General features: G+C 39.7%; 7 protein-coding genes across 12 annotated transcripts in view; 4 read left to right on the forward strand and 3 right to left on the reverse strand.

Moving 5' to 3' along the window:
• The window catches only part of fbxo9 (F-box protein 9), an 8,107-nt gene extending 5,214 nt beyond the window's left edge, over window positions 1-2,893 (forward strand). For 2 of the 3 annotated variants that reach the window (XM_073481855.1, XM_073481857.1), the window contains exons 8-13: window positions 178-296; window positions 757-847; window positions 930-1,025; window positions 1,126-1,219; window positions 2,222-2,379; window positions 2,463-2,893. In XM_073481855.1, coding sequence (XP_073337956.1) covers window positions 178-296; window positions 757-847; window positions 930-1,025; window positions 1,126-1,219; window positions 2,222-2,379; window positions 2,463-2,571 — 667 coding nt within the window. In that variant the 3' untranslated portion in view covers window positions 2,572-2,893. The remainder of the gene's footprint in view (window positions 1-177; window positions 297-756; window positions 848-929; window positions 1,026-1,125; window positions 1,220-2,221; window positions 2,380-2,462) is intronic. The other variant, XM_073481856.1, reaches the window with a different exon arrangement.
• A 4,181-nt stretch (window positions 2,894-7,074) lies between these two features.
• elovl5 (ELOVL fatty acid elongase 5) lies at window positions 7,075-22,394 on the reverse strand. Of its 2 annotated transcripts, none has more exons than XM_073481858.1 (8): window positions 22,295-22,394; window positions 17,951-18,015; window positions 17,386-17,573; window positions 14,167-14,244; window positions 13,392-13,563; window positions 12,698-12,822; window positions 11,958-12,092; window positions 7,075-10,129 (listed from the first exon to the last, which is right to left on the reverse strand). In XM_073481858.1, the coding sequence occupies exons 2-8, from the start codon at window positions 18,006-18,008 to the stop codon at window positions 10,001-10,003; spliced, it is 885 nt and encodes a 294-aa protein (XP_073337959.1). In that variant the 5' UTR covers window positions 18,009-18,015; window positions 22,295-22,394; the 3' UTR covers window positions 7,075-10,000. The 2 variants fall into 2 exon arrangements, with proteins under 2 accessions (XP_073337959.1, XP_073337961.1); XM_073481860.1 differs by lacking the exon at window positions 22,295-22,394 and adding an exon at window positions 22,208-22,228.
• A 4,104-nt stretch (window positions 22,395-26,498) lies between these two features.
• gclc (glutamate-cysteine ligase, catalytic subunit) lies at window positions 26,499-38,703 on the reverse strand. The gene is made up of 16 exons (XM_073482011.1): window positions 38,033-38,703; window positions 36,921-37,033; window positions 32,850-33,032; window positions 32,446-32,559; window positions 31,995-32,053; window positions 31,155-31,291; window positions 30,915-30,989; window positions 30,527-30,643; window positions 29,907-30,045; window positions 29,669-29,781; window positions 29,494-29,586; window positions 29,271-29,375; window positions 29,075-29,156; window positions 28,861-28,982; window positions 27,382-27,502; window positions 26,499-27,263 (listed from the first exon to the last, which is right to left on the reverse strand). The coding sequence occupies exons 1-16, from the start codon at window positions 38,180-38,182 to the stop codon at window positions 27,082-27,084; spliced, it is 1,905 nt and encodes a 634-aa protein (XP_073338112.1). The 5' UTR covers window positions 38,183-38,703; the 3' UTR covers window positions 26,499-27,081.
• Window positions 38,704-41,567: 2,864 nt separating this feature from the next.
• Window positions 41,568-45,455, reverse strand: klhl31 (kelch-like family member 31). Its single transcript, XM_073481732.1, has 3 exons — window positions 45,411-45,455; window positions 43,380-44,582; window positions 41,568-43,292 (listed from the first exon to the last, which is right to left on the reverse strand). Exons 2-3 carry the CDS (start codon window positions 44,552-44,554, stop codon window positions 42,560-42,562), a joined length of 1,908 nt encoding a protein of 635 aa, XP_073337833.1. The 5' UTR covers window positions 44,555-44,582; window positions 45,411-45,455; the 3' UTR covers window positions 41,568-42,559.
• A 1,343-nt stretch (window positions 45,456-46,798) lies between these two features.
• Window positions 46,799-52,484, forward strand: eloal (elongin A, like). 3 transcript variants are annotated; one of them, XM_073481729.1, is made up of 11 exons: window positions 46,799-46,882; window positions 47,631-47,687; window positions 47,775-47,887; window positions 48,002-48,893; window positions 48,971-49,070; window positions 49,149-49,316; window positions 49,409-49,506; window positions 50,945-51,125; window positions 51,260-51,368; window positions 51,893-51,999; window positions 52,225-52,484. In XM_073481729.1, exons 1-11 carry the CDS (start codon window positions 46,802-46,804, stop codon window positions 52,284-52,286), a joined length of 1,968 nt encoding a protein of 655 aa, XP_073337830.1. In that variant the 5' UTR covers window positions 46,799-46,801; the 3' UTR covers window positions 52,287-52,484. The 3 variants fall into 3 exon arrangements, with proteins under 3 accessions (XP_073337830.1, XP_073337831.1, XP_073337832.1); XM_073481730.1 differs by having other exon boundaries at window positions 48,974-49,070; XM_073481731.1 differs by lacking the exon at window positions 46,799-46,882 and adding an exon at window positions 46,900-46,976.
• Window positions 52,485-55,256: 2,772 nt separating this feature from the next.
• lrrc1 (leucine rich repeat containing 1) lies at window positions 55,257-79,028 on the forward strand. Its single transcript, XM_073482365.1, has 14 exons — window positions 55,257-55,826; window positions 64,772-64,889; window positions 65,534-65,612; window positions 67,406-67,495; window positions 70,604-70,660; window positions 70,837-70,900; window positions 71,521-71,595; window positions 71,748-71,892; window positions 72,000-72,118; window positions 73,007-73,090; window positions 74,325-74,440; window positions 75,413-75,582; window positions 76,627-76,766; window positions 77,587-79,028. Exons 1-14 carry the CDS (start codon window positions 55,668-55,670, stop codon window positions 77,743-77,745), a joined length of 1,575 nt encoding a protein of 524 aa, XP_073338466.1. The 5' UTR covers window positions 55,257-55,667; the 3' UTR covers window positions 77,746-79,028.
• Window positions 79,029-104,467: 25,439 nt separating this feature from the next.
• On the forward strand, window positions 104,468-121,237 carry mlip (muscular LMNA-interacting protein). Its single transcript, XM_073482370.1, has 10 exons — window positions 104,468-104,606; window positions 105,125-106,654; window positions 107,419-107,490; window positions 108,043-108,138; window positions 108,225-108,308; window positions 108,408-108,461; window positions 110,632-110,679; window positions 111,284-111,346; window positions 111,462-111,587; window positions 119,816-121,237. The coding sequence occupies exons 1-10, from the start codon at window positions 104,508-104,510 to the stop codon at window positions 120,008-120,010; spliced, it is 2,367 nt and encodes a 788-aa protein (XP_073338471.1). The 5' UTR covers window positions 104,468-104,507; the 3' UTR covers window positions 120,011-121,237.
• The last annotated feature ends 659 nt before the right edge of the window (window positions 121,238-121,896 follow it).

Genomic DNA, 121,896 nt, shown 5'->3' on the forward strand with positions numbered 1-121,896 from the left:
AAATCACATGTGTCACAGCTTGTTTGTCAATGGCTACTCTTTCCCTGGTTTTGCCTCTCAAAATTGCAGATTTCAGATTGGGCGATTTGGGATCTTACATAGTTGCTGCTGCACAAAAGATAATGCAATTAAAAGCCAGTTCTATCTGCTTGATTTTCACTTTGACTTTCTCTCCAGGGACCCTGAGATTTGGCATTCAGCCTGTGTGCGAGTGTGGGGACGGAACTGCACAAAAGTTGTACCCTTCAAATCCTGGAGAGACATGTTTCTGCAAAGGCCACGTGTCCGTTTTGATGGTGATTAAGTGTTTTAATTTATTTACAAATTCGGGATGCTGTCATACTTCACATTTCCAGCAACGATATTTTCTTTTTCTCCCTCATATCAGCCCATCATTGAAGAGTAACAATCATAAATCCAGGTGCAAAACATTTTGAACACTTTTGAGAGAGATGCTCTTAACATGCTGCACACAGTTGCCCCCTGCAGTGGGAGGATGCATACAGCAACATTTCAGTAGTGTTTCAATCACCCACAGCAGGAATCTGTGAATGTGCCTGCTTGTAAAATGTTTCACCACTGTGCTCATGATTAGTTTTAACACACAAAAAAACAGAATATCAGTTCTAAAGCCAAATTTTCATTTTCACAATTGGCTCAATATTTCCTGTAAAATTAATATTAGACTGATTGTGGTGTTGCTGCAAATATGTGAGCAAATGAAGATGATTTACTCCATTCATGCTATTTTGACAGGTGTCTATATCAGCAAGACATCATACATTCGTCAAGGAGAGGAATCACTGGATGGATTCTACAGGGCTTGGCACCACGTTGAGTACTACAGGTGATTGTTTTACTTTAATCATGGTTGTTTGATTGTGACTTTGTACAGACATCACAGCTAAGTGGTGTCTTTGTTATCACAGGTACCTCCGGTTCTTCCCCGACGGCCACGTCATCATGCTCACCACCCCTGACGACCCTCTGGTCATTGTTCCTCGCTTGCGTACTAAGAACACCAGGTACACCTTCTGTTTTCTCAGATAAAGCTGTTCACCTTAAAAAATAATTTCACATGTTGAAGCAGTTTTCATGATATTTAAATTTTGTTTAATTTTACAGAATGGATTCTGCTCTGCTCGGTCATTTCCGTCTGTCACAGGAAACAGACAATCAAACCAAAGTCTTTGCTGTTGTGAGCAAGAAAAAGGAGGAGGTGAGAAAAAGCTTTGGGCTGAGTTGTTGTGTGAGATGAAGTTATGTAGGAAAGTTAGTGGCCATTGTACATTCTTTAAGGAATTGCAGATGGGGGTTTGTCGTCTTTGTTTATTCAAAAGTAGTGTAAAGTGACATTTTAACAGTACCAGCAGACATTTTTTATACATAAATGCACCTGGTACTTACGTAGTTACACTTTACGTACTCAGTGCTATTCAAAGTAATATTAAATGTATTCTAACACCTGGTAGCAGTTATTTATGGATGCTGAAAATGGCCGTGCTTGCAGTTATTTTTAATTCCGCTATCACAAGATCACAAGTTAATCATCTTGTTATCTCGAGAGAACAAAAGGCTGATTTCTTGAGATAAGATCATTTTGAAAATGAGCGTCTGGTTCTTTGGATCACACCTGATTTCAGCCTTCAAGATCACTGAAGTTGGGCAGGATTCATAACTGAACAGTAAGGTTTCTTGAGTAAGAAAAGTAGCTGATTGTAGTTGTTGATTCAATACTGTTGTCAAGACGACATTGATGCTTGCTGACATGGCACTTTTGCTCTTTCAAGAGGAAATTACTTTTTGATTTCTGAAGATAAAAAAATAATTAACTTGTGATCTGGAGATATCGGCATTAAAAGAAGTAATTGCAAGTACTGCTGTTCTCTGCTTTCATAGTAAATTGCTCGCACTACTATTGTATCTCATATACAGTACATAGTTTTTTTCAGTTCAATGTACAAGCTTAGTGAGACAACTAACTCATGTCATGTGGGATGGGGGTGGATTTATTAATGTACATATTTTTAGTATATATAACCTAACATGCTTTGGAGGTGAAAAAAACCCCCAACTCTTAGTCACAAACTAAAAATCAAATATTAATTGTTGACTCATGAATCCTCACCTTCACTTTATATTCTAACCTTCCAGGAATCATTAAATCCAGAGTTAAATGGGTCAGTTTATAGCTCAGCTTTGAAACTGTGTCATTTGTTAGCAGAAAGCGACCGAGTTTCAAAGGAATCGGTTCTGCAGGCGGAACCCACCTCCAGAGGCTGAACACAGCTTTCACGTGGGACTGCATCTGTCCTCTGGGGGGTGTCAGAGTTCCAATAAGCTGGTGTGGATTCACCACTCCTGCCACATCACTTACAAGTAAGAGATATGAGGACTAATATTAGTGGAAGAGAGAAATTAATTTACATTTTGTTTGACATTAATATTAATTTTGTTTTCAGGCTGACGGGGGAAACAGTTGTCACAGCGTTTGACCTGGACAGGATGTACACACCCTTCTTCTTTGCACGTGTGAAGAGTTACACTGCTTACTCCGAGCAGCCTCTTTAAGCAGCCCGGAGACCCGCACATGATCCCACAGCAACAGTCCCTTCACCGTTTGAATAAAATGCATACTCCTCAGCCTGTTTAATTTGTGCTGCAGCTGGATTATGGTGTCAATATAATGAACTCTTATGTTTCTTACATGCGAGCATGTTAACGTTTCAGGGTTACATAATAGAATACTTATTTTCTGATTTCAGAAATTATAGTAAGGGGCTGAGAGCTAAAATAATTAGCAACCTTTCCCACCTGTTCTAAGCAATGAATGTTAATGCTGTTTTTGTTTCATGGTGCACTTTCTCCCTCAAATAAACAGTGGTGAACACAATATACTCAGTTTCTTTCTATCTGTGCTATATATCTCTATTGAGCAGTATATACTAGTCACTCATGGTCATTATAGGAAAAATGATACATCACAGTAAAATTGGAGATCCTATTACACAACCTCAGTGAAAGATTGATTGCAGATGTGATTTTAGACTTCTATCATTTGTCTTGCTGAGGACGGGTATAATCCACGTATTACATTTTCTGAGAACCAAGCACGGAGAGATAAACAGGATTTGCAGAGGAAAAAAATAATACATTTGAAAGTTGTATTGGATTAGGCTACAATGATTTGTGGGTTACTGACTTTATAGCTGCTTTATTAATTAGTAAGAAAGGCAAACTAGACAATAAAGGTAAAAACGGATTTGTGCAAACACATTCACAAAGAGGACAAAGCAAAATAATTAAGACAGTTTGAGTTGATAATCACATTATTCCACTTTGTTTTGATGCTGTCTTTTTTTGTTTACTTCACAAATGTTTATGAATTTTCATCATGAAGCTAAATCAGTTCAGTGCTGGAGGTTAACTGTCCTACCCTAAACTAGACTTACTAGAATTGCATATTTAAAATGGCAAATTACTCAAATAAATCCATTTAAAGAGATCTAAATAAATCATGATCCAGCCTAACTTCTGTCTCTCCATGCATTTGATGAACTGATTCATCATGAAAGACCTACTCGTGTTAGCATGATGGCTATTTGTATGTCTACAATAACCAACTAGATGATGACACACATTTGGTCAAATCAAAATGTCACGATGAGTTAACACCAACACTGTGATGAAGCCAGTTTTTTTAAACTGACATGTGCAGGCAGAGGGAAGATAATAATGAAAGGAAGCATGAGAGAGCAATTATGTAAGTAAAGCATCCTGATAATGACATCCAAGAGCAGATTTAAAGTGAATTGCTTATTAAAGAGACTCTATGTAACAATTTTTAGCAATTTACATTGATTAATCACTTTTTTTATTGGCCATATGTGAGCGGATTGTAACATCTCTAGACAAATGAGATGTTCCTCGTCTCTCTCAGTTGCCTATATAAATCGCCTGTGGATGATTTAACTTGTTTAATGCTGCTGGACTGTGGATTTTTTTGAGAAGGACTCAGGTTGGATTTGACAGCCCAAAAGATGTGACTTAATGCACGTTCTCGAGTGCCTCGTCTCAGTGCCTCTCTCCACTCCACTGACACAGAACAACAGCTTCAAGCACAACACAGAAGTTCCACAGAGACCATTTAATGCTCCTGAGCAGGCTTGTTTTCCTCGCCACTCATAGGCAGCGTTAGCTACTTAGAAATAGTTGCTAAGATATTCAGACTTGACACATACAGAACAAAATCGTGATGCTGCTCTAAAATAAATGGAAGAATTTTGAAATATGCGCTTATTCATTTTCTTGCCAAGAGTTAGATGAAAGGATTGATCCCACTCTCATGTCTGTTCACTAAATATGAAGCGACAACCAGCAGCTGGTTAGCATGGCATGAGGGCTGGAAAAAATATTTTTAACTTAGGTTACAAAATTTGAGCAAAATAAAAATAAATCCGTAAAATATATCCATAACTCGCTGATTGAGATGTAAAAATATTCCGGCTGCTTTCCTTTGTAGGCGATGACCACTCTTCTGCAGTCAGTTAAAAGGGCCACTAGCTGCACGGCTAATTGAGCTAACAAGCTACAACGATGACTATAGTGAGCAGCAGTTGGCGGTGACTCTGGTGATATCCTGCCCCCTATTTGTTTGGAGCAACCATTGACAGGTGGCCAATCTTTATACATCTTTGCTCCTTTAAAAACCAAAGAGTGACAACAACACAATGTGGTTTTACATGTGATTGTTCGGGTGCAGTCACTTCCTGGAGTCTCAGCTGATCCTGTACTCTTAATGAACTGTTGCATTTCACACACAGGTTACACTTGAAGCCTGATATATATGAAGTACTTGCTAAAGGCCGAACTCCCTGTACTTACTTGTACAGACTAAACAACAGTGGTTGCAAACCTTCAAAAGCTGATCTCAAAGCAATAGCCTGAGCTAAATACCACATTGAACACTGGATCAACACATCACCCATGTCTCGAGAGACAGACGGGCAGAGACCTGCTTGAGAACCACCCTCTCGGAGCTGTCTGACACATCATTTATGTAGAAAAACTGACGCATGCTGACTGTACTGCTGTTTTCAGGGAGAAACCTCGACACCATCACCCCGCCCTCTGTGTCTCCCTCAGGCCATGGCCTCTAAAAATCAGTGAGTAAGGCATTGTTTGCATAGCGGCTGGCCAGCAGACACGCCACCAAAGCTCACAAACAGTTGCTCTGTCCTCCAAATGCGAGCGCTGTGTGACACACGAATTGCAGTGCATCAAGTCTGCGCACAGTGCTGATGAGGAGGAGGACGAGTGATACCACTTAAGAGGAGAGGCCTTGGGGGAGTAAAGGTGGGCTGCTGTCTCAACGTAGATCACAGGCTGAACATTCTGACTGGAGGGAAAGAGATCACAAATCACTTAAGTAATTTAGTTAAAGCAGCTATCAGGAGAGCTTTCTAAGAAAACATCTTGTTTTTTCTTGGAAAGACAGCGTCTTGTTTTCTGTCACCTGGAAAGGTCAGCAACAGTTCACTGACCGTGTGCACTTACAGGTCAAAATTCCCATCAGATTTACATACCTCAGTTTACAGTCAAGAGTGCAATCTTACTACCAAGAATGCAAAAAAATCCTTTGCCTTATCATTACAAAGCAATCAAGGAGTCAAGATGATCATCAGGACTGAGAAACCAGAAAAACTGGGCCCCCCTTTAGAAAATGTTCATGTGTTACTGAGGAAGTTATTTGACCGCATCATCATCTGTTTGCTAACAACACCCAAAGATCTGGCACCTCCCCAAGAGAGGAATGAAGTAATACCCACAGGGGAGGAGGAAAACGTCAGTGTTTTTATTTAGCTGATTTGCTCTTCGTGTGTCGTTTTAGGTGGAACCGCGATGCTGCTGTCACATCTATGAAGTATAATGATTTGAAGCTTTTCAGAAGACCTTCGTTCGAATCACTGCTGTTATAGCCAAACTTCGTAACAGTACTTTACCTGCCTGGGCAAGCTATGAATTTGATCTGCCAACAAAAGCAATTCCAGTATTGGATATTGACACTGAATGGACCAGTAGCTACACGTACCACACATCGTTGAGACCTATGAGCATTACAGCAGCAAGAGATAGGTTTTATGAGGATTATGATCAAGGCTTTAGAATTATTTTTGGGGAGGAATGAATTACTATCGCTGGTACTCAATATGAAAGACTTGATTGAATGTCTGAAAATCCAAAATGATTAACTTGGGGAAGCATTTGTCCTCTTCTAACTTCCCCCTTCACTAAAGGAGGAGTATATGATGTCGGATTTGTTTTTTGCTAACAACATCTGGAGGTAAAAAATAATTTAACAATCTTTTTTATGTAAAAACGTAATATTTAAACTGTCCTTAACTCCTGTGCTAGTGGTGTAAACGTCTACACTGCCCCGGTGCTCTGAGCTCCCAATCCAGTCAGCTAGATGGACGGCTAACTGAGCTAACAGCAGCTACAGTTAGCAGTTATTCTGGTGATATGCTGCCCCCTTTTTGTTTGTAGTATGAATTAGACAGCTGGCCAATTCTTACATATTGCACTTTTAACATCCACACATAGTAGCTTGATCTTACTCTCTGTAAACAAGTTGTAATAGAGTTACAGACAGGTTTTTGACAATGACGTGACAGTGACATTTTATTCACCTAAGAGTCTTTGTGTATTTGATTAAAGAAGCATCCCTTGATGATTCCATATTACTCTGATAAAACATTGTTATAATATTTTGTTAATAACACCACTTTACTGCCATTAAAATTAAAAAACTACAACCTTGAAATGCTTTGAACTAAACGGTAAAGTCAGCATGCTAAAATGCTATAATGATTACCGTGTTCACCATCTTTGTTTTGAGCGATAGTGTGCTAACATTTGAACCTACCAACAAACTACCAGTGCCATCAACAGAGCCGTTAACATGGCTAATAAATGAACTCTCAGCTCTCGTTATAGTCATTTTTTCTGTCTTCGAGCAACATTATTTGCATCATTTACATCATTTTCAAGGAAGAAAAACAATCTGAAAACATATGGCTTTACAATCTGAGTTTGTTTTTAATGTGTTACAGCGAGTAAAGCATGAATCACAACAAGTAAACCCAGATTTACCCCAATTTTCAGAAAATATATATATTTATTTTAACAGTTTAAAACGTAGGCCCTTAGTTTGCAGTATCTAATTAGCTTAAATAGCTGTATGCTTCCTTGGCCTTCATTAATTGGGGAGTACTTTAATGCTAATTCTGCCCTTAAAAATATAAACCCTGTTATCTTCAGCGCTATCATCTTGTACAAAGGAGAAACTGTAACAAGGATGGCATGTAGCTGGGAATTAAGAAGAAAAATATCTACAGTTCAGTTTAAGAGTAGATATGGGTCATGCATGTTAAACGGCAGACATCTGTGGACCAGATTCATCATGCGGAGAAAATGTGACCTCTGTATGTATTATTCAGATTTTTAACAATAATTTCTGATGCAGTGAACGTGAATCTAGGTCACCTATACGTTTGAGCAACATGTCATGCTCATTCAGTGGTTAAGGCCTTACAGTACCTCGTTATATTGAATCGACATGGTAGAGCAGCGCAGCAGTGCACCGTGGCGAGGGTGTCAGATTTACAGAGCTCATAATTCAAACATCCTTGTAGCCTACCTTTGTTTTCTAAACCAGCATTAAATATGCAGACCCCTGGCAATGGTTTCAAGAAAGTAACATTAACATACGGAACACCTCGCATTTCATTCTCATGTATTGACATTGTTGTTGTTTTTACTTAAAAGAAATCATGTTAATATGATAAAATGAGAAAGAGTTCATGTTGTGGAAAATGTCTCAGGAATAGTTCAATGTTTTGGGAAAATACATATAGGCTTGTTTCCTTTCTTGGCTTGAGTTGAATGAGAAGATTGATATCAGTCGTATTTTTATGCTACAAGGCTAAAGACTGGAAACGGGGGAAACAGCTTGCCTGACTCTGTCCAAAGGTAAGAAAATCTAAATTGAGCTTTTGAGGTTACGGTTGGCGGGTTTTGTTACCCTTTGACACAGCCAGGCAAGGCTTTTTCAGTGTTTGTGCTAAGCTAAGCTAGCAGGCTGCTAGCTATAGCTTCAGATCATAGCCTACAGACATGAAAGTGGTATTGATCTTCCAATGAAAGAAAATGAACAAGCATTTTTCCCAACTATTCCTTCAACGTAAGATAAACATGTTTATTGTGTTTACTGTATGTTAAGTTGGGAATGATCGCTCAGGACTTTTGATATTTAAAAAAGAAAAGAAACTAAGAGTCAGGCACAGGATTTGAACAGGACGTCTGACACATGTTAGTCTACAGTGGACCAACATGAATCTTGTGATAGTAGATTGAAAAGATGAAAAATGCTACATTAGAAACCAAATCAACTTGTCCAGAAGGCACCCTTTTTATGTATGTACTATGTAAAAAGCAACTGTAAAGTGTTTGATAGAACCACTCCACCGCAAGGTCCATTTAGCGGCTGTTTTGGAGCTTTTCACATGGTCTTCCTCAGCAGATGTGGTTTACACAATTGTAGATGTTTACATTGCCATTTTCCTGAGCATTTTAAAGACTTCCCGTGAGAGCTGCAACTATTATAACCATGCATGTTAAATTAATTGCAGAGTATTTTGATAATTGATTCAGTTTGAGTAATTTTTTAATCGAAACAAGTTTAAATTCTTTGATTCCAGGTTCTGAAATCAGGAAATACTTAAGAAAACTTGTTGACATTTTTCAAGGTTTTCCGACATTTTATAGACCAAACAACTAATTGATTGGCAATGAAAATAGTTGGTAGCTGCAGCCCTAATTTTCATTACAACTGGACAAGGTACATGTATTGGGGAAGATGTTATAATCAAAAGCTCCAGAGCATCTACTAAATGGAGCTCCTGATGAGATTGTTTTTTTTTTAACTACTGTTTCCATGGTCGATAATGAGCTTTAACTCTCAATTATAAAGTAACTTTTATCTGGATATAAGATATTTGAGTTTTAAGCACTGAATTGTATATTCACTTGATAAATTTGATACCTAAATATTACCAATAAGCAGCTGCACTGCAGACCTAATGTGCATCGCCTTATTTAATTAATGTCAATGAATTCAAGTTCTAATTGTATTTACTGGATAAAGCTACAGTATATATAACACAGTGTGAAAAGAGGAAAAATGTTTTTGTAACATGGGGGATGTCAAGGAGAACTAAGTTTAAAATGTGTACACTAACTACCCTCTAACACTGTGTCTTAAACTGGTTTGAATATGAATCCTAGCATATGCAGTACACTTTGCTTTGGTTATGCTTTGGTTCGATGGCTCAATATTCCACTTTGGAAACCCTGCTCTGCAAATATTCAGCAAAATGCAGCTTCTGCTGTTACAACCTGTCAATAAAATGCATTATTGTATTACACAGGGCAAACTTTAGGATTATGCAACAGCGCAGGCAAGAGTGAGATAAAGCAAGACATAAGATGCATGCTCTAGTTACACATTAAGGACCACAGTAAGCACTGTGTTATTTTCATTGTCCCTTAGGTTGTTGAGACAGAATGTCATTGAGTGTGATGAGACCTTCAGCTGCCAACACCCTCACAGGAGCTGTCATCTTTGGACCGTCTGTGTATAAAGCATCATGGGATGAGTCAAAATGTTTGTTTGCTGGTAGCAAGAAGGAGATTTTGCTTTGGACTGAGAATGGGGGGGGGCATGTTGTGCAGTTTCAACCATACTACAATTGTCTTTAAATATATTAAGTGAATACTTAAATACCATGAGTAGGAATGTGTGTAAAAACATGGTAAGTCTCTGTATGTAATGTGGCTATGGCTTTCATCTCAAGTGCAAGACTATTCTAGATAAGAAGATACCTCCTAGCAGCATTAGCTAACGCACTACAGTGAGAATTGGGTGACGGTTTCTCAAATGTCAATCCACTCTCAGTTTCTTGTGTGCAGTGTGCTCCATCGATGGCGTCCCATTTGCATGTCCATTTGTTGATAGAGGAGAGCCGTTCTGGTGCTCCTTCCTTAGAGACGCACTGTGCTTGTTGTAAGTCTTATGTAAGAGAGAGTAAAGCAGACAGAACACAGTGTTAAAAATGATTCAGGTCAATAGGTTAAATGTAATTACTGTTATACAAATGTCTATTTACAATGTGAGATAGTAGTTTGGAAGTAATTTATAAACTGTCTTCATCACATCGCTTGTCCAACAGAGAACACTAGAACACGCAAAATGTCGCAACCAGTACATAGCTTCACCACAATTTTGTTGATGTTATTTGTAAACTACTGGTCAATATGTTACGATAAAAACAACAACAACAACAACAACAACAACAACAACTCTCATATAGGAGGGTTAATGTTTTTGATAGAAAACTGAATTGGGGACCACAGGACTCTAGGAACATAGACATGGAGAACATAGGGTGGTGGTACCATAGGACCCTGGGAATATAGGACTCTGAGAACATAGGATCTGGGAACATAAACACAGGGAACATAGGACTCTGAGAACATAGGATGTTGGGAACTTCTGATTTGGGAACATAGATGTGGGGAACACAGGACCCTGGGAACATAGGAATCTGAGAACATAGGACGTTGGGAACATAGAATCTGGTAACATAGCCGGGGGAACATTGGACCCTGGGAACATAAATGCAAGGAACATAGGACACTGGGGACATATGATCTGGGAACATAAACACACGGAACATAGGACTCTGAGAAAATAGGATGTCAGGAACATAGGATCTGGTAACAGACTCAGGGAACATGGGACTCTAGGAACATGGATGCGGGGAACGTAAGATGATGGGAACATAGATCCGTGGAACATGGGGCTCTGGGAACATAGACGCAGGAGTAAAGGTCTCTGGGAACATTGGACGCTAGGAATTTAGATACAGGGAAAATAGAACTCTGGGAACATGTGACCCTGGGAACAAAGGACTCTGGGAATAAAGGATTCTGGGAACATAGATACAGAAACATAGGACTCAGGAAACCTAGGATGCAGGGAACATAGGACCCGGGAACAAATGATTCTGGGAAGATAGGACCATAGGAACCTAGGATACTGGGAACATAGAACCCTGGGAACATAGGACATTGGGAACATAGGATCTGGTAACATAGCCAGGGGAACATTAGACCCTGGGAACATAGGACACTGGAAACATAAATATGCTGAACATGGGACTCTGGAAACATGGATGCGAGGAACAAAGGACACTGGGACCATAGGATCTGGGAACATAAACACATGGAACATGGGACTCTGAGAACACAGGATGTAAGGAACATAGGATCTGGTATAGACACGGGGGAACATGGGACTCTAGGAACATTGATGTGGGGAACATAGGGCTCTGGGAACATAGACGCAGGAGCATAGGACCCTGGGAACATAGGACGTTACAAATATAGACACAGGGAAAATAGGACTCTGGGAACATGTGACCCTGGGAACAAAGGACTCTGGGAACAAATGATTCTGGGAACATAGTAGTGGAGAATAAAGGACTCTGGGAAGATAGGACCATGGGAACCTAGGATAATGGTAACATAGAACCCTGAGAACATAGGACTCTGGGAACATAGGACCCTGGGAATGGAACATATGATCTGGGAACATAGGACACAGGGAAGCTAGGACTCTGGAAACATATGACCCTGTGTACATAGAATGCTGGGAATAAATGATCTGGGAACATAGATACGGGGAACATAGGACTCTTGGAACATAGGAAGCTGTGAACATAGGACCACTTGGCATTGATGTCAGTGGGAACTGATTTGTTGACCATTAGAAATTATCACCAGAGTTATCCTTTAAAATCATTAAAAGAATGTTTAAAAATGGAAAAACAACTGACCTGAATGTAGAAGTTTGAGAACAGGAAAATTAGCGTGACCATGTAACTTATTTGGAAGTAAAGCCATCCCTTGGGGAAGTCACATGGCCATATGACTGCAAATATTGTCTGGGACATGGTTAAAAAGAACTGGATCTGTGGGGGAAACACAACACACACACACACACACACACACACACACACACACACACACACACACACACACACACACACGCACACACACACACAAACATACTAGAGTGAGAAGGTGACCCAGAGAGCATACAGAAACGTAATATTGATCCCGAGCCTAAAATATCTAGTGTAAAAGTGTCTGCACTGTATTAAAGCTGAAGAGGATGCTGCAGAAAATAGTCCACAAACACTTTCAACAACTAGCTATATCCGATCAAACAAAAAGACCGAAAGTACTTTTTTTTTTTTTTAGGTAAAACAAGGGAAGACGGTGGAAAATAACTTAATTTATTAAAATAATAATATAATAATAAGTACCTTTAATCAAGTATTGGGTGAACTGGGTGACGCTACAACGATTCTCTGTTTCAGGTAATAATACACTAATAAAAACACAATTATATTCAATTTCTGCCCCCAGACCACCCTAAATCCTACACACTAAACTTTAAGCTTTAGCATGCAGGACATCTATATGTAATGGAGTACTTTTTTACAATGTGGTATTGCTACTTTTACTCAAGTAAAGGATCTGGATATATCTTCCACCACAGGGATGAACCCACCAGCTGGAACTGTGTGATGTACTTCTTCCACCAAAGGTACGGCCGCATGGCTGGGATGGCTGAGAGGCCGTAGTAAGAATACATTACGACGTGGACGAAGCTGTTTAGGGAGGCACCGAAGTACGCTGACGAGACACAGAGGAGAGACACAGGAAGTTATTCATCTACAGCGAGCAATTACTGTCAGTAATCGGCAAATGCCTGGCATTCAGGAGTGCAGTGATCATACAGGGAATAACAAACGCTTCATTAGCCTGCTCTGTTTGGAACAATTACTATAGAGTTCAAGTAAAATCGATAGAAACCATAATGTTAACAGTAATGTAATACAGAAATAAAGCAGTGAACGTCTCACAAATAATTAAACATGTTTATATAGATCAGACATGCCATATTATATTCAACTCAACAGTAAAAGGGGCATTAATGACAAAGTCATAACTTCTGCACAACTTGAATAGAAAAGCCCAAAAAAGTATGTTATACAGCAGTGCAGTGCAGCAGTGCTCAGGTCAATAAGTGTCACTTTGTGTCCTTAGGACTGTTTTTTGTGGGGAAAACAGACTCTTTTCAGGGCTAATGGGTTTAACACTAGAGCACTTGAATTATTTAGCTCCCTTCAAAGCCAAACGGTAAATGCTGTTACTGGAAAGATTTGAGTCACTGGAGGGCAAAGTTGTGTTAAAACACTCACAGTGGCCGCAGGGTACCCAGTTCATAACAAACCACCAGATATTCAGCATGCTGGCGTGGTGGTAGATGTGAAGAAAGGTGATCTGGTGATTATTCTTCCGTAGTATGAAGAAAAAGGTGTCCATGAACTCAATGAGTTTGGAGAAGTAGTACCACCAAAGGACATTTATGATCTGAAAGGAAACAGCAACACAATATAGAGATAAATGTAATAAATAAATAAATAATAAATAATAAATAAAAGTGGTAAAGCTCATTAAAAATCCACACACACACTACTCATCATACAAGGTGATAAGGAGCTATGTGTCCTTGGAAGTTCAAGGTGAATCATAAAGCAATTTAACAATCTGTCGGAGTGACATATTGATAAACTTTTTATTTAATCACTGCAGGACTGCAAAGTTGTGCACTTTTCACTGTGAGCCTTGTTTTCAGCTCCACTGCAGAGCTCAGTAGGGACACTGAAGAGTCATCATGGTGACATGAGTTAGATTAAATTGACTCCGTGTTTCTGCAGCTTATCTGCTGGGAATTACAGGTACCCGCCCATAGAAATGAGAGCAGTAGATTTGAAAGATACAGACACTTTAATATTATAAATGTGTTCAAGCTGTGCTGCTGTCTACAGAAACTGGTATTTATGTCTTTACTATATTGTTTATTATGTCAAGAAACCGTATTGGGTTTCATGAAGTGACGTCAAAGATGTGATCAAATGAAAATAAAATCACCAGCAATAAATGTAAAGGTGGATTTGTGTAAAGCTGACCCACCTTATTATCCACTTCCTGTGCACTGTGAGTGTCCTGGCAGTAGAAATTGTAGCCACCGTACCACACAGCAGTAACAAGCTGAAGGAAAAGCCATTAAGATAAAGCATGAATGGATATTCCAACAAATCCTCGAATACATACATACACACACAGAAAAAGTGACGCACAAATGCCAATGCAAAAGTGACACTCGAAAGATATGAGGTTGTAAAATGTGACTTTCTCTGCCAAGTGATAAACACAAGCACAGACAGACAGCAAGTCGGATCAGTTTGATCTTTGATCTTTAACTGCTGACGTTGGATACAATATATTAATATCTGATCTAATTAGGAAGTAAAAACATCATGAGCTCATTCTGAAATACACTGGATGATATGATAAAGGGTAACTCCACCAATTTTACACATTAAAGTGTGTTTACAGGTCTTCGGGAGTACTAATGCCTGTGTGGAAACAGTACTATGAAGTCTTTTGTGGCTCCTGAGGAAGCTGCATGTAATCTGTAAAATTGCCTCCAGTGATGCCACTCAGAGGCTACAATGCTTGTGAGGTTTGAAAAGCAGACCACTGGTCTAACATTGCACTCCTATAACACTGTTGGACTCATTATGGTCAGTTTAAAAAAATAAGTAATACCAATCAATACAGCAGCAGAACCAGAGATATCACCTTTTTTATTCTATGCCTTTTTCTAACCTGGCTCCTACATTACCCACAATTCAACTCAGCCACAGAGTCACATCAATGGAGGAAATTCACGAGATTGCATGCATCTTTGTAGAGCCAGAAAAGGCTGTAAACTACTTTTTCACTTATGCAGAAGGACTCCCCAAGACATGCAAACACACTTTAATGTGTAAAATTGGTGGAGTTATATACAACGACAGCACAACATTACACAAAGTAAACAAATTAGACACAACAGAACATCACACACACCATGACTGCAAGAGGTTGACATCAGCAGGATTATTTTTCCAGACTTGACAAAAGCCACAAAAGACATTACACCGCTGTGTTCATAAGTTGAGTAGCACTCCCTGTGACAAGTAAACTAATCTATACGTGTAAAAATCAGTGTCGCTTTAAAGAATAAATATTCAAATGCACGTAGATGCCGCGGCTTCGTGCTGATTCACCAAATCAATATAGACCCGCTGTCTTTGTCTGCTGCTGTAAAAGACTTCACTAACGAACCCCAGAGCCAAGAAACTGCCACCAGCAGAGAACCAGCAACAGAATGAATTGCAGCCCGTTTTTTTAAACATGAATTGATATATTGAAAAGATATAACTCTTCGATTCTTTCTTCAGACTCACAGTAGCATTAGCCAGCCTATAAATAATCCAAATTCATCACAATCAGTTGTAATCACAATCGTTATGTGATGGACCTCTGTTCCCTGGAAAGCTGACAAGAACAAAACCGCCCTGTACTTTGATTCACATCAGGTGGCATTGATTTTGGACTGCCAAAAGTTCACCCCACGGCTGGGGCATTGTCAGAGTACAGGGTCTAATGAATCTCACAGCCAACAGTCCACTGGGGCCTTACGCAATGCAGACAGAAAGACAAGAAACCTGCTGGATGGGGAGGAGAGTACAGATACTTTAGACCTCCAGCGCATGAGCACGAAAACACTTTGTTCCTGCCGCTTCCACATGTACACGAAAACAACAGATACGATCACTGTGATAAGCTCAGTCTGGCTACGGCAAATAAGAATCTAATTCCATTTTTTGTTTCCATCAGTGCCTCTATCAATTTCAGTTATATAGTCAGCTGTTTATAAAAAGGCAGTTTTTGAGCAAACAATAGGGGGCTGTGCTGATGTCTGTGAGGGCATATATGAGGGATTTGATGGCTGAAACAATGAGCCTGTCAGCGTCCAGCTGTGTCCCTCTCACTCCCTGATAGCATTGTCTCTCATGGTGGCTTTCAGCAAAAGAGTAGCCACAGGCCCTCGTCTAATCAGAGTCAAGTGTTAAAGAAACAGTTAAATACCTAATGCAATAGGAAATTTGCTTTGTTGCTGAGAGTTAGATGAGAAGATTGATACCATTCTCTTACCTGTCTGCTAAATACGTCACCTAATCCTACTGCTATGTTATCTTAGCTTAGCATCGAGAGCTTAGTATGACAAAACACCAGAAGTTAGTAGTTAACAAAGGAGACATGATATGTAAAGTAGTGGGCTTCAAAGGTACTGATATTGGGATGCTGGTACTTTGGGCAGGGCCCTGCTAGCTGTTTCCCCCTGCCTTCATGCTTGATGCTAAGCTAACTTTCTACTTACTCTAGCTTAATATTAAACGTGTACACATGAGAGTGGTATCAATCATCTCAAATAACTCTGGCAAGAAAACGAAACATGAATTTTTGTATGTGAAAGTATTCCTATGATTAAACATATACAGAGTGCTGCAGGGATGATGTATTTTTGTAGGCTAACCTGGAGGTTAGCATCACCCTGGTTCCCCTCATCAAAAAGTTGACGGGATTTTTCAATTGGATTTTTGATCATCACAGAAAATAAACTCTGTGGCAGACACAAGCTTATGATATATACATCCTTTGTTCAGCAAGATAATCCTCACAAATGAACACCACTGATGATTTCTGAAGCGTAAATGCAATCGGCAGAAGTAGAAAGCTAATATTATAGACTATAAATTCACTACAATGCGGTTGTGTGACTTCAACGTCAACGCCACTAAGCTTTCTACGAACCTATACTATACTTGTACTTTGGAATAATTCGCAAATAAAATCTAGTTAGTTGCCATTAATGTCCCCATAAACTTCTGCAGTCTCATTTAGCCACTTGTTAACATCCGCCTTTATAAATATGTTATAGCTTTAAAATTCACAAGTGGGGTATTTACTGACAACAAAACGTGAAAGTCTCTTGAGCTTGCGGTAACCACAGACCTTATTTCAGGCATCAAACCGAAAACCCATTCAAAAAACCTATTGACTTCAAGATGAAGCAGATCTGCAAAGATGCTAATGTATTTCCAGGTTTTATGGCTAATTCCTGCAGCACTATAGCCCACACATTACATCTTGTCATATTCACACACTTGAGTTGTAAGTGAGTATGCAGCTCTAGTTCAGGTTGATTTCCTCTTTATTGTTCTATTGTTTGTCTGTAATGTGACGCTGCAGTGATTGCTTTACTTTGACACGTCTCTCAGTGCCAAGCAGTCTGTTTACCTCATAGACCATGTAGAAGGACAGGAGCGTGAGGCCCAGATTGTAGAGCACCAGGAGGCCTCTGCAGGAGTACGGCTGCCGGTGTTTCATGTACTTGGGCCCCATCCACACGATCAGAAGGTACATGACTGTGAGTGCAAAGGTTGGTGGGTAGTTGTCTAGCAGCAGCCATCCCCGCACCCGCTGATCTGAAATATGGAGATAACAAGGCCAGTTTTTATTGCTACTGTAGATCAAGAGGAGGCGCCTCATTGGTTACTGCAGAAGAACTTGAAAAGTGAAAAGCTGCAGCAGTGCACAGCGAGGGATGTTTGCTCAACACCTAGAAAGGTCAGCAGCAACAAGGTGAAAAACCCCTGCAGAATTAAATTGCAAGTGCATACAGCAAGTACAGCGTGTAATGACGGACTTCGGTCAAAGTTTTCAGGTAATGTTTACCTTCATGGAAGTAGTGTCTGAACTTTTGCAGTAATCATTATATTGGCAACATTTTGGTGGAAAACACTCAGAGATAAGAGCAACAGATCTTACATAGCCACAGGATGACAAGATAAAGTTGTCTTACCTCGGGGACCCATCCATGTCTCGAAGTAAATGTTCAGTTTATGATTGAAGGTCTCCATTTGTCACCTGACAACACAACGCATAATGTTAGCTCACTCATCCATTACATGCTTTACATCCATCACTTTTTTATTGGCCATATGTGAGCAGATTGTAATGTGACGTGATGGTTGTCTATACAAGCCTGTGGATGATTGGTTTCAGTTGTTTAATGCTACTGGACTGTGGATTTCTTTGTGAAGAACTCCGCTAACAGAGAGCAACAGTAGCTAACGTTGGTTAAGAAATGGAGTCTGCTAAAATAAACTAACAACCGACTTCTAGCACAACAAGATTATTTGTTTCATAAAGGTGTTAATCAACACTTGCCAATTTACACATCCAGCAGACATGGAGCAACATTCATTTTAATTTTTCTGGTTACCTGACGAATGTAAGTCCAACATTCACTCTCTTTTTAGCTCAGTTCTGGTCTCCACCAGCTCCTGAGGGACATCTCTGACTGTTAATCGATCCACTATGTTTACCAGCTAGTCGCTAACTTTGTCTGGTCGTCAATAGGAGCTGAGCAGGTATTGTACAGTGAGTGTATCTGAGCTTTTCAGTTGAAAAGAGCGGCTAGTAACAATGTTGATGATAGCGAAGAGTGACTAATGTTTCGAGCTGGTAAACCAAAACAAGCTAAAAGACGCTAAAATGCTCAGTGGGGTGATAAGTGCCTGTAGGTTTGTCATTATGAGTCACATATTTTACATTCTACCTGCTTTTCTTAGCACTGATGCTAGTCTGTCATTACTCTGGCACATATCTAATGTTTTCTTTAGACTCATCTGTGTTTTTGTCTGTTTGTGCTCTAACCTGTCCACCTGCATTCTCCATGTCTGATGTCCCAATAACTGGTCTTTTATGTTCCTGTTTCAAACAACAACTTAAATGTGGCCTATCTGTCTGGGACATGAAGCAAGAAGCCAGGAGGCAGATGTGTTCGGACTATAACCAAATTTCTATTCAAGAGCGACTGCTTTACCGTGATTCTCTGGCTTTGAGAATGTTGAAGATAATGAGGATGTCTAAATGTGTAGATTTATTACTGCTGATGTCCTCCAGGTTTTTATGAAGGCAAAATCTTGTTCGCTGGCACTGGCAGCGCTGCTACATTTACTTTGACAAAAACTTCTCTGAACCTTTGCGCATCTTGCCAAAGCCGTCACATTGTGGTGGTGCATTATTGTTCACATCTGCTGTTGATCACGCTGTCCTTTGTGAGAGTCTCAAACACATTTGGCATATCCAGCACTGATTTAAACAAATGTCAAAAAGTTTGGTTTTTCTGCCCCGAGGGTACTTTTTTTCCATCAACAGTATCTGTAATTTACAATAAAATATTGGATTCCATTCCCGTGATTGTGACATTCAGATGAACCCTGTGATATAAAGCAGAAGTACTTTTAAATGCCTGTCTGGATGTTAACAGCTGGATCATTCATCACACAGATATATTGTTATTACCTGAGCAACATCTTAGCCCGGACGAACATGTGAAGTTGCACGAGGACTTTTTCCAAAAATTCACTTCCTTTCAATCATATTTTGTAATCGCACTTATGGAGCTTTCTCACACAACTCTGGACCAATCATCCTCTACATCCTCTGGTTTTTAAGGGTCAAATAAAGTTGTGACACTGCAGAGCAAAAGCTTCACAAATCCCTGCAGTTGATTTCCTTAGTGTAAACCTGATAACGCTCAGGCAGACACTCTTTATTCATTATCACCCAAGAGGTGTTTGCACAGCCCTGCAGGCCTTTATATTGTTTGCAAGACCCTGCTGTATCACTGTGTTCACTTCACTTTGCACAAGATACCTCCTCGCAGCCAAAGAAATGTCTTGCGTTCTTTCATTTTCACTGACATGTTTTCGAGCTATACATTCAATTCAGTCCAATCACGTCACAGACTGCTGCACCGCTGGACAGTCTCCACACCTGTGTCTACAGCTGTGGAGATAACACAAGACCAAATATGGACTCTGGTCTGTTCTGTGTTTGCCTCCGACAGATGTGAGCTAATGTCCCATACAATATATGCGCGGAGGACCGTGTGAACGTCCGTACATCGGCCTGCGCACACATTCCTGAACAAAAGTTCAGATCACATGCCTGATTTTGACCGATAACCTTCGACTTGGACTTAATGGACAGAAATGTGAGCAGCTCTATCAAATTTAGCTAAAGCATCTCAATTCAATCTGCACGCTGCTCTTATATACAGTCATATGATATTGAAATATGACTAAAAGACCTGAGGGGGCACACCAGTGACTTTGTTTACATTCATTCAATACATTTCTTTAATCCATATAAAGAGGTATTTACTTAAATCCTGCAAATAATTTTGAAATCTCAGTTGTGCAACAGCATCCAAGGAACACATACTGTACTGTATGTATTATGTAATAAGAGTAATGTCTGAATGACTTCCTTGTAAACATTGCGCAACATGTACCCAAGTTTATTGAACTCTTCATGCTTTTGGTGAACGCCTCACTGGACAATATTACTAATAGTTGCATTTGTCCATAATCACTTGCCTACAGGACAAAATATGGCTTATTCTGATCAACCCCAGTGCAGTAATATCCGTGCTCTGATTATCAGAGACGCATTAGGCTGCACCAAAAAATGATAATCTGCAAGGCCTTAATCAGAGCATGATGAGCCACAACAGGAGAGCATGTTAGCAGCCAGTTAGGGAATCTGTGCGAGCTTAAAGCTGCAGAATACATCTAAACAATCAAATGAGGAGCTACCTTAACTGTTAATGCATCATCTGGACTCACAAGGTGGGTTCATCACTGCAGCTGAGAATGATTTTGAACAAGGGTTGGGTGATATGACAGTATGTCCAGCAATATAAACATTTCTACCATCAACATTTTCTATCATTACAATCTCTGATTGTATCAGGCCTCTGTGGGCAGAGCTTCATCTCAGCTAGCAGAATTTATTAGATTTTATATATCGATGTGATGATGTGCCTGTGTTTGTTATTTATATTCACTGGATTAGCCAAAAACAGGCACTCCGGTTATCAGCTGTTCAATTACGGCTTTCCCATAAACTTGACTATATTATTATATATACCGATATCATAATGTAAGATTACATATACTGTGATAGAAGATTGTATGTGTATCGCCCCTAATATGAGACTAGAAAACAGACAGACAAACAGACAGACAGACAGACAGACCGACAGATAGATAGATAGACAGATAGATAGATAGATAGATAGATAGATAGATAGACAGATAGATAGACAGACAGACAGACAGACAGACAGACAGACAGATAGATAGATCACTCAAAAATGGCAAAGTAATAAAGTAATTAAATGTAAATAACAAATAGCTAAAAAACTGATCTAAAAATTAAAACTAGGACAAATCTATAACTCTCTCTCTATACACACACACACACACACACACACACACACACACACAGGTATGCCATCTCATATACAGGTCAGTACACTGCAGAGATTGATACTGACACAAAAGACAGAGCATGTGTATATACAGTGTACAGTCTAGCAGGCAGATATAGATTTATATTTGAAATGTCTTTCTAGAAGTTTCCTATAACAACACGTTTGTGCATATCATTATTATTCATACATGCAGCAAAAGCAACATTTTAAAGTTGTCACCAGGAAGTAGGTGTGAGTGCTGACCACTGTCACTCGCACCAACAGTTCAATAACTACAGGCTGTACGTGCTGCGGCGTTCATCTCTTTACACTCATATTCTGCTGGTAATGTGATGAGTATGCAGGATAGCGAGCGCATGACAAATAAAAGCGGGGTGTCGCAGCTGATCAGACCCGCGTCCTGCTTCTCATCCGTCGTAATAAAAACTCATTTTTCCATCGGGGTCACACGTGTGATGATCAGCGCACTTCCCGCATTGTGCCGTTACGGTCCCGCTTCAACTACAAGATGTGCGCTCGGCTCAGCTGATGACCGCGGCGGTCTCATTACATCATCCTCTCATCTGATAACTGAAACTTCCAGAGAGGAAACAGCATCATTATTTATTTAAAAACAAAAACAACAAAAAAACAAAACAAAAAAACTTATCGCATCCTGTCGATCGCATCCAGCAGCCTAGAGGTCACCGCTTCAGCATCCCCCAAACTCATCGCTTACAGACGCCATACGCGCCGTTACATGAATCAAGAGAAAACGATAGAAAGCCTTACCATCAAGTCCCCCCGGCCGCCCCCCTGAGAGCGAAGTGTGGTGTGTGGTGGGTGAGGAGACGCGGCTGTGTGCCGTGGACTGCCTACCTTTTCGAGGAGGGGAGAGAAAACGGCTGTGTAACCTTGGCTGGCTGGCCGGTCTGAGCACAATGTGCAGCCTTGTCGCTCAGTGGAAAATAGTGGGAGGAACACGCAGACTGGCCCATTGCCCTGCAGGAGAGTTGCAGCCAGGAGGTGACCCGGTGTGTTGCAACCGCACGCACACGGTGAAAAAGATGACATCAAGGCAATCTGTGCCGGGCTTGTAATTGCATTTTGATAGGATTCCTGTGAATAGTTAACCCGAGTCATACGCAGACAGAGTGTGAGCAGCGTGGGGTTCAGCTTTAACATGTCTCTTTTGGACTTTCTGTACATTTGTCCCCACGTTGTTGTCAGCTTTCTCAAGTGAAAGTGTGACTTAAAGATGCGATATGTAAGTTTAGGTTAAAAACATAAAAAAATTAAAAGGGGCACTGTGTAGTTTTTGGAGAAGAATTTTTCTCAGATTTTTTTATATTTTCCAAAACTGAATAAACAAGCTGTTCTCGGACGAAAATAAGGTCCCAGAACTCTGTTTGAAGCTAGAAAAGGTGGCAGGGTCCGCCACATATCAACAAAGTAAAACAGTATGAAACTGTGTTGTCCTTTAAGGTCAGTTTGTTTATTCAGTTTATTCAGTCATGAAAACGAAGACAGTTTGTTTATTTACTTTATTTATGCATAAAAAATCAGTCAATGTTGATCTTTCTCTTCTGATTGGTTCACCTTTAACTCAAATGATCAACAGAATGTGGAGAAATAACAGTTTTAACGTGAAGTCAAAGATGTCTGCGTACTGTGTTGCAGAGATACCTACTAAAATTAGCACGCTAACCAGCTAGCGCCGGCCCTGCTCGTAATAAGGCATGGGACAAAATATTGATAAGGCAGTATATTGTGTAACTTCCTCTTGCTATACGATTATCGATACACATTTTTATTCAAACATGCAGTCGCTCCAAACAGATGACAATGTGATGTACCAGAGTCACGACTTCGTGACTCCTTGTGGTGTTAACTTCTGTAAAATTCTTCAGAACTGCTCTCCTCTCTGGCAGTTCGGCCTTTTGCCAGTTCATGGCTATAATGAGGGCACACATGGACATGGACACGTCACCTTTTTCTACATTGTTCCATCTTAGTTCCTGTCAAATTCTGTGAAACTGACGAACTAGAATGCAGTGAATAAATTCCTGCACTTGTCTTCTTAGGGGTCTTGCAATGTATCGATTAGTACAGAATAGCAGCATCATGATACCCTCTTTATGCAATGTAATGTATAATTGTATCGGGAGTTACACAGTGGTTCCCACCCCTACTTGTATGACCGCCTCCTACCTGAGAGCTGATAGTCTGATGGTATAACTCTGACCTTCGGAGGTGGGTGCTGACTAATGCCTGACCTCCTCCTCCCACCTCTCCCTCCTGTTCCCGCCTGAACCTGCCGTGTCATCCCTGGAGTCATAGTGCTGTTCAGAGCTGCTGTGAATCACCTTGGTACTGTAATCCTGTCATCAAACTGGCCCCAGCACTCCTCCAGTCCTCCGAGCTCCCAGTTTGGGCAGTCTGCCCAGCTTGTTTGGAGTATGAGTTTGACAGGTGGCCAATTTTTACATATTGCACCTTTAAAAACAGCCAATACAGAAAAATGTTCTCTTTTAATGTCAGATATTATACTATATAATATTAGATCACTATTACTGCTGTCATCTACAGATGTCATTATTTTATTATCATGTAGTATTTGACTGCCTCCAATAGATATGTTTAAAAATATGTATCAGGAAATATAGAACAAAGTGGAACAAAATCTAGTTAGAATCTGAGAAATAGGGCAGAAGATATACTGACACAGTTAGACATCTAAGTTCCCACTACAGAGACAGTCTGGCCTGTTGAGCAGCCTCACTGGATAAGTGGTTGTGGGTTAAGGTCATGTCAGTGGTGGTAGTGAGGGAGTTCTGCTTGACCCCCGCCCAGATTAACCCGGCCTGCCCAAAGTTTTACAGACCAAATCAAATCTCAAGTACTCAAACCCTCATCAAATAATTTTTTTTGCCACTTGGCGGAAACAGAAAGGAGCTGTAAACACAACACTGACATGTCATCACATTTGAGCTCATATAGTGAACATGTTAGCAAGTAGTTGCCTAATTTACACCTGCAGCAACATCAGCATCCATTTGGAGTCATGCTTCTGGCTAAATGAATGAAGAAGTAGAATTATCAGAGCTTTTTCTTGCTGCTGCTGTGGCTGGAAATAATGTTGATCAGAGCAGTGATGTACTGAATTAAATCAGTATCACAGTAGAAAAAGCACAGGTGTTCACAGTAACACCTGCTCTTTCTATTACAAGTCAAAATGTCTGATGTGAAAAAGGTTCGTTTCTCCTCGGATTAGTGACGACAGATGGCTGTACTAAAATCCACTGACCTGCTACATTCAGTATTTACTGTTTATAAAAATGTTTTCAAATTAAGCATCTAATCAATTTTTGACTCACTTTTTTTCAAATTTTTCTTCACTCAAGAGTCCAACTCTATGAAGCTCTTTTGCGATCTTGACAATGAACCCTTTCTTGGTCATTTTGGCGTTCTCGTGTTACAGTATTCTTTCAGTATTCATATTGTGAGTCCAAGGGCATTTCTGTACTTTAATTTCTTCTGCAGCATCAAACTATTTCTTGTCTCTCCACAGGGTGGGTCTGTACCAGCCATGATCATTAACTAGTCCAAGAGGTCAAACTGAGGTAGAGCTCATATTTGTCACTGCGGCTCAGTATTATGTAAAGCTGTGGTTCAATACCACCACCTTGTGGATGAACAGGTTCAGGTACTGGCTGTTGGACAACTTTGTTATTTCAATTATTTTATTATCATTATTATTCTATTATTATTTATTTTTTTAGATATTTGTAAAGACAAAAAGTTGTGTTGAAATATACTGGTAAATTTTTGTAACATTTACCCATAATGGTTAAAAATGGCTTTTCCAAACTTGAGTGTTTGGAATTGGACTTTCTGCGCGACACCCTTCCAATGGATGACGCTATATTTTTTTCTTCTTTGAAATTACATTTCACCTTCCACAGAGCTTTTTTTCACACTGTAAATTCCCTGAGATAATTTAGCCGCTTTTAAATAACCTAAGCCCAGGGCTATATGGGATAAGCCTCGGTTAAATGTCTGCCAGAAAAACATAAGACTAATGTTTTCAGTTGAAAATGACACTTGACTGTTCATTTTACTTTACCCAGGTTTTGCCACAGGCTCCTTTAAGCTTTGTCTTTAGTCGATTCTCACGACGCAGGGTTAAGCCCTAGGCTAAAGCTAGGGTTAGACCACTTTGGAATGTGCCAGGATTGTGCCAATGCCTGGGGTTAACAGCTCCCTTAGTCTAGGTTTAATGCTTTTAGCCCTGTGTTAATTGCAGCGTGGAAAGCCCTCACAACTTCCAGTAAGAGTTCCGTGTAGCATTGTTTTGGTTATTCTAGCAGCATGGCTCTAGGGGATGGCCATGTCAGCCTGTCTGTCAGTTGGTCTGCTCCCTCTCGACTGAAATATCTCAACAACTGTCAGATTAATTGCCATGGCATTATGTACATTCATGTTACCAGAGAATGAATTGCATTAACCTTGATCCCCTGACTTTTCATCTAACACCCTCACTAGATTTAAATGTTTGGCTAATAGTTTGGTTTATGAGCAAATACCTTCAAAACTCATGACATTCCCATTATAGTTTGTTGTTTGGTGCTAATTAGCAAACATTATCATGCTAACACACTAAACAAAGATGGTTAACATTATATTGAACATCAGTATGTTAGCGTTGTCTTGTGGGCATGTTAGCATGGTCAGGTTAGCATTTAGCTCAAAGTAGCATTGTGCCTCAGTACAGTCGTACAGAGATGGTAACATGGCTGCAGAAAGTGAAATGATGCTGTGAGCGGTTGAACCAGATATCGATGTGTTGGGTGACATGTGGAGGAGCCCAGTTTAAACAGCTTCAGCTGTCAGAATCCGACCTTTGACCTCTTTGGAGGGGGGCCTTACATTTTAAGGGGGGCTTATCAAAATTAAGCTTGAGGAGTTTGCTGAGCCTCAAACAACATATTGAAGGAAATTAAATTTATTCCCTTTGGCTCATTTAAAAAAAGAGCCATCCATAAATAAAATAAATGAGGTAATTGTAAGAAACCTGACTAACTTACTTTTGTACAGATTTATTTTGAAGCAGCATCACATTGCAAACAATGGTTCACCATTTCCAACTGAATGCAACACTACCTTGACGTTCCCACTACATTGTCAGCAGAGCAAAGCAAACAGTTCTCTTAAAATGCAAAAAAAGAAAGAAAAGATCCCTAGTAAACGTGAAGAAAGCTCATATCCAGCAAAAAAAAACAAGAACCCAAAAAAACCCATGATGTTAATGTTTTAAAGAGCAGAAGTACAGTATTTACAGAACACAAGATTAAAAGCAGACTACTGTACAACCCTTTGCTACATTTACATTCTCACACAGATAGACTTAATTTCCAGAGAAAAATAAATACACATCTGATTTCTATTACACAACCTTTTGCATGTCTTAACCCTATTAAAATAATTTTGTAATCATAAAAATCTGATACAGTATATGTACATACATCTGATGCAGGTGTGTTTCTCACAACACACACATGCTGTTTTGCATTCTCTTAAAATTGGACCGCTTTCATTCTGAGCCACACATTTGGTCTTTCTTTACATGCGAGTTTGTATGCTGACGATGCAATCCTACAACGTTCTCATTTGAACTTGTTGACTGGGTTGCCAATGAGCTCGGGGCACTGCTCCTCGCCTTTTGCAATCTTGTCGCACTTTTTGAAAAAGTCGTAGTTGATCTTGTCAGTTATGACGCTGTCCTGCTTATACTGCGGGTGCTTGGCAACAAATTCCCTCATCCACTTGGCCATGGTCATCAGTTCGCCTGTTTCATGACAGCAAAATTAAGAGTTATGTTCAGGGTTTAAGCTGCATAAAGAGAAAGTCTGTTTTTGGCTTATGAGCTAAATAAAGTTAAGTTTTGTCCTTTAATGGAAATTTACCTGAGGCACGTTTCTTGATGAGCTTCAGATAATTCAAAATGGTGCACCTGGTGTCCACATCAACTTCCATGTTTTCCAGATAGCAGTTAAGGATCGGGATGAGACCCTGGAATACTCCCTCCTGGTGATTGAAAAAGAAAACAGCAGTGATTAGTGGTTAGAGGGCTTAAAACAAGACTGAAAGTCTACAGCCATACTAGCAGCTCTGTGAGGCTGCACTTTTTGCACTGTAATTTGTGATAAATATTTATAAAAAGGCATTCACGTAACATCGGCAGAATTTAAGGAAAAAAAACAACCTCTCATTATTCCACCTCGGGAGTATTCAAGCTTTTTCCAAGATGATTACAAACACTGCTGACCTTTTAGTCGCAGCACTTAAATTGCCTAAATTAGCTACTTTTGTTATTCAACATATGTGCAATGGTATGTTAACAAAGTCAACCCAGATAAAATATACAATTCATAGAAACCCTTTTAACAGAATCCATTCTATCAGTGTTAATATTGGACACTATTTGCCAACAGTTTATTCACATTTCTTCTGGTCCACTTGGAACTACAGAAATTCCAAGACATCTCCAACTCTGAATTGCAGACTGACCTTAATAGTTTTTCTTTCAAGTTGGGTAGCTGTAAATATGGTCTAATTTCTGAAAAAAATGCGGTGTAAAAGCTTGATGTCGAAAACTGACGCTAAACTGCATTGCTGCCTTTAAAAGTGGAATAATACCCCCCCCAAAAAATACTAAATATAAGGGGCATTTAAAGTTTTGAATGAAGGTTCTGGCTTAAAGTTTGAATGAGTAGATTAGAGCTGAAGAGGCTATGAAATAGTTGGAAAAGTGGGAAAGGGATGAAGAATGGAAAACAGCTGGAAGCTAAACTTGATTGCTTGACTAATGGCTGTGAGCTATCCTGCATAGCTGGCATAACTACTAGTATGAATGAGATTTAAAAGTTGAATGAAACTCACATTTTAAGGTTTGAATCGAGTGCATGAATAGATCAGAACTGAAAAAGTGGGAAAGGGATGAAGGATGCAAATAGTGAAGGCTGGGAGCTAAACTGCATTGCTGGTTTTAATTTGCATGGAGAAGCAGCTGAAAGAGTATCAATATTTGAGAGACTGTAACTGAGTCTAATTGCTATGAATGGGACTGAAAAGTTGAATAAATAACTGGAGGGACAAAGGATGAAATACAGTGTAAGATGGGAGCTAAACTGCATAGCTGCCTTAACATGAGGAAGCAGCTGAAGGAGTATGAAGAGTTGGAAAAGAAAACAATATAATGTGAACATGGCATAACACCAGCATGGCAATCTGCTCACAATGAAAATGCTAACATGCGGATGTTCAACAGGGATAATATTTACCACATTCATCATTCCAGTGTAGTGCGTCAGAGAGCATGGCAAATCATCTACTAGGTTGACATAGTTATCCATTAAAGATCAGTAGTGTAAGACAACACCCACCTTTCCATTGATAATGGTGTCAATGCTCATCAGCATGTACTCCTCATTACCACCATCATTGGCACCGTCGGTCTCCAAGCCGTTCTGAGCAGAGGCAGTGCCATCAAGGACCGGGTTGCAGCCTATTGGTAGACAACACAGATGTATCAGCTACTCCTATCTGAGGCAGTCACCATAAACACCAACCTAAAGAGTCACTTTTTGTTTCACTCACCTTTAAAGATGTCCTTTCGGAAGTAAAACATGCCCTCCTGGACAGCGTTTCTCTTCTGTGCAACCTTCATGTTTTCATCAACCTAACGACAGACAAGTGGATCAGAACACTGTGTATATCAAATGTCACACTTTATTTATGTAATATCTCTTAACATTTTATAAAAAAACTAGAGCTTTGTGACTGTTTTTTTTACCTTTGACAAGGGGATCAGAAAGTCCAATTTATAAGACAAGATCACTCTGGTGAGCAGGACCACAAAGACCACGTATGCAGCGTTTTCAAAATCAGTTAGCTGCACCTGAATAATAACAAGGAAAAAATAAAAACAAATTCCATTTACTGTATTAACAGTCCATGTAATCCTAATCAACACAGATAAAAAGCCTAAGTTAATTGATAGTGAAGTTGGTTTCTACCTCCATGGGGCGGAACTCAACTCTCCAGCCGATATCAGAGTTCGGAGGTGGAGGTTTGAACCTCATCGTCTGCCAGTTGGTTGACTGCAGGTTCTGCAAGAAAACAAGTCTGAGTAAATACAAGCCTGTTTTTACACATGGATGACTTTCTTAAAAGGGATACAGAAAATCAAACCTCGAAGTGATCAGACTCGTTTTCGTCGTCCAGGTGAATATTCTCCTCAAAGATGGAGAGTGGATCTCGAATGAAGAGGTGTGCTATGTGTTGGGCCAGCAGCTTGTCAATTCCTACACACAGAAAGTTCATTATTCTTTACCGCACAAGCATCTATAAGTGGATTTTGACTGTGAAGTTGAATATTTGTCTTTTATTTAAAATATTTCATCTATTTCTCCATTTTCTAAATTCATACCTGCATCAAGCAGCTGCTTGTAGATCCCCTCGTCTATCGTCAAGTCAATATCATTGTACTTCTCACTGCAGCTCGACAGGTAGCTGTCAATTGAGTCGTATCTTGACTTGAAGATCCTGTATTTGTCGTTTTTCAACGGCTTCAAAGGAGACAAAATTCATACATTAAACTCAAACTAAAAACCTAAAGCAAGATGTGTAGGTGGTGCTTTTGCCTTTGGACTGAGAAATGTTTGAAGAAGAACAAAGCAAATTATAATCTGGTCTATAGTGGTATTTATCTTAGTAAACAATAAGAAGCTCAGGTGACTGAGAGACTGTCAAAAATGTGTCTAGAATGAAAAGTTTAACAATCACATTCCCATTATCTAGTTATTTGTTGTTGAAAGGAGATTGGGATCTCACTACAGAACTTTACTTTTGTTGACGAACTAATTTTGGTCCACTGGTGGTGCCACTGACACACAAAACACACTCAATCACTAAGTAACTTTCGGTGGCAGACAGAAATAGTTTGAGATCTCAAACTGAACAAAGCATAAACGCAAAAATGCCTTTAGTTTTTGACTAAAACATTATTTTACACCCTAGATCCCTTTTTGGCTAGCTCAATCTGCTCACCTTGAGGCCACGTTCCTCCTGTGTCCGGTCATCCACCGAGGCAGAAATAACCCCCCAGCGACAATCATTATCCGACACAAAGCCTCTGTAGAAGGGTGAGGCTGCACTCAACGCCATCTTGAAAGAGACAAAATAGTATTCAGAAGTGACTGACAAAATTAAAATAAAGCCACACAGTCTAGTATATGAAAAACATGAGGGTTTGTTGGTCTGTTTTGACCTTTTGAACATAAAAATCTTGCATATTTCTGCACAAAACTGCCAGAAACTGCTTGTTCCTTTCAAAATATTTGATTGAGTTATTAGATAATCAGTTATATAATAGTTCAGCTGAAGAAGAGGTTACATATTAAATCATAATATATGACTGGAAGCTTTATCTACTCACCACTATTGGGCAGAATGTTGCTAGCTGGTCGTAAAGGTATCTTGCCTCATCGATGCTACAAGCTTGGAATGTGACCTGAAGAAGTGTCATAAAAAAGTCTGAAGTGCATTCATAAATCACTTACTGGGATTGTAAAGTTGCAGTCACACAAAAGTCAAAATAGTCTAGGTGACAATACTGTTATCACATCACTGTTCAAGGCAACAAAGACTGACATGATCAGGCGGTTTTTTTCAGTACCTGCAGACAGCAGTTGCCCATGCCAAAGCCCATGGCGTCCATGTAGATATGATCAGGCAGAGCTGCCCTCGCTGCCTCACCATCATCCTCGGGAAACTCCTCCACAAATGGAGACGGGGTGCACTTGTCTTTGAAGACTGAAACACGAGAAGGAATACAGTCATATTTATTTACTTGTTCCAAATGACAAAAGAAATGCTTTAAAAACCAACTGAAATCACATTTTGTCATCCCTTTTTTAATCAAAAATAATGTCAATCTGTTTTTAATGTACTGTTCATTTTTTACATCATTAAAAAAGGAAAGAAAAGATCTGTGAGGAGGCATGTTGGTGTTTATATTTGACTGACAGCAGCTGCCACATTGCTTAAGGGCCCAAGCAACACTGAAGAGGAAAACAAAGTAAACAAAATTGCACTGTAGCCTGCATATCATGGGCAGACAGTGTGCTGTAACTGCTGTAAGAACCAGAGCAGCTTGTAGCCGGACTTTGGTGACATTTCTTTCCCTGCTGAATGTTTGCTGTCTGTCTCGTTCGACCAGTTTAGTTGCAGACAAGATGTGTGTTCTGATTTGTAAAAGCAGGAAAGCTTATATAGGATGTTATTGTTTTTTGAAGCTGCTCTGCTGGTTTATGTAAAGATTTGATTGGCTGTATCAAAATAAGGTCTCCATCTATGTAGACAAAGAACTAGCTGTATTCTGTTGAATTCATGTAAAATTAGGGGACACCACCATGAAACCAAAAAAAGTACCTTTTAGTTTCAGTTTCTTTTCTTAAAAGGAGAACGCAGCTGTTTAACAGGCGGAAAAATGCATTTTAAATTCAGTTGGACTTACTTGGTACGTTAATCACGACTTTTTCTCCTCTTCTGTGACGTATGTTTCTGGTAAGGGTGCTGAAAAAGCAAATCCAGACATACAATCAGTCACATACAACATTCACAAACAGGCTTTATAATAGGAGAATAGTTCAATGACAGTAAGTTTTAAAAAAAACATCACAACTGCACACTGTAGCCTGGTGAAGCTGAAATTTAAAGGCCGATAACGACTTTGAGTCTTTAAAAATACAAAATCAGCTAATATAAACACAAACATATGACAGGATTCATGAATTTCAACACTTAATTATCCCTTTATTTATTAGATGTTTTTGCTCATCGCGACCAAAAGTGTCAATAATCCGGCAATTTAATAGTAAACTGATATGGTTTACGAACCAAAACTCTATCAGTGTGGCAACCACACATGCACACTGTCATATCGTAATTATAACCACTAGGCCTACCTGAATCTTGGGTGGCTGTTGATGGCTTCATCTGGGAAAAACAATGATTTGGACACTCCCTTTTCAACAGGGGTCGGCCGGTACTCTGGTTTGGTGAAACCTGGGCAACCTAACCTAAAAGAAAAGACCACAGCATACACAACTCTTATACACCTCCAACTAAAAACTACTGCAGCCAGTGATCATTCTTTCAATTGTTTTCTGAATTAACAGATACATCTTTTCTTTCATATTTTTGTTGTTGCACTTTATGTTGAATACTGTAAGCTAACCGAATCCATCAGATTGATAAGATTAAACATCCTGTATACAACTCTTAAGACTCTTTTTCACACTAAGGACACAGTTTGTTGTTCTTTTGTTCTCATCTCCACTGACAGATATTAAAAGAGGGTTAAAAGTACATTGGGAATGCGGTGATGGTGGAGAGCGTTTCATTCTGGTTGAGGACAGATGAGGCCTCTCGTCGTCTCTTGCCCATGTTGCCCTCCACAGTGTTGAACTCTGACATGGTCCCGCCGTACGGCTGCCCTGGAGTTCCCTCAATCATGTAGCTGCTATACTCCGGTCTCCAAAGCGTGGGGTGACTGCAAACATATAAAAAGTGTTGAGAAAACATTCTGCCTAATAGGTCATGTGAGCACTTCCTGGTCTCAGTATCACGATGACCTTTCCGATTAAATAAACTCTCCCCTTTATCGTATGTCAGCCATTATCTTGGCGAGGCAAACGAACGCAACGTATTTGTGCTCCAGAGCGTGCTCTTTGGTGTGTGCGACAGAGGGGCAGTAATGAGGAATGCATCGGCTCCACTATTCCCACTGCCACTGGTATTTCCCCTGGGTGAAGTTGGCTCCACAGATTTAGGCCGACGTAATGGACAGCGGGCTAGCATAACACTCACAAGCTTGTCCAAACACATTTACACTGCCTCCAGAGAATTCCTCTTCCCAAAGAAATGTTACTACAGTTTAGGCATGCAAACGGCATTCCCAGGAGAAGCTCGGATTGTTATCACTGACAGATGTCCTGAGGGAAAATATCCTCGTTCCAGCGCTGCATTTTAGACTTTAAAGTGATTTATCTGGAGCACTTTTGTTAAAGTTATTATACAATTTAATATACATTTTTTAACCATCTATTCTAACAACTATGCAAATACAAATGGGTTTTCTGTTTGTTATGCTTATTGTAGAGTTCATTAAAATTACTTTGTCTCTTAAATTCATAAGCAATCCAAGCTCAGAAGTGACATTATCAGAGAAACTTTGCAAAAAAGTGCAGCAATCCTTTATTTTCGTGTTCAAAGCCTTCAAACTGAACTCAGAAGCTTTTACCTGTGACATTATCTTTGATCAGAGAGGATTTCAACTATTATTTTTATGATGAATCGATGAATTGTTTAGTCTATACAATGTAAAAAAGCTGTGAAAGATTTGCTTATCATCACAATTTCTCTGAGCCTAAAGTGGCGTCTTCAAATTGCTTCTTTTTTCCCTTACAGCCCAAAACCCAAAGACTTTCCATCTACTATCATGAGTGACAAAGAAAAGCAGCAAATTCTTACATTTAATAAGCTGAAACCTGCAAATGTTTGATATTTTCAAATAATTTACAAATAGAAGACACAGAATAAATCAAGGGGAGGGTTTCACAAACTTCTCTTGACACAGTGGGCATTAACACTATGAACTGAACAGAAGTTTGGAACCAACACTTCCTTTTGTTGTAGAGCTGAACCTGGTCAGAGAGGAAACCAAAGTGTAACAGAAGATGCAGAGATGGACGAGAAACAAATCTGCAGCCATCGTGACTAAAAGACAAAAGCACCACATTTGTAAAACAACCCTTAATGATTGACTGGGAGAATGAGGAAAAGACTCTCTAGTCTAGTACACAGAAATGTAACCTTTTGGCCTGAGGAAGAGCACTGTTCATCACATAGATAAATAAAATGGCACTGAGTAGAGTCCATACTTCTGTCAAGGCCAAACAGTCCCCTTTAATTCAATCAAGCATAATCCAATATCAAATAAAACATTTAAACCTGCTAGATCCAATTCTGACTAGGATCTGTATCAACCTGATTTTTTCCATCAAGATCAAGACTGCCCAGTTTCACTACAGACATGTTTATTTAACAAAAATGGCTGATTTAACAAAAACTCTGCAGTGACTAATCGGCGTCTCACATCTGCTTTGGGGAGTTGTGTCCCAGTACTTCTTGCAGAACACAGCCAGACAAGTGAGGGTGGATGTGTGCCAGACAAGAGCGGCCCGCTTCAGGTCCCGACACATCATTTGAAATGGGTTCAGATCTGGAATTGGACTGGGCCTCAGCCATTCCTTGGCTGTTTGTTTTCTGAATTGCTTCGGATCATTGTCATGTTGCACGATACATTTTCGGCCAAGCTGGCGACTCTAGGTTGTGTTCCCAGTTTTTACAAAATTCCCTCAGAATTCGTGATTCTTGGGACTATTTGGCACCGTTTAGGTCCCAAGGATGAAAAGCAGACCCTGATCTTAACCGTCACACCACCATGCGTCACTTGTGGGAGAAGGTTCTTCTGGTTGTATTCAGTGTGAACTGTAAGGTGTGTCTTGTTTAACAGTTATATTTTGGACTCATGTGTCCACAGGATGGAGTTGCAGAAAGCTTCAGGTTTCTCCAGGTGTTCTTTCGAAGAGTTGAGACAAGCAGCTTTGTTCTTTTTTCAGATGACAGGCTTCTTCTGAGGAACTTACATTCATTCATTCTGAGGAATTAATTTTCTTGTGATTGTGAAGGCATGCACACAATGCAGCAGAGAGGTGTGCTCTGTGCCTGTGGGTGAAAGCCCAAAGGGGTGATATGTCAATCATGTCATGTAACGTGACAGAAGAATGAACCCTGACTTTGCAAGTCAAAGCACATGGGGCTTGTAGGCAAATTAAGTGGGAAACATGGTGAGACGGGGCTGTTTGACTCCTATTACAGGGTGATGCGTTTTCATGTGGGCGCGTCGTTGGAGTTAGCCACTCAAATAAAGTGTTGAAAGTAACCGAAGCAATGGACCGAGTGTTCCACAGCAGCCAGAGAAATGCAGAAGAATCACATGGTCGACCATCTAGCAGCTGAACGATATCAACTCTGCTTGTACATTTCACTAAAACAACCCCTTACTGAACACCTGCAGCTTTTATAGAGTTTGATCCTACTTTTAACAGTGCATGACTTACTAGGCCAAAATAAATAATAAATAATCTTAATCACAACCATCCACTTAATAGCTCATTATGTTCCAAAACAAACCATTAAACAAACACGGCAACAGTGCTGTTGCTATTTTCTGTGATGCCCTTCCACAGCATATTTGTGAACTTCCAGTAAGAAAATTTTCACTTTAACCACACAGGTCTTAACAAAATAAGCATGTGTTTAGAGGGAAGGAAACAAAGTCGAAAGCCAAATAAAATCAAAATGATCCAAGTAAATTATGGCTTAACTCCTTTAACAGGCAGACTATGCAGCATTTGTTGGTTTCTGTTTGTAAACACATCATTCAAAAGTGCATCAAGCCATTCAGGAGAACAATAGTTGATAGTTAAGTCTCAGTAACCTGCTGTCAAATACTGACGGTCTAGGTTTGCGAGCCACCAACACGAAGCAGATCAACCGTCTTTCTCAGGAGCCGTTGGTGCCCAGAACCATCCCAAACACAGCAAAATAAGAAGAAAAAATAGAGTTACAGGCTCCAACACACTTGGATCATAAATGATTATGATACTGTTGAACTGTGAATATGCTCTTCTGAATTCAGGGAAGAGATATAGGCTTCCCTTGTGCAGGCACAATCGATACAAACATTCCTTTGTTCCTGTATCAACCAAGCTTCTTAACAGCCAAAAATGAATGTGATGGTTCTGTATATGTATATGAACATATGTGTATATGGAAATGAATGTACATTCATGACTCCAGCTAGTGTATGGATGTATGTGAGTGAATGGATCAATGAATGAATGCTGTGATAAAGTGCTGGGATGTGTGACTGAACCTATATTTATGACAGAATTAATGTTTTGGTAGGTTGACATGGTGTTGTGGTGAGGCTGATGTGAGGTGATGTGATGCGAATGCTTATGTGAATGCTTGTGTGGATGTATATTTATGGCAGTATATGTGTAGGATCGTCCAGTGTTAGTCTGTGTCTATTCCACCACCGTCTTTTAACCTGATGTACGTTTGTACGGCATGTTGTCTTTATTGTATGTCATTTTTGTGCTGCAACTTCTTCCCTATCTCCGAGACAAATTTCTCCCTGGTGGAGACCAATAAAGTAACCTTAACCTTACATTATTTTCTAGGAAAAACATGTACAAATACATTTAACCCTACAAAGTAAAGACATGTAGATCATTTAATACATTTTAAATGTAATAGTTAACTTAATGTAACAAGTTGAGCTGAATGTTCGGACATGTTCTGTCCTTACTTGGGATTAATCTTTTCACCCTGGTCCTGGAGAGTGTCCAAAACATCTGTGCCCCTCAGGGAAAGTCGAACCTTTTCATCCTTGTCGTCCAACTCCACCAACATGTACTCGACCTAAAAGTAAATAATCAAATAAAATAACAGGTGAGGACACATGATCAATCCACTGCGCTGCTTTATGCATACATCTCTAAGACCAGGTTGTCAATCCACGCTAGACTACGTTTTCAAGATCAGACCGGGTCGCCATCACATCAATTCCAATTCATCAGTTATGTTTCCTTGACTTTGACTCTGCTACCCTGTAATCCCCTGTCTGAAAGGGGGATTAATCTATAACAACAGCATTCCACATTGTTAGAAATGAAAACACTTTGTCCGAGCTGTAGCACACTGAAGTTTTGTGGACTGGTGGCGGGCTAAAAACTAGAAACTGGTGTGAAAAACTGACTGAAAGCAAAGAGCCAAGCCCATGTGTTAACACATTGTGTAGCAGTCTCTCAGGTAGTGTTTGCTCAACGGGGAGTGTCCTAAAAATATGTATTATTATTATTATCATCAGACAGTTACTAGGAAATGATTTGCATACTTAAAATGAACTTTTATAAAAGGAGCTGTTTCACATATATACCTTTCGCTAGTGGATAACTTTTAATAACTATGTTTGATCATTCTCAAAAAACTGAAAAATCTTATTGTTTTGACTCACATTCTTGTAAAAATGTATAATAATTAATAACATTATGTAAATATATAATGATTACATAATGTTTTCATTATGTCCAGCAGTAACAACCAAGTTTGACTCTTCCCAACTAACATTCAGACATTACAGATGTTGTACACTGGAAAGAGTTTCAGTAACAGCGACATAGGTGCATGCAAATATCCACACAATATTTAAAGTTGCAGATTTACATGAGATACATGTTTTTTGTTTTTTCTTCTGCAGTGGAAGTAAAAACACCAGGACTGGAAAACGAAACTGATTATTAAAAAAGGCCAAAATTGCATCATGCACAGCCACTATGACCGACACATCAGCAGGCAAACACAGACAGCATTTATTTTCAGCATATGGTTTCATTTTAGGCAAAAAGTCTCGTTTTTTACCTCGTCGCCCCATTTCAACACATCTTTCTGACGCTCCTTCACTTTGTTGTAGATGTTGAGGAACTGAATGATGCCGTGCTTTCTCACATGGTCGGCATACTTCTTGGTTTCTTCCCAGTTCAGTGGAGTCCCCTGTGACAGTAAACCCATCGCACAGACGAGCTGCTGGAGGTGGAAAACTGACGGCTTCTGTCTTTATCAACTTGCACGCCGAGCGTTAGCTAGCTAGCTAGTTTGTCCAACCGGTGCGGAGCTAGCATGAAGTCCCGGTCCAGACAGAAGGCAGAACCAGGGGATCCTTCAGGTGCTGTCAGTGGGCTCACAGGCTGAGTGGCAGAGTCTCTTGGTGCTGTTAAGCGGCGTGCCCTGTCGGTAACCTTAGCTGGGCATCCAGAGGAAGCAGGCCCCTGCTCATCACTTGCTAATGTCTGGTTAGCTCGGTAAAGCACACCCGAGGGGCTGACTGGCTGCTCCCGACGAGTTAGCGGGTACCCTGCCCTTAAAGCTTCGGCTCGGTTAACGACCGAGGACTGAGCCCGTTAACGTGCAGTTCTGTGATGGAATGACAGCGAGGTGAACCGGTAGGTAGGTCGGTGCTGCCACACCACTCTGCTGCTCTCAGTCGGACTGTGTTGTACATATGAACGCCCTCCTGGCTCCACACACGTGATACCGTCAGGCGGAGTGTAGAGCGGGGTGACGTCACCATGACTCAGCAGTCTTCGGCGCTCGGCTCCTCCCACTGACCTGTCGATCAGAGCAGGTAGCTATAGAGATGATACCTTCAAGTGCTGTCGGAAATAGCCGCGCACTAATGGCAAGGGAGAAATCACATGAAATGTGGAGACTTTCTGTAATGGCAGTAAAGTAGCAGTATTTTTGGCTATTATTTTCTCTTTTCAATCTGTAACCTGAAAAGCCAAAACAAATGGAAAAGGGCATTTTGTACTTTTTCTACATTCTGTTTAAGAGAGAAAATGTCACATTTTTCATTTTCAAAATGCCATTTCACAAATGTGTTTGTGATGTCAATATAGGCTACAGTTTACTTTTTCAGTTCAGCTTCAAAATGATCCAAGTAAATTATGGCTTAACTCCTTTAACAGGCAGACTATGCAACATTTGTTGGTTTCTGTTTGTAAACACATCATTCAAAAGTGCATCAAGCCATTCAGGAGAACGATAGTTGATAGTTAAGTCTCAGTAACCTGCCGTCAAATACTGACGGTTTAGGTTTGCAAACCACCAACACGAAGCAGATCAACTGTCTTTCTTGGGAGCCGTTGGTGACCAGAACCATCCCAAACACAGCAGAATAATAAGAAAAAATAGAGCTACAGGCTCCAACACACTTGGATCATAAATGATTATGATACATTATTTTCTAGGAAAAACCTGTACAAATACCTTTAACCCTACACATTAAAGACATGTAGATCATTTAATACATTTTAAACGTAATAGTTAACTTAATGTAATAAGTTGAGCTGAATGTTCGGACATGTTCTGCACGTCCTGTCCTTACTTTGGATTAATCTTTTCACCCTGGTCCTGGAGAGTGTCCAAAACATCTGTGCCCCTCAGGGAAAGTCGAACCTTTTCATCCTTGTCGTCCAACTCCACCAACATGTACTCGACCTACTTTTTCTGTAGCTTTCATATAGCTATGGCTCGATTATTCTGTATAGCATAGAATAATAGTTTCTCTTTTTATTTTACATTTTACGTCTAAATATTAATTCTGGGTTAAAGACAATGCCCTTAAATAGCATATTGCTCTGTTATATTTTACATTGATATACAACAGATAAAATCATATTTTCTCAGTTATCAAAACTGTTGTTGAGTACTCATCTGTTAATTGACAAATCAATTTATCAATAAATTGTTTCAGCACTTTTTGTAACTTTGGACTCCTTGGATCAGACATGTAAAATTAGGCTGAATTTACTTAGACACTGTTGAAAAATTGGAGAAAAGGGAGATAAATGTATCACTTTAAGAAAATGGAAATTTGCTAAATCATAATAAAAGACTAACTCTTTGTTTGAGCTAATCTGCCTCCACAAGGAATTTATTGCTTGTGGACCCAGGACATTAAATTCTGTGAAATCAAATCAGTGCATGGGAAAAGAAAACTAAACTAATTTAGGACACATTATGTACGCTTTCTTTTCCCTGGTTTGCCCTTTTCTGAAAATCAAACTAAGCTATTTACTTGCCGGGTATCTTGTCAAATCATTTCCTAAACCACAGCATGAAAATGAACAAGTCATGTTTACAACTGAAGCGGGGCAATAACTAGCTTATCAGAATGCTACCTCACCTAGTCAAAAAAGTGATTGTAATAATGACACAGCACTTGACTTCCGAAAGGGTGTGTCAACTGTACATGCATGAGCAGGTAAAACAAGTTCACGGATCATTGAACTTCACTGTCATCTGTCATTGATTGATAGTGCCCTCCCTCAGACCAGAGAGAAATGCCACAATAAAAACATAAATATGGAAAATCTCTAGTGTGAATTAACCAAAGCTGTTCAAACCTTTGCAGAAGTTTTTGTGTTGGATCCCATCACTTGTATTGAGAAGCTGGTCAAGAAAATAGGTTTTCAGTTCCTTTAACATTAATTTTATAACTGCTTCACAGACTTTATGTCAATTCCTTCAATTTCACTCCCTGTATAATGTTTAGCTAACAGAATAACCTTATGTGTCAACTTTGGGACTCATTGGTAAGAAACATGTATTGTGCATAATAGCCTTTTTATGTGTTTAACTGGCTTGTGGTACATGCCTAAAGCCCTTTTTCCTGGCTCTCACAGTATTAAGTATGTTTACCGTGTAAATTAGCAGGCTGTAACCCTCGTCACAGAGCTAAAAATTTGGTTTTACAGTCATTCATTATGGTTGACAACAAATTAGAGGCAGACTTAAAAGCTACTTGTAGCCACAGGATTACTTACTAGATGCCTGTGAGCTTCTAATGGAATGGAAAACTTAAACATATGTAAAGATATATAAGAAGTATGCAAATGTTTGAGTCTTTTGGCTGGAAATATACACACCCTTTGACAACACTTGTAGGATTAAAGATAGGAAGTCAAAAGTGCATACCTCATGATTCAAATGGAAAATGGAAACGTAGCCCTCCAAATGGCCTCATCACTACGGCCTCCTGGTCCAAAAATACTGCTGTGGACACCATGCAAAACTGCGGAAACTTAATCTGTACATTGCTGTTACCACAGCAGGCTGACACTTTTGAATACCATAAAGCCTTATGCCAATATCAACTGTACCTTTGCCGTTTAAATACTTTCCCAAAAGAGTAAAAGGCACCACTACAAATGTCAAAAAGATGTGATTTGAGAGCAAAAAGAGCAAAATAATCTTGTGTGCATGCAGATTTCTTCAGTGATGGTGGTCAAAAACAAACATGAACTAGATTTTTTAAAATAATAGGGTCACGCAGACACACCTCTCGACTCACAAAATAACATGATTATAAATAAAATGACCATGGCTCAGAGTATAGCTTACACTTCATCTCTTTAATTTAAAAACAAACAATAAATGTAAAGACATGAGCAGTCAGGGAATTCATGAGTACTGACCTCCAGGAAAGCTCAGGCTGACAACATCACTCCCAAGTTATATTTTTCTTTTTCTTTTTTACAAAATAGTTTGTTTTCTGTCACATCTGAACCCATTCAACCCTCATCATTCCAACATTTTCCCAACAGAATCCCGATAGTGTTTGTGACGATCACCCAACATACTGCTGGATACTGTACATCAGATGCATGTAGAGAAGCTGCAGCATGACCGTGTGGCGAGTTTGAACACTAATGACAAGCACCTACTCCTGGTAGGTGGTGCCAACACTTACTTCAGCTCCACCTCATTATTCTGTTCAAGTATCTGAGAATCACAGTAGCTTTAGTCACGACAGACACGACTGTTACAAAATCCTTCACTATTAATAACTGTTACTAATTACTGTGTTGTTAGTATTTTTAATTTTGTGGCACTGGGTTAAAAAGACAGATTTGTTAGCATAGCAGCCTTTATATAGCTTTTTTTTTATAGCTTTCATTTGAGTTTTAAATAACATTACAGAAAAAGGGTTTATGAAATTATCTTAACTGAATTGGCCCCAAAGGTAAATTTCTGTCTAAGAATGATAAAAATGGCTATTGCTTTGTCTCCATCACAAACTTTATCTGACCTTAATCATGCCATTTCTGCTAATTAAAATTCTCAAAATACATTTCAAGGCTTCTGAATTCTGCTTTCAAATTGTTCAATTTGTTTCTAATCAAAGGAGTTTTAACAAGAAATTTTAAAAGAACATTGTCCCAAATTTGTAATCCTTCCATTTTACTCATTTTTGCTCATCATTTAAACTGTGCATCCTAGTCCTGAAAAAGGGACGACTGGTAGAGTTTAGAACCAGGATTTCTGCAACAGAAAAGCTGGAGACATTTAGACATGTAAACTACATCATTATCATCATCTAAACCCTTATATACTGACTGGTGCAGAAGACACTGAACTGGCTCTGGACTCTCGTGTTTTCCGTGTGGGGATGGTGACAACACAGCATGAAATGCCGACTGTAGCTTCTGGCAGCTCGTCATCCTCAGTCCATTCATTGAGGTCGGGGTTGTAAACCTGAATGCATTTCTTGTACTTCTTCTCGCCCTCGTTCCAGCCTCCGAGGAGATACACCTTGTTGTTCAAAGTGGAAATACCGGCTGTGCTCACTCCTGTGTGAAGAGGAGTGCAGTAGCTCCACTGCCCGTTGCTGGGGTTGTAAGATTCGACAGCGAGGACATCCACCCTCTCCCCACGACCTCCCAGCTGACTGCCACCGATGACGTAGGCTCGGTCTCCCACGGTGGCGGCGCAGTGCCATCCTCGAGGTGTGCTCAGACTGTTCTTATCCTGCCAGGTGTCGGTGGAGGGGTCGTACGAGCACACAGACCTGGCGTAGGCATTGTTGATGTAACCTCCTGATACAAGGATCTTGCCGTCGATGACGGAGCTGCCATGGCAGCAGCGGGGCACCTCCATGGGAGCTTTCATCTGCCATTGGTTGGAGGAGGGCACATAGCACTCCAGAGAGGCCTGGACACCATCACCGTTTCGCCCTCCGACAGCAAACAAGAGGCCGTTGAAGGTGTTGAGGCTGAAGTGGGTGCGCCTCTGGATCATGTTGCTCAAGTGAATCCAAGTGTTGAAGCGTGGGTCATATCTAAAGAATGTGTGAGAGAGGAGGCATTTATTTTCTGATTCTACACAAACTAACAAATTCAAAATTAAAAGCACAATTAGCTCCTACCTGCAGAAGTTGCTGACTGCATGTTTCGCCTGATTCCTTGCATCATTCTGGTCCTCACCACCTGCCACATACAGGAAGCCATCTAAGACCGCCACACACTGGTTGAAGCTCTTTGCTGGCATTTCTGTCAACTTATTCCAAACGTTATCTGCATCTCTGTAGAGAACTTCTTTGCTGAGAGATTTCTCTGTCAGGGCAGGGCGTCCACCGACTGTGAGTACCACCTTGAGGCCTCCGCGTACCTTTGTTCTGCGTGACTGGAGGATGTTCTGTTGGTATGGCAGCAGATGGTAATTCATGGCGTCAACAAGGAGACGGTGGCACTCGGAGTCTTGCATCATTCTAGGCACACTCTGGACATGATTCACCAGGTCTTGGGCAGAGATAGTGCCAAAGCGGATGAGAGTAAGCAGATCTGCCGCGTACTTCAACCTCTTCTCATCGAAGTCCAACCATTTCATGGCAATCTGGAAGGCTGTGATCTCGGAGGGAAGCTGCAGGGAATCATCCGAGAGGAAGTCACTGATCTGCTCGTAGGTGAGCTTCAGGAACTGCTCCATCTCAGAGAACTCGATGAAGTTCTCCCGCATGAACTTCTGCGATGCCTCCTTGGTTTCTTTCAGGTCATAGGCATCGGCGATATTGGCCACATACATGCAGTTCTCCACACTGAGCTCCTGCATGAGGAAATCACTGCACATCTTCACTAAGGTGCTGATCTGCAGCAGCATGGCTGCAGCAATAGTGCTGCCAATGCTGTACAGAGACAGGGTCAGCTTTCCAGAGTAGGCATATGTGATTGCTGTGGCAAGGCCGACAGGTGACAGGTCGTTCAGGTCGATCTTCTGGAGGGATGAGTCCTTCTTCAAGATGTTGCGAATGTACTCGCTGCAAGAGGCCATGACAACCTTGTGGACATCGAATGACTTGGACTTGGTGGAAACCGTCAGATCGCAGAGGAAGCTGTCCTGCCTCATGGTGCTCAAACCCTCCAGGAGGTTGGGGGCATACACAGAATCATTGACTTCAGTCGAAATGCAGCTGAAGCCGTTTCCTCCCTCTAACAGAGTGTTTAACCCGTTGATCTTGTTGATGGGGCTGTCCTCAACCATAATGGTCATTTCATTGATGTCCCCTTTGCTCTTCTTAGCTGTCTTGTTCTTCTTGGGTGCCATGGCTGTTGCAGCAGAACGCAGCCCAAACCTTCCAAAAATATAAATTAAACACGTTAGGAAAGTGCCAGAAAAGCTGTATCATTGGTCAGATAAAGTCATGTGCTACAGATCTTCTCTTCTAATGAAAATACAGAGAAGTTCAAGGTATGCCACATTCACTTGTACACTTCTACATACTGTTGTCTTTGCCCCAAATTAAGCAATAATGTCAGATCCCTGCACATTTAACTTGTTGTGTCTAAAGAGGAACATTATCGCTCATTTTAGAGTTAGTAGAATGTATTTAGACCCAACCAGACACCTCTGAAAGCATGTGTGCTACCAGGTGATGCTGGGGCATGTGAGTGCGTCAACATGCCCCTCTTTGCATCTGTCACAATTTATCAGCAGTATGTCCAGGAATAGCAACGCTGGACGGCTCACCCATGACGTTCCTTTTATAGGCTTTGCGACATGAGCAGCAGGCCTCATGTCCTCTGAATGTTTAACTTCATATCAGGACAAATATTCGTTTTTTTGTCACTTTTCTTCATTTGCTCTAATTCTGTAAAGCCTGTCCTGAGGCTGCAAATAAGACGATTTACAAGACAAAAAAAGTTTCATAAAAAGCCACTCCTCACATTATTTACCCACAACCCTTAGCTTAACTTACTGTCACCCTGACTGTGTAAATAATAATTTTACCAAAAGCTCAACAGCTTCAAACGGTTAATTTGCCTTCTGAATTCCATGTTAGCAAGTGAAGAGCACATTTTCCATTCTGAAATGACCGACAATCGCTGGCGCATTAACTGCACCAAACTGCCTTTTCAATGCTAAAATGGCAAACGATAAAGCATGGCAAAGCTCCACATACCTGAGAAATGAAGTTGAGGCTGGGGAAGAAGGAACTTGTGCCTCCAGTTACTGGAGCAGGAGAGAGAGAGAGCAGCAGTTACCCCAGCTGAAAGGGACATGTGGTTAACTCCTCCTCTTGGGGAGTGAGTGCCAATCAAGTATTGTGCAAAGCATGGGACCCTACACCCCACCTCCCAATATAGTGTCCTACAATAGCCTCCAATCAGTTGATGTCAACATACTGCGGGGGCTCGACCTATATCCTCGATGGGACATCACATGAGGAGCTTCATCAGGTCATTGTTGAGAAATATCTCATTTGTTATCTTTTTTAAGTATCCAGAAGGAAAATTATTTTTTGGGATAATTTAGTTGCACAATACATTGGAAATAAATGATATCAAGTAAAAATAAGAATGATCTTGATTTATTGTTGGATGTGATCATGGATGATCCAAACGGATATCAGCAGACTTTATTTTGAGAGAATAGAGACTAAAGTGTGCAGAGGAAACTCTCAAGACATGAGCACCATTTAATTACCATCGCATTTAAAAGTGTGAAACCAGAAAACAAAGGTTAGACTTGCATTTGCTTTGTGATCAATAAGTCATCATCTAAAAATACCCTGCGCCTGGGTAGTTTTAGGTTATTGATCACAAAGCAAATACAAGTCTAACCTCTGTTTTATAGTTTGATGAAATGTCGTTGGATCCAAAGATCACCTGTTCTTTTTAATACCTGCATTCACACTCCTTATCCAACCTGTCATTTGCTCCTTTTATACACTTAAAACTGTTTCCTGCAACTCTCTTTAGAAGTCTCTAGAGACTTACAAAAAGGTGAATTCAACAGTTTGATCAAGACCCTGCCGGCTGATGGGATGGTTGCTTACACCTGACATGTATGCAGATTTTTGAAATACTTTTATTGTTTTTTCCTCTCATTTTCAGCAACAGAGTGCTCAGAGTCATGCATCTCTTTGGGTAAACTCTTGGAAAGGAGAAAATCATTATGTCATCCTAAATTGTTTGTTCATGGTTTGAAGGATCAGAAATCTCTCTTTTGGCAACGCTGTATGTCCATTCAAAAGGCCAATAGTTTTCAAAGAGGGACCTGGAGGACGGCTTGAGACACTGATTTCTTTCTGTAGGTGCATGGTGCTTTTTTATTCTTAAGGCCAAAACCTGACACAGATAATTGGATCCCTAATTAGCTTCATTTATGTTTTGCCCATTACCCAGAAGAAGAAGAAGAAGAAGAATACATGCAGCAACAATGTGTTCTTGATATGAATTGTCACATAATTACCAAAACACACACCCCACATCATTTCCGCCCATTATAATAGTGTCATCAACGGGCGCGCGCGGCCCGGTGTGCGCAGACGGCCGCACGTGAGTCACCGTGATGGCCAGCAGCTCTGATGTGGTGAAGAAGAAAGTCATGAAGTTCAAACTTCAGCTCACAGACACGGCAGAGTCCGCTACGGTAGATAAAGTGTTTACTTCTCCTTCATATGAGTGCGCACAATAGACGGACCCGAGCTGAAGCGCAACAGAAACGTTTCTTTAGATGTTTCACGGTACAGCCAATGATCTCAAGGCAGTGTCCGAAGTTCCTCTGTGTTTATTGGCTGAACTAACTCCACCGTCCTTCATTTGATGTCTTAATTTCAGTATCTTCTCGTATCTCTGATCATTTGAGGACAGAGGACATGTGCGCTGCTGCCACACAGCAGTTGAACCCTCTCACTGTGGGGGTCAGGTTGTTTAAATGGGAGGTGCCTGCCGGCTAAAATTGGCAGCTCCTGCAGTTGTTCAACTTATGGCTGCTGTCCATCATCAGGCCGCCCTGCAGGCCTGCTGGAGTCACTTTTTTACTTTTACATATAGATGGATTTCTAGGAGAAATTGGCCAGTTTAGATCTTCGGATTCACTTTGTCAACACATTCAAATTCATTTAAAATGCACAACCTGAAAACACCCAACTCGGCTATATAGTGAGACTTTACAGCAGCCAACAGTGGCATTATCCATTTATAGTTCGAGGTAAAAGGAGCAGCCTAAGTGGGTGTGTGAGGCTCCCATACATAGCTTCTGCTCTGAATGCACAATCAGCAACTGTGGTGATCCGAAGCCAGGACTGCCATATTTGGCATGTGGGGTTTTCTTCAGTTTACTTCACCTTTTTGCTGCTTTTTGTCCTAAATTGTTGATGTGTCTACTCTCTTTCCAGGTTCTAAAGATTTTGCAGAAACTCAAGGATCTGGATATCACATTAGACATTCTTGCTGTGAGTCTCTGTTGCAAAGAACGTATTTTGAGTTTATGTATTTGGACAAGTTTAATGATCTTTGACTTGTGTCTGGACATAAATTAGGAAACTGGAATTGGGAAAACGGTTAACTCGTTGCGCAGGCATGAACAGGCGGGAGAATTTGCCAAGTCGCTAGTTAGGGGCTGGAAAAGACTGGTCCCTAAGGAATCCACAAGGTGAAGTGTGTTCAACTTTTTAGTTTTATTTAACAATATACATTATAATATGATTGATTGTGCTTAAATGTTTCTGTATTTGACGTGTTAATCTTGAACATTTCCTTGATGCAGCCACACAGAAGATGCAGATGCGTCTTTTACGGACAAACCAGAGGACCAAGACTGTACAAATAATGGTTTGACAAAGGAGGATTTAAACAATAATTGCTTAACATCTTATGACAACAGTCAGAACTCTTCAGATGAGGCCCTCTTTAAAACAGGGGATAGGAAAAATGATTCAGAGAAACAATGTGAAGAACAGATGAGACATGAGGACCAGACTGAAAATCAAGAAAAAGGTCATGATATCTCTCAGAAAATTGAAATCCAAGAGGATGAAATGGAAAAATCAGTTGTTTCCAAGGAAAAGAAAAATGATCAGAGTGACAGAAAATCAGGAGAGGTCGTAATCAATAACTCAGACGACACTCATCAGAAATCCAGGTCTGATTCCAGGGAGGCCTCAAAAAGCAGCTGTGACAGTGGAAGATTTCGGTCTGAAAAAGAGTCAAATAAGAAATCGAAGCCATCAAAAGAGTCTTCAACAGAAGGCAAAGACTCTTTTCCATTTGAGTCCAATGAGAAACACTCAGAAACCTTTAGACTGAGCGATGTCAGAGACGACAGGTCTTCAGGAGTATCGAGGAGTTCAGAGGCTCAAAACAGGAAAAGGAAAAAATCAAGTAAAGAGAAGCACAAACAACACAAGCAGGAGTGTGAAACAAAGGGACATCCAAAACACAAAAAGGCCAAAATAAAGAACAAAGACAAGGAACGTGACTGCGAGGCACCTTCCATGTCTTTTGAATCATACTTGAACTATGACGTGAATGTTTTCAAGAAGAAAGAAAGATCAGGAGTGAAGAAAGCTCTCAAGAAGAACAAGACTGCAGCAGAAGATCCAAGCATGAAACCTTACAAGCCACCTGTGATGTCTCTAAATGTTTCCTCTCCAAAACAGGTATATTTTACAGATATCTCAAGAGTTTAACCTCTGTAGTGCAGGTAATGATCCACTGATAATCCCTTGTATTTCAGCAGTTTAAGGAGTCTGTAATGGAGCTGATGAACATCCCTTTACCCGCTACTCTGTCCGAATGTGAAAAGCAAATCAGTGTTGACTACTTTGAGACGAAAGGTACTGTATCTATAACAAACCTTACTTTATCTTCGCACTAGTTATCTCGTTCATGACGTCCGCTCTTTTGTCTTAAAGCTGAGAAGGAGTCAGATTTCTGTGACGTCTCTGAAGAGTCTTCAGGCTTCACCGGCCAGCGACTTAACAAAAAGATGCAGGTGTACTCCGGTGCCAAGACCGTCTTCCTCCCGGCCATGATGAGCTTGCACCAGCAGTGTATCCGCACGCTCCAGAATAACATCAACCGTGAGTAAGAGCTTAGAGAAGGTTTTTCGCAGGACTCTGTTCAGTCAGTCAGTTTGTTGGATTTGTATTCAGGAGCAGGGATCTCTTCTCAGTGCTTTATGAAACTGGCGGAGTCCCGTTTGAGATCCTCGAGCCGGTGTTGGAGAGGTGTACACCGGAGCAGCTGCTACGCATCGAAGAATGCAACCCAGTAAGAATACATCTAGTGCACACTTAGTGGACACTTTATTAGGCACACCTGCTTAGCTCTGATCGGGACAACATATTTGCTTTAAGAGCAGCTCAAATTCATAGATTCAATAAATAGAACATTGCCCTGGGCAAAGGCCATTGACATTATATATGATAATCCTTTATTAGTCCCACAACGGGGGGAATTTGCATTGTTGCAGCAGAATAGTAAAATACAACTGGGCTGTAAATCCTGCAGAGCTGGGAGCAATTCACATTTCACAACTTTGGGTGAAGCTAACAATTATTCTCATTGTCAATTATCCTTCCAATTATTTTCATAATTAATTGGTCTATGAACATTTGAAAAATGCCAAAATGCTATCTTCTCATCGCTTCTTTTATCCAAGCATCAGTCTTAAACCAAATGATTCCTCTTTAACGATCAGAAATGACAAAGAGAAGCAGCAAATCCTCACATTTAAGAAGCTGGAACCAGCACCTGTTTGACATTTTTTGCTTGAGAAATGATTGAAACAATCAATTATCAAAATAGTTAACAAGCAATTGTCCTTCAATTGAGTAATCGTTGCAGCTCTGGTTACAACTATACGTCATCCAGAGGAAAGGCCATGGGGTCATTACATTTTAAGGGTATAATCTTTAGCAATGTGAAAATAAATATGGAATCAGTAAATCTTCCTATTAGATGTCTTGTGTGCAAAGCTGACATGTTGACGAATGCTTTCAAGTCATCACGTGATAACCTGCCAGTTAAATAGATATTTATTGTGTACATCAGTCTTTGTTTGTATGTTGGTGCTGGTTCATTGAGATGTCATGCGTAATGCCTGTAATGCCATGGTAATTATTTAACATACAGCTGTTATAGCTATATATAAAATGATCATCTTATCTTCTATCTGCTTCTCAGCTGAGAGGAGTGAAAGTCATCCTGGTGCTGCTGTATCTCATCCAAGCACGTTTCAACAAGTTCTAATGATCAGTGATGTCTTTCTGAACACCACTGAGCTGTAAAGTTCCTACCACATCTCTGATCTCCTTCACTGAGCTGTGCTCTTTTTGTTTTGTGAAGTGTGAAAATCCAGAGTGCAGCTTTGTGCAGCAAGTCTTGTATAATAATGTTCATCTGAACAGTAACGTAAAAGACGAGCTCACCCATGTGGAAAGTCGAGTGAAGTTTTGCAGTCCACAAAACATTTCTGGATTTTCATAGCAAAAAAACAGAGTTGCAACATTCTCCGAAACAACTGAAACCAACGAGCTCTAAGGAGCCATTTTATGTTTATGTCTTTGGTTTGTTAAACCCATACTTTGTAAACCTCGGGTAGAGATCTGTATTTGAAGCTATTGTAAAATTTGTGACGAAGGGAGAACTTTGTTTGAGCATACAGGTGTTTATTTGTTGTTCGGCCTGTAACTGTTTGTTTCGACAGATCTACGTAGGAGTGACCGACCACTTGTGGGGGAAACATTGCCAGAGGGACTTCAAAGACTCCAAACTCCAGGAGTATGAATCATGGAAAGAGATGTACGTCAGGCTGTCTGAGGAGAGGGAGAGGAAACTCCAAAGACTGACAAAAAGCATCGTCTCGGCACATTCTAACAAACCCAAAGGTATCCATTGTGAAATAAACTTATAAACTGTTAAACATTAGAAACACAATATTTTATACACACTGTATACGATAGAGAAATATTGTTTGCTCTTTATTTTGTCCTGTACGCTGTAACATTTTTTTTTTTTTTAGGTCGGCAGGTGAAGATGGCATTTATTCACACTGTTGCCAAGCCACCGAGAGATGTGCGAATTCAGCAGGAAATTCATGGAACTGCTGTTCAGCAGCCTCATCAGCTCAGGTGCAGGTGGCCTCCAACGTCCTAAATACAGAGAAATATCTATTTTGTGATTAACTCTGTTATTTACATTTCGGCTTTGTTGTTTTCCTGATAATAAAGTTCATACAAAGGGCAAAGACTTTGAGAGGCAAACAGGGGCATTGTTGCACATTTTTACACCTGGTAAGCCTTGTGCTTGCTCTGCTCCTCTCCCACATAAAAGCCCTCAACTACAAAGTGATCACTCGACAACAGCAGCTTAGCAAGGTCATAATCTGTCAGAGACTCATGTGATAACACTGGGTGAAATGCTTTTTGGGTGAGCTTAGCCAAACACAGGAATTGGAGCAATGTGCTGGATAAACTGGTTTTACACTGGTTAGCGACGGCCTTGGGGCCTTTTGTTAACCGTCGCAACATGGGATGTTGTGCTCACTAGCAGTAGTCTAACGTTGTAGGTAGACGGACACTCATTTTGTCATTTTACCTGCATTGTGTTTGTTTTGTAAATAATAATTTTGTTTTATTATTTCTTGAATTGTCAGTGTCAAGGTTCAGGACAACAGATCGAGGCCCAGTTGCAACGAGCCCAGCAGGTTCAGCAGCAGCTCCTCGGGGGCAGGAAATACACAAGACCCTCGCAAAAAAACAAGTGAGCTGACAGAAAGATGTTGTAAATGCAATGTTGTTAGGTTTGCTACAGCTTTCCAACGCCATCACATTGGCTTGTTCAGATATTTATCATGTTTGTCTCTTTTTTTAATCCAATAATTTCCTTCAAAGGTCAGACTGAAAGCTACTGCATGCATATAGATCCGTATGTAGACCTGATTATGTGCATTTTGTGCGTGTTATCACTTATTTTTTGTTCACACAGGAGTTGCTCCGATGATGGCAAAGTCCTTAAAGGCGTTTAAGAAACAGCTGGGACGCAGATAAATGCTCTTATATGATCTCGCTATTTACAGTGTGCGGGTGCGGTGAAAGTGCACTCTATCATTCATTAACTTTGGACAATAACAGGCTTGTGTTCACCTTAGATTACTCTGTGTTTGTCTGAATATACAGGCAGTCACCATGTTTTTTTCTCTATAACTGAGTTGTCTTCACTATTAAATGGACAATGAAATGAGCATATTTCTGTGCTTTGATATGTCTTCTTTCAGCCAGTTTGACCTAAACAAGGTCAGTTGGTAGGTTATTTAATGGGGTTTGGCTCCCTCTACAGGACATATAGAGAAGAGTATAGCGTTCTCTGTATATTTATAAATTTCTCCAACAAATACCCAACAACACCTATATTTTCAGATTAACCTCAATGAATGTCAACGATCTGATGTCAGAGTATATTTGATAACATTACGTCCCACCTCTTCTAACACTAAACTGAACAAACTGAAAGTGAACCCATGAGAAAGTATAACACCTGATTTAATACACACAAATTTAAGAGATCAGGTCAATTGCTGGTGGTATATTTTTGTTATGCTTTTTTCATATCAAATGGATCATCAACTATACTTTCTGCTCAAGTTCTGTGCAAGTTTAGAATGTCATCTATGAAACATATTGACAGTTATAAAGAATTTATCCATTTCAACCCTGTTTTGTTTGTTCAGCTCCAAATTGTGAATTCATCCACTTGTTTTTGAGCCAAATGATTATGAACACAGGTCAACAAATTGTTCCACACAATGAAAAGAAAGCAGCTCTCTGTCATCTCACTGTAATCCCTGTGGTGTTGCCTTCTTTTATGGACGGGGGAAGGAGACTGCTGTCTGCCTTCTCAAGGACTCTTGCTGTCTATTTTGGGTTTTTTTGGGATATGTTTGAACAACTGTTTGAGATACTAAAAGGGGAGGCTGTGAGACTGCTGCAGCCTTCAGCACCACCTGTGGCAGCCCGCTACGGCTGCACCAGTAATCCAACTTCATGTTTAATTCATTGGTTGGAGGTGAACTGCTATGTCTCGTATAAAACAACCTTTTGGGGGCTTTTTTCATGTGATGTAACCGTAGGTAAAAGGATCTGGAGGTTGAGTGAGCAAGTCTCTTCTCATGAATCTATTTATACAGGGCAACAAGGAGACATCTTTATTGATCTCTAAAAAACAGATTGGGAATTAATTTATTATTTTATTAACTGTTAATCATCTAAATATCTAACAGAGGTAGAGAGCTGTTCGGTGCTAACCTTGGAGGGGCAGGCCATATGACCTGATGGTTAATGAGGCTGTCCTGCCACAAGGGGACTGTGCAGCAGAGGGCTGGAGCTGACCTTGACCTCTGACCTGGAATGGAGCAAAGTGGGGAAAAAATCCCATCAAGGATGGATATTTCATCAAGCAATTGAAATGAAGGAAGGCTCTATCATGTTTTGTGTCTAGAAAACTTAATTATACGACCATAATTTTAGCAGATATTGTGTTCATGTGTGCATATTCCTAAATTGAGTGTCATCATATTACTCATAGGAGTACTGTACAAAATGCACAGAAGGGGGCAGCAATGGTTGGTTGGTTAAGAGCAGCCCAGTAGCTTATTTTTGCCTTGAGGTCAACTAGCAGGTTTATCCAGCCACGCAAGTGACTTTTTTTGAACTAAAGCACAGTTTAAATCTAAATCACTTTAAAAACAGACTATAACAGTGATGGAAGAAAATATTTCAATGTTTTACTTATGTGAAAGTAGCAAATACTGCAATGTAACAATCAAATTACAAGTTCTACATTCGAAATCTTAAGTAAACATACTGAAGTATTAGCAGAAAAATGTATTCTTGAGTATAGAAATTAAAGTCCTCATTATAGAGCAGAATGGCCCAACTCAGTGCTGTGTTACAGGCTATATTGTTTGATCATTAATATTACATTAGTACTGTTAAAGCATCATTTTGATGTTGCAGCTAGATGATGTGTTGCTGATATTAACAACTTTACATTGTTAATAATACTAATCTGATCATAACTAAACTAAGGTTGCATTATTACCTCATTAATATTGAAAATATTAAAATTCTTAGTTTGAATTCCTTCTCCAAAAACTACATAGTGCATCTTTAGAAGATGGTAGCACAAGAGAAGGGTCTTACAAGCTGTCAGCAGTGTTTGCTAATATTGGCTAACCATACTACCCACAATAAACTACTGGTCATACAAGACCAAGTGAGCTTGTAGTGATAAACCCTTGAGCGAGGATGTGCTCAATCACTTATGAATTTAAATAAAAACATATTTCTTCTTTTCAAAGTAAGAGTTGCACTATGTTGTTTTGGGGAAGAAAAATCTTCATTGACTGATTGTTTATGCCTAAACAAACTGAATAAACAAACTCTCTTTGTTTTCATGACTGAATAAACGAATGGGACACCTTTAAGAACAACACAACTTCATACTGTTTTACTTTGTTTATATGTGGCGGACCCTGCCACCTTGGGACTGTTCTTGGGACGTTATTTTCCTCTGAGAACAGCTTGTTTATTCACTTATGGAAAAGGTAAATATTTCCAAATTTCATTATTACCTCATTAATATTGTAAATATTAAAATTCTTAGTTTGAATTCCTTCTCCAAAAACTACATAGCGCCCCTTTAAATAGTAAAAGACAAAAGTTACTAATCCACCTGCTGCTGCATTATGCACACTTTTGTGCCTCATAGCTTCCCTTAGTTTCCAACACGCTAAACTTTAAACAACAGATGTCACTAAAGTCGTATTTAAACTATTAATTAAAGTACACACTTCTCAGCTTGTGTCCCCCCCCCACCCCCCCTGTGTACCCTGTGTGTCCCATCATGGCGGCCCCGTGCGGGACGGGACTATCCAGAGGAGGGACCGGAGGGAGGAGCGGCCTGGGATGATGACGTAGGATTGGAATGAGGGAGTGAATGTTCCGGGTCAGAAACTGGACGGGAGAGGAAATTAACTCCGGGACGAGACGGAAAAACGAGAACGCTGCCCTCTTCCACACGGAGATGTAGCCTGTGTTTTTGACGCTATAAAGAGGGGCTTTTAAAAGCGGCGTGAGACGAGGAGGAACCAAGCGGAGGAAAAACAGGTGCCTGCAAAGTAACCCAAGTGAGACGACGACGGAGAACAAATCCCATGTTCGTCGCGACAGAACGAACGTTAGCTCGGTAACGCTGCAGCGACTTACTTTCGGTTGGAGTTTCGGTGTTTGTTTGCCTGCGAGTTTCGCCTCGCGTGTGTTTGACGGTGAATTTAGTCCAGGACTGTCCCGCCGAGGCAATCTGTTGCATCCCGCTCCTGCCCGCTGTTTGTTTATCGCACGGGTACGAGATTTATTCCCACCTCCCCCGTGATGTTTCACTGTATACCCCTGTGGCGGTGCAACCGTCATGTTGAGATGATCGATAAACGCCACTGCTCCCTGCTGTATGTGCCCGACGAGATTTATCGCTACGGACGGAGTTTGGAGGAGCTGTTGCTGGATGCCAACCAACTCCGAGACTTGCCCAAGGTAAGCAGGAAAAAAAAACCCCGCTTCCTCTCACTGGTTTTTAATGGCAGGTTCAGAGGCAGGGTGCCGTGGCTTATTTTTGGTAACATGAAATGCGTCCCTCCAGTTAAAGTGTTTCTGACACAGAGCTGCTAACTGAGCTGATCAGGCATCCCGTGAGAGTCTGGTGGGACCTGGGGACAATAATTACGCAAGATCAGCAAGGCAAGCACCCTGTGTAGGTGGAAATTTCCCTTGAACTACACCTCCCACCACAGGTCAACACAACACATGTGTTAGAGTGTGGGGTTTGATCATAAAACATTTGGAGTCCCAGGTGTCTCAGGCATTCATGGCCTACTGCGAAGCAAAGCACTGACATGTTGTCTGATATGTCAAACCTGTTTGGGCAGGTGATCCCATGCTGAGGTCAGACATACCCATGACCCTTTGACTCTACACAGAGCCATGACTGCATGTAGGGAGCACTAAAATACCTCATTCTTTCAGGGAGTCGAGTTTAATTTAATAAGATTGATAAAACCTGAAGTCACTACTGTGTGACTCAGTGCCCTGATAAATATTAAAGGCTTATGAGTTATGGTGCTCTAGGGCAATACTTCTTCCAGGTACAGGAGAATGAAATTAATTATGATATGATTTACAAGCAGATAGAGGCATTTCCTCTTCCAAGTAAGACAATTGTTTCACTCAACTGTGACGTAAAGATTAAATGGTCATTATTGACATTGGAAGTAAGTATTACGGCAAAAAAGGCTCACTGAGTGCATAGATGAAGGCCATGAAAGCTTCGGAAGAAAATCCAGTAAGCCGATCTAGCCTTTAGTACTTTTTGTCAAACAGCTGGTAATAAAACCAGCCTCCAACCTCTATTCTCCAGTCTCATTTCACAATATTGTCCTGATGGGCTGCACCTAATAATCTGTCAATCATTTTATAGATGAACCAGTTTATGGTCCAGATACAGAGCCTGATAGCTCAGTTCAACCTCTCCACCGATACGAAACACAGATCCAAAATAAGTTCACTTTTTTCCAAAATAAAAATCTGTATACCTCAGTCTTTGGAATTTAAAGAAAACCAATACTGTATTGTTCATCGTCATCTTTATTCACGAGATCATGTGATCCCACAAATCCATCGTGCCAGGCCTCGAGCTATGCCCTTGTGGGCCAAACACACAGGGGTTGAACCAGTCAACATCCTTGTGGATATTTGCAGGCATGGTGTGTGGTTTAGGTGTGACAACCAGCAGGAGAAGTGGTTGTTTGTTGGAAAACAACAGTCGCCGCTCCTCAAGAGGTTAGTGTAGATGCTGCTTTAGCTCCAATTATATCAGAACTGGAGAGGAAAGAAGAGCAAAGATTTCCCGATGGTGTTTTCGCTCTTCTCTCGACTGGCTTCTGTAAGAGTTTGATTTACAAAGTGGCTCCGCCGATGGCAGCGCTGTCTTACTCTTTATCTGGTTGGCGGAAATTCGCCGTAATAGACCATCAGAGACAGGTGGTCTGTCCAATCACCTGCTAAGTATTCTTTGAAAGTTCCCGCCCTTTTCCAAACTCTTTCTATTGATAACTTCCTAGATGGTTCTGGGTAACAAACCATCTTCTGCGTCAGATTATAATGTCAGAGAAGAGTGAAAAATGATTTCCCAGTGCCCAAGGTGATGGATTCGACTCGTCTATTCACTGTGGAGATGTATTCAAAGGCCCATGAAGTCATCCTTCAGGTCAATCTGGTTTGTCTTGAAAATACAAGACTACAAAACAAAACGTGACTGTAACCTTTTACAGCGCACACCTTCGTTCCCAATCACAGCAGCTCTATTGTGGTTAATAACAACCATGTAGGAGGATTGCAGGCTACTGAATTACTGACAGTCTTGGTGAGGTGGGGACACACAAGCCTAGCCTTCTTTCTTGTGACCCTAGCGCTCTGGATTAAGTGGGATACTAGTTAAAGGATTTGCATGTTATTTCTCATGGATCAGGATGCTTCATTTCCCTACGTCCAGACTTGAAACTCAAGATACCAAAGGTCTGACCTGCGGTTTCTCTCTGACATATAGCCTTGAGCTTCTGTACTGAGTGAAAGGATGATTGACTTTGTGGTTTGTCAACATATTCCCTTTAACTTCTGCAGCCAAACCGGTTTTATTGTAGAAGTTGCTCTCAGTGGCACTCTGGGGAATGTATTTTAAGCCTGAGAAAATTGTGTTCTGTATTCTCAATGTAACCTTTAAAGCACGCAATACGGAGAGTATAGAATAAGGTTTAGTCCAGCGACCTCATATAACTGAAGTCACGGTGGGTTAGATGTAAAGCCGATTGGATTGAAGGACTGTTGTGTGACTCAACAATTAGTTAAACGGCTGGTTAAATGCCATTGAACCCTTGAAGCTGGTTTCTAACTGAATAGAAAGTACAGGGATTGTGTCCATGAAGGGAAGAAAAGAGAGCTGACAGAATATGTTTGGACTTGGCTCGTCCATAGAAATTTGATGGAACAGAGATAATGTGAGCAACCTCCCGTGGCTGTGTCACACTGCTTACTTTGTCCATCGAAGAAAAGCACAGGAACAGGTATTCTGACTGAAAACAAAGACGGCATTATGTGTTTTGTTGTTGCCTCAGTAGTGCGTTTGTATGTGCTAGTGTTTTCTAATGAAGTCGTGATGAATCATTGACCCGAATTGTTAGGCACAGACCAATAAAACCATGAACTGACACACATCTCAGACTTTACACCTGACAAACGAGGTACTGGCAAAGTTAGCCCTCTTTCCATCGTCTGTACCCACATGATGTGATTAGCAGGTGTACCCTCATTGTGACAACACACACATAAGTATGTGACAATTTGGCAATCTCTATACTCATGTCATTGAGTTTAGAGGACTGAGGGGTGGATTATGTACACGCCGACATGAGAAATTGTTTATTGTGCTCTTCGGCATGTAACTAATGTCATCAATGCTTGCTGAGTGAACCCAAGAAACGTCCAACTGGATAAACCTTTGCATCAGTGCAGTTCATTGCTCGCTGTGTGGCCTCCTCACATTTGCCTCCAAGGTGGCTAACTGAGTAAACGCTGACCACTTATTTTAGTGTTGTATTAAAAGTGATGCAACAAAGCCGTGACACAGTAAACATATTTCAAGTCAATCATTTGTACCAGCAGGCATATAAAGACATGCACAAGGCAGTAACGGTAAGATGAAACGGCAGAGGTGTGTTTTTACCGAAACAAGATGAGGCAAGTTGACGTTGAGCAGATAGTTTCAATAGTTTTACAAAGAAAAATCTGCTGACCGAGTCATGGAAACATGACACACAGGTTTGCACTGTGTTTTAATGGCTGTAGGCCCTATTTTGCTTTTTCGATTGTTTTATGTATTATTTGTGCTGAGGCGCTGGACAGAATTAGCAAACAGTAACTCGTGTCTCTTTGTTTATTCAAAGTTTCCATTCAGCAACTGGCCCTCATGATACATACCTTCAGTCTACTTTCGAAATAGCAGTCGTTAGCTTAGTAAACAGCAGTCAAACTAAAAAAACCAATAGGATGAGAAGAAATGTAAGCCTCACAGGCTGTTGAAATGCTCCTGCCAGTTAGTCCAGTTTAAAAATGAATGCGGTTTCCGCGTTCTCCAACTCCAGTGACACTGTAAGACTGAGGTGTTGTTTGAATGACTGTTATACAACAACTCTTTACATCTGCAACGTATATGTATCATGGCATTAATTAGAACAACGACAATTAGCTGATAAATCAGTTAGTCAATCAAGAGAAAGTTAATCGGCATCCAGTTTTAAATTGAGTCATTGTTTCAGTCATTTCTCAAACAAAAAGCTTTTGCTCTTCTTCAATGTAAGGATGTGATTCTTTTCTTTGTTATATATGATGATTATAATAAACTGAGTATATTTAGGGTTTGGACTGTTGGTCAAATAAAACAAATCTGAATAGACTAACTGATTAACCGATCAGATTAATCGATAGCAAATGTAATTGCTAGTTGTAGGGCTGACCTAAATGTTTCAAAGCTTCGAAGCTTCTGACTTCTCAATGCTAATCAACATCCAAATCAGTAATTGAATGCCTCGGTTTCTTCTGTTTGGTTTAGTTTTTTTTAAAGAGGAATTAGATGAGTCAGCTGCACCAAAAAAGAGGCAGAGGACTGATAAAGAATGAGAAATAGAGCTCCTGTATGGTGTAGATATAGCCTCTAAACCCACGCATATAAAAACCAGGTGTGTGCATGTGATACAAGTGCACAGAACAATATCTGCCAGTGGAAAACCGTCCTCATAAGTACCTTCTCTCCAACAGGGCTGTGGTTGGAGGGGTTGACACTGCCATCTTATCCTTGTCTCTTGTTAGGCTCATATTATTTGCAAAATCCAGCCTATAAGCAAAAAAAAACAAAAAAACATAAGTTTTAGGAAAGTATGATATCCTTAGCTGAAGCTTCGAGTATTTGCAGGTAATTATCACAAGCCCCAGAAATGGATGGTATTGACAGCCCTAGCTAGTTGTAGCTGAGCAATACAATGATTAGTCAATAAACACTCAGCAACAACTTTGATAATCAAGTTATTTTTTTAACAAAAATTCCAAAAATGAATTGACAACTCCAGACAATGTATGATAGCATAGTGAATATCTTTTGACTGTTGATTGGAAAAAACTATTTTAATGGAGATTTGTTTTAAATACTAGTAAAGTTTGTTTTAAATACTCTGTAGTAATTATCATCATCTAAGAGTTTCAAACATTACACACACTGTGAAGGTAGAGATGGAGAGAAAAAACAGAGAAGAATTCATCTTTGAGACAGGAAGTTGCAGGGTTTATGACATCTGTGAAGTGGTAAAGATAGAGGTCCAGAGCAGGAAGCTGGTGGTTGAGCTGACTTACTAAATGTCATGTGATCTACAAGAAGTTCTTGCAAAGAAAGAGGCATCATAAAGGTAGTTGTAGAGTGACTGACACGGCAGTTTAAACTCCAGTCTGTGCTGTGATATACAACACTGTATGCATGACCATGTAACCTTAGACCCTACTCAGCATTCAACACTTATGTCTTTTACTTAAGTCTTTGTAGGTGCAGGGTTGTGGCCTTGCAGATGTAATTAAATTATGACCAGACAGAAGCCTAGTCCTGATGAACAAACTTCACATTATATTCATCTACTGTCAAAAATCCTACAGTCTGATGTCTTTAATGTATTTTTTGAGTACATTAATGGCTTTTTCAGTGCAGTAAGCCATGCACTCTCTTCCCACAAACCACTTTCCAGCTTCTGCTTGTTCTCTTACAAACAGTGCCGATGGTGAAACTAAGGATTCAAACATTGACTTGAAAGTTTAGTGAATTTTTAATAGGTTCTTGACTCAGCCTGCTATGGTTTTCGTCACACATGGGTGATTGTTTGGGGCGGGCGTGGTGCTGAGTGACACCAACAGGACGAACAGGTTTGCTGTCACTAACATTAATGCAAGACTCGCAAAGCTCATGCAAATTTGCGACCACACTGATTGTACAGAAGAATCAATTATGTATGGCTCTCTGTTACTTGTTATCCCTGTCTTTATTGTTATCAAGAGATTAGGATGGTGAACATTTGAATAAAACTGCCTTTGTTTTCTCTTGATACTGAAGGTTTCAGAGTACCTGTGTTTGCTTCTGTAGCTGCGTTTGTCAAAGAGGAGTGGCGTAGTTCAAGTAAGAAGTCTAGGAGTGCTAAACATGTTAGTAAAATAAGCCCTCGACTGAATTTGCTTTACCTACTCATCTGCCACAGTTCAGGTTAGTTTCCTGGAAATTAACAAGTCTGTACTAGCCAAGACTTTCTGGGGGATATCATCAAGAGATAAATCTCTGAGCTTACATTTGAGATTGAGAGACTTAGCAGAAAGAAACTAACTGGCTACACAATATAAATGGAAGGTGAAAGTGAAATTAAGGTTGTTATGATGCTAAAGCTCAGTCAGATGTCAGGACTTGTAAGAGTGCAGGATTGTTTGCTTGATGAAATGATGGATTAGAGGTTGTTTGAACTGTCTAAAAACCTTGTGCGTTTTGTAATAGGGTGCAGCTTGACTTTTGGACTCTTGGGCCTTATTTGATGTGCACATAAATAATATAATAAGCAGCTGGATCATGAGTTTAGCTAAAGAGGATCTGGCAGTCCAATAACATTGAATTAACAATGATTGAATTATGTGCTGCCTTCTATGCTTTCTTTGGTCTTACTTACTCTTGTTAAACATCCAGAAGAAGAACAATTATAGGCCTAGACCAAGCTCTGTAGTCTGAGGCCGGTAGCATTGAATATTAGTGGAAATGGCACAATCATTAAGAATTAATCTGAAATCATTAAGGGCTGGTAATGTGCTGAATGTGGGGCTAATTTTACAACAATGAGCTGCATGGATTAGCTCTGCACCAGCCACACTGATATAATGAACCTATTTTCAGATGAGATCCAGCAATCTCCAGACCAAACATTACATTTACCTGAGCATACAGCTCTAGGACAGTAAGTTTATATAAAGGGGAACCAGATAGGACACCAGTCTAGTTTCCTCCTAAAAAGCAAGACACTTTTTTCCTACAGCCTAAAAAGGTTGACATTTTGAATAAGTAAAGTGTTCCACTACAGTTTTGAAATCCATAATATGCCACTCAAACCATATTGAGGGTGTGGAACAGGTGGTTGTAAAAAGCTATTGCAGGTTGGATTCATGTTTCATGTGACACGCTTTTACGACAAAAAAGTCACTTGATCGAAAGAAAAGTAATCGGCAATTATTCTGATCATTGATTAATCGTTTCATTTTTCAAACAAAAATGTCAAACCTTTACTGGTTCCAGTTCATGGCCAGCTGCTTTGTAACTAGCAATAGCAGGGAAAAAGGCCAGATGGGGAAATTCAAGAGGCTGTTTTTTCTGTTCATGCCAAAACATTGAAAGGAACCTGGAGCAGTATTGTTAACTACCTGCTTTACCACCACACAGGCAGGGCTCTGCCTGCTCTTGTTATGGGCGTCAAGTATGTGCTTGTGATAATTGCTTTTGCCTTTTAAATAAGAGTGCCAACTGGATCTTTCTCTCTCAGGAATTGGCAATAAAGACAGATCTCTGTACTTCTAAGTAGTGACCATGATAGTGTCAGAAAAGCACAGTAGAGGACAGGGGTCTGTAGTAACTCTGCAAGTAACGATTCTTTTCATTGTCAATCAATCTATTGACTATTTTCTCAATCGACTTATTCTTTGGGCTATAAAATGTCAGAAAATGGTGAAAAATGTTGATCAGTGTCTCCCAAAGCCCAAGATGAAGTCCTCGAATCTCTTGTTTGTCCACAACCCAAAGATTCAGATTCAGTTTGCTGTCATAGAGGAGTAAAGAAACTGGAAATATTTACATTTCAGGAGCTGGAATCAGAACATTTTGACCTTTTTTCTTAAAGAATTACAAAATGATGTGGAAATAATTTAGTAGCTGATTGAGTAATTGTTGCAGCTCTAATGTTGGACGAATTTAAACACAGGCCGGGACAGACAGAGACTTATTACTGAAATAGAGGAGATATTTTGTCATGGGCTGCTGTTTGCTTTTATTTGAAACCTTTTATTTGCTTTAAAGGTTGTACAACCAGAGCAAAGAACTGAAAGTAGATGGGTAAAAAATTCCCCTTTGCTTATAGCTGATAGTTTAAAAAAATACCCTTGCCCATGGCAGTCCTTGTGTCTTTTTGGGATAAAAGAGTGACAGAAATAAACATGTTGAGGCCACAGACTGGCCTTCATCATCGTGCTTGTGGTCTCATACTAAACCGCCTCTCCAGCCAATCCTCGAGTCATCCATCGTCATCCGTCGTCCTAGACATATGTCTAGTCATTGCTGTAGCTTGCTGCTAGCTTCAGGTTAAGTTAATGCATTTCAACCAATTAGCAGACACTTTGTCTTGTCACTTGTCATAGCAGGAAAAGCACAGGTGTTAATTATAACATTAACGATGACTCTGCACTATTCAAGAGTACCTGTGAGTCATGACAGTGAACCAGCACGAACAATACCAAGATCCTTCTGCTTTGTCTTCGTCTTTTAACGTTTCTTCCTCTTCTTCCTATCCTTAAAAAAACTAAAGCAACTAAATAAATCCAGCCATCATTAAGTATATTATTTAAGCCTGTCCTTTTCAATACTGTGACATGTAAAATTGTCTTCTGTGGTAAAGGTCTATACAGTTATTCAGCTGTTAAGAGCAGCCATGCATGCAGTTATCATAACAGAGCTGATATAATGTGTACAATATTTCAGGACACAGACGAGTACTGAATGTTTCTGCTGAAGATGTATGAGAGTGATACAGGAATAACAACTAGACTATTATGCCCCTTCTCACACATGGTTCACCTCCTCAGGTGTTTTCACTTAATATGCCTGATTAGACATTTTGTCTCGTCCTGTTGGAGCGGGAGACGACTCACACCTTTATCTTTCGTTCTCACATTGTGGAGAACCAATGTGACTCCAATAATTGCCCCACCCAAATTCATTACAAGCAGAGGTCTAATCAGCCAGAATAATTAAAAACACTTTTAACACTCTATAAAAGTAAGAAGCAGTCATTCATTCAATCATCATTATTTCTGAAACGCTGACAAGGCGCATACTCCTGCAATACAAAACCAAGTCTCATTAAATTATGTTTTTCATTTGTGTCACCAAACTTCAAATCACATGCAGTTGCATGAAATTGGAATGAATATATTTAATTGTTGTGTCTAACTTTATAAGGGAGTGATTCTAGGAGGTAAACGAGTGCAAACTCTGTAATCAGTCCAAGATGCACCAGTGTTGTTAAAGAGCATTGCTAAAATGAAACCCTTTAAATTGTTTTACTGAATATGTATTTCTTTTCACCTTTCAGCCATTTTTCCATCTGGTGAAACTAAGAAAACTTGGCCTGAGTGACAATGAGATCCAGAGACTTCCACCAGAAATAGCCAACTTCATGCAGCTGGTAGAACTAGATGTTTCTCGAAATGGTAAGACGGGAAAATACTGTACCATTAGGTACATATTGCAAAAATGTATTTCTCTGTATTTTCTTCCTGACTGCAATTTTTTGTAATCAAGCAACACGAATGAATCACATTGACAGTTTTACTCCCCGCAAGTGAAGCTGATGCAATGCAGAAGCATGAAAAGATGGTTTACATTAGCCTGTCTCTGGTGACGGAGACACACTCCTGTAGGCACACTGGTGAGATTTCTCCTGCAACAGAGCAGACTGCTCACAGTTGTGGCTGAAGGGTGAAACCAGATTCAGAAGGTCAACTAAGTTAAAGAAAGCACAAACAGACATTTAACACACAGTACTGAATGTGTTGAGTCATAATTACTTTTAAGAGTTGACCTTTAGGGTAACATAACTATTGAGTAATCAAACAGGTTCATCCTACACTAGATTTAACACAAAATGCCATCTTACGATTGTAGTTATGTCTTTGTTTTTTGTTTTGTTTTTTTTCAATCACTTTAGCACTTAAAGCAACTGTCTTCATCATTTTGACATGTATGATTTAACTGCTGCTGATTCTATTGTATATTCAGTGAAGTTAGATCATGCTTTATGATCTGAGTGGAGTGATTAAGGAGTGTTTTAACATGTGTCTTTTTTCTTACTCAGATATTATGGAAATCCCAGAGAGCATTTCATTCTGCAAAGCCCTCCAAGTGGCTGATTTCAGTGGAAATCCATTAACAAGGTAGTCCTATTTACGTTTTACCTCTCAAAAGTACAATACTTGTTCCTTGATCCCGCATATTTATCCAGATTTTAAAAAATGAGATAACAAAAAGCAGCGTACATCTTTGAAAAATCAAATCTTTCTTGTTGATCATCTGCAGTTTTTTTTTTAAAATCTCCCCTGCAATTCTACCTGCCATTATAAACATTTATACACTCTCCATGACAGACTGCAGATTTTGCATACTCTGCCTTTCATTGTTGGGTGGGACTGAGTCTAATTTGCACCTCAGCAGGTGCAAAAGCACATTGCTTTGCAGTATATAGTTTAGGGGGCAACAATGAATAGTGTTACAAAGGCATAGGCGTTCAATGCTTTGAGAGTGCGCACACACACACACGCACACACACACACACACACGCACAGGGTTTTTCCAGTAGTAACCTAATTTTCTACTCTTTAATCAGCTCTATTTTAACAGTCAAATAGAAAAAGGTCTAATTGCGACTGTGGGTTAGCAGGAAGGTTGATGTCGTTTGGTTATCAATCTCATGTGGATATTAAAGGCCCAATCTTTATTTTTTCTGCTATATTCAGAAAATACATTTGATTAGCAAAAATAAGTACTTTTTAAATCATCATAATTGAAAAAAAGGACATGATTTTGTCTTGTGTTTAAAAACAACCTCGACAGCATCAGAAAATGGTATTAACTGTAACTTAATTATCTGTATTCACTCTTTTTATGAAAGGACCTCTTATTTGGGTTGATAGCACGTTGTACGTTGAATTTATGTGGTGAGAGTTGTGTTTATATTAACCTAGATTTAGTTTACACATAGCTCCAGTGTGCTTGTTCCAAATAACAGTAGCACATGATGGCTTGACAGACAGTGAGGACTTGTTGATAGCCTGCTCAATGAATATACAAAACCCAAGTTTTTAAAGCTTTGTATTCAATAGGATCTTTGGCTTACAGTAGTTACAGATAATGTTTTGTTGAGCAGAAGAAGTCTCACAAGCCCATATTTATGTAGGATACTCAAAGAGGGTTACAAGTACACTTAGCCTGCCACAAAAATGGAAATAACCGGAGCTAAAGGGACGCAAGAAGCATTATTTTGTTTTTCCTGCTGTGGATCAAGATGTGACCACAACTACCATCACAGTAGTCCAATCTGGTCAGCCTGCAATATTAAAGAGAATAATGGTTTTAAAGTGAAAACCAGACAAAAGAAAGTTTGCAGTCTGTTTGTCTCCATTTAAAAAATGAGAATCTGGGCACATAGTTTACTGTTTTCAGGAGGAAAAAATTCTCAGGAATTTTTGTGATTACTGTGATTTATTGTTATTAGATGTTCACATAAAAGTTAAAACATTTGATCTTAAAGCCTAAGCACCAAGTATACTTTTGAATAGAAAGGACAGGGCAGGAGGAAGAGATGATGGTTGCTTTTTCTTTTTAATTTTACTGTAATCTCATTATTACTTAACGCTTTGGCAACACTGTCTCTGTTACATTCATGCCAATAAAGCATATTGAATTGAATTGAATTGAATTGAATTGAATTAATGGGAACAAGCATCGATAAACAACTCATGGAGAGTTTATGGCTGTGGTGTGTTAGTACTCTTGCTTAACATTACAGCCCAATAGAAAGAAAGCAACATGAACATTCAACCAGAATCTTCTAATGTTAGTCAACTGTTCCCCCTTAAGTTAAAAAATATTTGTAGGAGTATTTAAAGCTGATGTATGAAATTATTATTTATGTACTCATGACATCATGGCCTGTCTTTTATTTCTCCAGGTTACCTGAAAGCTTTCCAGAGCTACGGAATCTAACATGCCTTTCCATCAATGATATTTCATTGCAAGTTCTTCCAGATAACATTGGAAAGTAAGTAAATACACAATGTTTCATCATACGTGTCCTGACATATTAAGTGTGTCTAGCCTTTGCCAATGTCACTTTCCCACAGTTTCATAGCCAAGGCAAAAATGAAACTGTTTATCTTACTGTGAAATGAATGCTGTTGATATCTATTTTACCTTCATCAAATGGTAAACAAATGGTGTTTAAGATGTTTGTAACCTTACATAAATCTAAATCTTTTCAAGACTTTCAAGACTACCTCTTTGTTTTGAGACATCTTGGCACAGACGTCTAGCCTGAGGTGTGAGTGTGGTTGGGGATGATAATTAATTTCACCCAATATTTATTCTGAAAATACGGAACCAAATTTAATTTTCACCCTCAGCGATCTGTAAACAGACAAACAGTCTAGTGTATAAAAGCAGCTCAAGCGTCAGCATTTCCCTTTAAAATGCACTGAGCTAAAAACATTTCTTTAGAGAGGCACTTCTGTGTGTGTTTTCTAGTGGCAAATTAGTCAGGTTGACAATTGCTGCAGTTTTTTTTAGCCAATGAACACAGTGAGAGGTCCACCTACACAGCAATTAACATACAGAAAGACACTGTTTCTTTTGAGCTTAAAGATTAAAAATGTGTGATGTTCCAGACCATTAGTAAACCTCCTCCTGCACAACTCACTGAAGGTTATGCAGTAAATGCTATTAGCGACAGAAATACACTTAGCATGTCAAAGGGCGCGCATTTCTAAGTTCTCTTGCAATCATTTCTTCTAAAGTCTCCACCATCTTGCCGGATTGAAGAAAACATACCAACTGCATTACTCTTCACAGACTTATCAGTCAATGTTTTCTTCTTGGCTTCATTGTCGTTGTTCATAAAAGGCTTGTTGTGAGATGGCACATAATCTGCTGTAGTGAAAGCTCATGTCCGCCAACATTCTTATTCCTATGAGGTCTCCCTTATTGTTGAGTTCAATTACAGTTGGATTTAATAACAGAACTATGTGCTTTTAAGTCAGATTGCCACAAGGGATGTTTTTAGTAGACTTTTGGAATTCAGGGGAAACTTAACTTAAACCCTTTCAGGACTTAAGGGGGTAAATTGATGCAGTCTGCTACTGTAGACATTGCTACATCCTGTTACCTTTTTATCAGACCCTTGCTTTTTTTAACACCAGGGTAATTTAATGTATTTTTAAAATCTGAATTATAAAAACAGATGTCAATATAGATATGTTCTTTAATGGCGGGTTTTCTGACATTGATTTCCTCAGTGAAACTCGTGCTGACGTTGTCCAGTAGTATGTTTTGAATAATTACTGGCAGTGGTTTGGATGGCATATTTTAACCATTAGATACGTGTTGAAACAGTTCTAGCTAAACTAAACAGAGATTTGTCTTGGCTTGCCACGGTGCCATAAATTAAGAATTACTGCCGAGCCTCTCGGGGATAATCGTGGATGGCGGATGAGAGCCTGACTGTGTGATCTGAGAAAAGACTCTTTTTTTGCTGCTTTAGTGATCATAGGTCAGGATTGTAGACTTTGAAATAATACTATGCTAGTTACACATGGGCTTCTTAGACTAAATGTTAATCTGATGTCATACATGTACAGTATTTAATCTAAAAAATGACTAATTAGATTAGCTGATTAATTGATTATCAAACTACTTTGGGATACATTTAACAGTTGCCAAGTAATTGATGAATCGATGAACGAGCTAGGATGGATTTTAAACGTTTGCTTGCTTTGACCTCAATGTCGAATTTGAAATGTCATTTACAGGGTTTTTCCTGTACAGAAATGATTTCAATCCCCTCCAAAAAAGTTTTATTTTAGAGAGAAATTCATGGCTATAACAGCTCATATTGTTCATGTTATTTACCATGGCAACGGCTACAAACTGAACACACAGCTGGAGCTTTTACAGCCGCAGCCACTGATTTACATTATTTTGACTGTGCACACAGTCTAACAGGGTTACCTCTATGACATACACAGTCTTCCTTAAGTTCAAGAGATCTCCTAACAACCTTCCCCTCATGGTACGGCATGTGCCCCACATATGTCCCACATCTATCTTACATAACTCAGTGACTTGAGGCCTGCTCTCTATCAAGGGAAGAAGGTAATGAAAACCATAACACAGTTGGGAAAGTGAATAAGATAAATGTGCATGGGGTTATCTGTGGTGTACTTCCTGAGTTGGGAGTGCTTTCCGATTTAAAAAAAAAAAAAAAAAAGGCTTTTGCAGTAACCTGAGACACTTGCAGTTTGGGGATTGTTTTCATTATTTTTCCTATCTTTTGGCTCCACGATCGGCTCTTGAGAATGAAAAACAGAAGACTGATGAAAAGAAGTTGTTGTATTCCATGTTGTCACAATTGAGGGCCAGTCACTCAAGATAGATTTTATGTAGATTGAATTAATAAACACTTCAAACATATCTACTAGTTTCTATTAGTCCCTGTGGCTCAGTCTACACGGGTCACACATTTGCTCACATTATGAATGTAATCTGTCGCTGTAAAGGCTTCGAGAGACTGAAAAGAAGTCTTCAAACTATTTATTACCATGTCTATTTTGTCTTAGTTTAGCTCAGCCAATTGACTCATAATGTTTGTTGGTGTTTCAGTGAAATGTTGAAAAGAATGTTGACACTTTGGTCCGACTCTAATACCACATAAAGGCTGAGTTATTTATTCTGGGTTCTTCCACAAGATGGACTTTGTACTGCAATAGTTGGCTGTTATAAAATCCTCCATTAATTGGCTCCATGTACAGTACTGAGGCGCACATAGGCAGCGCTGCAAAAAGATAACCCTGTACTTTGGTCTCTGATGCCACTCAGACATTTTGTTCTTCATTTTAAGTATGCAGCACGTGTTTATGCTGTCGAGATTTTACAGACGTGATAAGACCGGCACACCTCCAAAGTACTTCCTGTTCCCAGATATCTGATTGCAAGGATAATAACCATTTTAGCTAGAAACTCTATTTTCTCCCACTGTACACTCAGAGCAATCATATGTATTATATGTCCATCTTGGGGAGATATAGAAACTGCAGCTCATGTTTTCTTGGCATTTTCAGAAACATATAATCATCATTCTTTTTGCCTGTCATTGCAGTCTGGTCAATTTGGCATCACTAGAACTCAGAGAAAATCTGCTGACATTCCTGCCAGAGTAAGTAATCAACCAACCGCACAGCCTGTGTGGATATATTGTTATAGCCTATAACTTTGAAGTATACTTTGATGCTCTTTAATTATACATTTTGATGGAGCACCCTTATTGTGTTAACAGAGGTTAATGACTAATAGAACATGCAGAAAGCCTCTGACTTCTCTTGTCCTCTGCAGGTCACTATCTTTACTTCACAAACTTGAAGAACTCGACCTAGGAAATAATGAGCTATACAGTTTGGTGAGTTTTTATTTGTAATTTTCTGGATGCAGGGGAACTTGTTTACTCACAAACTGAGCAGAACAAAACTTTTCCCATTTCCTTGTTCTTGTCACGTCCAAGTAGATTAGCATCCCTCGAGAACAGCTTTTGCCTCTTATCACCCAGATGGGAGGATGACCATCTGCCTTGAGCTTTGGTTTTAAGTTGTAATCTTGTGTGAGCGGTCAGACTCTGATGGTGAATGATTTACTGGCAGATCAAGCAAAGCAAAGTCAGGCAGCCAAGAAAGGGCTCTTCATGTGCTTTGTTTTATGTCCTATTTATTCTTCAGACCTGTGACCACTGAGCTCGATTTCTTTCCATTTTTGGATGCTGCCTGATGTTTTTTCTGCTCTCAGTTGTGATAATAGAGAATAGATTTTAAATATGTGAGAGTGTTGTGGAACCGTATTTTCATTCATTTCAGTGCTTAGACTTGGTGGTCTTCACCTCGCTGTGTGTGTAAAGAAGTTATTTTTTATCCTATACACTTATATTGTGTTTTTCTGCTCTGTTTCCTTGTGTTTTCTATTCCTCTTCTATTTTCCTGACTCTCACTCTCTTCAATTTTTTCTTCAACATTTCTTCCTCCCACATAGCCAGAGTCAATAGGCTGTCTTGTCAGCTTGAAGGACTTGTGGCTGGATGGAAACCAGTTGGCGGAAATACCTGCAGTAAGCTATTCATCCAATCTATTTTTTGTATTTGAGATTTGACAAACAACACACCTAAATAACAGTTTTGGACAAAAAACAAAAAATCCACTGTAAGATTATTATTGTAACTCACATATTGGCTCACCACAAGTCTCTTCTCTGAACTTTAGGAAATGGGCAGTATGAAGAGCCTGTTGTGTCTGGATGTATCCGAAAACAAAATGGAGCGACTTCCAGAGGAGTTGGGCGGTCTGGTGTCGCTCACTGACCTGCTGGTGTCTCAGAACCTCATCGATGCTCTACCAGAAAGCATTGGTAAGTATGTGGACTCTCCCAGCTCTTCAGTAGCATTATTATACTATCTTGCAAGCCTCTGAACAATGTGGATTTTGATTAAGATATATCTATTTTTTTCTTTACAGGAAAACTACGGAAACTTTCCATATTGAAAGCTGATCAGAACAGGCTAACGTATCTTCCGGAGAGCATTGGCAACTGTGAAAGCCTTACTGAACTTGTGCTCACAGAGAACCAGATACAGGTGTGTTTGCACTACATCACTGTGGGATCAGCACTTCCATGCTTATTTTACACGCTTAACTTAGCCTTAGCTGGCCCATGGTAACCAGGGCAATGTGCAGACTGTTGAAGAAGATATGTTATAATTTAAAATAAAATAATTTGTTAGAAACACAGTTGCAAAAGCACCATTGGATATTATTCAAGTGCTGACTTGTTTTAACGTGCTGACTTGTTTTGTGTCTGTGTACAACTACTCCACGTGCCTTAAATTGCCCCCCGGGGACAAATACATTATTTTGAATTGAATTGAATTGAATAAGCTAAAAAGCATACAATAATCTACATTTTATGCTAGGCTGTGCTTTTAAATGATTGAAAGCGTTTGCACAGTCTCATAATAAATCACTGACATGTAAAACATCGGAAATCTGACAGGAATACATTGAGTTGTGTGGGGATTGGTCAATAAACTAGGCAATAGGAAAAACATCTAAAATGTAATTATGGTTAAGCAAGTACTTATAGTAGAATTACAGTCTAATTTACGAGTTTAAAGATCCAATGATTAAAGGAAACACTATTATTTTAGCACTAGATTGAGGGCATTGTGCTGTAAGTATTTGTCACTTTGTTCCCAAATCAGATTAAATAGCTCAGGATAGGTTGTTATTGATGCACTTATTCACAGTAAAACAATGTTTGAAAGCTACATCCAGGGGATCTGTACATGGCTGCTCTCACCAGTCTGTCTGCTTTTCTGTTTTCTGTGTCACATGAAGGACTGTATGAGCAACATGTCTCCCCTCGTCTCTGAGAGCACTTCACTGTGTAGTGTATTGTATTTAAAAGTGCACAAGCACAAAAGGTTCTCTCTAATTGTTGATTTGATTTATTTATATTGCCACAGAGTTTGCCGAGGAGTATTGGAAAACTGAAGCGACTTTCCAACTTCAACTGTGACAGAAACCAGCTCACATTATTACCTAAGGAGGTAAGCTTTTCATATATCAACCAACTTAATTTCACTGAACAGTAAAAGTGTGTTGAGAGGCAATTTCATCAACTGATGGTCCAAAACTCTGACTGATCGCAGTGAGTGGAGCTGCTTAAAAGAGTACTGGGCAAAAAAAGTATGTATGTATGTCGGCCGATATAACCAATATATCAATATCAGAATTTGTCACTCCTTAATACCGATATGGGTATCAGCCCCAAAAATTCGAAATGTTGTTAAATTAGACTCTAACAATTGTTATGTAATTCTTTATCGCAACTGTTGAGCTCAAACTATCTAAAGTTCATTCACGTTTGGATCAACAATGCTCTCACTTGTCGCGCTCTCTCATTTCACTTTCACTGCTCAGTCTTCTGGCTCGTTCAGCTCCGTCTTGAGTGTCTCCATTGTGTTTGTATGTGGAATTTTTTTCGAACCTCTTGTCTGTTTAAGTGAAGGCACGCCTGCTTTAAAACTTCATCTGAAAGGCTCCTTTAGACGTCGTACAATGCCCCTGTGTCTTAATGATGCAAAGAGCGCAGTGTCTGCAGTGAAATAACAGTCGGCCTAGATCATGAATTAACGGCGATGGTGTCACTGTTTTCTCAAACCCCCCATTGCATGACATCCTGAACAATCGCAGTGTAACCATGGCCCCAGTATTGATTTGTGCCTTGTTGAGCTACTTGACCATTGGTCCAGTTGTATGGATTCTATTGATTGTTGATTAGTTGCTCATAACACATTTTCTTTGGTAGAATTGTGTCCGTGCTTACATGGAAGCAGACATAATAATGTATTTGTTTAAGAATTTGTCTCTTCCTCGTCTGCTTTGTTTACTAACTACTCTTTTCGTTTCTTTTTGTGAATGCAACAAGTGCCTATCATAAATGATTAGCTTAACCTTTTATCACGATGAATCTCTGTAACAGCATCCTACTCAGGTCTGAACAGATGAATAGATTACTACTGCAGTTTAACTGTCCCATCAAGTCTCTGCTTTGTCTGGCTACTAGGCCTAATTGTTCCTAATTTTAGGTCCATCTGCCACATCCCATTGATGTTTAACTGCTCTGCAACTGAGATCACTAATTCTGGGACAAAGTGGCCAAATGCTGACGACAGATTTACTCTGGTTTCTTTTGTCCTGACTCTGTTAAACAACCATGTGTGTCTGTCTATGCTATGTTTTCATGCTGTACTGTGACTTACACTGATCATGTTGTTATAGATCGGAGGCTGCAGCGGTCTAAATGTCTTCTGTGTACGAGAGAACAGACTGATAAGGATACCGGCAGAGCTGTCACAGGCCACAGAGCTGCATGTGTTTGACGTGTCTGGAAACAGGTTTGTATAACAACACACTCACATCCAGTTTCACTCATCTCTTGGTGGCAGAGAGGAGTGAATACCGCCTTATCAGTAAAAACACATTGTGCTGTAAGTGATTTGGAGACTTGGCAATTAAATAGTAATGATAATTATTTATATTACTTGATCAGGCTTTAAAATAATATCACGATTTTTTTAGTTTCCAGGCTTGGGAGGGTTAGGTAAAAAATGTATTCTGATACAGTTACTAATTACATGTTAAGAGTTGTACAATATTACATATTATTAAAGTAATGTAACTTGATTACTTTCTGTTACTTTTGGGTTACCTCAATACCAAACACAGGCAAGCAAAGACTAGAGAAAAGAAATATAAAAAAATTACCTTGATTTAATCTTGTGTGTATCCATTAAGTAATCCATAATAATTCCCTTTTTACTGAATGTATTTGCTATCTAAGTACATATTTTTTCTGTAAAGATAAAGTTACTTTTGTTTGTATCCTAATTTCGTAATCCTGCTACATACATTCCATTACTCCCAGAGTCTGACAATATCTTAAATGTGAGATGATATAGACTTTCATACCAAGCTAACAATATAGTATTGGTATTGATAAATATTTGGTGAAATACACATTTTCTTTTTTTAAATTCCTCAACATTACTTTTTGATGTTTTTTCATATTACTCACTTTCAGTCAGGTTGTTTTGACTGCGGTTCTTTGCCACTACCTGTTTTGGGCCAAGCTTTGTCTTCAGAGGCAGCTGCAGGAATGTCTGCTGCTTTAGTCACACACAAACACGTTCCCCTCGATGTCTGGAGAGCGTCTCCCCCCCTCCACATTGTCAAAACAACAATGAAGTTCCTCATCCTAATGTGACATAACTGCTAATCCAAAAATGTGTACCTGCAGGTGCCGTGTGGTTTCTGTAAATCCTGTGTGAAATGAGCAGGTTAGTGATTTATATCCTGTTGGTTTGCAGGCTCCACCACTTACCGATGTCACTGACCACGCTACGACTGAAGGCCTTGTGGTTGTCAGAAAACCAGTCGCAGCCTCTCCTCACCTTTCAGACAGACGAGGACCCTGACACAGGCGAGAAGGTGCTCACCTGCGTGCTGCTGCCTCAACAGCCATGTGATCCAGACAAAGGTAATGTTTTAATCAAGCGGAAGATAATGCTCAGATGTTTTGAATAACCACCATGAATCATCTGTATTATCAGGAGACCTGACTGTATCTCGACATTTTCCTGCAGATCAGTGTCTCCATGTTGCTCAAGTGTCGGGCTGCTCCCAGAGTAAAGTGACTTGGTGCCAACACTGTGACATTTGAGTAATAGTCCTCATCAGTTGTCGCATCGTCTCAGAGTATTTAGTGCCCCGCGGTTTTTGATGACATTATCACATGATCTGCTCGGGGAAGCATGCTGTGTTCTGCGCCCTCTGATCCTTCCCTGCAGTATCTTGTCGATTATGAGGTCCTGTAAGGGATCACAGAGCCTATAACAGATCAGGGCCTCTCCTGTCCCTTGAGGCCCTCCTTGGTTATGTTTTTCAGAAATGTAGTGGATTGGGCAGCTAAAGAGGCTTAGCAGCGGCTGGCCTGCTGCCATTAAAGGCTCACCCAGTGGGTAGAGATGTGGCTGAGGGCTGGATATATCTCTGCCTGATACAACAGGTTATTGTCATTTTTTCCTTTGCTGCCGTCCACAGCCTTGAGGCCTAAACATGCAGAGTGTTTGTGATTCACTGCAAAATATTTGTTCCTTGCTTGCCACTGTACTTTGCATGTGAAAAGATGTTTGCCTCTCCTTCAAATGAAAAGGGGCTTGTATTCATTCATTTTTGTGACGTGCTGCCTCTCAGAGGGTGAGATGCAGATATAAGACTGGTGGAGGTCAGATGAGCGAGGCTGAAGCTGAGGTTGGGGGCAGGGAAGATTGTGTTGCTGTAAGCCTGTGACTAAGCTGGGATTTGAAACTGTGATCTGGCAGTTTCAGGCTCCCGGTTATGTGACGGCTTTCATTTCTTGAGTTGGCAGATTGCAGAGAAGCAATCATAACAACCATATTGATTTTAATCTACTGAAGTATTCACTTCAACTAGCACTCTGTAATTCCATCTGAGCATGCTGATGTGTGCGTGAATTCCAGTAATGCGAATTGTGTTGTGTCTTTTTAATACACGACCACAGGCTCTGATAATCTTGCCCGCTGTGGAGCCCTGGAGAGCCTGGTGAATGACATGGCAGATGACACGTGGGACAACAAAGCAGTGAACAGGATCAGTGCCATTCACTTCCTGGACGATGATGAGGAGGAGGATGACGACAAGGTGAGCAAGCCCGAGGGCAAATTTCACAGCCATCCATTGGGCGGTTGGTGAAATTAGTGACAATTCACTTCACACCACAAATATTAACCTGCTGATGGTGCCAGAGGAAAACTCAGTGGATCAAAGTCAATAGGGTTCATCCTCCAGTTACTGGCAATACATTATATCAGGGCTCCATCTAACGATACATTTTAAAAAATCTATCTATAGGCGATTGTTTTTACAACTAACATATCTATTATTCCAGTCACCCTCTGAAGTACTGAAGTACTTGACTTGGTTAAAGCTATTTTCTCACTCATACACAGTCATTAAAGTAAACAGAAAATATAAAATGACAGATAAACGTTAGAAATTATATCACCCCAGATGAAGGAACATTTAGAAAATCAATTTAAAAGATTTTCAATGATAATCGTAGTACATCATGCCTGGGTGGGGACAAAAAGTCAGGGTCTGTCTTGTTGTTTCAGCTGCCTTAAACAAAGTGCTGAGGCATTCTCTGCTGAGGGAAGTGTTTGTTTATAGCATTTGTTCCACCTGTGAAAAGTAATTTCCAATTTGCAGCGCTTACATAGCACCACATTGCTGGGTCTAAAAATCTGCCATACTCCCACACTCTAGATAATTGCGAGCAGCAAGGTTCAGCCATACATTATATAGATATTGAGATATTTCATTCTGGACCAAAGTAGTGCACTGACATCCACATTAGCAGCCAGTAGCACGACTAAAAACTGTGGATTCTTTTGTTTTCCACGTGTAAACAGTTGCCCTTTGTGCTGCAGTTAAAACAAATAAACTGTTTCCCCTCAAACAGGGAACACTACTTCGCCGGGCCACGCCTCACCCCGGTGAGCTGAAAACGATGAAGAAGGCGGCCGAGAACCTCCGCAACGACCTGAACGCTGCCAAAGGCCTGGACTCCAACAAAAACGAGGTCAATAACGCTGCAGACAGAGTGACAACGTCTGTGTGACCTTTTTTACCTCAGAAATGTTTTTTACCTCCTGTGTCTCGCCGTGTCGTCCTGCACAAACCTCCCCCGCAGCCCCCCTTTTTTTCTTTTACCTACGAACCCCCGGTGTGGCCTACCCCTCCTCTGATTAAACCCCAGGACGCCTGTAACCTTCCGCCATCTCCAGCCCTGTGTGAAAAAAGTGTTTGACTCAGCCTATCAGGGCCGCCGTGCCTTCCTCTTTTTAATTAATGTCCACAGCAATAATCTGCACAGAGACGCTCCTTTTAAAAAGATATTTTAAAGATTTATTACTTTTTTAAATGCCTCTTTTTAAAATATACTTTAGGTAGTTGCACTATTATAAGTCGTTATAATATGGTCAAACCTTCGTAAATGTATTATATTTGTTCTATATCTATTTTTAAAACACTGGGTGAATATTTCTTTTTACATTTTGGGCAAACATAAAAGCAGGAGTTTTTGGACCTACTGATTAAGGATTATTGTATAGTCTCTTGTGAATATTGATACTTTTATACTTTTTGGCAGCTCTAATGTAAATAAAAATGTATAGGAAACTTCTTAATCAGTTTCAGATTTTTAAACTTTTTTTTTTCTTGGTACTTTTTCTTCTTTCTTTTTCTTTTTTTTTAAATCAAAGCAATGAACAAAACACAGTCACTAATGTCTTATTCAATCCGTATAATAATTGTCATTGGGTGAGTGGACGGCCTTGACTCCTGTAAAACATCTCGACTTATTTTTGGATAATAAATAGATTTGATGAATTAAGTTTGGATTTAAGTACTGCACATCAAACTTTATTTGCTCATCTGCAGTGTAATTATGCAGACCTAACAATGCTGTCTTATTTATATATGCTGCTGTGCTTCACTGCTTTGCAATGTTTTCAAAAAGATGCCAAAAACAGCTGTATTTTTTAAAAGTTTTCTCTCTTTAACTAAGAGTTTTGTATAGATTAATCATCAGAGGTTTGGTGAGAATGAGGTTCGTACCAAGAGGATGGCATCCTTTAAAAAGGCAGTTGTTAGAAGTTCCACTTTAATGCACTTCTCAGCGTTTCTTAAATCCTTTTACATGGTACATGATAAATTGTATTATTTTGTCTTTAAAATTGATTGCAAAAAGTGGACCAGAGAAATCGGTTCAAGTGTTGGTTTTTAATGTTTTTAATTATTTTCTGATCAAACTGCACAAAAGAAAAATCTCACAGGGGCGCTGTGCCTTGAGATTTTGATGACTTTTTAACCACTGATCAATAAAATGAGTGCAACACTAAACATGTTTGTTATTCCTTTTAATTTTATTAGCCAGCCTGTTGAGTTGAGAGAGAATTTCAAAAAATTTCTAATGCTGTGAACTTCTAAATGTCCGAGTTTAAAACAAGTTACATTTGGTGTGGTCTGTCTTAATATCTTTATCCAAAAATAATATATGGACAAAGTCAGCTCAGACTTAAACTGGTTTCCTTTGAGGAAATAAACCAGATATTCCATTTCCTGACCCTCCTTCATCGCTTGTTTTGTCTGTCCGGCAGTGCATGATGTTTCTGTAATACTCTGCCAGCATGTGCCACATTCGACTTGTCTACCCTGCACGTGCTGCATGTTGTACTGACACTGGAATGCTTCAAGTCTATCAGAAAATGAATGTATGTATATTTTTCTGCATTATCCCAGTTTGTGGCTCTATGGCAAGTATTGTTGATTTAGCACTTGAAGATGAGCATACATCTTTTATCAGTTAGCTCACAAAAACATCTTGGAAGCTGATTATTGACTGGGAAATACCAGCTATCAGTCGAGCCTTGGTATTTTCATCAAAGAGCTGTTAGTGGTGTTGGATTAGCAAATGCAGTGGTGACCTTTGACTGTTTTTAAGTGGAATCCACTTCAGTGAAACTTCACTGTACGTCAAGCATGGGGTCATCTTCACTCTCTTTCTTTGCCTCCTTTTCAAGATGCACCGATTTGATGAAAAGGCAGAGAAAGAGACGAACAGATGAAGCTGTAGAGATCGGGCTTTAATCTTGACTGCAGTGGTGGGAGTAGTGCAATGACACTCTGCTGTAATGACTGTTTTTGGCGCCCTCTGGTGCACAGAATAAGCATGCATTTTTAACAGTCGAGCAGGATTTTATTGGTGTCTTACAGTTTTTCTCCATTGTTTACTCCCAAAATATGGAAGTGAGCACGCAGTTCTGAAATTTTGAAGCTTGTGTGTCAAAAACTTTAAGCACCAAGACACTTTTGTAAAACTCTGAGCATAAACCACGTAATTTAGTTGTTCATCTGGACAACACTTCAAAACACAACACCGTAATGACCAACTGGTTTCACTCGCGTGTTTAGATTCAATTAACAAAACTATAAGTATAAAAGAGGCCTCAAGTGACCTCTACTGTTTTGGAAAAAATGCAGCATGGAGAGCAAGGAGGGGGAGGAAGAGGAGGGCGATCTTGAGCCAGTCCCCAAGCCAGGTCCCTACAGGCTGAGCTACTGCCGCCCCAAATTATATATACAAAATATATATTTAAATATGTAACACGAAGCTTAAACATGTATAAACAGTATTTTGATGTTCTAAATTTAATTTGACACTCTGTAAGAGATATTCATGTGATAGCTGTGTGTATCTTTTTGGTGCAAAGGTTATTGCTGGCAGGGATTTGTGGATTTTTGAGACAATGGTTAAAGGATAAGTTCACCCCAAAATAAAAACTTCAGACATTATCTGTCTGAGTCTGGTGAAGTTTCGTAGTCCACGAAACCTTTCTGGAGCTTCACAGCAAAAACAGCATTGCAGGATTCTCCTTAACAACTGAACTAAGTATATAACAACAATTTTTCATTTTTTTGATTGAACTCATCCTCTAACTTTTCAGTTTGGTGTTCAGAGTTTTGAGTAATTGAACTATAGTTGCGGAAAATGTCTTTAAATGATTGGGAAAAACTGTAACCACTGATTATCAGCTGCTCCACCATAAAGCATGACATTCTCCAGGATTGGCTTAAAAAATTGTGCTTTAAATTTGGTTTCATGCGACTTGATCCATCAGTGTCGCTAGTTATTTCTTTCAAGATATCACACTGACACACATTTTCAGCAACGGGTGGTGTCTTCTCTCCAGGAGTGTAGAAAGCCTCATATTAACCCGTCCCTCAGGACCAGTAGCCAAAACTGGGCCGTCCCAGGCGTCAACTGGGTGGCAAAGAAAGCGTGTCCTCAGGCAGAACCTCAACTGTTCCCCGCCAGCGACAGTATGTGTGGTCGCTGCTCCAGCACGGAGAAGGAAGCAGAGGAAATAAAGCAACTTAAAGAGGTCTGTCTTCCAGTTGAGTTATGTTAGCCAGATCATGTTTTTTATACCGATTTACATGCACAGAACATCTATCTGAGATGATGTTTGTCTTAATGTCTTCTGAGTGAACTGAAAGGGAATTATTAGGCTCCACTTGATGTCTGACAGATAGACAGTAAAAGCATTCAATCATCTCTTACCACCAGGACGATTCAGGCCAGCTGTCAGAGAGCGATGCCTCAGCGTGTCGGTTTCGCCATCAGAGAGGTGACACCAGCGAGGGCAGGACATTTCAGCATCACAGAGCCCCTAATGCTGGGCCCGGTCTCCATGGAGACCCTGTCCACAAGATAGAGACCTCCTCCTCCATCACGGGGCATCTGAAGTCTTCTTCAGCGACAGAGGAGACCCCTCCTCAGGAATCATTCATCTCCCAAGTGCCATTAAGAGTAACTGCACGCTGTGTCTTTTTCTTACATGTCACATTATCTCTGCAGGGATGCACTATGTGCTGCAGGAAACCAGATTGATTCTGGTGAATTATTGCTAATCTAATCTTTGTTCATCAGCTTGGCTCCACTCAGGCCTTTTTATTTGTAATAAAAACAATTTCCTGTTAGTTACAGATCAAAGTGTCTGGCCAGAGAGGTAGTTTGGGAATCAGCATTGCTGGGGGGAAAGGCTCTCTGTCTTACAAAGAGCACGATGAGGTAAGTGCTGCTGCAGCATTCATCCATCTGCTGTTTGTGACTGAATGAAGATGGTGACAAGAACTAGAACAAATTGGCCAACAGTAAAAAAAAAAGCTTTCTGCACATGTTTAGTTTAATGTGTTTATTTCCTTTCAGGGTATTTTCATTTCCAGAGTGAATCAAGGTGGGGCGTCAGCGAAGGCAGGGATCCATGTTGGAGATAGATTGCTGGAGGTAGGCAGGGAATCATTTCTCGCCTGTTTGTATTCTTGGCACTTCATTTCAAATCCACTGACACAGCATGGGAGATGTGTCACACAAATGTACTGCACCTTACTGCTGCCTCCCTGCTGGTGTTCCTCTTGTGACCAAAGGAGGGCATCATAAGACCAGCAGACGACCCTTAGCTGGGACTTCCCTCAGTAACAAAAGCACTTTGAGCCGAATAAATAAACAGATAAATACTCCAAATCAATCATTAGAATCACACCTTGGTAGGTAAAATCTTTATCAGTGCCTGTAGTACAGTACTCAGATATTTTACTTGAGTAAAGATGGCAATACCACAGTGTAAAAATACTCTGTTACAAGTAAAAATCCTCCATTCAAAATATAATAAAGATAATTAAAAACAACAAATATAATTGGCAATGATGGAATGTAACTAAGTACATTTACTCAAGTACTAAACTTGAGATACTTGTACTTTGCTTGAGTATCTCTATTTTCTATTTTCTAACATTTTGGAGGCAAATAATGTTGCCTAGTTTTTAATCCACTACATTTATTTGATAACTTTAGTTAATAGTTACTCTGCAGATTGTTTGCTGCATCAGAGCCAAAGTAGCACATTTTTAAATAAATGTATCATTTCGACAATCGGGTTGAAAAAAAAACCTCCCAAAACACTGATAATCTGATAAACGACCTGGCTGATAATCGGTCAATCTAGAGTATACGGTATGTCCATGCATGTAAATATATCTTTAATTTACTTTTACTTGTACTTTTGATACCAAAGTACATTTAATATCTGATACTTAAGACTTTACTCAAGTACTTTTTGTGTGGTTGACTGTCACTTTTACCAAGATTTGTATAAATAATCAAAATATGCAATGTAACTAAAGTTATCAAATATATGTGGTGAAGTAAAAAGTACATTTGCCTCCACAATGTAGTGGAGTATAAAGTGTAAAGTAGCATAAAATGGAAAAACTCAAGTTAGGTACAAGTTCCTCACAACTGTACTGAAGTAGGCCCACAGTATTTTATACTGAAATATAAAGTAGTAGAAAATACTCAATAAAAGTACAAGTACCTTAAAATTGTACTTAAGTACAGTACTTGAGTGAATTTACTTAGTTACATTCCACCACTGCTGCAGTGGCTGCAGCTTTTTTTAGAGAAGTTTAGTGCTCGGTCACCTCTGACTCCTGCTCTTACTTTCACCGGCACTAAAAGTCTAATGTGACCATGTCCAGGTCAACGGCCTCAACATGCAGGGGGCGACCCACCAGGAGGCGGTTAGCGCCCTGAGGAATGCTGGGAGCTGCATCAAGATGAAAGTGCTCAGAGAGCGGCTGCTACCTCTAGAGGTGTGTGAACCCGATAAGCCGCAGGATCCTCAGGACGTGACGGGACGACAGCTGTGCAGCCAGGACGGAGGAGGAGGAGGAGGAGGAGGCCAGAGAGGCAAACAGCCACTGATGGAGAACGCAGAGGACAGTTTGTCCAGGAAGATTGAGGCAGTCGTCTGCAACGGAAACGGCATTGTGGGTGTTTTACTCATATCACAGCACACACAGTATGACTTGAATCCCACGTTTGTTTCACAAAATGCTTCAAAACACTGCTTTTGTCTTTTTGTGTTTCAGTCTGATTTGAACCATGACTTGAAAAGGACCTTGTGTGAACTAGAGGCAGAGGCCTTGATGAAAAATGATTCATTTCAAGGGAAACATACAATGACAGTAAGCAGAGGCTTCATTATACTTATTCTATTGTTTTTTAATAGAATTTAAGGAGACCTATTAAGTTAGTTTTTTTCCCCTTTCCTTCAGTGTTTATATATTCTTGTGCATGTTAAAGATCTCGAAAGTTAAAAAAGTCAAAGTCCACACCAACAGAAGCTCTTCTCTCCCACAGAAAACACTGCTCCTGAAACGCCTCGCCAGTAGGCCTTTAATTCTGTGACTTCACACTACTGCGTCACTGGGTCACACATTTGCACAATTTATGCCTAGCGGCTAGTTCGGCTCGTCAGGATTGATTTAGCTCTGCTGTTGTTAGTGGTGCTGGTTCAGGCATGTGGAGCTGACCAATCAGAACAGACTGGGTATTTGGTAGCAGGGCCTTAAAGAGACAGGAGCTTAAACAATGCATTTCAGAGGGGGAATACAGAGCTGCTGAACTGGACAGTATGAGAAAACTGATGTGTTTATTGAGCACTAAAGCATGTAAACCTGTTCTAGCAGTAACCCAAAAATGATGATGAGGATCATTTAAGTCCACTTCCAAATTCAGTGTTTATTTCTTGTATTTCACATTTTCATTTATGCATTGTAGTCTTCCCTGAATTCCAAAATCCTGCTGAAAGGCATACGTTTGGGATTTATATGACCTGATTTATGTGAGATTCAACCTCGCATCACATGATGACTTGCTTATTTTCCTTCCCAATCCTGTTTCCTTCTCTGCCAATCATGTGACAGATCCCGCGGATCATCCTCACTCATCCCTCTACCTCAGATGAAGATGTGGAGCCCTTGACACAGAGCCCCAACAGAGAGCCGCTACGTGACTTTGACATTCCTCGCAGACGTGTGCGCTCTGCCTGTTTCGACAGCGCTTTCTACCCACCATGACCTCAGCACAGGGATGCATACATGAAGGACACAGACTGGTATTACCCAGCTCCTCGTTTGAAGCATTTTCAGTGACGTTGGTGGATTAGCGTAAAACAAACTGTTGGAATGTATTTTTCTCTGTCAGTCAGATTCAAGTGCTGCTAATAAATATTTCAAGAGTCATTTACAAGAACAACTTTCACACTTATTTTTTATTACTAATGCACAGTTTTGCCTGTGTAACTACACTGAACAGAGACTGTAAAGCAGGACCAAACTGCTCTCTAAAAGTAGTCAATTTACCACTGAATGCTGCTGGCTACCTCTATTTCATACCACTGTGCTGATGGATGTGCTGGTGAAATGCGTCTCTGCCTGTGATAATGAGAAGCCCTCAAACTTTTTATAGTCTGCACTGAGATAAAATGCCACACGGCTGACTGCAGGACTGAGACACACTGAGCTGTGCTTCACATGTTCACACACCTAAGCTAAATTGAGAGTCTGCTTTATGAGAAGACAAAGTGACCAGACATCAGGCTGGGAGAATTTGTAATCTTGCCTCTGAAGCCTAGAATTTGCAAGCTGTAAATGTCGGTACCTGCCTTGTGTTATTTCACAGCTTTTACATTCCCACAGTAACAACAGTTCATTGTTCATTGTTCAATGTTCACTTTCTCAATAAAGTGCAAATATTGCTCAAAGAGGCTTTTCTTTGCTTTGTGCTGTCAGACAGACAAATCCATGCTGATATTTATCATGTCTGTGTGCAGAGGAGGAAAGCAGGAACACGAACGCCTGCAAAGGTACTGCACTTCAGTGAAGGAACCCTGCAAAGACAAACTTTGATCAGTGTCGGAAAAGTGTTGAAAGATGTTTTCCTTGTCTGGATTGCACCATATAGTGGTCCTGCGATTGTCTCAACCACTTTGCTACTAGCCACATACAAACTGACACAACTACTTGCTGTATCAGTGATACTGTGCAGTGATGACTGTCTGCTAGGCGATAATAATCTGGGGACACAGCTTGTTGGAAAGCACATCCAGTGTGTGAAATTCAATTCAGAGTCAATTACTGGCGGTGCGGTCTCATATTGTGAGGCCGGAGTCTTCGTCTGTCTCAAGAGGTGTTCATGTAAAGTCAGTGTGAGGACCAGACGAGGATGAGCACGGATGTAGGTGACTCGGTAATAAAACTGGGACTGTGGCAACATTGACTGTGCAACCAGACTGCATGCTTTGTTATGTGTAAATAATACTTCAGTGTAACATACATGCATGTGCATACATATTGGTAATTCCACATGGATAATATTAATGGATTCGATATATTGTATGTCAATTTGCCTAGACTACATGTAATCTTACAATCTAATGAAGTAATATTTAGACATGCACACGTGTCAGTCACGTGAGACGTCCAGCAATCGGAAGGTCGAATCCCTGGATCCCCCAGCTGCATGTTGAAATGCCCATGAGCAAGATACTGCTCCTGATGAGCAGTTGGCCCCTTGCATGGCAGCCTCTGCCACCAGTGTATGCATGTGAGTGTGAGTGGATGAATGTGACAAGTGCTGTAAAGCGCTTCGAGCAGTCAGTAGACTGGAAAAGCGCTGTAGAAATGCAAGTCCATTTACCATAGCCTGTATGTCTGAGGACAAGAAGAGAGAAGAAAGCATTTTAAAATCACATTTCATAAGCTTGTATTGAATTAGTTTTGTTTCTTTGTCAGGGGATATGTTTTAACATTTAACAAATCCTCACATAATGGTAAACTCAAACCAAACAAATTATGTTCAAGGCTAGATTCACTAATAGAGTCGATTACCTTCACCACAGACTTATCTCTGCGGGTCCTCACACATTGGGTGGCACCAGACTAAATTTAGTGTTTCAGTATCAAAGAATTTCCTCAAGGCTAAAAGCTGATAGTGTGTGTCATAAGTTGCAAGCCAAAAAATCAAAGCAACTGTGTTTGAATCGCTGCCTTCTCCACAGATACTGAATAATGATCAGGGAAAACAGGATTATATGACAGTCATAATGGCTTTAAACTATAATTTTAGACTTTAAACATGCACTCCAGGCACTTGTAAGATGCTTTTTAACCTAAGTCATTTTGAATTAATACAAAATCACAATACTCTTGAGAGTAAACAACACCGGAGGAACAGGTGGCAGGTTTGGTGTATGCTTTATTGTGATATTTTTTCTGCGTGTGGCTGCCACAGAGAAAAAAGGGGGAGGGTGACACGGTGGTGGAAACAGACAAGAACAGCTGTGACAGGAATGAAGAATGTAGTGTACTTAAAGGATTAGCATCCACTCCAGAGGTCTGCTTTCACTCACTGATACGGGAACAGAGAAGTCGCTGTAGCAGCAAACAAGTGAGGTGAAATTGTTTCAAGCCGCTTGAAAGCTCATTAGTGGAGACATGCTGAGGTGTGTCTGCCGCGTCCGTCTGCTGGCCTGCAGGGGTTCACATGATCTGTAGGCTGAATTAACATATCATCTTATATTTACAAGTTTATAAGTGCTGTTCTTTGACATTAAAACTATAATCTATGGTGGATAAAAAATCAAGATCTCTTCAAATCTGAGCACACACAGAGCACTTTGCTTTGTTCAGCCGCAACTTCACACAGAAATCCCTTTAATCAGTTTTCTGTTTATTGTCATTTCAACAGTCTCGCCACCCAAGGAGAGCTCTTATCAAACCTGCACCCAAAAAATGCTTTCATGAATTTTTGATATTATCATAATAATGTGATTGTCTGCGTCCTCGGGGGAAGAAAATGAGACACAAATTCTTGACTCATGAATTGTTTATCCTCCACAGCAGCACTTATTTTATCAACAGGTTTCTTTTTCACCGTCCAATGAATACAATCTGTGCTCAGCCAGCCAAGATATTTGTCATACTATCATCCCATTGCTGGAGAGGAGAACACGTTTAGCCGTCCATGGAGATAAAAGAAGTGAGAATGTATTTCATAAAAAAACAAAAGTGTGAGTGAAGCTGTGTTGCTTGAGGCTCACAGTGTGAACATTGTTACCGGTGTCCAGCAGGCTGACTGCTGTCTGCAAGCTATTTGTGGCTATTATGTGTCTATAAAAGGAAATCTGCAGGGCGATACACACACACACACACACACAGATACACACACACCAACAGTTATACACTTTGAACTTCATGAGACAGGCTGAAAAGCGTGCACTGTAACTGCTTTGATCAACATTTGAAGTCTTGAGAGAGGTTTTTTTTTTTTTTTTTTTTTTTTTCAAAGCCCGGACACAAGAAACACTTCTGGATGGAGAGCCGTTTGAAGCAGGAATGGACACTTTGAATGAGAGTCTGAGGAAGGTAAGAGGTTTTGATAAAATATATTTTTTCTTTTAAAAATGTGTAAGGATAAAAAAATAAACCCTCTTCATGTCTGTTAGGATTAAGAAATATCACTGACCTGCCTTCACTTTCCACTGACCTCTGTAGTTAAAATGGTACTTCATCTGAATTCTGTTTTCAGATTCATTTTCTTTTTTGTATTTTAACCATAAAGCTAAAATCCTGCTTGAGAGAGAAACCAGGCAAAGACACTGTTAACCCTTCTATTGTGCCCTCTAACACCTGCTGCCACCTTCCAGGCTTTCACACATAAACACATAGACACACTATACACTCAGACGCAGATACTTGATACTTATCCTGTTATTTCCTGTCACGCTTGGATGAATAACAGTTACCAAACTGCTTCATGACGCACAGAATTAACTGTAAATGTCAATTTAATGACCTTTTCTATAACTTCTTATCACTGCACTGAAAGGTCATGTAAACACCTTTATGCTGCATTATTCATAAAATGTTCAAGTATGTGAAGAATTCTAAAATGTTAAGAGTCTCATAAAAGAATCAGAAGCTTTATTTCACCACAGCCATTTCTCTCTATGAATATGCTGCTGTTCAAAATCACAGGCATTGATTGAAATATGTTGATTTACTCGCTGCTTTTGTTTTCGTGTACGAGACTTGGAATCATAACATTTGTTTATAGTCTGTAGAGAAAACTCAATGTGCTCAGTAGCAGCTGGCAGTGGGCTATATTTGCACACCCTATCTCCTCTGAAGGGAGGGAGGGGCTGCACTGTGTTTGTCTGTAATTAAACTCTTTACTCTGTGACACACCCAGACTGTTTATGCTTGTGCTATGGCACAACGTGAACTACTCAAATATACATTTTAACATCTGTTTAGCACAGCGGGTTCAGATCTACAGCAGTAATTGTGTTATTATTCAAAACATCATTAGTGAACTTTGGAAGGTAAACAGTGCTGCTTATGTTCTGTATTGCTGCTTCTAAAGACATAAAGCCACAAGATAGCAGTGGTGGAATGTAACTAAGTATTTACTCGTAACACTAAAATGCTTTATAAACCATTTATTAAGCAATTGTTAAAATTTATAAACATCAGTTATGCTTTATAATGGCCATCCAAATAATGTTTATAGATGAACTACACAGTTATTTACAGTTTGCTAACTAGGTTGCTTTATAAAGCATTAATTGTTTGTTAACAATGAAATAACTATGAACTTAAGTTTAATTGACTATAAATTTACCATTCATTCATGATGGTTGTTTAAAGTGTGACCCATTTACTCATTCAGTACATGTTGTAGGCAAATATTACTTCACTATATTTTCTTTTCTTTAATTATTTGATTAATGTTGATTAATGCTAGCTTTATGCAGGGGTGGAAGTAACTAATTACATCTACTCAATTTACTGTAATTAAGCCATTAGTGTGTATATGTGTACTTTTATGAGTGAGTCTGTAATTTTACTTGTACTCAAGTTTGTATTACAGCATGTAAGCTACTTTTTTTACTTTTAAAATCATAATTGAATACAGTTTGAATTTAATATCCAAACCTTTCATCTGCACTTTAGTAGCCAAAAAGGCTTCTGGATCAAAACCCTGACATGCAGACAACAAACACAACTCTGCAGCTGAGTTGAGTAAAAGTTAAAGTATCTGATATCAAATGCACTTAAGTTTCAAAAGTAATGTTCTGGCAATAAATGTACTTAAGTACTAAACTACAAGTAAAATTGTATATATATATTTACATGTATGTATATAGCTCTGATGCAGCATGCAATCTGCAAAGTAACTAGTTATCAAATAAATGTAGTGTAGTGGAATATAAAGTAGCAGAAAAAGGAAATACTCAAGTACAATACCTCAAAACAGTACTAAAGAACAGTACTTGAGTAAATGTACATTACATTACATTTCATCACTGCTAATAAATTACTTTTAATTCTGGTAGTTGAAGTAGTTACTGATGCTATTACACTTTTACCCAAGTAAGAGTGTAAATTCAGGACAAACACAGTTTACTACCTTTCTTAAGAACTACATCTGAATATGTTCTCCACCACTGCAGGATATGGAGCTGTTTGATCATTTAAGAAGTGAATACTAATGGAAATAAAACAAGGAATAATGTCCCTTACATTCATTCAGTAGTCCATAAAGTATATTTGTCACTTTGTGGTCAGTCAGTGTTTATGAGTGTCCCTTTAAAGAGCCCCACGGAGGGTGGTCTTCTTCAGGAAATGATTTAGTACTGCTTGTTTTCAGTCTCTGGGACAGGTCCGACATGCCACAAGAAATAACTGAGTGAGAGCACGCACACGGTGAGGCGACAAGTAGCCCAGTGAACCAGTGGTGGCTGGAAATGTGATCTATGAGGACGGCATGACCTCGGCAACACTCGTTGCAATTAAACATTCAAGAGGGCTCTGGTGGACAAGTAGGAAACGCTCATTTTAACCTTTCACAGTGTAAACTTACTCTGCTATGACTACAGAGGACAGGAAAACAGGGAGGTTGCATAAGAACATAAATACATGAACAAGTTTATAAGATGGCACATGATTATTTTAGTCGAGGCATTTGTTCTGTTTGTTTATTTATATCTGGTTACAGATAAGCTGCTATCTTTAATTTAAATATCTTGGCTCTCAAAAGCAAAAGTGAACCTCCTCAGGCTCAGGGAGCGGGTGTCATGTCATGAAGCACATGGGTGGCATGTGTTTAAAGAAAGTGGTAGAGGGAGTACTCAGGCTCAGTCCAAAAAACATTTCTGGAGCCTCACAGCAAAACAGTGTTACAGCATTTCAAAACAACTGAAGTAGACTGAAAAAAAGTAGCTCAATACTGCTTGTCCAGCATAATCCAAGTCTCCAGAAGCCCCAAGATCCCAAATTGATTTGAAAAGATGTTATTTACACCCTTTTTTAATACAAAATCTTCACTGGAGCAGCTAATCTAAAAGCGTTAACATTAGCAGTTGTTCTTTTAAGTGTTTTTTATGTGCTGTGAAGCTCCAGAAATGGGTGACTGAATTTTCATTTTCATTTTTGGGTGAACTTATCCTTTAAGTAAAACCACAATGTAAAAATACTTCTATACAAGTAAAGATCCTGCATTAAAAATGTTCTTCTATGCCCGCCCCACAGCCTACAACAGCCAATGATTGATTGTGTAGACAAGTGACCCACGCTCTCTTCTTTTCTCTCTCTCCTGAGTCACTTACATTCCAGCCTCTGGATGGTTGATTCATCATGTAGCCAATGAGATTTCAAATCAGCAATATATAGTTTATATCAGTTTTTAAAGACAGCTAAATAAAAGAAAATTATGCAAGTTTATGCAGTTTTATGCATTTTGCTCTTTGGATAGGTTGTTTTTTCCACCTGAGCACTTGTTTTTGACAATTCTTTATGCATCAAGTCAGTATAAATAAGGGAATAAAGAACTATATTGAGTTTTTGCCTCTGTTACTTTCAGGCAGGGACAATTTGAGGTCACACAATAGCATTTTTTTGCCAGGCGTCTGAACATTACCTTAGAAAGAACAAACATTAAGTGTTCATATTTTTGTCTAATTTGAACTTTGACCATGTACAATAAGACTATAAGATGTGGATGCATTGTGTTTTCCAGCCGAGGTGCAGTTACAGGTCATCTGCAGGCTTATTTTTCCATTAAAAAACTGGGACGAAAGAAAGAAATAATTCAGTGTGTTCAAACTCCTATAGATTAATGCCAGATGGATTTACAGAGCTTCTGACAGCTTGCGAAAAAAAGGTTCAACAACAGCATTGGATTTACCAGACTGGGATAGTGTTTTAGGATAATTTTACATTAATTTGCAGGAGTGGTATCAGGTTAAAGCATCAAAAGCAAAAGTAGCCATTACACAGACAGGATGGTCCATGACAGTGTTATTAATGATTATATTAAAATGAATACATAAATAATTGACATCTTAGCAGATGTATAATGTATTAACTATTTTACCTAAGTTACTGTTGAGTACTTGAATCTATATCTACTTTATATTTATCATAAATATGAATCTGTAAAATAACCAGTAGCCTGAATATAGCTGTGAAATAAATGCAGTGGCTTTTAGTGGATTAAATTACAATACTAGATGTAAATGTACTCTTTCGTTCCACCAGTGATAAAGTGACTTTATGTGGTGACATTCATTGACTGCATATCTGCCTGTGTCTAATGAACCAGAAAAGTCACATGAGTAGGTCTAAAACCCCTGATGGGCACCGGAATGAAACCACATATCTGCTCTAAGTAAATGTGATATTTTGAGCGGAGACGACATTATGATTCTGGTGGAAAGGTAACATATGGAGCTCTCACAGATAAGACACTGACATTTAAGGCAAACAGAAAAAGGCTTCTCCCTATTGCCTCATTTAAATTTAGATTCTCTTATTTGTAATTTTCATTCTGTTTCTCTAGTGTATGTTGAGGTGTTTCTTTGCTATTAACTATTTCGGCTTGCCTGACCATTCAGGAGAGATGATGAAGACTCAGAGACACCGATGACTTACGTTGAAGTAGTTTATAAAACATGAGAGATTATATCCACAGCTCAGAAAGCACCCCTCCCATACATGGTTATCTGTTTTACAACAAATAAGTGGAAGGTTACTGCAAAGCTTCTCACCTCTGACCTAGTGAGGAATAGAAAGAAAATGTGTAGAAGACAGTTATTCTGCTACCATAGATAGACCAAAGGCCATCCTATGAGTTTACGCAAACAACAGCCTTGATTTGTCAGAGATCTGTTTTGTAAACATATCTACAGCAGCTTCCAACTGCTAAGTTTACAAAGACCACAAGAGATATAAACTCATAGATCAGATGTCACTATGCCCTCATCCATACCTTATTGGGCCTAACCTTTATACAGGGTCGTACGACATCTTATCCTGTGGGGCCAGAAGAGTTCTGGGCCGTAGATTTTTCTCCCACATGAATGACCTCCCAACGGACTCTGATGTTCATACTGATTACGCTTTGAACAGACTAGCATGACTCATGGCATACTCTATTATTTATTCTGTGGGTCAGCCCTTTATCCTGAAAAGACAGAGATGTGATGAAACATTGATCTCTGTCCAGAATCTAAATATGTGCACATTGCATCACATATACAACAATGTGGCTTTATTTTCTAGTCTTTGATATGGACCTGCAACCCAGCACCTCATAGAATAGAATAGATGTGCTTTTTTTCTTGCTTCGGTAACACTTTACAATAAGGGACACAAATTAATTACTAGCGAACAAATTCCGAATGAAATAGGTACTAACTGCAACTTAACGATTAGTTACTACTTATCTGATTTTATAAAGTGGGACTACCGAATGATCAGTTAATTAAGAAACAAATACGTAAAGAATCAGGAACCAGAGGAAAAATGGATACTTGTTCTCCTGACTTTACTTGAAGGGACACAAAAAGGATAAGTAATCGTAAAATAATAATGAAGTAATAAGGGAATACTTAGTAACTACTCAGTAAGTTATGTTTAAGTAGTTAGTAATGAATGAGTAGTTGGTAGTTTTGTGCCGTCCAGCGGCTGGTTCAGAATAATCATGAAGCACTCATAAAACAAGTGGTCAGTATGATTGTTTCACAGATACTGATGAACTAATCATTACCTAATGATTCATTAATAAAGGATCTCCAGGTCTGTTCTTCAGTAAGTCATTATTATCTACTATATAGTCCTCCAGTTGGAGGTTTTAGGGAAGTACAATGAATCGATTTTATCATCATTCCTGATTTGTTACTCACTCATTTCTTGATTAACCAATCATTAACTAATCAGTAGCTACTCTATAAAATTGGATTAAGAGCTAGTCATGAAGCAATGGTTAAGTAGCAGTTAAGTCCTCATCTGTTCCCTAGTAACTTCACAAAATGTTGTGTCCCTTATTTTTATGTGCAATGTCACCACCACCTTATCATTACCCCTTTATCTTCAAGTGGAGTCAAGTCACTCTTGAAGACCAGCATGAGATTATCTTGCATGATTCACAAAGTTAGAAACGATAACATACAGCTGTGAAAACTTAATATCAAACACTGATTTTAAATAATCCCAGCAGGACTCACAACTTGTTATTCAAATCATGAACACATTTTTACATTTTAAATGAAGTTCTGAGAAATCTTACCAATCATTTTGTTTTTAGAGCTGCTGTTAATCTTCTTCCCTCATGTGACCCGCCACTCTTTATGATCAGATCCACTTTGGCCGGTTGATCTTGTGACTACAGTAAAATTGGGAGATGAAAGGTGAAACAGAACCTAATATGCTAATGCTCTGACTGTGTCGACATCAATGCGCATAGGATGTGTGATCCATTTTTAATGGAGTCTCAAGTATCTGCGACAATAACCTCTGTTGATTAGTGAGGGAAACTTCACTGCCCTTACCCTCCAGTTTGTATCTTGCAGATGACCTTACATCCCTGTGGAGAGATGAAGCGTGGTTAGTAGGCAGTGCAAGTACTTTGGATGAGTGTGTGGGAGTAAATAGGAAATGTTTTCACACATCCAGACTATGAAATGCTGTTGATCCCACACTGCGATTGAAAACTGCAACTGTAACAAATCAAAGCCCCTGCAGTGCATTTACAATATATAGAATTGCCCAACTCACTCTTCAGAGTATTACCGAGATGCAATCTGTTTGCAATTTAATGTGAGCTCATAACTAGAATCATATATCAGTTTGCCAGGAAATGGACTAGATTATAATCACAGAGATATGTTGCTGTATTTCATACATGAGATGAGGATTTTACCCACCGCCTGTTGCATGTCCCCATGTACATTTTCAGGGTGGGTGGCCCCGGTAAAAATCCACCCATTTCCAATGCTGCGAGCTGTGGTGTGCTATACCACAGCTATAAAGACTCGATAAAGATGAGAGCTGGATGACTAGCTCACCTCTGCAGACAGTAAAGAGGTTTCAACGTATGGACCTGCTATGATGTCAACGCCACAGTGGTTTGACACAAGCTGTTTGACAAGTCCTAATCTTCTATAGCACGTTTCATGGGGAGCTGTTTGGACTGTATAAAAGCAAAAGCAAAATCAGGAGCTAAGTCTGATCATCGATCTGGCCGTCAAGAGTTGCTGCACGTAAACCAGAAAGATGTGTTTAAACTTTAAAGTGCCTAGCAATCCCCTCTACGTCACATGCCAGTAGAGCTTTAAATGCAAAGTATTGATCTCTTGAAAAGTTCTGCATTACATTTACAATTACATTTTTCATCTGAGTGATGCAGACACAGTTGTGAAATCTTGGTTGCTGCTGTCCTCTTGTACCTGTTGTAATGTTCCTTTATTATGATACGCCAAAACAAAAAGGCTTTACCGATCATGATTGACAGTAATGTTGCGAGAATGTGGCCCATTGACTTACATTTTAGTCACCACGGGTAAATTTGACAGTTTTAGTTACAGTGCACGACTTCAGCAGGACAAGTAACACTTATGTGAGAAGCCTATATGTGAACATGAGCTGATTTAATTGCAGCTCATTACTCCTCCCTGAGTGTCGAGGCTTTGAACTGCAGGGTGCTAAATTGCCTAATCTGTGTGTGCGTGTGTGACGATGGGTCGTTAGTTGCTGGACAGATACAAAACACTGCGAGGCAGAGAGAAATAAGATGTGAGAAGTTCAGCTGTAAGAAGAAGACATATTGCGAGTGATTGAAACATTGGTTTAATGGAGAGCTCGACATGAGTTTTCTAATGAGGTAGAGGTCCTGTTATATATATACATCTACTGTATGTAAGAAGGGTTTGTCTTCATAGGGAAATAATGGAGGTCAGTCAACAATCTAGAGATCAACAGCATGTACAATTTGTTCCCCTTGTCTTTATTTTACAGGTTTCAATAGGAGTGCCATCAAAGCCTTCTATTTTTACATTCATGCCAGTGGTGCGGAGATTACCAATTGAAGCCATTATTTCTGAGGAGGAGCGATCTGGAGCTCTGACAGGAAGACCACATAAGGTACAGCAGCAGCAGCAGCAGCAGCACACATCCCGGAGATTAAAAAGTGATATTATCGCCAACTGGTGTTTATTATCTGTGATCTTGTGACTGTTTTTATTACAACGCATTAACAAAATGCATGATGACTAAAAACATGCTGTTTATTCAGCTAATTGACTTTTATTTGTAGTGCCACCTGGTGTCTGATCAGCATTTCAAATGAGTGCACTCAGTCTGTCTGACTTTTTTGGCCTGCAGCCTCCTGTTAAAATGTGTTAAAGATTACCAGGTTAAATGAACCCAGGCAGCTTCATTTATTCTCAAAACTACATTAATCGCCTTAATTAAACATATGAGCTTTGATTTATAATACTTTTCCCCACACTTCCTCGAAACTTCACTAGGAAGAGCGTTTTTTGACACTTCCAACAGTCGTGACAAAATAACTTGCAGGAAAACTGGAAGGTGGATAAAGTTTTGTAGACCACAAAACATTTCTGGAGCTTCACATCAAAACAGTGCTGCAGCGTTCTCAGAAACAACTGAGGTAGATGGGGACTTAAAATGTGAAAAACCAACAGAAAAACAAAAACAAGCCATATAATGGCTCCATACCAACGCATCCGCATACTTAAACGACTAATTAGGTTGATTGCCAGCGTCTCCCAAAAATGACATATGTCACCGTTCCCAAAAAGTGTGTGTGTGTGTATATATATATATATGTATATTCTTGAAACATGATGTACTGATGGGTGCTGTGTGTGTCAGATGCCTGGAATATATTAAATAATTGGATGATGTAATTCATACGTTACATTATGTATGTTATGTAATTTCATTATGTTAGTTGTAAGTTGAAAGAACTTAAGGTTGATTTCTGGACTGGAATGAGAGTCCGTTACTTCTTTAACCCGACCAACCATCCCGGACCTCCTCCCTTTACAACCTTATCACTTTTTACACTTCCTCTCCTCATTTCCTCCTTGGCAGCTGTAATAATTGCTTCAGCCACTAGAGCTGGTCCCCTGTAAACAAATGTAAATATGGGGTGTAATAAATTGCTTTAATTTTCAGCCTCTGTGGTCATCCGCCGTAATCCAAGTCTCCGGAAGCCCAGAGATCCCAAATTAATTTGAAAAGATGTAATTTCCACCCTTTTTAATATTAGTATCTTCACTGTAGCTGCAAAGCTAAAAATGTTATCGCACAACCAGTCTAAATGAGGGGCAATAGCGCATCGACGGTGTAAATAACACCCTTTCCTGTTTAAAACAAGTCCTCAGCTATAATTGTTCAGCAGAATGCTGCAATCCTGTTTTGCTGTGAAACTCCAGAAATGTTCTGTGGACTACGAAACTTCACCTGACTTTCCACTAGCATGGGAATGAATCATGACTGAATTTTTATTTTCATTTTCAACATATACTTTAATAAAGGTTATGGACAAAATGATGAGCATGAATGTCCTATTTTTAAATGGAAAGTGAAACTAAAACTAAAAGAGAAACTCTTTTTTCAAACGAGTTTTTTGTCATGAATCATGTCAGTTGATTAAAGATTAAGGGACTCACCTTTGCTTCTGGAGAAGAGTAAATCTCACTCTTATCTCCTGCATTTTAGCTGTCATATTCATGAATTACGTCACAGGCAGTGGAAGAGCGATGAGTATGACTCATCTTCAGGGTGAAAAATATGCAAAAAAGATTCACAAGCCTAATTTATTGTACATCTGAAAACCTGAAGCTGCCAAAACAAAACTAGGACTCTCATTGTTTTATGTTCCGCCTTGTAGGGCTTCCACAAAGGTTTTGATATTGTAGAGGGTATGAACATCATTGATTGATATGAGGTTACATCATCCAATTATTTCATGTATTCCAGGCATCTGACACACACAGCACCCATCAGTACATCATTTTTCAAGAAGTGTCTGGATATCAAATATTCCTCGACAAACTCAGGGTCTGCATCAGGCCATTAGCTCATCACTTAAAAGTGGTAGACAAAAAACTTCATGTATGTACATCTAAATATATATTTACACACACACACACACACACACATACACACATACACACATACATTTATATGTTTATACATGAAGTTTTTTGTCTACCACTTTTAAGTGATGAGCTAATCTTTGAACCACATTTACTTATTTTAACTATGAGGTGTCACTGACTAAACAAAACATACTGTAGAAGAAAAAGTGAATCTTATAACATCTGATACACACCCTATTTATATTATATATATATTCCTATATACATGTATATATATGTACATATATATATATATATATATATATATATATATATATATATATATATATATATATATATATATATATATATATATATATATATACATATATATATATATGAACTACTTTAATGCACAAAACCACAAATATTCCACCTTAGGGCTGACGTGGACCCCCAGTGGTGTTGGCTTAATGTGCTATCGGATGTTGGGGTGCTGACTGCTTCTGCTGCCTGACATCAGCTCTCTGGCTGCCTGTGTTAAACTTCAAAGGTCCTCTCACTGGAGGGATGCACCATTAGTTTTAGCTCAACTTCCCCCACTGCTGTTACCTACAGCAGTGGCAGACTTCATGTTATTAACCATGAACATGAATTCTCAGCAGGAAACCTTTGAACAATCCCGTGTTTTATCATACCTAGAGAGTATTGTCTTTAATTCATGTACAGTATGGGACTGCATGTCATGTGTTTGAATCCACCCTCACTATGCACGGCTTTGTGCTCATTTATTTCGTCCTTCATATGAACTCCATTTCCACTTTGTTAGTTGTTTGTCCTTGTCTAACTCCTTCTCTATCTTTCTCTCATATTGTTGTGTTGACAGCTTTTTCTGTCTTTTCCCCCCCCCACAAAGCAGTGCCATCAATCTCAAAAGCCAAATTTGTTTGTTGTGACACACTTTGCTGCCTGCAGTGGGGAGGGAGGTACATAGATACTTTTAGAACTCAATAATAAAACTCACAAGCACTTATAATGCAGAACCTCTCAGAGGTTCATATCCCTAAACGAGTATATACAGTATACTATATTATATTGTATATAATATATTTTTTAATTGTTGCATTAACAGGTACAAGAATGTTAGAATTGAATCAGCTTTATTTAGCTATTGATATTTTTTAATAAAAAAGCATTTTATTGTTTGTTCATGGTGGAATAGCTATTAAATACATTTTAATTAACTCTAAATTTACCATTTATTATTCATGGTTATGATACAGTGTTACCTTATATTTCCCTCCAAGATGCATTGGGGTCGAAATATAAAAAACATAAAGTGGAAATACTCAAGTTAAGTGAAAGTACCTCAGAAGTAGTTTGTATACAGCATAGTTGAGTAAAATTAATGTAATTACTTTCCATCACTGATGACTTGGACTAAAGTTTGTCAGCACATGTGAAAAAAAATTTAAATTGTACAAATTCAGTGTCTCTAAAATGTTGTTGCTACACTGATGAACCAACATTTCAAGGAAAAGTTTCTTGCTGAGTTAGATGAGAGGATTAATACAACTTTCCTTCTGTTAGATAATTATGACGCTGCCAGTTATCTTAGCTTAGCATAAAGCCTGGAAACCGCTAAGCTGGCCCTGTCCAAAGCTCACAAAATCGTTCTAGAGACACCTTGAATTAATATTAATACCTTCATTAATATATTGTATCTTAATGCGTATCAGCGAGGGCTAGCCTTCCGCCAATATAAAGCACAATTCGCACAGGACTAGTGTTACCAGGGGACCTCATTAATTTAGAAATTAGCATCTGTGTTTTATATGGCACATTCACACTGGATAAGCATGATCTGTATTCCACTCGGATTTACTGGCATTATCCCCCTGATATGATGACAAAGCACTGCATAACATCAATGTTTCAAAAGCTCAGTGTCTGTTCTTCAGCAGCCACATTAATAAAACATATTTAACAGAAAACATGACCTCAAATCAATGACACGTCGATTCACGTGGGATCTATTTTATCACAGGATATGATTGGTAATTTGCAGTGGAATTTCTACTGTATAAACTGTGGACATGGCTGATCCACACAGGATTCAAATCTCAGATGATCTTCACAATTATTACAAATAACTAGAGGTCCCCAGATAGTAGTCCTGTGTGAATAGGGGTTAAGCGAGGCGCCTTCTGGCTCTAGCTTGATATTTGCCATACCTATGAAAGTGAAAGTATTGTTAATCTTATCTAAATTTCAGCTAGAAAGCAAAAACATTGTATTGTAAATGTTAAACCGATTTTTACAGCTCACTATTTGTCTTTAAACCATCTTACACAGCATTCAGAACATCCTTTGCCTTATATGAAAATGCATTCAGTGTCTTCACCTGTGAAAACTTTCTGTTAGTCTGTGTTGGTTTGAACTGAGTATGTTGATAAGTCTGCAAATTATTGTAAATGTAACACATGTAATGGTTGCTCAGGGTTCAGCAAAAAGAGCAGCCCGATGTTCAGTCAGTGTATCCAGAGCCAGGTGAGAACGCATTTATTCGGGAGCCTCACATGGCCTTATCTTGACTCTGGCAGTTGGACCACAGTAACCTGTTTCTCCTCTGATACACTGACATGGAGCGAAGAGGTGGCATGGGGTCAAACCTTTTTGCTCTCTCACTCTGTTCATTATTCTGCGCACACACGCTCACATGTCGCCTGGTATTCTGTTAAATGTTTACCAGGAGAGCAAAAATCTGTTTGACAGTAATCCAGAATAAAGTTAACAGAGGTTGGCCGGAAGGACCGATGTAAAGGATTACCTGTGACATAGTTGGCAGCTCATTAATCCACCACTCTGATTTGAAACGGCCGACAAGGTTCAAAAGAATTGAATCTAACAATGTGTCCCTTTGCTGTATTTCAAATTAGTGAGTGTAACCTCAAGTGGATCGGCTCGCATTCTGAGTGTCTGCCACTGATTTGCATTATGAGGCTCAATACTCACAGCTTCTTCGCGTAATTATCTTCTCCCTTCAAAAGAGCTGGTTTCTTTTATATTACTTGGCCCATTGTGCATCACACATCGTCTTCAAATAGCGTGAATGAGATAAGATAAGCCTTTGTTGATCCAGAGAGGGGAAATTCAGGAGGATCAGTAGAGGCGACGGCAGGGGAGCATATATTGTTCTTCATTTTGTTCTGACATTTTGTTCAGCAGACAGACACTCCTCGTTCAGCTAATATTTAAAAGCAACCAGAATTAATTAAGAAGATTGTATCACTGCAAATTGCTGAAGACTTTGCCTGAAGCAAGAACCAGAATGAATGTGACCAAATGAATTACAATTTTTGGATTCATACCAAAATGTTTATGATTCATCTCTCTTGCATGATTTGGCGATGCACTTTAAATATTGCAGTAGCAAATTTTATGGCAACAGATTCTTTTCAGTAATGTAAAAAGTACCCAAAAGCTATGTTTGAGTAAAAGTAAGTATCAATCTAAATTTTCCGGCAATAAATGTCCTTAAATATCAGCAGTACAAGTTAAAGTAAATATTATGTACACATGTATATTCACATGAGGGTACGGTATATACTGTAAACTATAGGTGGAACTATTGCTGACATGGCATTTTTCTGATTATTGGAATCAGTGTTTTTTTTCTTAATTTGATTGCTGATAAATAAAAATTAAGACATTGAAAATATATATAAATTGATTTAAAACATGTTCTACTTTGGCTCTGATGCAGCATGAAATCTGCAAAGTAAGAAGTAACTGAAGTTATAAAGTCAAATAAATATAGTAGTGGAGTAAAAATATTGTAAGTGGGGTAGGTGTACAGTGTAAAGTAACAGAAAATACTCCATTCTCATTACTCAAGTAAAGTACAAATAACTTAAAATTGCACTTAAGAAAAGTATTTGAGTAAATGTACTTAGTTACATTCGACCACTTGATATAGTGAGGTAAAAAGTACAATATTCGCCTCCAAAATGTAGTGAAGTAGAAGTACAAAGTACTGAGACTGCTTTTAAAGACCTGGTGCCTACATTACCCACAATGCAATTCAGCCACTGAGTGACATCACTGGAGGGAATTTATCAGATTACATGCAGCTTCATTTAGAGCCACAAAAGGTTTTTATACTACTTCTTTCATATGTGCAGTAGCACTCCCCAAGACCTGTAAACACACTTCAATGTGAAAAATTGGTTCGAGTTACCCTTTAATAACAGTACATGAATAAATGTACTTAGTTACATTCCACCAATGTTATCTTGTGGGTTTATATGTGTTCTTTAATGCTGTAATTCTTCCTCCAGAATGTAGTGGAGTAAAAGTAACAGAAATGAAACATGGAAATATTCTAGTTAAGTACAAGTACCCCAAAATTGTATTTAAGTGCAGTACTTGAGTAAATGTACCTAATTACATTCCATCACTGGATTTCAGCCAGTTGTCCGAATCATTACAGTATTATCAGTCCTAACACGTGAAGACTCACTGTGCATTTAGTTCAAGATCTAAATATAAGTTGTATTTGACACACAGTATGTGATGATTTTATCATCATAATCTGTCATTTGTGTTAAATACAGCCCCAGGAATAGCTTCACTCTGGCAGCCTTTCATTTGTATGATGCCGCCTATCTACATTAAAGGAAAGAAAAAACAGCATCGAGACTTAATTGATTTAGAAAACTGAAGGGTGTCAATATCATGTGCTGTCACATATATATTTTTAGTATCATAATTACCACTTATGTGGGTGTTCATGGCAGTAATCATAAGCAGTTACCCTTTTAGTTCAAATGTCACATACATCATCCTGGAATATTCCAGTCAGTCGAGTCCATGTAATGACATGAACGGTGTAGATACATTTCCTCTGTTAATTATCTGGGGGGCATTACCAATAAAGTCTGTTCTCACTGTTGATATTGTACACAAAGTGGAGTTAAAGTAAATTAGTTTGAAATTATGCTAATCTGCCATTAAATCCCATGATGCTGTAGTTGGCTATGTAATGTTATTTACACACTTAATGACTCATAGCTTCAAGCATATGAAGCTAGAGCCAGCAGGCTATTCACTTAATTTAGCAGATACTGGAAGCAAAAAAAAAAGGCTGGCTTCAAGTTTGTTCATGGATTTAACTAATGAGACATAGATGTGTTAGTTAGTAAGCTGTAGATGTGCTGGGAGGCAGATTCTGTTACCTTGGCACACATCCAGGCGAGCTGGCTCCCTGTTTAGGCTAAGTTGAGCTAAGTGGCTGAAGGCGTTAATATTTAGGCTAATGCACAAACATGAGAGTGGTATTAAAGACATTTTACATGCATAGATTACAGTTTAACATGCTTCTTGTTACAAAATATCAATCAGTACAAGATTTCTTTTTCTTTTTCATTGACATGAATGTAACCAAGTTAAACATTTCCTACTAAGTACTGTGCATAATAACAGTTGTGGTATGTTGTAGTTGTTACCTTAAACAGTCCTACTCCACTAAATTTACAGTAGGCAGTACATACTTGTTACCTGGTCATTTGGTTGGTTTTGCGACATAAGAAATGATCAGATTTCACTTGTATTTGATTTGATTTGAAGGATTTAGGAACCAGAAGGAGCGAGGGCTAGATGAGCTGCTGTGATGGTCTCCATAGGGATAAGACAATACAGCCGCAGCTACATCTCATCTTATTTCAAGGAATCTTAAGCAAATATTCACTTGTTGAATTGGCAGATTTTTCACATATTAAAAGTAAAAAACACGTTGTATTCATTCTTTTTTGGCAGTTTTTCCAGTGTAGCGAGCATTTTACTGACATGACTGATCGCTGTTTTTTGCTTAGAAAGAATTAACAGTGTCCAGAGATTAAAACACAGATCTAATGTAACCTTCCTTATATATTTACATTTGACAAATAGAAAAGTCATATTTCCATTGTGTTTTTTGTGTCTTTAATTGCACCCTCTTCTTCTAATGATGCTTATCTTATCTTGATGAACCAGCTTTTAATTTTCTCAAATTCATTCAAAATTTGAGATACATTTGGATTGAAACCTAACTGGTGGCAGACTGAAATGGTCAGTGACATAAACGTATAAACAAAACAAAAAGACAGGCGATAAATGTAGCTAAGATGGCTTACTAACGGGTCTGACTTAATGCTAAACAAACTTGTTGAGACATTAACTTCTTGCCATTTCTAACACTTGACGTTTTGAAGCTGTGCACACAGACCCCTCCTCAGCTGCTCAGTCCTGCACATGAATCATGCCCCACGCCAGCAGGACATGTGCCTGTCACATGTACATGCACTTTATCTGTGTGGGACGTGTGGTGGTGTGGTGAAACCAAGCACACCCCCTGAGCTCAGAGAGGCTGGCTGAAGTTCACCTCGGGTTTTCTCGGGTTTCACTTGCTCAGATCCTCCTAAACATTTGCTTTATATCCTCCTGTCAGAACATCGCCGGGTCCCATGTGGAAACAACTGTTAAGAGCATGTCGGACGAGGAGTTTTTCAAAGCAGAGAAGGTCTTTATCAAGGACTGTGTGGAGGGGGGAGCAGGAAACATGATCCAAACAGGGACAAAGCTTCAAGTAAGTACAAGATGAGTGGTCGAGTGTCAATGTTATGCGGATCTTTGACATATAATATACATATATATATACATATGTGTGTGTATGTCTGTGTCTGTACTGTACAAATACTGTTTATCTGTGTATTTATTCAGGGTAAATATACACGCGTCAAGTTGACATACATAATAAAACACTGTCAGGAAATAAGTTAAAGAAATTACACAGCTGTCCAAGGTGGACGTTTACTGCCTTTCAAATCTGACAGTTTAATTAGATCCTGAAGAAAGGTTCATATGGAGCTAGTCTATTCACAGAGTCTCCTCTATAATGGGTTTTTATTTCAGCCATTTCTGAGAATGTCAGATAGCGGCTTCATCAAATTACCTTCTTCTTCTCTGAACAAATGGGACCCACCTGAAAAAGCTTGTTCCAACTTTAATTTCCTAAACTTTTGGTCACTGTTTGTTTGAAGCAAAGGTCAGATAAAGCACAGTTCCACTTTTTGACCTTTAATGAAAACTCTTTTGTATTTTCAGTTGAAGTCATCACCGGATCACGTGAGCCTCTCTCAAACCAAAGCCTCTCCTTCAGTCATTGCTCAGTCTCAAAATACGTCCAACCACGTCACTGCCGGGACAGCCTCTATGGAAACAGCTGATGATAAACACAGGGACATTTCCCAGCGCCCCTGTCCCGATGCTTCCAGACATGCTGAGGTTAGCTCAGGTTTCTTTGCAAATAGATTGTCAGAGGACAGAACGAGCCCCACAGACTCGGGAGACATGTTCCCCACCCCGGCTTCATCCAGAGAGTCCATCCTCTCGGAAAAGAGCTGGTCCGCTGCTCAGGTTTCCTCTGTCACCTCTCCTGTCTCCTTCAGCGGCACTGTCTCTCCCTGCTCGTCTGTCCTCTCTGGCATCTTCTCCCCCGCTGTTGTCCAGATCAAGCGGCACTTTCTCGCGCCTGGCTCTAGTCTGATTAACATCCCTCAAACCTGTTTCTCATCCTGCGAGAGCTTGTCCTCCTCTGTCTGTCCCCAGTCCCCTCCTCCCCGGCACCGGCCTCCTCTCACCCGACTCTCCCTCCTCACTGCCATCCTGAGAAAAGGCCGTCTTCCTGTCCTGTCTGCTGCTCTGCAGAGGCCTTACACCCCCTGCTGGCCTGTCAACCCTGTGACCCTGTCCTTCTGTAATGCATGCTCAGCAGCCTCCAGTGTGGCCTCCATTCCCCTGGAGTTTTCCTCCCAATTCTCCTCATCAGCGTCTATTGATAGTCAAAACCAGATTCACAGGGAGCCTAACAGATGCGTCACCGCTCCTTTATTTGTGCAGTCAAATGAGCTCAACACAGCATGCTCTGAAAATCAACCAAAAGGATGCTTGGAGCAGACTCGCTCACGCAGCGCACCTCGATGGGAGCAGGTTATTTCACCCCCCACGCTACCTCGAGTTCCACCGCCTCTGTTTTGCACCAACTTCAAATCTGTTTCTCCACTGAAGCATGATGAAATAGACTGCGCAACTTCCAAAAAACTGCACCACACCTCCAATTCCAAGTCCCCTGAGCTGAAGCCCAGCAGCGCTCACATGCACCTCAAGGGCCATGCAGATAATAACCTTAAAAAACTCATCACCCCATGCTCTAAATTTATCAAGGAGCAAGAGACATCTGAGCCCCGGAAATGGAGTCAAAATTCATCTCTCTCAAAGCTTCACTCGCTTTCTCAAAAGCTAAGATCCCCGCCTCCCTGCCCTCCCCAGCTTCAGCCTTCATGCACACCATCTCCTCTGCCTCCTTCACACAACAGCACAGCAAGGTGTGAGTCCAAAGATGCCACACCATCACAGCCTCTTTACAATGCTCACTGTCTGTCTCCTTCACGCTACACGCCCATGGTTTTCCCTGGATGGCTGTCACCCGGCGGTTCCCCCACACCAACACCCTCTCCTGCTCCACAAATCAGAGACCTCACCCCATCCCCTTCACTCTCCCTACGCTCCACGCCCTCCCCAAGGCCGGGGAGTGGAATATCAGACTGCAGTGACAGGGAGGGTAAAAAAAGAAAGGTAGCCGCTCTCTGCTTGCATGCATGACTTCTTTTGACGTATTTAATGTGTTCCCAGTGACGAGCCGTTCTCCCACACTATGTAGTTAAAAACAGATTTCACTTACTTGATAGCTAGATATCAAGTGCTGTCCTCTGTGTGGAGCTGATTTTAGATTTCTGTTTGTTTGTCTCTGCCGTGTCATGTACTGATGTTGGTGCAGATCTTTGCTTGATTTTTAATGATTGAAATATCTGAAACGTCAAAGCAAGAGGGAACCCATCATCATAAAATCACTGCAGTAGCTTTTTATAAAATCTGGTTTCCAGGCCAGACATGCAGCCTGAAGATAAGTACAGTGTAACACACTTCTGAGTATCAACCATCAGGAATCCAATTTATGTAGTGCGAGTACATGTGGAACACAGCTGTCTAGTTTTCTCACCTGTCGGCGTGGAGAAGTCGTCCCTAACTGAACTTTTTGGTGACATTTACAATCAGTCAAATGAATCGTCTGAGCAGTGACAGACAAAGCGATGTGGTTTCCGGCGCTGTGAAAGCAGACAACACATGTCAGTGCTGTTCTTGCTGTCGGGTGTCTCCAGTGAGGCTGGCTGCTTTGCATGATTAACAGCCTGCAGTGGTCTGAGATAAAGCATGCCTAAAAAGATGTAAAACATCTATGATGCTTTTCCACGAAACACTCTGCAAAGTCTATCTTCATGTTTCAATTTCAATTTCATTTAAATTCATTGCCTGCTCTTCTCTCTTAAAAAAACCTCCAGACTCACAAGATTAAGTTGAGCTACAAATCGCTCGCTGCAATTCCCACAAACACCCTTCTGTTGGATCAGCAGGTGAGTTCACTTGTTTGACTCGAAACCCACTTATTCATTTTGTTATCCTGTTCAATATTCAGCCACATGTGGATGTAGCTGTGTGAAGTATTATGTGAAGAATGCAGTGGTGGACTCAGGTTGTGGAAGGGGCGGAAAAAATAACATCAGATATGGGGAGGGGGCACCAGCACGCAGAAAGGGTATCCATGTAAAATTCAAATAAATTAGTTTTAATGAGTTTGCATTAAAAGAAAGGATTTTCTTTTGGAAAATGTATCTTTAAGTCGCCACAGACTTCATAGAGAATTACATTTGTAGCAAATGACAGAATACAGAAACAGATACTGTAGCCGAAAGAGTGTCGGTTCTTAAAGAATCAAATCACATTCAGAGAGATATGAAAAATGGCTTATTGCTGTGTTATCCACACTGCGGGGTGATACATTAAGAGCTACAGAGGAGGGAGGGCTATCTGCAAAGAATACAAAGTGGATCATCTCAGAAGAATATGTTGCAATATCGTCTAAGATGAGATAGCAGCAGTCTGTCCTCTCTGCTTTGTTTTCACAGGCCATAGATGAGCAGGTAGAGAGAGGGGAGAGTCCGTGTGACACGACGGACAGAGGTGTGACAGTGGACAGAGGTGTTGTGGACACCCACGCTGAGGTATTACTGCAGCCATCCGCTGCTGGTTTCCACTGCACACTTCACACAACAGACCAGTAACATGCATAATGCTGTGCTTCCTACAGATGTGCTCCCCCGCTCAGCTGCGGCAACAGTCAGAGGAGCTTTACGCAGTAATCGATGAGATATTGGCAAATTCCATTCCAGAAGTGAGTTCAATCAGTTATGTCTTTTTAACTGAGCATGTACACATATTGATTTGTAAGAACAAAAGTGATTTAATGGGTTTAGTTTTTCCAACCTTTTAGAGCAAAACGTCCCGATCGCTGCAGTCCTCCAGGTCATCAACTCCCGGTCTGCAGGTAAAGTGTGTTCCTTTAACACCAAGCTTGTTAACTCTTGACTTTCCCTCATGAACTCGTGCAGTTTCTTACAGAATTTCTTTTGGAAATAGGCTTATCTCTGGATGAGAAGATGGATTCCACTCTGGTGTCTGTCAAGTGAATATAAAGTTAGAGTAGGAGACAGCTCTCTTAGCTGACAGAACACAAACCAAAGTACAGTTTGTGGCTATCATCTGGTCACCTGCCTAACATTTGATGTACATTTACATCAGATTTACAGCACATTGCAGTGACCTGAGGAAGTTGCTGCACCTGCCCAAGAAACAGTCCAGCACATAACCCCCATTAAAACCACAGCTTGTTAATTTTGCACTTCGGCTTAAATTAAACAAGATGTAATATGTTAATTAGTAAAATGCATTAAACTATCTGATTGATTCTACAATATGTTGCTGGGAGGTAAAGTTAAACCTCTGCAAGGGTCGGCAATGTAATGGTCAGTTAACATTTACAGACGAGTGTCATTATTGAGTCATAAAAATTCAGACACTGAAACAGGCTTTAAGGGTTTGAGTCGAATAAACGAAAAAGTTTCTGTGTTCAGGGCGAATTTCTGCAACTTCACAACAAATTAACTTCACACTTGCACTTACTTTGTTTTCCTGCAATTATGCATTCATATCTTATGTTTTTTAAAAAAAAAATGCGTTTCACCATGAATATGAACAGGCTGATTCCAGACCTCTGAATTGCTGCACATTTTTTTAATGATTCAAACTGGTCTGGTGTCTTATTGAAGGGCGTTGGCTAAAACAAAGGAGCTGGAATATATGGGGACATCAGTGTCTTGTGTCAGAGTCAGTGAAAACAATGACTAAGACTATTGCAATATTTGGATAAGAATGTCACAGCGCGTCGTTGCAAGTCAAACTTCGAACAAAATTGAATTAGGGCAAATAAAAACAAAATGGTGTCAATATTTTGTACAAATAAAAAAATATGTCATCAGAATAAGTTTAAAGTTCCTCTTTGTAAGATAGTTGATTGTTGAGTCTCATTCCCAACTCAGATTGTTTGAGTAGGTCCGATAAAATGTGTTACGGTCAGTTTGTTTATTCAGTCATGAAAACAAAGAGTTTGTTTATTTAGTTGGCTGAGGCATAAGTAATCAGTCAGTGAAGATCTTTCTCTTCTGATTACAATTTCTTCCCCAAAACTACACAGTGCACCTTTAAAGCTGAAAAATACATAATCGTTTGGTAAAAATATCATAAATATTTTGCCATATGGTGTTGAATGGAAGATGGATGTCACAGTAAGACTGACACATTATGGGTTAACTTAATGTCTGACGATAACATAAACTTAAAAATGTCCCTTCACACCACATCTGTTAAATGCAAAGTTGACATTGTATCGTCTCACGCTGCTTTAGTGTGCAGTTTTGTTGCTACAGTAAATAGAAAATGAACCGTCAGTCTTGCCTTCACAGGTCTAGACACTTCGCCATCCTTTTTGTAGTTTTAGCACCTCTCGCCATCAAACATGCATAAAGTTATGTAAGTAAAACTGTAAATGGTTTAAAAAAAGATCAAATAGAAAAAAGGAAATACAGAACTGCGGTAACCTTCAGGCCACAGAACAAGAGCTCTGCACTGTGTTGTACTGAAACACAAACTGGAAGTGAGATTAAAGTGAATTCTGACTGTATAATCATCAGCACAAGAAATGAAAAGACATGTGTTCATTATTCATCAAAGGACCGTGGTATCAGAGAAAACAAGTGTGTGTGTGTGTGTGTGTGTGTGTGTGTGTGTGAGTGTAAAACAGATTTAGTTCAGACTGTCATCCATGAGACTTTGGTGGACATTTAGATGGTTATAGGTAAAGTGACGGAAATGTGTAAATTTCAATCACTACTGCATGAAAAGAAAAAAAAAACGCTTCAAGGATAGAAAAAATAGATAAGATGATACTGTTGCTTCACCGTTCATTATCTTCTAATATATATTCAGTGAGACCATGATTTGTGACCACGAAGGTTTTCTTTTCATCTTCCTTTTAGTACTTTTTGAAAGTCACATATTTGAAAAAGTGGATGAATAATTTTCAGATACTTTGTTTTCCATTTTTCTCAGCAGATGAGGCTTGTGTAACTGTTGCTTCATGTCTTTCTTTTTCCCTTCAGCAGAATAACTCATCATCTCCAAAATCCTTGGGGCGTGAAACCAAATATGTGAGTAAGAGTCGGGTAGTTTTGTCTGTTGGATTAAAGAAATGAACAATCTGAAGATTTTGCCCTCACAGAAACACTTTGGTTCTGCTTGTTTAAGAAAAATATTCAAAATATCTGTTTAGATTCCTGTCTGCTTCCTGTAATTCCATTTTGCAGTCCAAATTTGGATAATAAAGTATCTCGCTTAAAGCAACATTATGTAGAAATTGGCATTTAGTGCAATTTGGCGCCCCCTGCAGTTTCTGCAACTGTCATAAATACAAATCCCAGGTCTGTAACGATTTGTCAGATGTAATGTAGGCAGGGTTCCAGTTACCTGGGTGCCAATGCTCTCATTAAAGCAATAACATCACAGATCTGTGGGGGTCTCTGGTACATTACCAACAACCTTTATTTTAATCATAAATAATGAATTTTCCAGTGTTATTGGTCATTTTTGCATTAATGATATAAATAGGTGAAAAGAAACATGTTTTCCAGAGGAACTATGCAGCATATTCTCTCTTGAATGACATTTTTAAAAAACATTTTTAATAATAAATAATGCTGTATTTGTATCCATAACTAATAACTATGTTGTTTTTCATCCACATTGTTTTTCCAGGCCTCTTTATGCAGCTTGCACCCACCTACCAGTCTGGAAAGAAACCTTATGGATCGTAAAAAGGTAAACATTCACTTGATCATTAGGCTCCTGCTGCAACCTCTATAACAATGATAAATTAAAGTGTCTTGTGGAGATAGTCATGAGGATGAATTCCCCTCTGCTGTCAATCGTTCAGACGAAGCCCGGGGTCATTCGCCCAATGACGGCCATTCCAAGACTGACAGTGGACGATGAAGAGGAATTTCACCCAAACCCCTTCAGGCAGTTTGACGTCAAGCAAACCTTCACCGACAACAACAAGGTGAGTTAGTGGCATCAGCTCATATTACTGCAGGAATCTGTGTTTGTTTGTGTTTTTGAACCCACATGGTGATGCGGAGTAGTTTTAGTTTTTATTTCAAGTGACATCAAGATATCAAGTTCTGTCTTTTTTGTATCACTCACAGTCCTTGTGGGTTGAAAATGTGGCTGTCAAAAGAGAAGTGTCTCATGAATTTCATTTGAGTTATGACTGAGTCAAAGTTTGACAAGTTTTCAGGGCAGAAAAGTTTAGAAAAGTTAAGAAACTTCTCATTTCACTGGAAAAAAACCCTGTTTGCTTGAACAAGTTAATCCTTTAAAATGAGCAGTGGAATATCATCTCATGCTCGCCTTTTCCAGAGCTTTTGATCATTACCAATGGACCTCTTCAGCAGAAAAAAAAGACACTTTAGTCACATGATAACTGAGGAAGTTACATTTGCTGAAGAAGACCTTCTAATATGGTTAAACTCTGCAGAAAAAACTATAAGTTTAGAATATTTTTGTCACAGATAAACTGTAGTAATATATTGCCTGTAACCCTGATGACACAGAGACAATCTTATTTTCAGGTGAAGGCCCTTGGTGATGGAAGACTGAAAGTTTGACACATAGACTTTAACAGTAGGTCGACTTTAAAGGGAACAGGAGCTACATTAGGTTTCAGCGCAATCAGTGTCAAAAATCAACATCCCACTGTTCTAGTGAACCCATTTTTCCTCGTCTACTGATTACCACCATGGTCATGACTCATATTTGAGGTGGTAGCAAACTGAGATGTTTTTTCCGCAGTATGAGCACAGGTTCAGTGAGACAGAACCAAGTCACTTCACACTAGGTGAAAAATCTCGACACTTGACATATTCAGCTCATAGATGAGAGCAGGCAAGAGTCACTTTACTGTCACCAGAAGGAGGCCTTACTGAGTAAATGAAAATGTGTGCTAATTGTGCCTGAACATCCCCATCATAAAACACCTGCTTTTAGAATCAAGTTTGGCTCAACAGCCTGGACCCGGAGCAGAGGGTGTTTTAACAACATATATCTACAATATTCATTTACTTTAGTAAGCTTTTATTTAACATCTCTGATCTATGAACCTTCCCACTTTTATTTATTTGAAGATTCACAAAACATTTCTGGAGCTTCACAGCAAAACAGCATTGCAGCATTCTCCTGAGCAACTGAAGTAGATGGAGACATGTTGTAAAACCTTATAAAACAACTGAATGTGAATGAAGAATGAAGAAACTGCAAGCCTTGAGATGCTAACTTGATTTGAAAAGACATTATGCATACCCTTGACACACAGTCGAACTAATGCCAACGCTTTCGGCCAGCAGATGCAGTGTAAATTCTGACCTAAAAACAGGTGTAACTGATGTCTTTTCAAATCAATTTGTGGTGGCAATGACTGAATTTTCATTTTCGGGTGAACTTTTCCTCTCACAAACATTTAACAAAGTTTGAACCCAAACCTGACGCAATTTTAGATTTGCTAATTTGAAAGTGAAAACCAAATGTATTATTCAGTGCCTCAATAGATTAAAAAATGTTATGCTGGGGTACATCTATTTAACTGAAGTCGCCTTACCAAGGACAAAATCGATGGCATATTTAGCCTTGAGCTAATAGACTCCTGTTGTCATTATGACCAAAATAAATTGGATATCCTCTACACAGAGTAAATGTGTAGCCTGTTGTCAAACAGGGTCTACACATCTATTTTTTGTGTTTCCTTGTAAAAGTAAAATCCAAAGAAGTCGGACTCTGCAGTCAGCCTTCTCTTCTCCCTTTATTCAATTTTTCACCACATCGCCTGTCTTGTTAGCGATGCCTTGTTCAATCCTCCAGAGGATGATCCCTTTCGTTTTTCACAAGCTGCTGAGTTTCTGGCGTGTTCCCAAACCTTTTCTTGTTAAACACCTTGAAATAGAGAGCTTTAGAAAGTTGCTTATGCACAGCTTACCACCTTCATGGAAGTCCTAGAGGCGGCAGCGTGTTTGGTGCATGTGGATAAAGTGGTTATAGAGGATTTCAATGTTTTACTACACCATCAGAGTTCATTGTAACCGACACAGATTCACAGTCACTTTCAAGCAAGCGGGGCGGGGGTGGGGGGGGAATCATTTTGAAAGCCTTAAATTAAAGAAACAACACCACAACAACATTAGACAGCATCCTCACATTAAGTCCTGTTTACTCTGCCTCAGAGAATCTCAGTAACAGCTCCAGATTCCCTGCTGATGAGGGAAAACAGCAATGCAAAGTGGTAAAATATGCTCCTTTAAACTGCAGGAAAGTGCATAGGGGTTACGTCTGGACTACACACAAACAGAATAATGTTTTGAAGCACAGAATCAATGACCGCAACCTGCAGTGTCTGGTGCAACAGAACAATTTCTTACTGTAGTTGTGTTATTTACACACAAAGCTCTTTTCCACATCATTATTGTAATGAATATCTACCCAGGTAAAAACCTCTTTAAGTGACCAGTTTTCACTCCCCAGCTCCTGTTCCTGCATTGTGACAGGGGAACAGAAAATAATTGGAAATCAATAGTACCACCAGGGTTATGAAATCAGTAACAGATCATTAATGAAGGCCACTGCAGCGAAAGAAAGGTTAAGCTCCTTGTGTAACACCGAGCCGTAAGCACAATTATACTGCGAGCCTTGTTCACTCCTTAAATACGTGACTCGTTAAATGTCAAGGTCAAAACTGGCAGTCAAGAACCAGATTTTCAGATATACAAGGAACTGATAACGCGGACACTCGCTTTCAGCAATCGTCCAGAGCAGAGAGGTTCTTGACGTGTTTGATTTAAAAAACACTTTTCTCTCCGTTTGTCTCCAGGGAAACAAACAGCAGCCAGACAAATGGTAGCTTATTTCAAATATATCTTTTAGTAGTAATAAACTTTGTAATTGGTTTGTTGTGATGTGGAACAATTAAATATGCAGAGTGTTGTGAGCCACGAGCTGTAACATTTATATTCAGTGTGTGATGCAATTTGCTCCTTACCTTGGCACAGTCGCCCGAGCGTGGGTTATCTTGTTGTCATTTAACCTCAGATCTTTGATTCATTACAGTCGACATTATGCAGTGAGGTACTCATTAATTAATTGCAGCTTCATGTTAATTCAGGGTGATAGAGTTTGTAATTTGCATGCTGTTGACACTACACAATCAGTTACCGGCCTGTGTGACACCGGCAAACATCTCTGCCTCAAAGTTTGCGGTGCTGCTTGGCTGTGTGATTTCATGTTGTGATGATTCATGGAATAGCTCGTTATTTTGGGAAATATGCTTAATCAGAGTAGATGAGATGATCAGTAACACTCTCTGTACATTAAGTATAAAGCTACAGCCAGCATACAGCTAGCTTAGCTTAGCATTAAGACTGGAAACAGCTTGGCTCTGTCAGCACCTCTGAAGCTCACCAATTAACACATCTTCTTTATGTTGCAACTTAATGTTCCTGTAGGTTCAATTTTCAGTTCTATCTAGCGACAAGATCATGTCATCAAACACGGCTGCAGATCTGATACAAATGCTTCTGCCTGATTTGTGGAGCAATTTCCTGAACCAATTATATTTGAGCCACAGCCTGAGATAACGTTATAACCAGAGGCAGATTGATATATCTCCTTATATTCCTGAGTAGTTTATCTCTTGAGAATGTGTTTCAATTATAGATAGAAACCGGTCAGAGAATTGGGAGTAACCTTCAGTATTATGTTGAAGGCAGGAGAAGAGAACTTCCTTGGTCTCCTAACATACACCCACTTTGGTGTCCTTCAAAATATCCCGTGGTGTCACGCTTCCAAATCTTGTAATGCAGTCTCGAACTGAAGTCACTCCACCACTCCATCACCGTCCCCGCCACCTCCAGACATGAAAGTCATGTCATAAACATGTAATGTGAACGCTTTTGTAGAATTGTTAATATTGTACATAGGACGGGTAAAAAATTTTACGTATCCGTGGTTTGCAGGAACGTTAGCTGCCAACACTGGGCTGACAAAGTGTGTTGATTTAAGAGTGGTTATTGGAGTTTGACTGGCCACTGGCTCTGGCCATTTTGGTGCCCTAGGTGAAGCCCATCACAACTAGACAAAGTGATTTCCACTACAGAACTGTATCTGTTTTTAATGCAGTGCCGCCTGAGGCCTGGAGATCATGGCCCTCCAGTATTGGTTTTCTGCCTTGTCCCTTGTGCACAGAGATTTCCTTACACTCTCTGAATCTTTTAATGATTTTATGTAATGTAGACAATGCCCACAGTCACATACAATTAACAGAACTCACCTGCTTCAGGCTGTGTTTCGCTCGGGGTAGGTAGCGTGCTGGATGTGGTGTTGCTGCTGCTGCTTGTTGCCTGACCCGCAGCTGTATACAAACATACAGTACATTCATACTGTTACACCACTGCATTAAGTCTGTTGTGTCATTCTACTTCATATACATATAAACTTTATTTAATTTGACTGACCGGCATTTAATTAGTAACAAGGTTTAACTGTAACATTCAGTAATAATAAAAATAACAACAACAACAACAATAAAATAACAATAACATAGCAGAGACCACAAATCATTTTCTGAACTTACATGATTGGTGTAGATGGCAGATTAGAAGGCCGTTCTCCAGCAGCTGCTGGAGGCTTATGCAAAAATGTCCTGAGTGCATCTGGACAGTTATAGAGTAGATCAGCCTGATCATTACTGTACAAGGAAACACATGTAGCTGCAGCAGACAGAGAAGGATAAACAACTGCTGCAGCCTGCACACTACTACCTGCACCAGTGGGTCAACATAACAAATGATTACCTACGTGTGATTATGCATCAGTAAAATAAAAGATGTTGCACTACAATTAGATAGTTACACATGCCCAACAATATGGGTAATTAATTGTCTATAATGGTCAGTGAATTTGAATGTCAAACACTGTAGGTAGGAGGAGGGACACTGAACAGCAGCAGCAGTTAACCAGACAGCAGCAGCAGTTTGCCAAATAAACTAACAGGCTTGACATTCAGATGATTCATAAACATCCTAAGCAGCTAACATAGCATCATTATCCAGCATTATTAGCTAGTTTTGCTTTATTTTAATTTAAGCTAGTAAATCATGGAGGCCAGGAGATGATCAGATGACACTCACAACCCTCGTCTGATGCGTCATCGAGGAAGACTTAATCTGCATAATCTGACAGCCCACACACCGCTCAGCCATTCATTCGGGCCGACACTGGTTAGGTTAATGTCTGTCTTTGAAGTCTGCATAACCTGGGCTGAATTCTTTTCTAGTGTCCTTCTGTTTGAATAAGGAAAGAAACCAGAACACGGAAAGAGCCTTAGGCTTCAGTGAGGCTTCAGTTTCGCTTCACAGTCTACAGTATGGACATTTCTTATCTCCTGGGTTTAGTTTCCTCTGTGTAGCTGCTTCATTACACTGCCTACAGACTTTTTCCTGCCTTGATTTAACTTGTGTGCCCCTCCGGTAGAATATCTAGAATATAACCATATGTTGCAAAAAAAAGATCTAATATGAATGTTTCTGCCTGATTTATTTAGACATTTCCTGAAGCCATCAGCCCACCTCAGAGCTACAGCCTTACGGCTTGAAAGTACAAAAGATATAATAAAATATATCTATATAGTCTTGCATCTCTCTTGTTATAAAAATGATTTATGTTTTAATCATAAAGAGAAACCAGGCAAAGAATAGGGAGAAACTGTCTGTGTTATGTTGAAGGCTGGAAAGGAAATGTGACAACTAAGCTTCAGCCAATTAATTTGGGAGTGACAGAGAAAATGAGAGCTTGGGTCAGTCTTGCTCCTAGAGTGATGAAACAATACACATTTAATTAGGAGGAAACACTCATATGAACATACTTCAGGCTGCTTTACTTTTTTTGGTTCTTTCTTTTGACTTGTTATATTTGTATTGTTGGTAACAGGTCACCTGTGTTTGGTCATTTGACAGACAAAATAAAAAGGTCCGTGCATCAGAGCGGTTTATTGCAGAGAATAGTGCAACAAAATCGCATGCATATGAAACCATGTTTTGTTAGCAGTCATCTAACAATTCAAAGTGTGATATATGCCTTTACCATTAAAATCCAGTAAAGTCAGTAAAATCTAAATTCTTTAAACTCTTGCCTTTCACTGAGAGTAGTGGCATTTATACTATTTGTATCTGTTCATCTTCCTTGCCTGAACATACAGTAATTGTGTTAATGTGTTGCATGTCTTCATTTCAACCTCGTTCGTTGCATTAACTGACTGTTGTATTTAGGACAGCAGTATTCTTCGTTGTTAAGTATTAATAGATAAATTCTCAAAGGTACCATGGGGAGTTCTTGACCACCAGTAGTGCTATAGAGCTTTGTTTTTATGACTGGTTGCCTGTTTTGTTTGGTATCAAGTACACACCTGAGCACGAGGGTGAGGCAATACAACTGCCAATGGCTTCCAACACGCCCTCATACCTAAATGACAAAATAGGTTGTTTGCCAATGACTCTCAAAACAAGATGTTCGACGTGGTTTGGTTTAAGAAAAGATCGTGCTTTGGGTTCACATAAAAACATTAGTTTTTGTGAGTAAGTTAAGTAATGTTACGTACTTGGTTAAAATAAATACATAGTTACATATGAAAGTCAACGGTTGACTTTTGATTTTACACAGGACACGATCAGTGGTCTCCTGGGTGAAAATTCAGACAGACCTCCTCCATTCGCGTATTTTGTTGCTCTTTTACCTCACCCGACTTCCTTCTTTGCTCCTGTCTTAATTACTACAGCCACTAGTGGTCACCACCCAACAATAAATGTAATTCTGGCCGTAATAAGCTGCTGCACAGGCGTCATAATTGACTGATCGTTAGGTGATGGTAAAAAATGCAGCAATGCACCAACAAAGGCAGTGAATAAAAAGACTGATAGAAAGCCAACATGGATATAAACAATGCAGGGTTTGAAAAAAATAAAATAAAACTTGGTTTTGCAAGCAATTATATGCAGATGGAAATGTGTTCAACACATCCCCCAAAGATTTGAAATGAATTTTGTGAGTAACACTCAATTAAATTTAGCATCCATTGGTTCCAAAAGCCCTCCAAAGGGCACCTTTTTAATATACCGTAGGACTGGATTGTATTTTTCACTTCCTGCTCAGTACACAAAGGCCAAAATTAAAGCCTGCCAGGTTCAGCGAGTTTGAACACAGGTGTGACAAAGGTGCTGGCCCTGCCTGCCTTGGCAGAGTATGGGAGCCGTTGAGCTGTTAAACACAACAAAAGCAGAGAAACATTGCACTGTGTTTGATCAAGGTTATTTTGTTTGACACCAGTTTCCTGCTCTACCTTGCTGCTGGCTTGTATCTCAGAGGGCTTCAACTGTAAAATACCAACTGGTAGCAATTAATGCAATAACAACGTTTTTCTGCTGCCTTAATACTGTGTATAACTGACTAGTCCAGTGAAAATGTGCTTCCTCCATATTTCTACAAACCCTATCCTTAGCTTTAATGTTTACATTTACACATTTTCACTCTTGAAAAAGCACTCTTCGTGAAAAGCACGGCTACATAAAAAGAAATTTGACATTTCATCACTGAATTAAACACTTCTTTTCTAATTCTTTTATTGGACCCTGTGGCAGTTCCTGTATGTCATGGCTGTGAGGCAATGCAAATTACATTAAAATGTGACTCTAGTGTTCCTATAACAGGCTGAGAGGTATGAACATGCAGAAATGAGCATTTTGCAGGTGCACGCACCAGACCAGAGTCTTTGTCCTCTACCATTCAGATATAAAATATAACAGACAACATAAATGACAATAGTAAATGCCCAGACACAGAGCTTAAAAACAAAATCCTGCGGCAATAAACACATACCAGTCTGGAACAGTCCACAGCCATAAGAAAGCCTGCATGGGGAGAACAATGAGACAATCCCTGTGAAAATTGTTGCATGACGTGTGTGTCGGAGTATGGCATTTATTTTTTTCTTCCAATGGGGGCTTTCTTCTTTGTCTCAATGTTTGGTCACTGGGTAACGCTCCAGTGCACAAGTGAACAGCTTGCCAACCATTGTGTCTGTAGGACTGTCACATCACACAACATTTGGACTCATTTTTAAAGTATATAGTCAGTAATGGTTTTAGTCAAAGTGCAAATGGATCAAATGCATGAACTTGTCTTTTTCCTTTTCAGGTGGTGGCAGGAAAAGATTTTTACACAAGTTCAAAAGGCCAAATGGTGAGAGAGGAGAGGAAGCCTGAAAGAAGAACTCCGTTCTCAGTGTGTGACCTGCAGATTACAGAGCCTGAAGACCAGATCATTTGCCCTGTGAAAACATCTTTCAGTCCAACTGAGGGCCGAATGGAAGCTTTTGAGACTCACATTTAAAGCATTAACCCTGAACCCTAAACAATTATCTGCTAAGACACAGTCAATATTGAAAACCATTGTGAAAAGGTGAAATGACAAGTTAATTGCACATCAACTGAATTAGTGAATGAGTGCGTAGCCATACTTATATGGTTGACAATAATGATTTAATATGCAAGATGGTAAAGCTTTCCATTTGCACAGACAGAGGTAGCCAAAAGCATTCTAGCTGGCAAGTATAATTTTTTCTGTCTGTACTAACAACTGTCGCTGGCAGATTTGATCAGCTTTAGCCAGCTGGCTAATGAAGCTAACTAACTCAGAGAGATGGTTGAAAATGCTGGCTGACTATTTAACGTTTGTATCTGTTTTGTTTTGAATCAAGAACCCTGCAAAATGGGTCTTTAATGTGCACTTGATGGCTACATACATGACACTGTGCTAAGAGACTGAGGCCAAGGAGCCGTACAGACACATGGACTCAAAAGCTGGCTAAAAAAGCAGCTATTCTTTCTCAATAGGGGCTAGTATTGCAGTCCAGCACAGCCTGCTGGGCTGCAGAGAGTTAAAAGGTGCCAGGCGACGGCACTACAAGGTAAAGAGCAGCTCACTGAATGGAAATGTCCTCTGACCCAATGCGAAAGTCAATCAGGCAAGAGCCAGTGCCGCTGGTTTTAATTAAAAAGCAGCACAAAGTTATTTGCTACTCTGCTCCGTTAGAAAAGTGCGGACTGCATTCAGTGCACATACAGGTGTACAGGTCTGCAATGCCGGTGAATCCTGATAGGGCAACATTGTTGAATGAAAACAGTTTCAACAACTATAAAAAGGCGATTTTCTCATTCAACAAAATGTACAAGGAGTAAGGAATGTAAACTAGTTGATCCACACACACACACACACACACACACACACTCACACACCACATGAATGCAAAATAAGGCCTGGGTTATGTTGGAAAATAACTAGTTCATGCAGTGTATGGTCTGACCATGTCGAATAATGAGCTGTGATTGGACAGTTGTTTCGGGGGATGGGTTTAGTGAACTTTGGATCGGTGCAATGTACCAATTGCAAAGAGAGAAAGTTCAGCTGTGATGGCTTTGATTTTTTTTTTCAAGTAAATGTATTGTAGGCCTTTAATGTGTCTTATCACAAATAATCAACAGGTTATAAGAAAATACTATTTTAATAAAAATAATTTGAGTAGAATCTGTAATATGTAATAAAGGACTTGCATATCGTCCCCTATGGTCTGAGTATTGCATCCCTCTGTTGCTATAGTTACCCCAGACAGTGAAACATCATGGTGCAGCTCCCGTTTTTACATCTGGACTGGCAGCGGGCCACCTGCAGAACAAATGAGGATTACTCTCTAGTCATTTGGCCTAAAGGTGGGCCAGTTCTGTACTTGATGTACTTGGGACAGATCTGTAAAACAGTGTTCGATTTATTTTTGTTTTGTTTTTCTTTGCTCCCCCATATTTACAGCATACAGCCAGTTGCAGGATGAGGATCATATTATTTAACTGTACATTACAGGCCAGTGACATGAAAGTCCACTTGATAAAAGACATAATAAAACTCCATACATGTAGGTTTGCTTCAAAGAGCATAATAAAGGAATCTTTTTCATCTGCAGCAGCAGTGCCACAGTTTGATCACTGTCACATGACTCATCCTTCTGGAAGGGGCTCTTTGAGAAACAACGGTGCAGGTAATTGATGCACTCACAGCGTTCGCTACCTGCTGCGAGCCTCTGCAGATGTGTAACCACAATTGAAGACCGCTGAAGTTGTTATAAAAATATCTTTAACAGTAGGTGATTGCATGACCTTGAGCTCAATAGCTTAGAGAGCTCCCAGTTTGTTGATCTCATGCACTTCTCTGGGAAATTATATAAT

Source organism: Pagrus major, chromosome 15, assembly GCF_040436345.1.
Source record: "Pagrus major chromosome 15, Pma_NU_1.0".
In the NCBI taxonomy this organism is placed as follows: domain Eukaryota; kingdom Metazoa; phylum Chordata; class Actinopteri; order Spariformes; family Sparidae; genus Pagrus; species Pagrus major.

What these genes read in the sequence shown, in the direction of transcription:
- eloal (XM_073481729.1), top strand. Translation starts at nt 46,802, where the DNA reads ATGGCCAGCAGCTCTGATGTGGTGAAGAAGAAAGTCATGAAGTTCAAA. An exon ending in TCACATTAGACATTCTTGCT is followed by an intron (nt 47,688 to 47,774) that starts GTGAGTCTCTGT and finishes GACATAAATTAG; the next exon opens with GAAACTGGAATTGGGAAAAC. An exon ending in TGACTACTTTGAGACGAAAG is followed by an intron (nt 49,071 to 49,148) that starts GTACTGTATCTA and finishes TTTGTCTTAAAG; the next exon opens with CTGAGAAGGAGTCAGATTTC.
- lrrc1 (XM_073482365.1), top strand. Translation starts at nt 55,668, where the DNA reads ATGTTTCACTGTATACCCCTGTGGCGGTGCAACCGTCATGTTGAGATG. An exon ending in TCACATTATTACCTAAGGAG is followed by an intron (nt 73,091 to 74,324) that starts GTAAGCTTTTCA and finishes ATGTTGTTATAG; the next exon opens with ATCGGAGGCTGCAGCGGTCT. An exon ending in GCCATGTGATCCAGACAAAG is followed by an intron (nt 75,583 to 76,626) that starts GTAATGTTTTAA and finishes ACACGACCACAG; the next exon opens with GCTCTGATAATCTTGCCCGC.
- elovl5 (XM_073481858.1), bottom strand. Translation starts at nt 18,008, where the DNA reads ATGGAGACCTTCAATCATAAACTGAACATTTACTTCGAGACATGGATG. An exon ending in CCTTCTACATGGTCTATGAG is followed by an intron (nt 14,245 to 17,385) that starts GTAAACAGACTG and finishes CTTTTCCTTCAG; the next exon opens with CTTGTTACTGCTGTGTGGTA. An exon ending in ACATCACACAGTTCCAGCTG is followed by an intron (nt 12,093 to 12,697) that starts GTGGGTTCATCC and finishes TTTCCCCCACAG; the next exon opens with ATCCAGTTCTTTTTAACCAT.
- gclc (XM_073482011.1), bottom strand. Translation starts at nt 38,182, where the DNA reads ATGGGTTTACTGTCACAGGGGACTCCACTGAACTGGGAAGAAACCAAG. An exon ending in GGTGAAAAGATTAATCCCAA is followed by an intron (nt 33,033 to 36,920) that starts GTAAGGACAGAA and finishes ATATGTTTGCAG; the next exon opens with TCACCCCACGCTTTGGAGAC. An exon ending in ACGAGTCTGATCACTTCGAG is followed by an intron (nt 29,587 to 29,668) that starts GTTTGATTTTCT and finishes GTTTTCTTGCAG; the next exon opens with AACCTGCAGTCAACCAACTG.
- mlip (XM_073482370.1), top strand. Translation starts at nt 104,508, where the DNA reads ATGTCGGACGAGGAGTTTTTCAAAGCAGAGAAGGTCTTTATCAAGGAC. An exon ending in TGGCAAATTCCATTCCAGAA is followed by an intron (nt 108,309 to 108,407) that starts GTGAGTTCAATC and finishes CCAACCTTTTAG; the next exon opens with AGCAAAACGTCCCGATCGCT. An exon ending in ACCTTATGGATCGTAAAAAG is followed by an intron (nt 111,347 to 111,461) that starts GTAAACATTCAC and finishes TCAATCGTTCAG; the next exon opens with ACGAAGCCCGGGGTCATTCG.
- klhl31 (XM_073481732.1), bottom strand. Translation starts at nt 44,554, where the DNA reads ATGGCACCCAAGAAGAACAAGACAGCTAAGAAGAGCAAAGGGGACATC. An exon ending in GCAGTCAGCAACTTCTGCAG is followed by an intron (nt 43,293 to 43,379) that starts GTAGGAGCTAAT and finishes CACATTCTTTAG; the next exon opens with ATATGACCCACGCTTCAACA.